Source organism: Dama dama, chromosome 30 (assembly GCF_033118175.1).
Source record: "Dama dama isolate Ldn47 chromosome 30, ASM3311817v1, whole genome shotgun sequence".
Classification (NCBI taxonomy): domain Eukaryota; kingdom Metazoa; phylum Chordata; class Mammalia; order Artiodactyla; family Cervidae; genus Dama; species Dama dama.
The window spans coordinates 89,568,325-89,705,317 of NC_083710.1; the positions used below are offsets into that span (position 1 = coordinate 89,568,325).

A 136,993-nucleotide genomic window follows, 5' to 3' on the forward strand; every position below is an offset into this window, starting at 1 on the left:
GTGGTGGGTGGGGCAGGGAGGTGCCTCTGGAGTAGGTGATACCGGCCTGAGAGTGGGGTACAGGTGAGGTGGCCTCGCCTGCGCTGAGCCGAGCCATCCTGTGTGCTGGAGCCAGGTCTCACCGGGCTGGTGGTCGGCGGATGGCAGCTTGGCTCCTCTCCTGCTGTCTGTGTCTAAGGCGCGTGTGACGTTTGAGTCTGGGAAGATGACTCTGCAGCCAGCGTTGACTTAGGTCACGGGGCTTCACTGTGGTCTCGGATGTAAGTCGAAGCTCCTCGAGGTGAAGTGGGTGGGCTGGGACGCCAGGGCACAGGGGCAGAGCTCTGGGGGCTCCGTGGGGGCTGTTGGGGCCTGGGGGGCTGGAGCTGATGCTCGGGGGTCCCAGCGGAAGAGGTTGAGGGTCTGGGGAGGGGTGGCGTTGGGCATCCCCGTGGGGTGGGCAGGTCTCCCCGGCTGAGTTCCCCCGGGGAGCTGGATATGCTCCCCGCCCTGTTCCAGGCATCGGGCTCAGAACCCTGCACCTCCAAACCGCGGGCCCCGAGCGCTGTCTGCCTCGCTCGGGCTGTGGCGTCTGCAGGGGTGGTGGCGGGCAGGGTGGGCCCAAGTCGAGGAAGAAGCGTGCCCTTCCCTGAACCCAGAGGGTGGGGTGGGGGCCGTGCTTGCGCTCTGAGCCGCTGCCTGCCCTGGGGCTTCTGTTTCTAGCGCACAGAAAGGTGTAAGTTTCTGTTGTTTAGAGAGAGGTGCGGACCAGACACTGTCGTTCCGTGATAAGGGACAAAGCTTAATGCCTCGGGGTTTGTTCCCACATCCCCTTTGAAGAGTGGGCTCGGCGTCATCCTTCACTCCCCGCCCCGTCGTTGCCCCGGGGCCCTCGGCCCTGGTTTGTGGGACTCACCTTGGAGCTTGGGGACTTTCGTGTACACCTGGGGTATTTCCAGGAATCTTGCAGTGAGACCCCCAGGTCAGCGAGGCCTGTGGGTGGGAGACTGTGGCATTGGGGGCGCTGTCCAGGGCTGCCTGTTCCCTCCCCCGTGGGAACCTGTTGCCCTGGTGAGTGATCATGTGGTTCATTGGTTTTTGATTTACGGAACTGGGTGTCTGCAGGTTTTATTTTGTGCCTCAGGTCTTGTGACAAGATCCTGATCAGGGGGTTTTCAATGTGCGGGACGCTCCTGGGGTGGAAATGCAGGCATGGATTTCCATCTGACAGTGGAAACTGTCACTGTCAGATACATCTTGTACTGAACGCTGTAGTCGTGTGATGTACGGGGGGACGGCATCTGACATGTACTGAGCGTGTGCGTATATGTGTGTGCAGGTGTGTGAGTGTGCAGATAAGTGCTGAGTGTGTACACGTGTGTGCTGAGCAAGTCTGCACGTGAGCATGTGTGCACATCAGTGCGTGACAAGAGTACGCACGTGTGATGTGTGTGCTGAGTGCATGTATGTGTGCTGAACCTGTGTACAATATGTGTACATGTGCTGAGCGTGTCACATGTGTGTGCTGGGCATGTGCTGTGTGCACACGTGTGTTGGAAGTGTACGCATGTGTGCTAAGAGTGTACACATGTGTGCGTACTGGGGTGTGTGCGCATGTGCACACGTGTGTGCCGTGTGTGTGTACTCAAGCGTGTTGGGTATGTGTGCATGTGTGTATATGTGTGCTGAGCGTGTGTGTGCTTGTGTGATTATATGTGCATGTGATTACTGTGTAACGTGTGTATATGTGTGTGCTCACATGTGTGCTGGGTGTGTGTGCTGAGCGTGTGGTGCCCACGTGCCCCTGCCTGAGCTCTCCCCCTCTCCAGTCTGTGGCCCCATGAGCAACTGGGAGCTCTTGGCCTCTGGAAGACTGTGGTTATAAAGGGCCTGCGTAGTGGCTCTGGTTGTTCTGGAACTGGGCGGAGGGCCATCGGGGAGCCCACGATAGCCCCCGACTCTCGGGGAAGGAGGGTGCAGGGCCGCCATCCCCTGGGAGGACCCGTCCTCATCCTCATCCAGTGTCACGCAGGTCTGCGATGAGCAGGGGCGGTTGCTGTGTGGAATCACAGTCCTGCTTTTGCGTTGATGCTCCAGGACCCTCGCGCACCTCCCTCTCCCTGGGCTGTGGGAGAGCCCGGCTCAGCCCCGAGCTGTCCTGTGGTCGTGGCCGTAGCTGCTCTGTGGTTGCACATGGTGTTCCAAGTTCACGGCACCATTCCTGGATCGACCTGTCAAGGGCAGGAAACCCAAAGAAACTGCGTCGAGCCTGAGCTCCCGAGGTCTGGTTTAGGGAGCTTGTCTGAAAACACACGTCCTACGTGTTGCTTTCCAGTGGCCAGGGCAGCGGGCACCTGCTTGGTCCCCAGGCCTCGCCGGGGCGAGCCAACCGGGCGCTGGGCGGCGGCCCTTTTCTTCCCGCCCGAGGTCCTAGCGAGAGTGCCCAGCCTGCTCCGCTGAGCAGCGAGGCAGCACTGCTGTGCTTGTTCTTATGACAGGTTTTTGTATTTGAGTTAACTTCTCCACACGAGATAAAATTGGAGAAACTCTGAAACGGTGCAAACAGCAGAAAGTCACGGCTTAGCTACACATGCGGCCCTGGGGTGCCCGGCGTGTCACGCCTGGTGCTGCCCGTGTCCCGGGCGTCGGACGCTGCTTGGCCCCGTCCCTGGGCTGAGGGCGTCCCCAGGGCGCTAGGGGGACCCAGCCTGGCACAGTGCGACCCCGGGGGCTGTTCTCTGCACGCGGTCATCTTGTTAAAGCTGTTCTCTCTGTGGTTGAATGAGTCTCACTTTTCTCCAGCATAGACTGAGTGGACGGCTCTTGCTCAGACGCCAGGCCTGGCTTCTGTCTCTGTGGTTTTGTGCTGTTAGGTGGGGCTGGGCTGGGGGCACAGCCCTGGGGTCACTGCTGGCGTGAGGGCCAGGCCTCTGGGGGTGGTGCTGCCCCGGCCCAGGTGGAGCGGGGACTCCCCGCGGCTCCTCTCCTCCGTCAGCCGCCTGCCCGCCGCCAGCGTTTGTCGGCACCGAGCGCCTGGCGGGAGCAGGCCGCTGTGGTGCCCCGGCCGTGGCCCGTCCAGGCTCTGAGCTGATGCGTGGCGCGTGGTTCTGAGGGACCAGTTTGAAGCTGGTCTTCTTTCTCTCAGCCTCTGTCATTTGAGCTCAGGACTGTCCGTCAGAGTCCTGTTTTCCCAGGATCCAGTTTTAAAGGGGATTCTGGTTTGATGCAGCAAACCCCGTCCATCTGGGCTCGCAAACACAGCACTTCCAACACCCATGTCCTGGGTCCTGTCTGCCAGGCATGTGCTGCCCAGGGCTGGGGCTGGGGAGCAGCGCTGGACACACCTTGGGGGGCCTCTGCCTGCAGCCCAGGGGTGGGGGCTGACCGCCTGGCCTCCCTGCCCCAGAGACAGGAGAGCCAGCCACTCAGGTCGACCTCCTGGGCCTCCCTGCCCTGGAGATGGGAGAGCCAGCCCCTCAGGCCTGGCCGCCTGGGCCTCCCTGCCCCGGAGATGGGAGAGCCAGCCCCTTAGGCTGACCTCCTGGGCCTCCCTGCCCTGGAGACAGGTGCGGGCGTGCTGGCCCCTCAGGAGTATCCTGCCGCCAACTCGCCACCGTGGCTGGCGACGCGTCCCCTCCTCAGCGGGAAGAGTCCTGTGCTGGTTGACGGTGCCGCCCCAGCAGGCTTTTCTGTCTCAGACCTCGGGTTTTCCATTTAGCAAAACTTCCACGAGGAGCAAACGTGAGCTACTTAAACAGTTCAGGGAGTGTTCCTTGTGGCTGTAAATGTGACGGGAGTTGTACCTGAGTTGGAAAACCCAGGAAAGTGGGAAAAAGCAGTCATCTGCCGGCGAAAGTGGGAAAAAGCAGTCATCTGCCGGCCTGTGTCTGAGAGGAATTGCTGGGAGCTTGTGTTGTCCGTCTTGGGGTGGACGCGTCACTTGTGAAGGTGTGTTCCCCGCATGTGGGCGCCCCGAGCTGCCTGCTCCGCCCGCTTCATGGCCCTGTGCTGCCGCTGCTCTGGAATCACTCGTTTTTCTACTATCTCATTTTTAGCAGCTGCTTATTTGATCTTTTGGGGAATCATAGGTGGTCAGTTTTGAAAAGTGAGCTAAGATGGGAAATAATAAAAAATGAGACCTTCTCCCTAAGCTCATCTTGCAAAACTGAAGCACGTGTGTGTGCTCCGGGCCCCTGGCGTGGAGCACAAGCCCTTTTCTGGTGAGCAGTTCCGCCCATGTGCTTTTGTTGCATAAACTGTGGCCCACGATGCCAGCTTTGATTTCTGTAGGGTGGAGAACATTTGAAGACCCTGAATGCGACCTTCTAGATTGTTTGCAGTTTTCCCCAGGCTTTCAAAACCAGATCTAGGCGGCACAAATGGGCGTTCAGAAGTGAAACCATTGAGTGGTAGCCTGAGGCGCCAGGCTCGTGAGAGTCCCGAATGGTGGGCTGACTCGCCACGTCCCCTCTGCTGTGTCCCCCAAGGCCCGGCCACAGCAGAGGGATCTGGTGGTTTCCAGTTAAATTTCACATTGGCACAAATCCACAATAACCGACTCTGGGTCCTCAGCGGAGTAACTGCACATGGACACGCGTGGGCACCTGCACACGTGTGCACTGTGTCTGAGACACGCTTAGAAGACTTCCCCAGACGGGCGTGCCGGTCACACCTGCTTCCACCCATTTTAACGCCCCGTTTTCAGCACCAAATTTGATGATAACTTAAAAACCCACAAGCTCGCGCCGCCCGTCGGGTGAAGTTTTAAGTTGCTTTCAGTTTTAGTTTGCATCTTTGGTTTGGAGGCTGGATGTGTCTCTCTGTGAACTGAATGTTCCCCCCCACCCCAGCTGTGTCCTCCATCAAGCAGTGGCTTCCTCTTGATTTGCACCCCAGGAATTAAGGATGTTCACGTGACGTTTGTCATTCTTCAGCATGAGGGACAAGTGCAGCATCATTTCGGGCTAACCCCCAGAGAGCACGCCTGAGTTCACAGCGGGCGATTGGCGTTGTGAGCAGGTGGCCTTCAGGTGTCTGCGCACCCCCCCCCCCACCCCTCTGTCCTGGTGCAGCAAGGCTGAGGCGCGTCCGGGTCCGCGCGGCCCCGCGACGCCCAGCCCTGTGCTTGCTGGGCTAGACTTGAGGAGCTGCCAGGGGTCTTCTCTTTCTGTTCTCTCATTTGCTTTTCAGAAAGATCAGGGTTCGAGTGAAAATGTCTTGTGCTAAACCAACGGCATTTAAATTGGGCCAGAGCTCTGGGGGTGAGGCCCTGCTTGTGCCGCCGGGGGCCTAGGCAGCAAGGTCGGGGTGCAGCAGGGGGCCCGCCCCGTCGCCCTCTGTGTCCCCTGCCCCCCGGCCCTGGCTGCGGAGCCGGCACACCCGTGGGTGGTGGGTGCGGGCCCTCGAGGGCAGGAGGCTGGGGGCACAGCTGGGGGGACGTGGTCCATCCCCGCGTCAGGACCGCCCGCGTGTCCGGCACTCTGATCGAGCCAGAGCCCTGTGGTCAGGCCAAAGCGCCAGTCTGCTCTCCCAGTGGTCCCCCCGCGGTCCCCCTCGCCGACCTCAGACGGGATTGGTAAAAGGATGTGCAGTTCGGTGATAAGAGCAGTACTGCGTTGTCCCAAGGGTTGAGTTTAAAGGCAGAAACAGTCATTTTCACGCGGGTGACATAGCTGATCATGGCGGGTGACCCCGCGCCCCTGGCCGGCAGCTCAGCCCCGACGCCGCCTCACTGTGTTGTTGTCCCTGCAGGCCGGTCTAATTGAAGCCAACGGGGAACTCAAGGTCTTCATAGACCAGAACCTCAGTCCTGGGAAAGGTAAGGGCGCCCGTGCATCTGTGTCCCCGACGCCCCAGGGGCCTGGGCCCAGCATCTGCCTGGCTTGTAAGTCGTGTGCTGTTTGCAGAGAGCCAGGGGAAGTGGAAGCGAGCGAGGACGTGAGCACAGCACGGGGCACGCGCTTTCCTCCCGCCCCGGGCAGCCCTGCGTACCCTGCCGGGACCCCCTTGAATGCAGGCGCCGGGACCCCCGGCACGTGAGGGCAGCGGGGGCTCTGCGTGGACGCGTGCCCACCGTTGTGTCCTCGGAGCGGGAAGGTGTCTGTCCCCTTGGCTCCATGTCCGGGTGTCTGAGCGTGGGGGGCAGTGTCCTCGGGGTCGCTCCTCCTGGGCAGGAACGTGCTGCTGCAGGTGGAGCAGCCTGCGAGTCTGCGCGCACCTGCAGACGCGTGGGGAGGTGTCCGGCCACGCTCAGTTCTGACTGACGTTCTCTGAGAGTCAGAGCTGTGAGCGCTGCGTCCTGTCGTCCCCCCAGAACATTTCGTTAGCAGGGCAGGCAGCTCACGGGGTTTGGGCAGGTTGGGGGCAGCCTGGGTGCAGCGGAGCCCTGAGCCCTGCATGTGAGGGCCTGGTGTGCCCTGGGGCTGGTGGTCGGGAGAGGGCGGTGTGGGCACAGCCCCCAGGTTTGGGAGTCAGGCTCAGCCGAGGTGCCTGCAGCCCCCCATGGGTCTGACATGGTCCAGGGCAGGAGGCCCGCCCGAGCGGCGGTCAGCCTGGTGCCGTGAGCCCTGGCACAGGGCCACTGCGAGGTCGCCCCTTGCGTTGCAGGCGTGGTGTCCTTGGTTGCCGTCCACCCCTCCGCAGTGAACTCTCTCGGGAAGCAGCTCCTGCCAAAGACCTTTGGACAGTCCAACGTCAACATCGCTCAGCAAGTGGTAAGGCCGGGAGGCTCGCCATCCAAGGCCCGTGGTCTCCAGGGCATGGGGCCAGTGCCGGGCACCCCCCTGGCTCAAAGCTGCCTGCCCGCGGTTTCCCGGCCACTCCTGCCTCTGCCCTCATGGGGTCTGCTGGGGCGGTGTGTGTACTTCGGTGGAGTGGGCTGAGTGGGTGGGCTGGTACCCTCTGTGGCTGGGGCTTGCTGCCTGCCCAGGACTCGACGCTGGTGTCTGGGCCGACCTCTCGTGGGCTCGGGGCTCTGCGGATGCGGGCCGCAACTCCCCTGACTTTCCTGGCTGAGGGGAGGGGTCAGACTCCCAGGGCTTTGCCCAGCGCCCCCCGAGGAGCCCCCACCAGCTTCTGCCTGCGGGCTGGGCAGCCTCTCCCTGAGGTGACCTGTGGCCGTGAGGGGCGGGGCATTCATGGCCCACCCGCGCCCCTGGCCCAGTCCCTGGCACTCAGCCCCGTCGTGTCAGTGACCACATTGCCTCAGCAGCTTTGCTGCGACGCTCCAAGTCCGTAGTACGCGGAGGCCTGGGCCTTCCTGGAACATCACAGATACTCAATAAATGTCTTTCTGATGGAAGTTATAATTCATATTATTTTATTTTATAGGCACTGTGTGTTGTGTCCTAGCAGAGTCACAGCTGAGCGTAGCTCGGTGAGCGTAGGCACGGTTCTGTTGTTTCCAGTTTAAATAGCAGGGAGCCGGAGTTACATGGAGATTTCTGTCGGTGCCCTCCCAACCTTCAGCTCCTCAGCGGACTCTCCCCCACGGCTTCCCAGAGCCGGCTCAGGGCCGAGCTAGTCAGGCGGTGCCTTCTTCCCCGCGTCCTGGTGCCTCTCCAGCTGCGCAGACAGAGGCTGTGCGCAGAGAGCTGGGGGTTCTCACCAGAGGTCGGTCGGCGGAGAGCAGTGGAAATAGGGGCATGAGGGCAGAATGAGCACCACAGGGTCCTCTGTGAGGCTGAGGTGCCGCCGCAGGCATGGGGTGCCCTGCCCACCCCCGTGTTCCGCAGCGTCCAGGACGGCCACCTTCACGGGGTGCCCTGCCCACCCCCGTGTTCTGCAGCGTCCAGGACAGCCACCTTCACGGGGTGCCCTGCCCACCCCCACGTCCCGCGGTGTCCAGGACGGCCACCTTCATGGGGTGCCCTGCCCACCCCCGTGTTCTGCAGCGTCCAGGACAGCCACCTTCACGGGGTGCCCTGCCCACCCCCACGTCCCGCGGTGTCCAGGACGGCCACCTTCATGGGGTGCCCTGCCCACCCCCGTGTTCTGCAGCGTCCAGGACGGCCACCTTCATGGGGTGCCCTGCCCATCCCCGTATCCCGTGGCATCCAGGACGGCCACCTTCATGGGGTGCCCTGCCCACCCCCGTGTCCCGCGGCGTCCAGGACAGCCACCTTCATGGGGTGCCCTGCCCACCCCCGTGTTCTGCAGCGTCCAGGACGGCCACCTTCATGGGGTGCCCTGCCCATCCCCGTATCCCGTGGCATCCAGGACGGCCACCTTCATGGGGTGCCCTGCCCACCCCCGTGTCCCGCGGCGTCCAGGACAGCCACCTTCATGGGGTGCCCTGCCCACCCCCGTGTTCTGCAGTGTCCAGGACGGCCACCTTCATGGGGTGCCCTGCCCATCCCTGTATCCCGTGGCATCCAGGATGGCCACCTTCATGGGGTGCCCTGCCCACCCCCATGTCCCACGGCGTCCAGGACGGCCACCTTCATGGGGTGCCCTGCCCACCCCCATGTCCCGCGGTGTCCAGGACGGCCACCTTCACGGGGTGCCCTGCCCACCCCACGTCCCGCGGTGTCCAGGACGGCCACCTTCATGGGGTGCCCTGCCCACCCCCGTATCCCATGGCATCCAGGACGGCCACCTTCATGGGGTGCCCTGCCCACCCCCGTATCCTGCGGTGTCCAGGACGGCCGCCTTGTGCGTGGGCATCTGGTGGGCGCCTGTCCTGCCCACAGAGCAGCCGTGGCTGAGGGGGGGTGGGGAGCGGGCGCTGTCGGGGGTGCAGGGACCGAGGTGGGGGGTCGGCAGCAGCCTGGCTGTGGGCGGGGCTGCCGTCCGGAGCCTGTTCTGAGCGCTGGAAGGACAGCTCTCGAGGGGATGAGCCGTGACCCAGGGCCCCCTCAGCACTCACTTGCAAGGCCTCAGCTCTGGGGATTCGCGCCTTCCACCCTGGTTCGCTTTCTGGAACATGTGTGCCGTTTGATCACTTTCTAGAACACTCGCTGTTTGATTTCATCTCTCTTGAATGAGAGTGAAATACTGATGATGCTTTGATCGCTGGGAACATGGATTAAGAGACTGGAATTCAGCTGAGCTGTTTTCCTTTCCGTGGTTTGTGGATCGTTGATATTCATAGGTGACCTGGGCTTAGGGATAATTTGCAAAGTGCCAGGTCAGCTGTGTCAGGGCTGCGGCAGGTAGCCCTTATCCTGCTAAGCAGTGGACTAGTGGGAGCATCCAGCTTAAAATAGCACAGCCGTGGCCCGCTCCCCACCCCCAGTGCTGGGGGCCCGGGGCTCCCGTGCCGGTCACCGGGAAGTGCTGCTTCCACGTGGTTTCCAGGCTCAGGCACGAGTCTCTGGGAAGCTGAGCTCCTGCTCGGCTGGACGAGGCAGTGTGCACGTCCCCGTGAACATGGGACTGGAGTCCCGAACACGTGGGGCCACGGGTCAGGGCTTCCAGGCGGATGTCTGTGCCCGAGCTGTGGGTGCCCGCCTCCGCCCCGGTGGCACTGCCCCCTGCCCCCACCCTGCGTTGGCCGGGGTGCCCAGGGCTCCCTGCATGGGTGGGCGAGCAGTGGGGTGACCGCAGTGAGCCCCGCTAGCCCTGGGTTCCTTTCCTCTCTGTCTCTGGGGCTCATTGCTGCCCCAGTGGAGCAGAGTCTCATCTCTGTCCGGGTCACGGGGGAAGGGAGTAAAAGTGGAGCGTGCGGGTCTTTCGGGGTCATCTCCAGCCGCCGTGTGCAGCAGGTGTGTGACGGCAGCCGGGGCTCCGGGGGCTCTCAGGACCCTCCTCCAGCCTCTGCTTAATGACCTCAGCGGTGGCCGTAGGTAACAGGAAGTGACGAGGCACAGCGTCGTGCGTGGGAGATTCTGACTGTTGTGAATTGTCTCTTTTGACTGTAGGTAATTGGTACGCCTCAGAGACCTGCAGCGCCAAACACTATCGTGGTGGGAAGCCCACACACCCCTAACACTCACTTTGTCTCCCAGAACCAGCCTTCAGACCCCTCACCTTGGTCTGCCGGGTGAGCACTTGCCGAGAACTCCCCCCACCCAGCCTCTGCGTGCGCGTGGGCACTGGTGCGGCGGAGGAGCGGGCAGTGGCCCCGTGTGGCCTCGAGAGGCCAGGCCGCGGGCAGCCGCCCTGAGTTCTGGGGGTGGTGGCTCCACGGAGGGGGTGGGCTCTGGCTTCTACGCGCATTGTCTGTGCTGGAGAGTACCGTTTGTGGGACCCCAGGAAACGGGCGGGTCTTCCAACCTCTCCCCCTGCTGCTAAACGTTGCCGTGGGCAGCCCCATGCCGCGGTCACACTGTTGCCTTGATCCTTTCCTCCAAAGGCAAAGTGACGTGAAACAGTTTTACTCAGAGGTCAGCTGTGCGACTCTCCTTAAAGACAAAAAGCTATTGTTGTAAAGCAACAATCATCAGTCCCTGAAACCCCTCAGTGGGGAACCTGGGCGGCCGTTCCCCTGACGTGCCTACTCAGCAGGTCAGGTGCTGGGTCTCCCTCCCGGCTGCCACGGGGCCTCGTCTCAGCCAGGTTGCATTTGCCCCAAATTCTGAAATTTGCAGTAAAATTTCCATAGCTCTTTATGTCCGATGACGTTTTCTTAAGAAGCACCGTTTAGCATCTGGACACCTGTCCGACTTGTCCCAGGTCCTGCTCTGCTTTTCCCTAGAGTTGGAGAGACACGTGTGGGGCCCAGTCATGTGGAAGTTTGTCCTGCGGCCTTTAAAGGAGGGGGGTCCCTGTACGGGGGACAGAGCCAGGCTCCCACCCCTCTGTTGGGCACGGCCCGTGGGGGCCCCTGGCGGCACGAGCCAGCCCCCAGACACGGGTGTGGATGCGGCCCGCGCTGCGAGCTGAGGCCGCGGCCGCTCTGTGCTGTGCCCGCAGGAAGCGCAACCGGAAAGGCGAGAAGAACGGGAAGGGGCTGCGGCACTTCTCCATGAAGGTGTGTGAGAAGGTGCAGCGCAAGGGGACCACGTCCTACAACGAGGTGGCCGACGAGCTGGTGGCCGAGTTCAGCGCGGCTGACAGCCACATCCTGCCCAGCGAATCAGTGAGTGCGCCAGGCAGGCCGCCCCCCGCGGGTGCAGAGGAGGCCCTGGAACCCTTAGGAGGGGCGTTTCCTGACCCGCCGGTGCCGCCATGCTGTTGCATCCCCGCGGCATCCGCTCGCTCCCGTGGGCCCTGTGGGGGCCGCCCTGGGTGGGGGGGCAGCATGTGGCCTCAGGTATGTCCAGGGTCCCTGCACGTGGTCCTGGGCCGTCTGGAAACCCCCATGTCTCTGCTAGGCCTACGACCAGAAGAACATCCGGAGGCGCGTGTACGACGCGCTGAACGTGCTCATGGCAATGAACATCATCTCCAAGGAGAAGAAGGAGATCAAGTGGATTGGCCTGCCCACGAATTCCGCCCAGGAGTGCCAGAGCCTGGAGGTAGCCGGCCGCCGCCCTGGGGTGCTGAGCGGGCCCTGGGGCGCTGGCACAGCCATGCTGCTCCCGGTGGTGACCTGGGGTGGGTACACTCTGCGTCGTGGCCTGTGGGGGTTTTAAAGAACGTCGTATCCACGCCCAGAGGAGGGGAAGCCGGGCGGAGGCGGCATGGTCCTGAGACAGAGGAGTCGTCTGCGCGCCTGGCAGCAGCTGCCTCATCTGGGCCCCTGTACCCCGTCAGGCTCAGGGCTCATGTCTTTGGTGACTGAGTGTTGTCTTGGATTTTCAAATATGTTTCAGAAATGAACCGTGATGGTTTTGTTTTGGTGTTTGGTCTTTGAAGGTGGAGAGACAGAGAAGACTGGAAAGAATAAAACAGAAACAGTCGCAGCTTCAAGAGCTTATCCTGCAGGTATGGGCTCCTGCTGGGAGGCTGCTGGGTGGTGCAGGCACCCACCCGCGAGCCCGTGGTCTGTCCCCCAGGCTTTTGGTTCTGGGTGTATTTTCTCTGGCCGGTGGCTCCCTGGGTAGCCACTCTGACCTCTCGGGGGGCCAGTCTTCTTGGTGTTGGCTGGGGCCAGGCAGGGCTGTCTCATATGCCCAGGGAGAGACTAGCTGTTGAGTGGCTGTGGGTATGAACGTGTGCCAATTGTGCGTCTTTTTTAGCAAATTGCCTTCAAGAACCTGGTGCAGAGGAACCGCCAGGTGGAGCAGCAGGCCAGCCGGCCGCCCCCGCCCAACTCGGTCATCCACCTGCCTTTCATCATCGTCAACACCAGCAAGAAGACAGTGATCGACTGCAGCATCTCCAACGACAAGTAGGCTGCGTGGGCGGGGCCTGCCCGGCGAGGTGGGCGGGGCCTGCCCGGCGAGGTGGGCTGTCTGACAGGTCGCCAGGCGCGGCTCCCAGGGATTTCACTGGCGGGTTTCCTCCCCCACTGCCTGTGCGGACCCTTGGAAAGGAGGGCGGTGGGGCCTGTGAGGACTGCTGTCAGGACGGCAGGCGGCACTGTCCCGGGGGCGTCGCTGCCTCCGATCAGTGGGTTGTGTGTCGGGAAAGGTTTGGGGGCTCGGGGCCCCAAGCCAGGCATTGTGCTCCGTGCTGGAGACAGTGCTTTTCTGACGGCGACCGTCGCCTCCAGGTTTGAGTACCTGTTCAATTTCGACAACACGTTTGAGATCCACGACGACATCGAGGTGCTGAAGCGCATGGGCATGGCCTGCGGTCTGGAGTCCGGGAGCTGCTCCCCCGAGGACCTGAGGGTGGCCAGGAGCTTGGTGCCGAAGGCGCTGGAGCCCTATGTGACCGGTCAGCGGGCTGGGGGGCGCCCGCCCGCTGGGGAAGCAGAAGCAAGGGGGGTGGGGGCTGAGGGGGCGCGGGGTGCGGCAGGTGCCTGTAGGGTCCTCGGCCGAGCCAGGGGTCCCGGTGTCTGTCCTGCTGCCCCCGGCCAAGCTGGGGGTTCTGGCCAGCATGGGGCACTCTGGTGAGAGGAGAGGCCGTCCTGTGCCCCTCTGGTGTGGGTTCCTCCGTGAGCCTGCGCGTTGGGTTGGCCTGGGGGCTCCCGAACCCTGCAGGATGTCCGTGAAGCAGCTCCTGCCTGCCGACCCCCCGACGCCAGCAGCTGCCCCACTGACTCCAGCTGCCCACCTGTTGTTGGCGAAGTGGTCACGCCAGGAGGAGGGGCGGAGGTCACGCTGGGAGGGGCGGGGGACCCCGGGAGGAGGGGCGGGGGCGGTGTCACGCCAGGCAGAGGGCCGGAAGGGCCAGGGAGCCTCCTTGGCCCGCCCGTCTCCTGGAGGCCATCTCCCTTCCTGGCCCTGCAGTGCAGTCATGGGCTTCCCTCTGGCGGGGGCACCGGGGCGGGGCGGCCTGGAGCCGTCGGGCCCTGTTTCAGCCCGAGTCCTGCGCCCCTCTGCTTCCTGACGTTTGCCTCGTTTTCTTCCTCTTTCCAGAAATGGCTCAGGGTTCCCTCAGCGGTGTCTTTGTCGCATCAGCGGTGTCGACCTCTAATGGCACGAGGCTGTCTGCCAGGTAACTGCGCCCCTGGGAGCCGCGTGCCTACCCTCCCTGGTGGGAGGCCCGGGTCTAGTGTGAGCGGCCTCCATCCTGCTTGGAGCGGGGCTCCCTGCGCAGCGGACATCCCAGGGTCCCAGGGTCGCTGGAGCTGCTCCTCTGGGCAGAGAAGCTGTTTCTCCTGATGAGTTTTTTCCCCTAATGATCAGTAACGGTACATGGGTTTTATTTTTTTTAAAGTAACTCAGTGCAGTGGCGGCAAAACCAGCTGAACCGCGTGGCTGGTAGCCTGAGTGACAGGCTGTTTCTCCATCTATTTTTTTTCCCTTTTCTTTTCAACACACTTGAAGTCACAATGTACGTGTAGTATTGTTCCTTGCTTTTTCTTATTTTACCGTTTATTGCGTGCATTCCTCTGCGTGTTGAAGAACTTTTATCATTTCAGTCAAAGTGTGTTTGAGCCGTGACCTCACAGGCCCCCGGAGCAGGGCCGGTTCAGGCCTCGGCGTTTCTCCTGGTTTTTTAGAGATAAATGTAAGGTGATTTCAGTGTGAGTATGGACAGAACAGTGGTCTTACATAGTATCATGTTGTGCCTTACACATGTTTATATCAGTCCTGAACATTAAAGAATGTCTGGTTTCTCATACACATGAAGTCAGCAGCGTGTAGGTCCAACAAAACCGGATTGGCTAGTAAACCCTGTGTGCATCTGCCTCGGAGGCTCCGTGGCCACGGTGCTGTGTGGCCTCTGCGTGACCCCAGCTCAGCCTCAGTGCAGCCCAGGGGAGGGGCGGGCTCGCCGTGAGGGTCCCAGCTCCCAGCCTCTCTGGGGTGCCTGCACCTGGTTGCGTTTTGACAGAGGTTGGTTTGGTTTTAAATTCTGAATCTGCCACTGTGCATGGCCCAGTCTGTAAAATCTGAACACTGGTTATTCTGAGAGGTGGAATTTGGGTATTTTCTAAACTTTCCTTTTAAAGGAATTTTTTCTTTTAATGAACTTTCGGGCTCTTGTCAGTGTTTTTAACAAGATGAAAGCCAATACCATTTCAGAAGAAAAACTGACCCTGGGGCCTGATTACTGAGCCACCCTCTCTGGTTGTGCGTTCAGGGGGTTCCTGGCTGCAGGCAGCCACAGCTTCAGCCTCTGTTTTTCGCTCTTTCCGACATGGTTGCCAGATGGGGGTTTCCCAGATGTGGGGTTACTTTGTCAGAGAGCGTGATACGTCCTAGGTTTTGTTGGGCAGCATCAGTGCTGCTGCTGCTGCGTCGCTTCAGTCGTGTCCGACTCTGTGCGACCCCACAGACGGCAGCCCACCAGGCTCCCCCGTCCCTGGGACTCTCCAGGCAAGAACACTGGAGTGGGTTGCCATTTCCTTCTCCTATGCATAAAAGTGAAAAGGGAAAGTGAAGTCGCTCAGTCGTGTCTGACTCCTAGGGACCCCATGGACTGCAGCCTCCCAGGCTCTTCTGTCCATGGGATTCTCCAGGCAAGAGTACTGGAGTGGGGTGCCATTGCCTCTCTCCAGGGCAGCATCAGTAAACACCAGTAGAAGGTATTAAGACACACGTGTGTGGTTTTCTCTTAAAAGGAAAACATGCTGAGTGTTGGAAAACCGTGTGCACACCTGTGAATGCACACACGCGCATCACACGTCCCACTCCTTTCCTCCCCCGGAGGTCATGGCGGTCCTGATGGGGGCTTCGGAGGAGGGTCTTGGGGTCTCGGTTGGTGCACCGGGGCTTCTGTTCCTGCCGCGGTGAGAAACAGGAGCCCGCCCACGCCGCTCGCCCCATCATGCTGAGTGAGGGTGATGGTGAGCTCAGCCTGGGAGAGGTGGGTTCCGTGCCGCTGGGTGTGCGGCCCCTGACGCCCCTGTCCTTGCAGCGACCTGGCCAACGGCGCAGACGGGGCGCTGGCCACGAGCTCCAGCGGGTCGCAGTATAGTGGGTCCCGGGTGGAGACGCCGGTGTCGTGCGTCGGCGAGGACGATGAGGACGATGAGGACTTCAACGAGAACGAAGAGGAGGACTGAGCCGGCCGCCCACGGCCAGCAGTGCGCGCCGGGGAGAGACCTCCGTCCTGCCGTCCTCCTCCCGGAAGAGCTTGGCGACCCCCGGGCTCAGGGCGCTTCTGACAAGCCACTGGCCGTGCTCCGGGGGGTCCCGACAAGCAGCCTGTGTTTGACACCGACGCACGACCTCTACTCTTTCGGATTTTGTGTTTTCGTTTGCTGTTTTTTAAGTTTGGAGTTCATTTCGCCCCCTCACAGTTTGCTGAGTTTGCTGGAGAAGTTGTGCGGCCTCCATGCCGCCCGGTGGGCCCAGCGCAGCGCCCCGGGGGCACTGTGGGCCCGGCAGACGCCCGGCTCTGCTTCTTGACGTTTTATTATGACTTTGTCTCCCTTAAATTATATTGACTGCGTGACTCCATCTGGTTTACACTTTGGTTTTGCTCTGTGTTGCAGCAAATGGATTGCAAGGTCCCTTTTTATTTTTGTTTGTTTTGTTTGGTAAAAGTTTACTGCCATGCTGGTGCAGCTATGGAAACTGAAGCTTGGAAGGGTTTATTGCTTATGGTAAAATTTGCCTGATTTCTTACAGGCAGCGTTTGGAAACTTTTTATTATATAGTTGTTTACATACTTATAAGTCTATCATTTAAAGACATGTACTGAAACAAATGTTGTATTTGTTTCGTAAGCATCTTCCTGTAATCTATTATAAAGTTGAAATTAAATATAGAGAATGTTTTAACAGTTTTTTAACTCAAAATTTGTCAATCATTTTTAATAGTTCTTTTTTTATAAAAAGAAAAAAGAATTTCAGGACAGGCAGTAGTCTCTTTTAAAATTTATTCACCAAGAACCATTAACTGCACAGTTGCTATTAGCTGCCTGTTCTAAAATAATAGTCTTTTTATTGGAACACAAATAAACTTTTCTGTAATATTTTGTGGAATAAAGAGACTTTAATTGTTTGACTTGTTTAACTTGGCACTGTTAGTTTTTATTAATAAAGTGCGCATGGGCATTTTAAACAAGCCGTGTGTCCCTGTGATTCGGGATGCTCTCTGGAGCTCACCACCACCAGGCCCTTTTCTGCAGGGAGGAGCGGGTGCCGGCCCTGTGGTAGATATAGGACCCGCCGTGCGCTGCCCCGGCCCACCCTGCGGTAGGTATAGGACCCGCCAGGGCCCCAGGGGCGGGCAGGGAAGGTGGTCCTGCGGACACGGCCGACGTGGCGCCTCCTCTCTGCAGCTGGCGGCGGGGAGAGCGTCTGCTCCCTGTCTTGTTTTTGGAAGAACCATACTCATCACCTTGGGGCTTCCCAGGAGGCTCAGTGGTAAAGAATCTGCCTTCAATGCAGGAGACATGGGTGTCAGGAAGATCCCCTGGAGGATGAAATGGCAACCCACTCCAGTATTCTTGCCTGGAGAATTCCGTGGACAGAGGAGCCTGATGGGCTGCAGTCCATGGGGTTGCAAAAAGTCAGACATGGCCTGAATATAATCAATCCTGAATATTCATTGGAAGGACTGATGCTGAAGCTGAAGCTCCAATACTTTGGCCACCTGATGTGAAGAATGGACTCATTTGAAAAGACCCTGATGCTGGGAAAGATTGAAGGCAGGAGGAGAAGGGGACGACAGAGGATGGGATGGTTGGATGGCATCACCGACTTGATGGACATGAGTTTGAGTAAACTCTGGGAGTTGGTGATGGACAGGGAGGCCTGGCGTGCTGCAGTCCGTGGAGTCGCAAAGAGTTGGACACGACTGAGCAACTGAACTGGACTGAACTGAGACACAACCTAGCATATGTGATTACCACTGCCTTTAACATTTGAATCCTTATGAGACATGACCTTTGCAGACACATCTCCCAAAGGTCAAAAGCACGGGGAGGCTGGGGTGGGAGGATGGGGGTGATGCCCTCGCAGGTGATGTGCCCATGGTGAGATGACCAGGCGAGCCATTCCTCGCCTTCCTCCTTGATCCCAGGAGCTGAAACAGAATTTAAGGCTCTGACTTTCAGAAAAAGAGTAAGATGGTAAGATTGGCAAGGTCAAACCTTTATTCAGGTTGTCTGAAGATACGAGCGAAGGTTCAGTACAAGGTTGCGGACTTGAGCAGTCCTGTCTCCCAGAGACTGTGGCAGCTTATCTTGTCATCCCGACTGTGGTGGACTTGTGTGCTGAGGGGTGCGGCAGAGGGCAGGGCAGCGTCCAGGCCACGAACGGGCGAGCTGACCCACGTGTGGGTGAGGTGGGCCACGTGTGTATGACAGCAGGTCACATGGGTGAGGGAAGGTCAAGGGTGGGCAAGGGTGGGTCATGTGTGGGTGAGGATGGGCCACCTGTGGGTGAGGAAAGGCCACTGACGAGTGGGTGAAGACAGGCCACGTGTGGGTGAGGACAGGTCACGTGTGGGCGAGGGTGGGCCATGCGTGGGTGAGGGTGATTCACGTGTGGGTGAGGGACAGTCACGTGTGGGTGAGGCGGGCCACGTGTGGGTGAGGGCAGGTCACATGTGGGTGAGGGCAGGTCGTGTGCAGGGGAGGTGGGCCACGTGTGGGTAAGGGTGATTCACGTGTGGGTGAGGGACAGTCACATGTGGGTGAGGCTGGCCACGTGTGGGTGAAGACAGGTCACGTGTGGGTGAGGTGGGCCACGTGTGGGTGAGGGCAGGTCACATGTGGGTGAGGGCAGGTCACATGTGGGTGAGGGCAGGTCGTGTGCCGGGCAGGTGGGCCACGTGTGGGCGAGGGTGGGCCACGTGGGTGAGGGTGATTCACGTGTGGGTGAGGGCAGGTCACATGTGGGTGAGGACAGGTCACACGTGGGTGAGGGCAGGTCGTGTGCAGGGGAGGCGGGCCACGTGTGGGTGAGGGTGGGCCACGTGGGTGAGGACAGACCCACCACAGCTGCATCCCCAGCATGGTGCTGCAGCTCCTCCAGGGCACTGCGGAGCTGACACACGTGGGGGCAGGGACTGAGGGTCTGTGGCGGGCGGGGAGCGTGGGCAAGGATGAGGCACTGGCATCCTCACCTCACCGCTCTTCCTGGCGGGCACTCGGCCGTGGCCCGGTCACCCTGGAGTGCCACACCTCAGGGCTTCCACACCAGCCTCCTTCCGCCCTTTGTCCTTGTGGTGGTGGCCTGTGACCTCTCGGGGTGGTCACGTTTATGAGCTAGTGACTCCTGAGTCTGCAGACAGCACGGCCTGGGGCAACTCGGGCCAAGCCCTGGCTCTGGTGTTAGCATAGCGGCGGTGCCTAGGAGGTGTTCGCAAGCTCCTGCAAGTGCCTGGCCAGCACCTGAGGCCTTGGTGACGTTGGTACAAGGCCTGGTGGGAGAAGCATCCAGACTTGAACCTAGGCCTCTGACCTCTGACCCCGGAGCCCAGCCTCCCCTACCCTAGGGCTGGTCAGCCTGTGTAGTCAGCAGCAACTTGACGGTGAGGTCCAGCCCTCCTGTCCACGGGCACCTTGTGGCCAGCCGGAGCCGGGTCTGAGACTATGTACTTGCCTCCCCGCCTCCGGCAGGGACAGCCCCTCAGCAGTTGGACCGATCCCCCCCCAAACCGGGTCAGCAGCCCCATGTCCCAGGGTCTGTAGGGGGAGCCTGGGCAAGCTGCCTACTGTGCGTGGACCCCCCGGGCCCCCCCGGGCCCCATCGAGGCCTTGGAGTCATTTCCTGGCCTCCGACCTCCAGTGTGTCGTGACATCCCTGAGATGGCCTGGTCCCTGACCTGACATTTCCCAGGTGGCTCAGAGTTGCCGCTTCAGGGTCAGCAGGGAGGACATCCCCAGCCCAGGTCTCCGGTCCCCCGGTTCCGTGGGGCTTCCTCTGTGGGCTTAGGGCTCTGGGTGACAGACAATAGCAGATACATCGTTGGGACAGAATGTTTTTGTTTCGGGGTTTTCTGAATGGGCTGGGGCTGGAGAGCCCTGCCCTGGAGGTTGGAGGGGAGACTGGGCTGGGTGGAAGGCCATTTCTGGGGTCTGGTCTCCACCAGGTGGCAACACCCTGCACCCTGGCCGCGTTGTTGGGGCAGCCCCTCCCATGCTGGTTCGTAACTTCCCCAACTTGCAGTTGAAAGTGTTACAGAAAGAGAATTTTTTAGTTAATTTTAGTTAATCCTTTTTAAGTTAATTCAGCTAACTAAATTTTAGTTCATTAATTTTTTTAATTTACTCTTCCCTGTCATCACGAAAGACACGACTCTTTTAGGTAGGTTAAGAGTGGATTTAATAAACTTGAGTTTTACAGTTTAGGAGTTGTATTTTTTAAAGCCAATGTCCAGAATGCCTGAAATCCTAAGTCACATTTCTGGTGTTCATAGTCACATGTAGGAACAGTAAGTTACAGCAAGAATGGTGCGGTCCATGTGGCTGAGGCGAGCCTGCCCATGTCTTAGCTGTGCAACGGCCGCCTTATGGTCCCCGTGTGAGCCCGTTTATCATAGCCACAAATCTGCCTGAAAGGGAAGAGGTCTGATGGGATCCTGATGGCGCGAGCCTGGCGCGGGGCGGTCTGGTGCGGAGCTGCCCCGGTGCCGGTTTCCGCTGGACAAGGCGTCGGGGTCGCCCTATGCCTGGGGGGCCAACCTGTCCCCTCTACTTCTGGATTGTCAGCTTGAACTCCACCTTCCCCTCGTAGGGGTCATGGGGGTTGTCGAAGGTCACGTGCTCTGCCAGGATCTTGCATACGACAACCACCTCCTTGTTCTTGGGGACGTTGAGGAGCTTCGCGGCCACCAGTGGGTTGCTGTAGTGGGGCTGAAGAGACTCCAGTTAGGGTCCCTGTGAGAGGGCGGCCGGGTGCTCGGCACGCAGAGCCAGTGCTCTCAATGAGCTACAGATGTCTCCTGCTTAGAAATGAGGAGACCCGGCCCAGAGGGACGGACCCAGGACAAATTCAACTTCAAACTATACCTGATAAAAATTAAACAACACAGAGGATAAAGCAAGAGCTTTGGGGGAAATGATTTTAAGTGGATATGCAGTTGTCTAAGAAGGCCCTTGGAAAGTAAAAGATGAGATTTGATGTCAATTTTGGGTGAGAATGTGGGCTTGGGAGACCCCCAGAGGTTAAGTGGTTAGGGTGGGCCAGGTACAGCCTGGGTTCCTTTCACAGGCAAAAGTCCCCGGCTGTCCCTTCGCGAGCGGCGGCTGCTGTCGGGCCCTGGGGCCCACGTACCTGGGCCTTCTTCCCGTAGTAGGGAAAGTAGTGCAGGCTGTAGGAGCCACTGCGCGGGAAGTAGTCCACCTGCAGAGCCGGGGCGTCCCGGGGCTGGTCCTGCGGGTGAGAGGCCGCTGCGGGGAAGGCCGGGCCGGGCGCACGCACGCCGCGTGCAGCCATGCCTGCTCTGCCCGCGCGTGTGTGTCCGTGCCTGCTCTGCGCATGCGTGTGCCTCTATGCCTGCTCTGCACGTGCGTGTGCAGCCGTGCCTGCTCTGCACGTGCGTGTGTATCCATGCTTGCTCTGCACATGTGTGTGCCTCTATGCTTGCTCTGCACGTGTGTATCGTGCATGTTCTGCATGTGTGTGTGTATCCATGCCTCTGCACGTGCGTGTGCAGCCGTGCCTGCTCTGCACGTGCGTGTGTATCCATGCTTGCTCTGCACATGTGTGTGCCTCTATGCTTGCTCTGCACGTGTGTATCCGTGCATGTTCTGCATGTGTGTGTGTATCCATGCCTCTGCACGTGCGTGTGCAGCCGTGCCTGCTCTGCACGTGCGTGTGTATCCATGCTTGCTCTGCACATGTGTGTGCCTCTATGCTTGCTCTGCACGTGTGTATCGTGCATGTTCTGCATGTGTGTGTGCATGTGTGCAAAGCAGGTGATTGCACGAGCAGTTGACATGAACCAGATCTAGTCTGGTATCATCAACCAGGAATCCATTCATGGTGTAACGTGCTAGTTCACAAGACCCCGGTGACTTACCGAAGTCATACCTTCCAGATTAAACCCTCGTAGGATAAAAGAGGTGACAGGTTCGAGTGTGTGGGGCTGGCAGCCCACGAGGTGTGTGGCCCACCTGCTGAGACCAGGGCTGCGTCTGCCTGCTGCCGGGGCCACCCTCGTCCACTGTCAGGGTCTGCGCGGCCCAATTGACCCCAATCCCGTCTGAGAGCAGGAAGGGGCAATTTGGTGTCTGTTAAAATCTCAAGTCAGCCTACACATGTGCGGTCAAGGAAGCTAAAAACGGAAAATTGGAACAGGATGCACCCCACGGCCTGGGGGCTGCACCAAAGTGTGCAGTCACCCTGGTGGGTTGTCCCTGCAGACGGCAAAGGGCCTGGGCCCAGGGCGTAACTGAGAAAGCAAGCTTTAGAAAATACTCAGTGAAGACAAGTTTAGTTTTATCCATGTTGTACTTTAAAACGCATTTGAGAAAAACTGGACTAAATGAATGGCAATTCTTGGCAGCATGTAAACTCACACTGTTAATCAGTGGTGCTGGTGTTAATCAGCATCGCTTTGTAAATAAGCAAACAAAAGGACAAAAGAGGGCGGTAGAAGTGCATTGGGTTTTCCAAATTGCCACAGACATCCTGAAGTCTGTTGGGGATACACTGTCTCAGATGCTTTTTTGAAGCAAAATGATCGATCACAAGTGCTGGTTTTTCTTACTGGGTTTTCATCCCTACGATAAAAACCACTTAGCGTGAAGGTTCCTGCCATCCATGTACCTGGTTTATTAGGCGACCTCTGAGATGTTTTTAGGGGAAACCTGATCAGTGTTTCCCAAGGGGTTCCCAGTCCAAACAGGACGGCCGTGGCCTGTGGGTCACTCACCAGGAAGGTGCAGTCCACCCTGGGGGCCGTGCTGTTGCCGGGGAGAAACTTGACGATCTGCAAGGGAGCGGCTGTGAGTGTGGGGGCGGGGAGGGCCTGGGGGTCCTGCTCTGACTCGGCAGGTGTGCCCCCTCCTGCTCCAAGCCTGTGGTCTTGGCTGCTGGGTGGCAGAGCCGGATGGTCGGCAGAGCCCAAGCCGCGGCCTCCACCTCCCGCACCTGTGCGGCCGGCCCCCTGCTCCTCCCCGCCCACGCCTGGCTCCGCCTCTGAAAACCCCGGCCCCTGGGTCCCCCTGCTGGTGCCCAGGGCCCAGAGTAGCACCCGCCTTACTCATGGAGACCCCGGCCTTCTTGCTCTGCGTGCCCACCAGGGAACAGACCCCGGCTGGACCGGGCTGAGCGTAGAGCAGAGGTCTGTGGCCTCTGCTGCCTCTCAGAGAGGAAGGTGAACAGCGTCACCCTGGCCAGACCCCACGCCCCCGGGTCCCTGACCGTGCATCGTGGGTGGCCTCTGGAGGTCTGCCGGGTCCTCTCGGCCCATCCCTCAGCGCCTGGCCCCGGCGATTCTCAGGCACCCTCCCCGTGCCGACCGCCTGGCTCTTCCCAGCCGTCCTGCGCACAGGACTGCCCTGGGCTCCACGGCTCGCCGGTCAAGCAGGTGGCAAGTCCGGGCAGCCGCTTCCTGGTGAGGGCTGCAGGCTCCCCAGCCAGCCTGGGGGCTGCAGGGATGGGGGGCGGGGGCCCTTCTCCCCTCTGACCCCACACTCACCCTGTTCATCTTGATAATGAAGCATGGCTTTCCCTCTGCAAAACCGAAGGTGGGGTCCGGCTGGCCGGAGCAGTTCTGCAGCATGTCCGCTGTGAACTTGCAGGAGAACTTAGTGTGGTTCGGGGCCAGGAAGTGCTCCTGGAAGAAGTACCTCTCGGACGTGCAGTTGATGTTGTCCTCCTGGGCTGCGGGCGAGTAGCCTGGGGAGGACACACCTGTGGTCCTGCTGGAGCAGCAGCCCATGCCCCACCCAGCTCCTTAGGAAAGGAGAGTGGAGACCGAGGCCCGGGTCACGCCTTACCCGCCAGGAAGTGCCGCAGTGCCTGTGTGAGCCCTGTCCAGGTCCTGTTGTCAGACACATTGTAGGAGATGTGCAGGCCTTTGTCCCCGTAGGTGTCCGGCCTCAAGGTCACCCCTGGAGAGAGGACACAACGCCTGGGGTTTGGCTGCATGTTTAGGCTGCGTGCTGTCCTGCTGGTCTGGCCTGGGGGAGGCAGCACCCAGGATGCTGGGGCCCAGGACTTTGAAGGCCCCCGCCCTCCCCTGGTGCCCCCAGGAAGGTCCGGGACTCTGCACAGTAGCCAGGGGGCCGCTCAGTTGCGCGAGGCCTGGTTAGGCCCCAGGGCTCCCTCTGCAAGAGGCCCGCCCCTCACCCTGCCTGCCAGTCTGAGGGTTTGAGACAAACTCTATCATGGTGTGGTTTCAAGCATGTAGTCTACTACATCCTGTTCTGAGATTGCATTGAGATCCTCCATGTCCAATCCGTTTGTTGATTCTAAAGATTGACCCCAGCTGTCACGAGGGTTTGTGGACAAAGCCCTGAGGGTGGTGGGCCCGCCCCCTCCAGGCACAGCCCAGCATCGCTGTTGGGTGGTCTTGGATTATTTTCTTCCTCAGAAAGCATGAAGGACGCAGGGGTGACAAATGCTGAGTCGCTGGGCTGGAAAAGCTGAGCTTCCTTCAGCCCCCTTCCCGCCACTCTCTGTTTTGCTGTCTGCCCTCAGTCCGGGTCAGCAGGCTGCGTGCAGAGGTCTTGGTCCAGATGCTGTCCCCAGGCTCCAGAGGGGCTGCCCGCCTGTCCCCTGCCCACGTGTCTGCCCAGCGCTTCCCCCTGTTTGGGCACCGCCTCAGCCCCGTCACAGGGGGAGCGGCCGCCCCCTTAGACGAGACTCCAGCCCTGGGTCTGCTGGCCTCCTGTCGGCGAGGAGGCCAGGGTCCCCTGGGAGAGCGGCCTCGGTGCTGGACGCCCGCCCCCGCCTCCTGGTCCCCCAGTGCCCGTGCCTCCATGTCCTCCCCAAGGGGTCGGCGGAGCCGGGCCCGCCGCCGGTTACCTGGCGACTTGAGCTGGTCCTGGTAGTCGGGCGTGTAGGGGTCGATGGTGCACATAAGCACGTAGATGCAGAGAGCAAAGATGCCCGTCATGACCACATAGAAGGCCACGTAATAGAGGCTGATCCACACTGCGGGCAGAGGCGGGGCAGGAGCTGGGTCACTGGGAGCGTGCGTGCGCTCACCGTGTCACCTCTGGGTCGGCACTCCACCTGCTCCCGGAGCATTCTCACCCCAATAACCCCGCGCCCCTTCACTTAAAGCTCTTCTTAAAAATTACAGTTTTGGGAAACTAGCTTTAAACTGGCTGCTCTAAAATCCAGGGCAGAGCCTCTGGGGCCTGTCCTCAGCTGACCCCCGCTCTCGAGTGCCCAGGGTCAGGGGTGTCAGGGCCTGGGCAGGCCTTCGGGGTTGGCTGGCAGGGACGGGAGGCTGGGAGGGCTTTGTCTGGACCCCAGGACCGCTAGCCCCTCACAGCCGCGGGGCGGCCCCTGCCCTCTCCCAGGCCCCGCACACGGACCCCAGCGGGACAGCGTGCGGCCCAGCATCTGCCCGGTGTCCGGGTTCCAGCAGTAGCGCTGGAACTCCTCCATCCGCTGCCCGCATGACTTCTTCTCCTGCAGCGCCGCCATCGCTGACCGCTGCTGCTAGGGCTGCGGGGAGGCTGCGTGCCCGGCTTTTAAGGTCTCCTCCTCGGAGCCCAAGGGCACCGTGGTGCCCAGCCCAGGGAGGCCCCGGCAGGTGTTATCGGGCCTGCCTTAAGGTGCCCTCTGCCGCCTCCCCGGGCATGTCGGGACAGCGCCCCCAGTGCCAGCCCCTCCTCGTGTGTGCCCTTGCGGGAACTTTATCTGCTCTGATAACAAGCGAGCAAGGAGACCAGCAGGCGCTCGGGAGGGGCTGGCAGGAGAGCAGGTCAGCGAGGCCTGGACCTGGGGCCCAGCCGTGGCCGACAGGCTTGAGCTGAGGGGCAGGAGCCTGAGGTTGTGGTGGGCGACAACGGGGGTCCCAGAGGGGCGGGAGCCAGGTTCTCCTGTCACCGTCACTGCTGCTGTGGGCTAGCCAAGCTCAGTGGTGCCCCGGGAGGCGGGCTGGGGGCTCAGGGGTCCCGATACTTGGTGACGACTCCCGTGCTGCCCTGAGAGCCACAGAGGGGTCCACCGCCCTGCAGGAGACGTGCTTTTCAGACTGAACGATGCCAGGCCCCGGGCATGCTGTTCAAAGGCAGGTTCTGACCCACACAGGCCCGGTGGGCTGGGAGCTCCCAGGGGCCTCACCTACGGCTGCAGGACCATGGCCGTGCCTGGGCAGCGGACACACCACCTGGAGCCACGTCCAAGTTGCCTTGGAGCCTCGGTGGCCTCTGACACTGGTCCCACCCCCGAATTTCTGAGCTAGCTGACCTGCGGGTGGCCTGAGTGTCTGGCCACCCCCCAGACCCCTGCAGTGTATGGTCAGAACCAAGAAGCCTTGGCGGTCTACATAGCCGGGGCCATGACCTTTGCTCCCTGGGGAGCAGACATCGCTCAGGGATGTGACATCACCTCCATGATGAGGCAGAAGAGGTGACGCCAGGCAGGGGTGATGGACCACAACCCCTCACAGACACCACGTCCGAACTGGCTGGGTTGACGGGGATCGCACAAAGCTCTGGTTGTCCATCCACTGTCCACTATCACACTCACTCTGAGGGACCCACAGGGTCAAATCAGAAGGTTTCTTCCAGGGAAAGAATTATGAAAAACCCTCCAGCCATTATGCCATTTTCTTTAGGATGATTTAGAGTCTGTCAGCAAAATGATAAAAATTCATGTGGAATTGTAGCATTTTAGCTTGGACTCATGATTTCTTGGGTTTCTTAATGGGCAGATTCTAGGCGCTTTCCTTCACACTGTTCACAGTCACGGCTTGGGAACTTCAGGGCTGTAGAAATGCAGAGTGTGGCCTCGGGCCTCGGTCTCACTGTCCACGCCCATGGAGCTGGGGCCCCAAGCGAGGAGGCTCGAGGCGCAGGGCAGCAACTGCTGGACACAGACCCTGTGCTGCCCTGGCCTGGGCGTGCGGATGCTCCGGGGCTTCGTCTCGGGACTGAACCTTCCACACTTAGACTGAATTCCCACCAGTGTGAACGTGTGTGCTGAGCCGCACGTGTTATCACAATGACCTTCTCGGGACGTGTCCATGGCGGTGGCGGGGGGAGCACTGGGAGAGGGCAGCTTCCTGCCCAGCATGCCTGTGGGACCACTTGAGCAGATGAGCCCCGAAAAGGGTGCACCCCAGACAATGTGGGGCTCAGCCCAGGTTCCCACCTGGGGGCCGTAAGGGGCGGGAGCCACCCCTCTCCCCTGCTGCTGAGGGGTCTGAGGAGCCAGCAGGAACTGAGGGCTGGACGATAGGAGGATGCCCAGGTGTCAGTGGATGATCACTGATCAGAGCAAGACCCGGGCAGATCTCAAAAGGAATCAAGACAGGAGAGTCAATACGTGTCAAGACTGGGGTGACAGAGGCTGGAATCATGGGCAGGCAGGGAAGCTGCCACAGTGAAAGGGCTTCAGTGAGCAGCTGTGAGTGCGCTTGAAACAAATGGGAAAACAGAAGTAGGAAGTTTAAGGAAAGAAACCAAAGATACATAGAAGAACCAAATGGAAATTTTAGATTAAAAAATGCAGAAGCCGGACTAAAAAGCTCAAAGAATGTATTCCTCTGCAGAGGGGAGGGGAGAGGGGAAAGAATCAGTGACATGGAAAAAAAAAAAAGAAGTTTCCAGGTTTGAACAAACGGAGAGAAACTAGAACCAGAAAAAATTGTGCAGAGCTCGGTGCCCAGCCGTGGTAAAGACTGACGCCTGAGTCGTCGGGGTCGTGCAAGGGCAGAAGAAAGGGGGGCTGAGGAGTAAACCTTCAGACCCAAGAAGCTGAGAGAACCGCTAATAGGCACCCCCAACCCATGCCACGTTGCAATCGATCTTCTGGATAGCAAAGACACACAAGACACTCCAGATAGCAACTGCTGGAAACAAAAAGGAATTACTTAGGTGTTAATCTAATAAAACATGTACAGGACTTTTATACTGAAAACCACATAGTGACAGTGAGACAAAAATCTACGTAAATGGAGACATATTGTGTTCACAGGTTGGAAGACTCTACACAGATGTCAACACTCCCCAAACTGATACAGTGTTTTAGCACAATTTCTATCAACATCCAAGCAAGATCTTCTTTTGTATCTAGGGATAAGGCTACTCTAAAATTTATTTAGGAAGACCAAGGAACTAGAAAAGTTAAAATATTTTATTTTCTATTTGGAATCCTTACTTTTTTGGAAAATATTTTAAAAATGAAAAATAAGGTAGGAAGACTTGGTCTACTCAATTTCAAGGCTCATGATATAAACACAGTCATCAAGACAGTGAGGGACAGAGGGACAGAGACCAATAAACACAGCAGTAAACTCAGAAGTGGATTCACACACATGCGCCCACAGGTTTTGACATCAGTGCCAAAGAAGTTCACCGAAGCAAAGATGACCTTTTTAACACATGGAGCTGGAGCAACTAAACGTCCAGTAACCCTGACCTAGCTGACAGCTTGCAAAAAAATTAACTCAAAATGGTCATGGATTTACATGTAAAAGTATAAAACTTTTAGAAAAAAAATTGTGAGAAAATCTTTAAGAACTAGGGTTAGACAGAGAGTCTTAGACTTAACACCAAAATCACAATCTGTAAAAGAAAGAAACTGAGAAATTGGACCTCAAATACAATAGCAGAAAAGCAAGCAGTCCAGTTAGAATATGGTCAAAAGATGTGAAGAGATATTTCACCAAAGAGGATTCATATATGGGAAATAAACACTTGGATAAATGTTCAACGTAAGTGGCCAGTAAGGAAATGCAAATTACAACCGCAATGGGGTACCACCTATCACAAGAGCTGAAATAAAGAATAGTGACAACTCCAAACGCTGGTGAGGATGCTGAGAATCTTGGTCATTCATATGTTGCTGGTGGGAATGTAAAATAGTAGTTGTTGTTCAGTCGCTGAGTCCTGTCTGACTCTCTGCGACTCCCTGGACTGCAGTACACCAGGCTTCCCTGTCCTTCACTATCTCTCAGAGTTTGCTCAAACTTATGTCCATTGTGTTGGTGATGTTATCCAACCATCTCATCCTGTGCCATCTGAGGAAAAGTTTGCCAGTTTCTTAAAAAATTAAACATGCAAATATTGCAAGTACCACGTGACCCAGCAATGTTCTTGGGCATTAATCCCAGAGAAATTGAATTTTATATCGGCATGGATATCTGTATGTTTATAGCAGCTTTATTTATGATAGCCCAAACTGGAATCAACCTAGATGTCCTTCGACAAGTGAATGATTAAGCCAGCCATGGTCCACCCACACCGTGGAATACTACTCAGCAGTCCTGCAGGTGCGGGTAGCCACCTGCTTGCCTCCAGGGAGTCACGCTGAGTGAAAAGAGCCAGTCCCCAAAGTTACACAACGTGCGGCTCCACTCATGTGGACTTGTTGTTTCTCAGCTGCTGAATTGTGTCTGACTCTTTGAGACCCCATGGACTGCAACATATAACATTCTTGAAATGGCAGCTTTATGGAAATGGCGAACAGCTGAGTGGTTTTCAGGGTTCAGGACAGTGTCAGGGAGGGAAGGGGGTGGTTGTCTATAAACGGGGGCCATGTGGTGTCAGGGTTCCTGAGTGCTGGCCGAGCCCACGTCGGTATACATGCGTCAATCCTGTGCTAAGTGGGGGAGGGGGCGAGGGCATGGGGGTCTCTGCGTTTCTTCTTACAACTGCACGTGCGTCTACAGTCACTCTGAATAAAAGCTTTACTTTTGGAAAAGGGCCCGATGAGTCTGGGAAGCTCTGTGTACTCCCTCAGACCCGGGTTTGCTCTCCAGTCCCTAAGTCCCTTGATAGACACATCTAAGGAGGGAGCTCAGAGTTCATCCAGCGGGCTTCGCTGTCCTCAGACCCTGCCTCTCGGGCTGTGTCCTGACCTCAGGCCCAGCCCCGCCCCAGGCCCACCAGAGCGATCCTTCTTTCTCCAGGTGATCTGAGTGCCTGGCGCCACTGGGAGGCTGAAGCTCAGGGCAGAGTGAGAAGAGCTGAAGAAGGGACTCAGGCCCATGCATGTGCGGGGCTGCTGTCCCATCCGATCCCTGGCGGGTTAAAGAAAAGGTAAGAAGGGGTTGAAGCGGTCAGCCCAAGGTCACCTGCCAGAAGTGCCGGGCTGGATGTGCCAACCCACCTTCTCAGTCTCAAGTCCTCTTTTCTGCCTCCCCAGATGCTGCAGAGTCCGTCGTCTCTCCCACCGCTGCAGAGTCTCCCTGCCCTCTGGAGCCCTGTCCTTCCACTGTGAGGCTGGTTACCTGGCCTCTTCTCCTGGGGCCTTCTGCGTTTCTGTGGTCCTTCACCTCCTTCTTTAAACTGTCACCAACCCCCATCACATCCTTGGCATTCTTTTCCTTACTGTAGGTACTGAGCACCTGCTGCCTACTAGAACAAGACCAACAAGGCTGTACCGAGGTGAGCCCCAGGTGTGTCCCAGGCGTATCTCAGGTATGTTCTAGGCATGTCCCAGGCATGTCCCAAATGTGTCCCAGGTGAGCCCAGGCGAGCCCTAGGTGAGTCTCAGGCGAGCCCCAGGTGAGTCTCAGGTGAGCCCCAGGTGAGTCTCAGGTGTGTCCCAAATGTGTCCCAGGTGAGTCTCAGGCGAGCCCCAGGTGAGTCTCAGGTGAGCCCCAGGTGAGTCCCAGGTGTGTCCCAAATGTGTCCCAGGTGTGTCCCAGGCATATCTCAGGTGTGTTCTAGGCATGTCCCAGGCGTGTCCCAAATGTGTCTCAGGTGTGTCCCAGGTGTGTCCCAGGTGAGTCTCAGAGGAGCCCCAGGTGAGCCCCAGGTGTGTCCCAAATGTGTCCCAGGTGTGTCCCAGGCATATCTCAGGTGTGTCCCAGGCGTGTCCCAGGCGTGTCCCAAATGTGTCTCAGGTGTGTCCCAGGTGAGTCCCAGGTGAGTCTCAGAGGAGCCCCAGGTGAGCCCCAGGCGTGTCCCAAATGTGTCCCAGGTGTGTCCCAGGTGAGTCTCAGAGGAGCCCCAGGTGAGCCCCAGGTGAGCCCCAGGTGTGTCCCAGGTGTGTCCCAGGTGTGTCCCAGGTGAGTCTCAGAGGAGCCCCAGGTGAGCCCCAGGTGTGTCCCAAATGTGTCCCAGGTGTGTCCCAGGTGTGTCCCAGGTGAGTCTCAGAGGAGCCCCAGGTGAGCCCCAGGTGTGTCCCTGGCCTCTTCAATCCCCTCTCTCCATGGGGCCTCAACCCCAGGTGCAGTTGGTGTGTCCTGTGTCCTGTTCTATTTTCACCTGAACGCTTCTCTCGGCATTTCTGCTCCACCACCCACACAGGTGAGGGCCGGGGCTGACGAGGCGCTGATTCCTCGGCAAGAGCCGGGGCTACCTCAGGGCGAGGGTGCTGTTGTCGGTGTCAGGTCGGGACGAATGTCAGTCCTCACACTTCCGGTCCCCTGGCAGTGTCTCACCTGTGGACGTCTGGGAAGTCTATTTCTAAACCATCCTTGGCTGGTCTTCTCACTGACTGCTTTTCTAAAGACAAAAATGGCACACAGTGGGGAAAACCAACCACGTTCGTGAACTGAGTTTCCTCCTGGGCCCCCGTGCCCCCACCAGGAAACAGATGAGGTCCGGCCCGTCTGCTCGGGCCAGCGGGCTGGACAGGGCGCTCCCGTGAGGCAGGGGCTCTGGGCTCGTGAGGTGGGCCTGGGCCCCGCGTGTCCTTCCTCGCAGGAAGGAGTGGGCAGCACGGCCTGGCTAATCCGTCTGCGAGCAGCTTAGGGATTGTCTTTTCCTGGCACCTGCTCGCTGCCTTGCACGTCCTCCACTCTGGCCAGGATTTAGCCTGAGCTGCGTCAGCGGGCTTCCCGGGGCTCCTGCCGCCCGGTCAGCCTCCCGTCCCGAGGGCGTGGACGGGCCACAGGCCAAGGACAGCGGGTCAGGCCGGCTGGGGACGCGGGAGCGAGACGTGGAGAGGGCCCGGCGCCGGGATGGATTTCGGGTCCCTGGAGACAGTGGTGGCCAATTCGGCCTTCATCGCGGCCCGGGGCAGCTTGGATGCGAGCAGTGGCCCGGCCTCCCGGGACAGGAAGTACCTGGCCAGGCTCAAGCTGCCCCCACTCTCCAAATGCGAGGCGCTCCGGACAAGTCTGGACCTGGGCTTCGAGGGCGTGTGCCTGGAGCAGCCCATCGGCAAGCGGCTCTTCCAGCAGTTCCTGCGGGCCCACGAGCAGCACGGGGCCGCCCTGCAGCTCTGGAAGGACATCGAGGACTACGACACAGCCGACGACACCCTCCGGCTGCAGAAGGCCCAGGCCATCCGGGCCGAGTACCTGGACTCCCAGGCCCAGCTCTTCTGCGGCTTTCTGGATGCAGAGACGGTGGCGCGGGCCCGGGAGGGGGTGGGGGACGGGCTCTTCCAGCCCCTGCTGCGGGCCGTCCTGGCACACCTAGGCCAGGCCCCCTTCCAGGAGTTCCTGGACAGCCTCTACTTCCTGCGCTTCTTGCAGTGGAAGTGGCTGGAGGCCCAGCCCATGGGCGAGGACTGGTTCCTAGACTTCAGGGTGCTGGGGCGGGGCGGCTTCGGGGAGGTGTTCGCCTGCCAGATGAAGGCAACCGGCAAGCTGTACGCATGCAAGAAGCTGAACAAGAAGCGGCTGAAGAAGCGGAAGGGGTACCAGGTGGGCTGTGCTGCTGCGGGGGCGGCCCTGGGTGGGGTCGGGCCCCTGCGCCCCCTGGTCGGGCTCGCCTGTCTGTGCAGCAGCTGAGCACCTGGCCAGGGCCGCGGGTGCGGGTGAGGCTCCACGCTGGGCCTGCGGTTAGGCTTGTCCAGCTGCTCTAAGCTTCCAGCCCCACAACTGCGACGGGCCGGGTGGCTGTCCTCCTCGAAGCACGGCCTGGGCATAGCTGCCAAGGGTGGTGTGCCACCTTGCTTGTCCTCAGTCTGTCGGCGCCCCCATGAGACACAGCAGCCAGTGCCGGGGAGGCTGGATCAGTTCCCCAAACCCCTTCTTCTGGCTTCCTAGGACTCCCTGGTTGCGCAGTGAGGAGGCTGCCCAGGGCATCCCCAGGGCTGGTGCGGGGAGGCCGGGGCGCCTGGCTCAGTGCTGCCCGGGTCCTGGGGCAGGGGGCAGGGATGTGCAAGGGGCAGAGGCCCCCCCCGCTCTGCCTCTGGCATCAGGCTCCGTTCGGGTGGGATCAGAGAAAGCGGCTTAGTGTCTCAGATACTCATCTCCTCCACGCTCCAACCGGCACCGGCGTTCCCGTGTTGGCGAGAATGGCAGCCCCCCCGCAGCACCCCGCCCAGGGCCCCCCGAAGGCGCTCTGCCCGATGGACTCTGGGGCAGCAGTGGCCCTTGGGGCCATCGACCTGCAATCTTAACCCAGCCGTTAGGGTATTAAGATGCTTCTCTCCTGGGTTCAGGAACCTTACTGAACTTTTACAAAGTAAAATCTGCCTAAGTTCTTCCTATGCAGTGGAGAGAAAGGGCTTCCCAAATCAAGAAGGGCTCTTCTCCTTACCCAGCACAACTTTTAGAAGCACGTTAAATGGACTTCATAGGGTTTTAAGATGAGTGTAGAAAGTGACCAGGGGTGCAGGGTGGCTTGGGAGGGTGCTGGCCAGTGGGTCTGGCTGATCTCCATTGTCCAGAGGCCTGGATGGGAGGAGAAGGCTGGGTCTGCAGAGGCAGAGCTGGCAGGGAAGGCCGGTGCTGACAGGTGCCCAGGGACCCGTGTGACCTCAGGGGCGTTTGCAAGGCTGGTGGCGGGAACCCCCTTGCTCGAGGCCCCAGGAACCCCGAAGTCCCTGCGCGTGACGGGTCCCCGGGCTATATCCTGTCCCTGAGAAACGGGGCTTGTGAGGTGCGTCACATGGTTACTCGAAACCGGTCTGCTGCTGTTGTTCAGTCGCTCACTCGTGTCCGACTCTCTGCAACCCCATGGACTGCAGCACACTAGGCTTCCCTGTTCATCGCCAACTCCCAGAGCTTGCTCAAGCTCGTGTCCATTGAGTCGGTGATGCCATCCAACCATCTCATCCTCTATCTCCCCCTTCTCCTCCTCCTGCCCTCAATCTTTCCCAGCATCAGGGTCTTTTTCAATGAATTACCTCTTCCCATCAGGTGGTCGAAGTGTTGAAGCTTCAGCAGCAATCCTTCCAATGAATATTCAGGACTGATTTCCTTTATGATTGACTGGTTGGATCTCCTTGCAGTCCAAGGGACTCTCAAGAGTCTTCTCCAACACTACAGTTCAAAAGCATTAATTCTTCAGCACTCAGCCTTCTTATTGTCCAAATCTCACATCCATACATGACTACTGGAAAAACTATAGCTTTGACTATACAGACCTTTGTCAACAAAGTGATGTCTCTGCTTCTTAATATGCTGTATATGTTGGTCATAGCTTTTCTTCCAAGGAGCAAGTGTCTTTTAATTTCATGGCTGCAGTCACCATTGCAGTGATTTTGGAGTCCAAAAAAACAAAATTTGTTATTGCTTCTACTTTTTTTCCTTTTATTTGTCATGAAGTGGTGATACCACATGCTATGATCTTAGGTTTTTGAATGTTGAGTTTTAAGCCAGCTTTTTCACTGTCTCTTTCACCTTCTTTAAGAGGCTCTTTAGTTCCTCTTCACTTTCCGATGTTAGAGTGGTATCATCTGCATATCTGAGGTTGTTGATATTTCTCCTGGCAATCCTGATTCCAGCTTGTGATTCATGCAGCCTGGCATTTCATATGATGTACTCTGCATATAATTTACATAAACAGGGTGATAATACACGGCCTTGTGGTACTCCTTTCCCAATTTTGAACCAGTCGCTTTGTACAACCTCTTAAAAAATATACCTGCAACTCCGTGTTTCATTGGGACATTTTCCAGTTGGTGGAACTTGGCTGTATGGGGCGGTTTTTCTTTCCTGCCTGAACCTGGGGCTCACCCGCTCCGCAGGGTGCGATGGTGGAGAAGAAGATCCTAACCAAAGTGCACAGCAGGTTCATCGTGTCCCTGGCCTACGCCTTCGAGACCAAGACGGACCTCTGCCTGGTGATGACCATCATGAACGGAGGTGACATTCGGTAAGGCACCTCTCGGCCTCGTGGGAGCGGGGCTGGAAGGGCTTGGCTGACTGTGCAGCGTCTCTGGGGCCAGAGGGGCTGCTTCCCACGTGCTGAAAATGAGTGATGAGGAGAAGCCCTGTCGTCCTCAAGCCTTCCTCTCTGTCTTCTGGTTGCTAGTCCCTGAGGCGTCTGTGGTCTCAGTGAGATGTGGGGGCCCCAGGGGGTGACGGCAGAGCTGGAAGCACGGTGTGGCGACGTTGGCCATCAGCCCGCAGGGAGGACCAGAGGGTCTGGATTTGCGGGAGACCCGGGGGCCCGACCCTGGGCTCTTGGCGGGGAAAGGACCCGCCGGTCAGCTGGGCAGCTCGGGCACTCTTGGCCAGCGCTGGTCTGTGAGACGGGGATAAAGATAAATACCGGTGGTCCATGCCTGCTGTGGAGAGTCAGCTAGGGCCTCTGAGACACTTAGGGACTCACATGTCCCTCCTGAGGGTGTGGGGCCGTTGCTGGGCCCCGGCCCCTGTCCAGGTTCTCCTGCATTGAAACTTGGTCTGGTGAGTTGTTGGTCCCCTCTCCAGGTGAGGGGCTGAGGCTCTGGCTGAGTCACCTGCATGCATTCATGGAGGAGGAGCGAAGGGTCTGGAGCATGCAAACAACAAGAGAAGGACCCTGACGCCCCGCCTGCCTCACCCGCCCACCACGCCCTGCAGGGTGCTGGGGTGGCAGTGTGACATCGGCGTGCACGTCAGCCTGCACGCTGCACCGTGCCACGCTGGGCGAGGCTGCCCGCCTCACCCTGTCCCGGTGTACCCCCTGCTGCAGCACGCTGCCCTGCGTGGCGCGGCGCTGTTACACTGCGTTATATTCTATTATTCCGCACCGTACTCCGTTGTACCAGGCTGCGCCCCGTGCTGGAGCAGGCTCCTAGGCTCTGGGTCAGCCGCTCGCGTCGCATGGGCCTCGGGCTGGTCATGGCCTGCCTGCACCTCCCTCTGCCTGGCTCCTTCGCTGGTGGCTGTAAAGTGGCTTTGGGGCCCATTTCCCAGCCCTGTGGGTCGGGGCGGTGGGGGCTGGGAGAACTGCCTGCTTCTGCCGGTAGCGGCTCTGGAGCTAGACGAAGAGGACGAAGGGGGCGAGGACACTGGGGCCAGGGTCCCAGCTCTGCCGCGGGCTCCTCAGGCGGGACGGCCTCAGCCCTCACCGTTCCCCCAAGATATTGCTTCCCGTCAGAACTGTGGGCCCGTGGCTTGTGGCTGTGCCAGAGACGCACGGACTCCGCGCGGTCTGCCCCCAGGTACCACATCTACAACGTGGACGAGGAGAACCCCGGCTTCCAGGAGCCTCGCGCCGTCTTCTACACAGCCCAGATCGTCAGCGGCTTGGAGCACCTGCACCAGCGGAACATCGTCTACCGAGACCTCAAGCCCGAGAACGTGCTGCTGGACGATGATGGTGCGGCGGGCTCCCGGCCTGGCCTCCCCTCCCTGCCCGCCTGCTTCCCAGCCCAGCCTCCCCTCCCTGCCCTCCTGTCTCCCCTCCCTGCTCTCCTGGCCTCCCCGCCCAGCCTTGCTCCCCTCCTGCCTCCCTCCCCTGACTCCCCTCTGCAGCCTGACGAGTCATCAGTAGGGGAGGGACCAGCTTTGATAAATGCTGGTTATAGTTCCACAGCACAAAGACCCAGCTGACATCTGTTTATTGTTTGTTCAGTGATTATCCCCAGGGGAAATCCGGAGCGTGACTGGGCGCCCAGGGCTGCAGGGAGTTGTTCCAGGCATCAGGAGCGTGTGGAGCTGTTAGTAAACAGTTAGGGCCATGGCCGAGTCCTCACTCATCACGTTCCTTGCTGCCTCTGTGAGGAGTCAAACTGGGCATCTTATCACAAAGCAGCTCCTGAGGCCGAGGCCTCCTGCAAGTGACTTTAGGGTCCCCTCCCCATCAGAGGCTGAGGGACACCCGCTGTCCCCACGGGCCAAGGCTGCAGAGCTCAAAGAAGAGGCTGGCTGGGGGCCGGTGCCCCGGACTCCAGGCAGGCGCTGCTGGGCGCCCCCGTCTGTCCATGGCAAGGAGTGGGGTCTCCTGTGTGTGCCTGTGCTGTGCTTGTGAACGCGTGCGTGCCTGGTGTGCGTGTGTGTGCAAAGCTGGCCAAGACTTCCACGGCTCCAGGAAGACTGCAGGCCTCTGTTCGTGGGGCTGTAGGTGACTTGAGCTGTGTTTGCTCTCCAGGCAACGTCCGCATTTCCGACCTTGGGCTGGCCGTGGAGCTGAAGGAAGGGCAGACCAAGACCAAGGGCTATGCGGGGACCCCAGGTGAGGGCTCTCTGGGGGCGCAGCCTCTCTGAGGGCAGGGGCAGGGCCCATCCTGGGGTCCTGTGGCTTGGGGTGGGGGCATGGTGAACGCTGGGGTGTCGGAAAACTGCTCCCTCACCACAGAGTAGGCAGGGAAACAGCCAGGGGCCTGCACAGCTGTGCGGAAGTGGCACCCCGCCCACCCTTGGAGACAGAAGCCTCCCAGAGCCGCCGTGGACAGAGCCTGGGGTCTGCGCTGAGGGCGGCAGGGCAGAGGGAAGGGGCACTGGGCGGGGCTGGGCAGGGGCTCAACTGCGGGCATCCCAGGGGGCAGACGGGGAGATGGCCTCGGGGAGTGCCCGGCCCCCCCCTCCCCACGCCTCATGGCCACGGGGAGGCCGTGCAGTAGGGGGGCTGACCTTGTCCAGAGCGTGTGTGTGTGTTCACAAGAGCGTGCCTGGGGGGTCCTGCCTGCATCCCCTCTCACCCCTGGCAGGTGGGAGCAGAGGCTTCACAGCGAGGGATGGCGTGGAGGTCTCACCGCCAGGCACCCAGACTCACAAGCAGACCGCCACGCCCTCCCTGCTCCCTATGGCCCTGGGTTTCTGCAGGCTTTCTCAGCAAATCTGCTCCTCCCCTGCATGCTCAGCTCTGGGGAAAGAGAGGGCCCGGGCCCGGGGCCTATGGGCTTTGTTCTGCCCCATCCTGTGCTCTCAGCTCCTTTGGGGGCTGTCTGTCCCCACGGTAGGTCTTTCTCATCTAGGGCTTTATTTAGGAAAAGGTTCTGTCTTGAATTTTCCGGATCCTGGGCCAGATCTCAGGTTCCTCCCTGGGCCTGAGTGTGTGAGGGAGCCGCCTCTCGCCTCTTCCGGGGACTCGTGTCCTTAGGAGAACACCGCAGGGGCCCCTCCCCGGGGCCAGGACGGAGCCTGCTGGACCGCAGGTGTGGCCCGCCCTGCTTGCGGGAGGCCCTGCTGGCCGCCAGGGGGCGCCAGGCCTGGCCGGGCGGGCGCTCCGTCTGACCTCTGAGGTCAGGCGCCGGGTGTGGCCGTGAGCAGCCCCGCAGGGCCTGGGGTCAGGGGCGTCCAGTGAGGCCTCACGGAGCCCTCCGTACCTTCTTCCCCGGCCCCGCTCCCTCCAGCCCCGGCCAGCCGCAGTCCACCCAAGTGGGGACTCGCGTGGCCCCGCCGGCGCGAGAGGGAGACGGGAGGGTCCCCCCGAGGAGCAGACGCCCGGACGGGAGCCCTGTTCACTGGTCCTTCCTTCACGCGGTGGCTGTCACCGTCACCACTGAAGACCGCGTCTGTGGGTCTGAGCGGGTGGCGCGGAGGGCAGGGGCCAGCGGGCTCTCTGCCGCCGGGGCGCTGCGTCTCTGCGGGGCCTCCGCCTGGATGCTTCCATGGAGAACGGTGGTTGGTGAACGTGTCTTTCTTGCGTCTGCGGCACCTGGACGGCAGTGTGATTCCCTGATGAGTGGCTGCGTTCGGGGCCGGTGATTCTTCTGAACTTCACCTGCAGCCCCTGGGAGAATGTCCTGTGGGCACGCCCCCCTTGGGAACTCGCCATAAACACGGGCAGATTCTGCGGGGCTCAGAGAGGCCGGAAATAGACACATGTTCAGCTTTGGTTTGGGGGGACATCCAGTCATCCAAGCAGAGAAGCCCCCGACTTCCCGAGCACCCCCTGCCCCAGGAGTGCCCCACTGGCCCCAGATGCTGCCTGTCCACCACCCCAGGTGCCAGGCTGGCCTCCGTACTGGGCACGCAGAGCTGGAGGCTGGGGCGGGCTCCAGGGTGCCCCCTTCAACCCTTGGGGCCTGGCATGTGACCCCAACCCCCCAGAGGTGGAAAGCACAGGCCACTAGCATCCAGTCCGCTCTTTGGACACTGGGACTCTGGCCTCTCCTTTTGGGCCCCTTTGGGCAGCAACCGAGCGCCTACCTCTGACCACAGACCCGCTGACCTGCAGGCCCCTCATGAGCCCCAGACATCCGCTCCGTCTGCCGTGGGCACCAGAGTGGGGCAGACCCGCCCTGGGTGGGGGCTCTCTGCTGGGAGCGGCTGTGCCTAGGGGACACTCAGGACGGGGGGCACCTCCTGGGGGCGGGGGTCTGCCCATGTGTCACAGTGCAAGGACGCTGCTGGTTCCAGGGAGCCAGGGTGTCTGCTCCTCTTGCTGGCCGCTGAGTCCCTCTCTTCCTGCCCAGGGTTCATGGCCCCCGAGCTCCTGCAGGGGGAGGAGTACGACTTTTCCGTGGATTACTTTGCGCTGGGCGTCACACTGTACGAGATGATCGCGGCCAGAGGGCCCTTCCGAGCCCGTGGAGAGAAGGTAGGCGCGCCAGCGGTCCTGTGTGTGGGGGCGTCACGGGGGCAGCGCCCCCCACTGACCTGGCGGTGGCCCTCCATGGGGGAGCACTAGGCTCTCGGGGCAAGTCCGCCCTGGGCTGGAGGGGGACACGGTGATGTCATCCCTGGTCTCTAGATGCCAGCCCTGCCCCAGGAGCAGCTCGGCCTGGGGGCTGTCCTCCCCGGTGCTGACCGCAGGCCCTGCTCCAGGCATGGCAGCGTCCCCGGGTGTCCTGGGGCAGTGGGCACTGAGGGGCTCTGGGCCGGGCCTCCCTGGCCCACTCCTGTCCTGGGGTGGCCCATCGCCTCCCTGGGGCGCTCTGCCCTGCCCAGCAGGGCTGTGAGCAGAGGCGTCCAGAGGCCCCGTCCATGTTCAGAACAAGAAAAGCAAAGCAGCCTGTCCATGGGTGCCACACCACCCAGCTTGGAGCTGGGGTGAGGAGGCCTGGGGTGGACGGCACTTTAGATGAGGCTCGTCGTCTGTGCCCGCGGCCCCTCGGCTTGGCTGGAGGTCTCAACCGTCCATTTCTTCCGCTAGACCACCCCATGGCACCCCTACTCAGTCCCATGCCTCTCCCCGAGACAGTTGCGAGAACAAACCAGGTCCCCCAAGAGTGAGGACCTCCCCCTCGACAAACGCGCAGGGCTGTTCTGTGTCTGCACCTCTGCCTTGAACCAGCGAGTCTCCTTGACCTCAGCTCAGAAGACCAGCGCAGAGCAGCAGGATGGGGTCCACACTGGCCTCGGGACTTAAGCCCCCTCAGGGCCTGTGTCGAGCCCACAGCCCTGCCAAGGTCCCTGTGTTCTGGGGAAAACCAACATAAGGAGCTTTTATGAGAAAGTGAACTATCATTGTCTGTCCATTGTCTGGTCCATCGTGGTCCCTCTGAATATTCTGTGGTCCACCCTTGGTCTGTTCATTGGTGAGGAACCCTGGATACACCCATGACATGGACAGGTCTCGAACCTGTCACGATGAATGCAAGAATGTGGACCCGGAAGAGTGACTCTAGATGCTCCCACCCCCGTGAAGTTTTAGGAGTTTCAGGAAGGGCGAATCTGACCGACAGGAAGAGGCCCAGTCAGCGTTTGGCTGCGGTGGGGTAGAGAATTCCGGGGCGATTGTCAGGGAGCTCCCTGCTGATGGAGCCACTGGAAGTGGCCGCTCTGCTCTGGGGAGCTGGCTTGAGCTGTGGCCCCATGGACCCCGTGGACGCCTGCCCCTCAGCAGCTAGAGGGGATGTCGTGGGGGTGCAAGTCTTCGCCTTCCGGGTTTCGTGCCCTGACCACGAGGCTGAGCCAGTCTGTGGGAGGGTGGTGTGCGCCCCTCCTGAGGCTGGGCCGCCTGGGCTGTGGCACAGCTGTCTGCAGCTGCGGGGGGCCCGGGCGGCAGGAGGGGCCCCACGCTGTGACTGGGTGGATGGTGCTGCGCCCGCCGTGCAGGTGGAGAACAAGGAGCTGAAGCAGAGGGTCCTGGAGCAAGCAGTCACCTACCCCGACAAGTTCAGCCCAGCCAGCAAGGACTTCTGCGAGGCGCTGCTGCAGAAGGACCCTGAGAAGCGCCTGGGGTTCCGGGACGGCTCCTGCGACGGGCTCCGCACGCACCCCCTCTTCAGAGACGTCAGCTGGCGGCAGCTGGAGGCCGGTACTGCCCGCGGGGGGCTGGGGCTGGGTGAACCCTGCGACTGCCCCGTCCCATGGGCATCCAGAAGCTCATTGTGAAGCCAGCAGGGCAGGTGGCCTGGGCAAAACCCCCGCACCTCTGCCCGACGGTGCCACGGACCCTGCCCCTGATCGTTACAACAAGCCCTGGACAGCACCTTCTTGGGTCGGGCCTCTCGGGCACCCTCAGAGGCAGCACGGGTTGGACGGGTCTTGTTGAAGGCACCCTGACCCACCTTTGTGCCAAGCACCCAAACCCGTGGCTGGGTGCTTCCTTTAAGGAACCCACGAGCCAAGTCAAGCGGGATTTCTCCAGTCATCATCCAACCCGGGTTTGCTGCCAGGTCTTTTATGAGCAGGTGCAAGTGAGCGTGTGCATGTGTGAGTGTGTGCACTTTATGAGTGTGTGCACATGTGAGTGTGTGCACGTGTGTCTGAGGGAGAGACACGTGGGACCCACCACACCCCCCGAGTCACATCCCAGGAGCTCGAGCCTGTGACCTCACAGCCCAACGCTCTCTTAGGAGTCACCTTTGAGGGAAGGGTCGGGTGGAGGCAGCCCCAGCTGAACCGAAGGTGCTGGCACCCAGGGAGCTACCCAGACCAGCCCTGGGCGGGGTTGGCGGTGTGCAGGGGGCCCGGCAGCCTGAGCGGTCAGGACCCGGGAAGCTGGAGCTGGACGTTTGTCCCAAGGCCACACCTGGCCGGGCTGACGCGGCCTGGGGTCCACGCAGACGAGGGTGGGGCGAGAGGGTAGGCGTTTATCCTGAGCATCTGGGTCCACCTGCAGGCCAGAGCCCGGTCCAGGGCCGGGGGCATGGCGGGGTGGGGGTGGTGAGGCGGGGACGGTGCCCACCTTCCTTATGGGCTTCTGAGGAGGGCGGAGGGGGCGGCAGGTTCTGACGACAGGAGTCTGGACCGGACTGAGTGTCCAGCCTTGCTCGGCACCCTGGGAGGGGCGCGCACGGCTCGTCTCTGCCAGGGCAGCGTGGCGGAGCTCAGACACATGGGACTCTCTGCAAGCAGCCCCCCGTCCCTGGCTGTCGGCTTAGGCCCGGGGTCTCCTGTCCCCCCACAGGGATGCTGACCCCGCCCTTCGTCCCGGACTCCAGGACTGTCTATGCAAAGAACATCCAGGATGTGGGTGCCTTCTCCACGGTCAAGGGCGTGGCCTTTGACAAAGCGGACACGGAATTCTTCCAGGAGTTCGCCTCGGGCACCTGCCCCATACCCTGGCAGGAGGAGATGATCGAGACAGGCATCTTCGGGGACCTGAACGTGTGGCGGCCCGACGGGCAGATGCCGGACGACATGAAGGGCGTCTCCGGGCAGGAGGCAGCCCCCTCGTCCAAGTCGGGCATGTGTCTGCTTTCCTAGGCTGGCCACGGTGCCCAGTGGGTCAGCGAGCCCTCCCACCAGCCGCTCAGCACGGGAGGAGGAGGCCGGTCCAGCCAGATCTCCCACACCGGGTCAGGGGTGCCAGTGGGAAACAGTACACTTTTTGGCGCCACTTCTCTCAGAAAGGATCCAGCTTTGGTTCCTGGGTGGAGTCCCCCATGATGCACAGCTCACCAGGGTGCAAGCTGGCAGTGGTTTGGGCAGCGGGAGAGGGGCTGGGCTGGGGTTCCTGGCACCTTCACGGGGGCTTGCCAGGCCCTGGCTTCTCTGGGCTGGTGTAAAGGTTGGCAAACGCTGGCCTCAGGGCTTGTGGGCCCCCCGGAGAGGCTGGACTGGAGGCCTGGCCTGTCTCCCTCACTTCCCAGCTCCTGGACCCACCGCAGCCGCCAGCTCACTGGTGGGGCTGGGCTGGTCCCTACCTGCACATCGGGGGCGCTGCGTCCCAGGCGTCCGGGAGGAGGGAAGGGTGTAGGGCCTGGGGGTAGACTGGCCGCGGCTTCCTTTCCTCTTGAGACCATCTCCCGCTGACGACACCTGCGTGCGAACCCGCGCGTCCGGGCAGCTGGGGGCAGAGCTGTCTCCCTGCAGGCCTGCTCCCGCCCCCTTGCTGCCTCTGGGCCTGCAGAGCCTGGCCAGCTCTGGGCCGGCCTGGCTTTGTGGGGTTGGCTGCCTGATGGCCAGGGCAGACCCCTCCCTCAGACCAGGTCAGTGCAGTTAGCGCCCCTGCCACCTGCGGCCCCGCAGCCTTGGAAGAGGTGATCCTGAGAATTCGGACCTTGGAGGCTCTGGCTTGGCCACTGGGAACCGTCGGCCCTGTCTGTCTGGAGCTGCTTCTCCGGCGGGTGTGGGTCAGATGGCTGTCCATCAACGCGAGAGGGCAGCCTGCTGGTGAGGATGTTTCAAGTGTGTCTTTGGCCCCTTGTGCACCGAGGACATTAAAGCCCTTCCATGATGAATAAACCCGCAGGATGGGTCTCTCTCCTGTGCGCTGGTCACAGAACGTCCTGGAAGGGCCCGGCAGAGCCGTCTGGCGCTCCTGGTCTATGACCTGGAACTGCCACCTAGACACTGATGCCGGCTTTGCGTCCTAGGACAGGACACCGTCATCTGATGGCTGTAGACCTCAGTACCCTGCAGCAGGGGCAGGAAATGCCACTTTTGGCCTTTCTCAACCCATTTCATCTGCTCCATGCCCTCATGGCCTGAACAGGGTGATTTAACCCTCAGGGGCCGGAAGTGGCCTGATGGGGAGTCAGCACTCCCGGGGGGACCCCCTGCCTTCCACTTGCACTTGGACAGCCAGACAACTGGGGTACAGCTGAACTCACATAAACAACAAGCAACATTTTTACGTGTGTCCCAAATATTGCATGGGACATACTTACACTAAAAACTTATTCAGTACTTTTGGCATTTTAAATCTGGCACAGCTGTGGCAGACGATACACTCCACCTTCGGATCAGCAGTTATTCCAGTAACTAGCGGGTCTGTGTGGACACAGTCACAGAACCATCAGACTGGACCTCAGCTATCTCTCTCTCGTGGTCTGCTCTGGGACCCCGCCACCCACACAGGCAGCAAAAGTCCTGTAGTCACTCTACTGTTATTTTAAAAACTTTAAAAACTTAAACTATCACATAGAAAAAAATGAACCACCAAGGCCCACACTGATGGCAGGCTTCCCCGTAGACGCTAGGAGGAGGGCGCTGGTGCCCCCGCACCCTCCTCGCCCCACCGGCCCCCTCCCCGCCCCGCCCCGCCCCGCCCCGCCCACTCTGCAGACACCCTAAGCAGCGCCCAAAGCACAAACTTAAACGCCCCATTGTGAGGTTGGGACTCTGATCCCTTTGCTCGTCTTTCCCAGCTGAGCTGCAGGGATGGCCTCCCGCTCCCGGCCAGTCGAAACCCCGGCCCAGGCTGAGGCGGGGGGAGGTGCACAGAGCGGCTCCTGGTCGTGCTCACGGTGACGCTTCGCGAGTCTTCGGGACCTCTGCCGGGGGCTGTCTCGGTGCAGACCCCCTGACCAGGCAGGCCTGGCGGGGTCTCGCTGTTACTCCAGCTGTCCTCCGCCACGCTGGGCAGGGGACAGGCCACCCAGCCCAGATAACAGGGCTGCCAGTGGCCTCCAAACGCAGCAGCAGTAGCTCAACCGTCTGCGTTGGCGGGTGACTGCGGCCTGGGTCTTCGGACCGCTCCCCCAGGAGAAGCCCTCATCTCTGGCTCCCTTGATCCTCTGCTCTCGATCCTCAGGATCCCTGCAGGGAGCAGGGGTGGGCACTGGGGCCCTGTGGGCGTCTCCACACCCGGAGCCCAAGGAGATGCCCCTCTTCCACCCTGCCATGTGCTCTGATGAGACTGTGTAAGAATGTCCCCCACTGCCCCCCACCCCCACTGAGCATATTTCCTTATTGACCTGGAGAAGCTGAAAATGACTTCACTGAGACTTTTGTTTGTATTAATAAAAAACAAAAAATGCAATTTCTATCCAAGTAAGTAGAAAAGGGTAAAAATAGAGTTTAAAAATAGGGATGCACTCTCTAGATTGTGCTATGGTCCTGGTGCACACTCTCCTTCAAAATCAGATGCACATGCAGATGCACACAGATACACACGTACACACAAATACTTGTGAACACATGCATAGACATATGCACAAGCATGCACATCCACACACACATGTATATACACAAGTATACAACAAACACACAGACATACACATACATTTATATGACACACATGCGCACACACTCATGCACTCACATGCATACATATGCACATATATACACTCATGTGCACACATGCGCACACACTCATACACACATGAACATATACATGCACAAACATGCACATGTGTACACTCATGAACACTCATGCACACACACGCACACAATAGCCTCATACACACACATGCACACACAAGCACACTCATGCACACACATGCACATGTGTACACACACGCACACTCATGGACACTCATGCACACAGATGCACATGCGTACAGTCATGAACACATGCACACAATAGCTGCATGCACACACATGCACACTCATGCACACACATGCACACTCATGCACACACGCACACATACTTTGTCCCCATCTCTCTCTAGATCCAGAGTTGCTGGCACAGCCCCGGAGCCTCCACGTCTGCATGCTCTGCTCTGCTCCCCATCTGGGCAGGTCCCGGTAGCTCGTCAGGCCCTACTGTGTATACACATAAATCCCCTTTTTTTCTGAAGCTGCGTCCCAATATTGTCTGAGTGAAGCTGAGGCCCGGGAGAGGCAGAGCTGCCTTGAAGGAGGTCCCCCGAGGGCATCTCCATGGAGATTCTGGTGATATGAGCTGATTCTGATAAATACAATAACTAAACATAACTGCTAATAATCATGCAACCTGAGCTCAGCGAAGGCTGAGGTCACCTCCTCTTACTTCATGACAGGACCAGCTCCTCTGCAAGTGTCCAGACCTGCAGGTTGGGCCTGAGTGAAAACCTAGCATCCACCTTACAGGCCATCTGCCAGCCAAGAGAAGAATAATTTGAAAGGAAAACCTCAATTTGAAAGCATAAGATTAAAATAAATATTAGTTAGGCTCTCAGGCTTTATGCAGACAATTTCAAATGAAGATTAAATAGGCTTGATTTGATTTTGGAGAAACCAAACCTCACTCCCACAGTGAGAGGGAACAAGGGTTTTGCAGGTCAGCCGCCTTTCGTCCAAGATGCAGGGCTGTGGCGAGAAAGCTTATCAAGGCCCAGGGCCTGAGATGATGGGGGCAGTCGGCCTGGGGGGCTCCCTGTCCCAGCTCTTTGCCAGGCCCTGCGGGTCCAGGTCACCGGGGGCGGCTGCCTTTCCCTGGCACGTCAGAGTTTGATAAGGGCCGCGGGTGGGAGGCCAGGCCTGTGGGGGGCACGGCTCTGCCCACACAGGCATCGTCCTGCACGTCCAAGGAGAGAGCGGATCCCAGGCCTGGAAGGCACCCTCCCTCTGGGGAATCGAGGGTCAGCTTCCCATGGGAACTGTGCGCCTGAAAGGTGAGCCCCCTGCTCAGGCTCGTTAGGGGCTGGGATATCACCGTTACAGGCTTTCTTGCGAAGCCCAGAGTGTTCGTAACTTAATCCGTTCGTGTCCCCGAGAGCGTCTCCTGTCTGGCCTGTGCCTCACTGCCTCACCGGGCACGGGCGGGGCCCGTGTCTCCTGGCCTCCCGTCTGCATTATTCATTCCCCAGCTCCGCAGGGTGATTGGTTACAGCCGTGCTCTGCGGCCTGCCCCATGCCAGCTCCTGGGCTCTGGACCAGGCTGCCACACACGCTCCCTCGGTGACGAGGGTCCCGCCGGCACGGGGCCGAGGACCCCTGCATCTGGACCCCACCAGGCCTGCGGCTGCCAAAGGGGTTCCCCGGCTGATTCGTGGGGGTCTTCTAATGCCTCTCTTTTCAGGGCTGGCCCTGGTTTCAGAGCCTGCTGATACCTCTCTGCTCAGACAGATGGAGGTGACGGGTCCTCCTGGGGCAGGGCTGGGAGGACCCTGCGGAGAGGGGTGCATCCACAGGGGCGCCCACCGGGGTGGCAGCGGTGTCGAGAGGGCGGGGCCGCCCTCATTCGGCCTCTGTGCTTACGGTGTTACTGGGTGCCTGTCATGAGCCAGACGCAGTTCTAAGCAGGGCCTCAGTGAACCTGGTTTCCTAACAGGACTGAGTGGGCACTAGGCTCACCTGCCCACCACCCCCACGGGCAGTGTCGAGGGCTCATCCTCCCTTCTCGGGCAGCCGGCCAGCCATGTACTTTTAAGTCTCCTTGATTGTAATTCAAGTAACGAAGTTCTAGACTCTTATTCCTCTGCCCTGTTCCAGCTGGAGCCGTGAAATCTACCCTCTGAGGAGGGAGGCCTGGGGTGGGGTGGACGGGCAGGAGCCCATCCTGTCTTTGGTTTCTCCAAAGCCGAAGCCCAGGTACCTGAGAGGCAATGGCCAGAAGGTGAGGGGAGCTCAGCCAGCGCTGAGCCACCCTGGGCCCAGCAGCTCTGGGTGGCCCCCGCTGTGGCCTGGACGCCCACCCTCTTTCCAGGCGGGGAGGCAGCAGCGACACCAGCCATCCGAGCCCAGTGGGGAGAGCCGGCGGCGTGGACCGAGAGCCTCTGTGACAGAGCACGCCTAGAGGGAGCAGGGGCCAGCCAGACGGGCGTGGACCTCCACCGTGGGGGTCATGAGGACAGGCCGGGCCCTGGGAGGATCTGCTCCTCTTCCTGCTGTCTGGGGCTGAGTAGGCCCCCCATCAGCTCCTCCATGCTGGATGGGTCTCCAGGGGCAAAGCGGGTCTCCTCGTGCTGGAAAGAGCCCCCCCACTGCCACCCAGGCATGAGGGAGACCCAGGAAGACCTCACCATCTGGAATCCTCGGACTTGATGGTGATTTCTCATCCTCCCAACAGCCCTGCTCCCAGGGCCCCTGGAAAGCTGCCCCCCAACAGGCTGGAAGCAACATGGCCCCCCTAACCTTGCACCCCCTCCCCCATCAGCATCCTTTTGCCCCGAAAGCCTGGTACCCAGTCCTGCTGGGTACCACGGACCACCCGGGCCCCTCAGACTTCTTCTCTCTCCAGGGGCTCTGGTTTGAGTTCCGGGCACTGGGATTATTAACGGCCCCCAGGGGGTTCCGGTGCGAGACAAGGTCGCCACACTGGTCATCAGGAGGCCTCGGTCTCCCCTGGGGCCAGGCCACACCCCTGGGGATTCCCATTTCTCCTTCAGTGACGGTTCTCACGAGTGCTATCGTCATCATCTGCTCTATAACACAACAGCATGTTTTATTTCTCCTACTTCTCACCTTTAAAGCTCTTAAAGGGCAGGTCTGTATAACTTATCTTCATGGTTCTCTTAGTATCTTGAACACAGAGGAAATTCAATAAATATTTGTTGAGTACATGAACAAAAGATTAAATGTCTGTAGTCAGGTAAATACATGCTTTCCTATTTGGAGGACGTAATTATACCTTGAAATAGGACTGACCTGGTTCATATCTTGTTTCTGCCACCGACCAGCTACTTGACTTTAGACAAGTTATTCAAACTCTTGGTGCCTCGGTTTCCTCATTTGTGAAATGGGTAGAATATTATACCAATTAACGAAGGGAGATGTGAGCAGGGTGAAGTGTCTGATATGTGTTCAACTAGCATCATCCTCGTCTCTGACCTCCACCTGCCAATCCCACCTGAAAGGTGAATCCAGGTTGGCTCAGGGCCTCTGGGTGAGACCCTCTGAGGGGATGTGGGCTGTTTCTGGAGGGAGTGGGGACCTGAGTTCAGGTGAGGGCAGTGGAGGTAGGGAACCTTAGAGTCTTCAAACATTTCACACACAGCAGGAAGGAACCTGGTGCTAGGGATCATGACTGTTTTAATCAATTATCTTCTTAATGTCAGTAATAATTGGTCCAGACCCTCTGACTGTCCTCAGACCAGTAGAAGATAGATTTCCTCATCTTCTCATAATTGCCTTTGCAAGAGCTAAATTAAATTATGTTTCAAAAATACCCCGATCCCAGACTATGGCTCCCGGCAGAGTTGGGCTGGACACAGGCGTCCTCAGGCCGAGGCGGGGACACCAGGGTCGGTCAGCATCATCAGCCTCAGAGCCAGTCATGCTGTTTGGGCTCTTGAGGGGGAGTCTGGGGTGGATTCTAATGATGCCCGCCCCAGGTGCACATGCAGAGTCTGCTCTGGTCACGTCCATCTGCCTCCTGGGCCTCGGTTTCCTCACCTGGATTGGGGGGGGGGGGGTCCGGGACCCCCGATGGGGTGCCTCAGGGGGACCCAGACACCTGCCGTGCTCCTCAGGATCCCCTGCTCAGGGGGCCCAGAGACAATTTCCAAAGACCTGCCCAGCTGCAGTGGCATCTAAAGCCTCCTGCAGGAAATGTATTTACTGGAGAAGGTATCATTTCTGGCAACACGAGCACATTCTTTGAGAATGGTTTCAGCAGATCTTTGGAACAACAGACACAGAGTGAGGTCCGTGTGGCTGTCCCGCCACCTGCATCCCCGTCCTGCTCTGTACCACGGTCGCCATCCCTGGGCCTGAACCTCCTTGCAGGCCTCCTGGGCCCCCCGCCGCCCTGCACGTGCCCTCCCAGTGACCCTTCTGACGCGGGCTCACCTGGGCACTCCCGTAAGGCCGCCTGCTGTCCCCGTGTGCCCGGCCGCCCTCCTGGTCTGCCCAGGGCGTCTTTCCCAGACGGCTGCCTGGCCCCGTGTCACGGCCTCGGGTGGCAGGACGTCACTCTGGTGGGGACCGGAGCCGCCTCCTTGGCCTCACACTGTCCCCCCTCTGGTAGCTGGCGTGGCCACTCAGGCCCACATGGCCCTTGGGTACCGTATTTCTTCTCCATTGTCCCTTCTCCGCCGAGGGCCCACTGTACCAGGACCTCTGTCCCCTCGTCCGTCGGTCCTTCCCGAGTGAAGGGGAGGCTATCTAGGGTGCAGAGCGGCTGCCCGTGCAGTTCATGCAGGGCACGTGTGGGTGAACAGTGCTGCTTCTCACACTCACAAACCGTGCACAGGCGGTGTTCCACTCGCCTCAGCACCGCACACGCACGTTTTCGCTCCGCGCTGCGTTCGGATCTTTCCTGCTGGTGTGTGCAGCCCCACCCCGCAGCGACCCCGGTCCTCGTCGCTGTTACACACAGAGCCCTCGTGTGCAGACCCCCGCGCCAGGGCTTTCTCTCACAATGGAGCCCCTTCAGAACTACCGGGGTTCCTCACAGTGACTTCACTGACAGATATTCCGAGTCGATGGGTCTGGGTTGAGCTCAGGGCAGCAGTGAATTTTTTAAAAAATATCTTTAGCTGATTCTCTGGGTTTAGAACCACAGGTCTTGGGCGTGTCCTTAAGCTTCTAAAGAATCCACTTGCCCATGCAAGAAACTCAGGGAGGAGACGCGGGTTCGATCCCTGGGTCAGGAAGACCCAGGCAGCCCACTCCAGTTTTCTTGCCTAGAGACTCCCATGGACAGAGGAGCCTGGCAGGCTGCAGTCCATGGGGTCTCAGAAGGTTGGGCGTGACTTAGCGACCGATCGCAGCGCAGCAGAGCAGCCAGGAACCACCTTCCTTTCCAAACAGCAGTGTCAATGTGGATACACCAGGGGAGCCCCCTTTCCGCAGGTTCTTAGCATTACCTACCGTCCCACCTCTGAGGGTCTGCCCCTACCAGGCCGGGGGTGGGTGGCGGGGGGAGGGGGGCCAGGGGCGGGGGCGGGGCCAGGGGCGGGGCGGGGCCAGGGGCGGGGCCTGGGGCGGGGCGAGGCGGGGCGCGGCTGGGACCCCGCGGCCAGACAGAGCGGACCTAAGGGCTCGCGCTCCCAGCTGGTCCTCGCGGCCCCGCGGCCCACGGTCGCTGTCGCAGCAGCGGGAGAGCAGTCCCGGGATGCAGCCGCTCCCGCCGCCGGTACCCGGGCCCATGGCCCTTCTGGACACGACAGGTGAGCGTGCAGGTGAGCCGGGCTCCGATCCTCTGGTGCCGAGCTCCCACGGGCCCCTTCCCACCTCTTTTCTCAGGGTCCCGACAGCGCGAGCCTCTGCCGTCTCTTCTCCACCGTCTTCTGCTGCAGACAGTAGACCACGACCCGCACAAGCGGGACAACGCACTCTGTTTTCATCCTTCCACCCAACTTGAGTCTCCAAAATTTTCTAGGGAAAGGTCGTTGCCTGGGGCCAGGTAGCTTCTTTCTCCTTGGGCTTCCCTGGGGCGGCTGGGCTCCCCGCACCCTCCCCAGACGATTCCATAATTTCCAGGATTTCCCTCCCAGCCTGATGCAGCCAAGCCAGGCTGGGATACAGGAGGCCGGTGTCTTTATTCTCCGCCGGCAGGCCGCCAGAAGGGGGCTGTTTTCCCGACGAGGAGACGGGAGACTTCCAAAGAAGAGGCTCTGGGATGGGGGTGGAGACACCTGGGTCCGACAGGGTTTCGTGGACCATCCAGTAGGAAATGTGGGATTAAACTCCCAGCCCTGCAAAGTCTTTTTAAAAACCAGATTAGTGATGTCACTTGATTTTTAAACGATAACTGAGGAGTCAGGAGGAATGAGGAGCAGGAGCAGGTGAGCCGGGCTCCGTTCCTCTGGTGCCGAGCTCTTTCTTTCTAAAAGAAAACAGTTCTGTGACCAACACTCTCTAAAACCAAATGCAGTTACTGATTATAACAGATAGTTGTTATTATAGTTATTGACTACTTATGGTTATTGCCATTATTATATTAGAATGACTTGATTTAAAAATAACATTTTAGATTTTTCTTCTGAGGAGGAACTTTAAAAAATGCTGAGAGTTGGTGTTTTACTTAAAAATACTAACTTTAGTGTGGCTGGGATGGGATTATGGACATCTTCTACCTTACGTTTCTGCGTTCACACCCTTGGGGATGTGTTCCGTGTAGAAGTGTAATTAAAGGGAAATTGTTGGCTGAGGGCACGTCCCTGCGTCCATTTCCCTGGAACAGTTGCTTTGTCCCCATGGCTGCTGTTGAGATTAAACAAGCTCCTTCTTTCTGAGTGGCCCGGGCCCTGCCCGCCGGGAGGGGGTGACTAGGTGACTGCCCCCCACTTTGTGATGCACCCTTCCAGCTCCACTCAGTGAAGAAGGTGCAGAGGGCCGGACAGTGACTGGGTCTCCTCCATCCTTGCGCCTGGTCACTGAGGCTGGGAGGAGGCTGGGGGGAGGCTGGGGGGAGGCTGGGGGAGGCTGGGAGGAGGCTGGGGGAGGCTGGGGGGGGAGGCTGGGGGGGAGGCTGGGAGGAGGCTGGAGGGGGAGGCTGGGAGGAGGCTGCAGGGGGAGGCTGGGAGGAGGCTGGGGGGAGGCTGGGGGGAGGCTGGGGGAGGCTGGGAGGAGGCTGGGAGGGGAGGCTGGGAGAGGAGCAGCCCTGGGCTGAGCCATCTTAATGTTAGCACCAACCACAACCCTCTAGCTATCACACACATAAAAACACGTCTGGAACCTTCATCTATACTCTCTCACTGCACTGAAGTGGCGGGCAAGCAGGGAGTTGTCATTATCTCCACTTTGCAGATCAGGGAACCAAGGCTCAGTCATGCATTCAGCATGAGGGGATACAGGTGTGGGAACCCCATGTCAAGCAAGAGCTCCATGGCCCCTGCTCTCAGGGTCAGAGGGCTGGGGGCACCTGGAATCACTCAGCGTGTCTGGCAGCCCCACAACATCTTGGGCACAGGTCATGTAAATTGCCAGCACAGCTGTAAGCGTAATAATAGTTGAGATTTTAGCTGACAGGCAGGGCACAGCCTTAGGCTGCTTCAGTTATAACAAAGCACATGTGAGACTCCTGCTGGCAGCAAGGTCGAAGGAACACGTCAGGGAGTCTGGTTTTTCCTCCAGCACAGACCCCCTCCTCTCCAAAACCTGACCTAAAAGTGCACGTGTGTGATGGTGGTCAGGAACATGGCCCACCTTCCTTTCTTGAACTTGCTTCTTCTTGCCTGATGTTTATGTGAAGCCCCATGTCTATAACGCCAAGTGCAGGCTGGGATCCAGCCTTGTTGTCTCTCTTGTGCCTGGAGTCCAGATACTGCAGCCTGTGTCATTGAATCGGGGCCGCTCAGAACCATCCCTTCCCCGCCTGCTGTCTTCCCAGACCGCATGTTCCCTCGGAAGCTATGACACAACCCTGACAAAAGGGCTGCTCGGGCCCTGTGCTGTTTATCATGTAGCGGTTTCACAGGGAAAGTCAGACTTGGGGAAACGTGGGGAAACGGTGCAGTTAGATTGAAGATGGTTCCTAGGAAGGAGACGCTTTTGACGAAGTCTGTCAGGACGTCACTAACGGACTTGACGAGGCCCCAGAAAAACTGTTCACCACTCATCATGCAGCTTCCTAAAGGGGCCAATCAAAGCGGAGCTGAGAGCCTTTGGAACCAGAGTGTCGTCACAGGGAGGTGAGGGGGTCAGTCAGACGGGCCCACAGAGCTAAGAGACCAGGTACAACAGTCAGACAGTTGGTGTGAATAAGGTACTGAGATGTCGGTTAATTATTTTGAACATGATGAACATATAATGCATTAGAATAGTAAAAATAGCAAAGTCCTCTGAGGAGGAGGGCATTTGATAATTTTGTCAAACGCTTAGTCCCATAAAATTTCATTTCAGGCATCTTCCTGCTCTTAAAACACGCTTTACAGCCGAGATTGGTCTGGGCCCTCGGGAAGAGCAGTCGAGGGCAAGCACTGCCCAGGGGACAGCACGTCTGTGGGCTCCCCGTGGGCTCCGGGCTGGGCAGGGTGGCCCGTGTGTAGGAGGGGTGAGCCCCAGGCCAGGCGGGCAGGGCGGCGGCTAGAGGGCCCCTCTGGCTGCTGGACGGCCCTGTGTCACTGGTGTGATTGTCGCGTCAATGTCCAAGGTAACAGCTTTGTTAATTTTCCAAACCCTAGAAGAAGATGTGTTTTTAACTTCTTTGGCCTTTATTTCAGTGTACCTGCCATTCTAAAGTTAATCACCCAGGACAGGGTGTCACCTATGGGGAGGTGTCTGTCTTTCTCTCACTCACCCATTTTTGAAGTGGCTTTGCCTTTCCATGGTATCTTTCCCCCTCCAAGACACCCCAGATCGGTCATAACCGCTGACCTTTCGATCTCTGGGGGAAACCAGCTTGTACTTGAATCCTTGGTTTCAGGCTTTAAATATATGCAAGGAAAAATAAGTGATTGCTTCTGCATGCTTGTGACTCTACCAGGAAGATGCAGCGAATATCTGTGAATGAGGGAAAAGCCCTCTGCGGGGATCCCCGGGCCCACTGGGTCCCAAAGGTGTGAATCGTCCACGCGCATCTGGGCTGTGCTTCCTGTGGACATTGCCCTAAGTGGTTCACCCTTAACAGGTCTTATATATTTTCAATAAAAACTACCAGAAAATATCAGTGAAAGAGCAGGTGAAGGGTGGAGGACCTCCGGAATGAAGTGACCTCCCTGAGAGTTTCGCCCCAGCCAGCCCAGTGGGTAGAGCAGTGTTCCCAGGCTGACCAAGCGATTCTGAGTGAGCGCGTTGACTCAGGGTTTTGGGTAATTTATTTCTGAGTACGTGACAATCTGGTTTTGGGTGGCATGGCCTTGGCCTGCCGTTCAGCTTTCTTGATGGGACTGCAGACAGCGTATAAATCTTCAGATGCACAGTCCGGGTCAGGGAGGGGGCGCGCGCGGGGAGGCGGGTGAGTGCTGCCGGCGGGGCCCGGGGTCATCTGAGACGGTATATATGTATGTCACTCATGTCCAGTTCTGTGTGACCCCACGGACTGTAGCCTGCCAGGCTCCTCTGTCCATGGGATGGTCCAGATCTGAGATGGTGGTTGTGGTCAAATGCACAGCTGCTTGCAAACACGCATACACACGCATATCAATTTTGAAAACTTTGGTGTGGGAAGAAGCACCACGTTTTTCTTTCATCTCATTTTGTTTTGGAGTCACAGGGATCAAAACAGCTAACTCTGCAACAAACAAAACATACCAGCCTGGATGGGTTCGGTCTGGGGTCTCTCATCGGCCCTCTGCCTAGCTGTCTTTGCCTCTGTTGTGTGGTTGTTGATGACCATGTAGGGATGGGAGTAACTGAGATTTGATTATGGTAATAATTATTAGTATTACAATTATGGTTATTGTAAACAAGCCTTCTTGCCTTCCCTGAGACACGTGTGGGGAAGTTAGTTCCACACGAAACCCAGAAGTTAAGGCTTGGGGGAGGGAGGTGCCAGCGATGGAAGGGTTCCCTTCTTGCTTTCTTGGGTTCTGTGACTGCAGATACCAGGGCATCCACAATAGTGCCTTGCAGTCTGGAGATGTGATTCTGCTACCTAAGCAGAGCTTGGAGGTGGGTGAGCCAGGGCTGTCTTTCTGCTCTGCCTCTCTCTGGGTGTGACTTCCCTTGTCGAGGTTCCCCCGCAGAGCAAAATGGCAGCAGGGGCTCTGTCTTTGTGCTCACACTCCAGGCTGTGGGAAGGATGAAGGGGAGGAAGGCAGAGGCAATGGTTCCTTTAAGAGATTTCCCGTAGGTTCCACCTGACACCCTTGTTTAAATGGAGACTATTTGCGGAGGATGTAATCACCCAGCAGAAGAGGCTGGGAAATGCCACCTCTCAGCTGGCCCATTTCCACATCCAATAATGGGGGCCTGCTGACAGGGGCAAGGGAGGCGGATGTGCAGGAGGATGGTGGCGAGCCCTACACACTTTTATACTTTCTGCACCTGCCATTCGACGTCTTGCGAGTTTGGCGCTGAGCCGAGACCTAGAGGAGGACCAGCGAGCAGGACTGGCTCGGGGTGGAGCCCGGGACAAGGGTGCACCCCCAGAGCGGCGTGGATTCATGGGCGGCCCGGAAGGGGGCGGGCGCCCCCACTGTGCCCAGCCTGCTCCGCCTGGTCTAGGTGGGTGCAGAGGTCCTCTGACCAGCCTTGGAGCTGGGGTGGGGTCCAGGCCTGGGAGCAGCAGGCACCTGCTCCAATGGCTGCCTGGCTGTTGCTGTGGGCTGGGGCCGGGGTGGAGGGCCGGGGGACTTGGGACCCAGGGAGGGCTCGGCCAGCCCGACGTTTACTGAGAAACCGCCGAGTGTGGGCGCTGTCCTAGGCAAGAGGGGGGCGTTGGTAACAAGGCAGAGTCCCCACCCTCTCAGGGCCCATTGTCTGGGGGATGGCGTTAGGGAAGTAGACACAGATCGCGTGGCTGCTGACCTTGGCTAGAGACGCTCTGGGTGCAGCGGGGGCCTCAGGGGAGTGTGGCCGGGCTCCTGTTCTCACAGCTGGTGGCCGGACGGAGGCCCGGGTGAGGGCGGCCGTTCAGGAGGACCGGTGGGGTCTGTGTGCCCTTCACCAGGTGACCTCGAGGAAGCGGGCGAGACGTCAGGGTGGGCAGAGGAGGGGGAGGCGAGCGGGCCGGCTCTCAGGACTGGGGCGGGGAGGATGGAGGCAGATGCAGCGCGTCCCAGGCCCTGCCCGTGAGCAGAGGGCTGCAGGCAGGAGCCGTGGCAGCTGGGATGCCTGTGAGGTACTGGGACCCTCCCCGAGCCCAGAACCTCACTGACCCGCGCCTCCGTGTCCTTCCCCAGAAGGGTTTGTGAGAAGAAAGAAGACGACCCTGTGGTTTGTGGGGGCTCTGCTGGTGGTGTCCGCCTCCATCCTGACCGTCGGCCTGGCCGCGACCACAAGGACTGAGAACGTGACTGTGGGCGGCTACTACCCCGGCATCATTGTGAGTGTTGGGTCCCTGGGGGGCGGGTCTGGGGGCCCAGGATACAGGTTTCCTCATGGTGCTCACATGTGCCACCCCAGCCCCGCAGAGGTGTAAATTTAGGTGGTTGCCTGCCTTGTCAGATGGCCCTGTGGGGTGCCGGGTCCTGAGAAGTGGAGGGGGGAAGGAGTCGGAGCCAAGCAGTGCGATAGGCCCTCCTCAGGGTGTCCCCAAAGTCCCCAGAGGGAGTCAACCCTCTCGGAATTGACCTTGGACTTTAAAAGATGCCACGAAGCCTGGATGGAGGTACGCTAATACGACCACATGGGAGCAGCAGAAAAATGAGCTGACGCGGTCCACACCTCTGCTTCTGGGCAGTGAGCCCCCGCGGCAGAGTCACAGCCTAGCCAGACCTGGCAACAGCAGCCCCCAAATCCGAGATCATCAAGGCTCAGAACTATGAAGTCGTGTCCACTGTTGGCAGTAAGCTTTGCTCCCGGCGTTGGCTTCGCACTCAGGGAGCGCTGTGGCATTGCCCTTTATCAGATGCGACGCCCGGGCGGAGTCTCACATAGTGATACACAGAGACCTTAAAAATAAAGCGTATTTAATTTCTCGCTAAAATTATTATCCAGATGAGTACTGATGTTGATGACATTTTAGCAAGGATGAGAATACTTTACAAACATCCTTCGTTTCATCTTTGTATTATTCTCTATGCTCTGTGCTGTATAAATCTGCTACCTCCCCGTGTACCCTTTACGAGTAACCCCCACGCACACTGTCTGTGCGGATGGCATTCTCAGTGAGATCTCTCGAGAGCCCTGGCTTCCTGCCTGTGTCCTGACCGGGGCGGGGGAGCTGGGGGCCGGCGGCTGTGAGGATGTGCCCTCAGACGACCTGCAGCGTGTCAGGATCAACCGCGAGGAGGTTTTTCATGTTCTCCAAGCTTCGGTGGCTCAGGATTTCACCTTGAGGTCACTTTCAGAACATCCTGGGTGTGTTCAGAGCTTTGCTCTGCGGAGAACCTGACTCCTGGGCAATGACCAGGGTGAAACTGGCTTCAGCTGGATGGTTTTGAAAGCAAACAGTGGACACGACAGATGAGCTTTGCTCAAGGCACATGAGGATGAAAGTCACTTCTGGGGACACACAGCTCCAGCCCTGTAGTGAAGGGTGTGTCTCAAGCAGAAACTGGGTGAGAGGGTGCAAGCACCTCAACATTTTAGAAAGAGGGTTTTTTTTTTTTCAAATCCGAAAACGTGGAACTTACGGCAACAGCAGACATATTTTAATTCATTTATTTTGGAGGGGATTTTGCTCTCTTGGATGGTGGAGAGGGACTGCAATATTTGGAAGAAACTGCTCGTCTTTCCTCACTCCTTGAGAATTTTTGAATCACTGGTCCATGTCCGTCTCACGGATGTCCTCACAGATACGGCGTTCGTGAACACAGGCAGGTCTGATGTCCACGCATTAAATTTGGTGCCATGGCCTTAGAGCTGCCACAGCCTGCTGCCCCCTCCCCGCCGGCTCCGCACGGTCGCTCGGAAGCCAGCGGGCAGGCAGAGCTGAGGGCACCATCCGGCGGGCTCCAGTGCTGAGTCTCAGGGCGCCCTGGGTGCCCGTGCAGGGCTTGTCTCCCACTGCTCTGAGCAGTACCCCCGGCGTTGCTGGAACTCCGCTCTTCAGAAATTAAGACATTCTCCCCGGGGTGGGCACAGTGGGTGTGAGGCTGTCTGCACCCTGGGCGCCGAGACGTGCACAGCCCGGGGGGTTTCCCCGCTGCACCCACGTCACCCGCCCCCGGCCGAAGAGCCAAGGCCGAGGGGAAAGTGGACGTTCCCGAGAGTCACCTGTCCGCCTGCTCACCTGAGTGACGGGTGTCAGCCTGTCTGTGTCTGGAACAGCCTTGGTTCCGGCTTCTTGCTCTTCCCCAAGGGGTCAGCTGTCCTCCTCCAACGGCCCAGGAGAAACCCTGGGACGGGCCTCCCTCGGACCCCCTGACGCAGAGGCTGGGTCCCTGTGAAGATGTTCTCCATGTTGGGGTGGGGGCCTGTGACACTTTTTTCCCAGAATCAGTTCAACTGATGTGTTGTTCACATCACTCAGTGTTCAGCTCTGATGTGTTCAATTCAGTTGTGTCCGACTCTTTGCAACCCCATGGACTGCAGCACGCCAGGCTTTCCTATCCTTCACTGTCTCTCAGAGCTTGCTCAAACTGATGTCCACTTAGTCGTGATGCCATCCAACCATCTCTTCCTCTGTCGTCCCCTTCTCCTCCTGCCTTCAGTCTTTCCCAGCATCAGGGTCTTTTCCAATGAATCGGCTCTTCGCATCAAGTGGCCAAAGTATTGGAGTCTCAGCTTCAGCATCAGTCCTTCCAGTGTACACCCAGGACTGATTTCCTTTAGGATGGACTGGTTGGATCTCCTTGCCGTCCAAGGGACTCTCAGGAGTCTTCACCACAGTTCAAAAGCATCAATTCTTCGGCACTCAGCTTTCTTTATAGTCCAACTCTCACAACCAAACATGACCACTGGAAAAACCATAGCTGTGACTAGGCAGACCTTTGTTGCAAAGTGATGTCTCTGCTTTTTAATTCGCTGTCTAGGTTGGTCATAGCTTTTCTTCCAAGGAGGAAGTGTCTTTTAATTTCATGCCTGCTGTCACCATCCACAGTGATTTTGGAGCCCAAGAAAATAGTCTGTCACCGTAGGAGTTCCAGTATTTGAGAACACAGCCGAGGGCACAGCAGTTTCCCTGTGATCACCGGCTTTGATGGCTCTGAGAGGCCCGCCCGTCGGGTGGGCCCAAGCCCCGCCACTAGTGCTTCTGGCCCGGGGGTGGGGGTGGCCAGCCGTGCTCGCTGACGGGACGTCCTCAGGTGGGTGGCCACTGCTCCGTGTCTGCTTTGGGCTGTCAGGTGTGTAACCTGAGCGCTTTCTCCCTTGTTTTCCTTTGGCGTCAGCTGGGCTTCGGATCTTTCTTAGGAATTATTGGCATCAACCTGGTGGAGAACAGAAAACAAATGGTGAGAATCTGTGTTGTTTCAAACATGGGCAGTGGGGCGTGTGGGGGGAGTGTGGGCAGTGGGAAGTGAGGGGAGTGTGGGGGTGGGGAGTGTGTGGTGGAAGTGTGAGGGGGGAGTGTGGGGGTGGATTGTGGGCAGTGGGGAGTGTGTGGTGGGGAGTGTGGGCGTGGGGCATGTGGGGGGGAGTGTGGGCAGTGGAGAGTGGGAGTGGGGTGTGTGGGAGCTGGGGGGGGGTGGGATGTGGGCGGGGGCGTGCCCCCTCACAGCTCTAGCTATAGGTGTTCCTAGGAAAGCCCTGCCCCAATCCAGCACCCAGAATTAGCCCCAGCTTTGCACTGTAACACGGGCCTTAGTGGGAGCCATTCACACCCTAGTCTAAGCGAGCCTCACCCTGGACTGGGTCAGTGCCATTCACACCCTAGTCTAAGTGAGCTTCACCCTGGGACTGGGTCAGTGCCATTCACACCCTAGTCTAAGTGAGCCTCACCCTGTACTGGGTCAGTGCCATTCACACCCTAGTCTAAGTGAGCTTCACCCTGGGACTGGGTCAGTGCCATTCACACCCTAGTCTAAGTGAGCCTCACCCTGTACTGGGTCAGTGCCATTCACACCCTAGTCTAAGTGAGCTTCACCCTGGGACTGGGTCAGTGCCATTCACACCCTAGTCTAAGTGAGCTTCACCCTGGGACTGGGTCAGTGCCATTCACACCCTACTCTAAGTGAGCTTCACCCTGGGACTGGGTCAGTGCCATTCACACCCTAGTCTAAGCGAGCCTCACCCTGGGACTGGGTCAGTGCCATTCACACCCTAGTCCAAGTGAGCTTCACCCTGGGACTGGGTCAGTGCCATTCACACCCTAGTCTAAGTGAGCCTCACCCTGTACTGGGTCAGTGCCATTCACACCCTAGTCTAAGTGAGCTTCACCCTGGGACTGGGTCAGTGCCATTCACACCCTAGTCTAAGTGAGCTTCACCCTGGGACTGGGTCAGTGCCATTCACACCCTAGTCTAAGTGAGCCTCACCCTGGACTGGGTCAGTGCCATTCACACCCTAGTCTAAGTGAGCTTCACCCTGGGACTGGGTCAGTGCCATTCACACCCTAGTCTAAGCGAGCCTCACCCTGGGACTGGGTCAGTGCCATTCACACCCTAGTCTAAGTGAGCTTCACCCTGGGACTGGGTCAGTGCCATTCACACCCTAGTCTAAGTGAGCCTCACCCTGGACTGGGTCAGTGCCATTCACACCCCAGTCTAAGTGAGCTTCACCCTGGGACTGGGTCAGTGCCATTCACACCCTAGTCTAAGTGAGCTTCACCCTGGACTGGGTCAGTGCCATTCACACCCTAGTCTAAGTGAGCTTCACCCTGGGACTGGGTCAGTGCCATTCACACCCTAGTCTAAGTGAGCTTCACCCTGGGACTGGGTCAGCGCCATTCACACCCTAGTCTAAGTGAGCTTCACCCTGGACTGGGTCAGCGCCATTCACACCCTAGTCTAAGTGAGCCTCACCCTGGGACTTGGTCAGTGCCATTCACACCCTAGTCTAAGTGAGCCGCACCCTGGGGCTGAGTTAGTGCCATTCACACCCTACTCTAAGTGAGCTGCACCCTGGGACTGGGTCAGTGCCATTCACACCCTAGTCTAAGCGAGCCACACCCTGGGGCTGAGTTAGTGCCATTCACACCCTACTCTAAGTGAGCCGCACCCTGGGACTGGGTCAGTGCCATTCACACCCTAGTCTAAGTGAGCTTCACCCTGGACTGGGTCAGTGCCATTCATACCCTAGTCTAAGTGAGCCTCACCATGGGACTGGGTCAGCGCCATTCACACCCTAGTCTAAGCGAGCCGCACCCTGGGGCTGGGTCAGTGCCATTCACACCCTAGTCTAAGTGAGCCTCACCCTGGGACTGGGTCAGTGCCATTCACACCCTAGTCTAAGTGAGCTTCACCCTGGACTGGGTCAGTGCCATTCACACCCTAGTCTAAGTGAGCTTCACCCTGGACTGGGTCAGTGCCATTCACACCCTAGTCTAAGTGAGCTTCACCCTGGGACTGGGTCAGCGCCATTCACACCCTAGTCTAAGCGAGCCGCACCCTGGGACTGTGGGTTAGGTCCCACAGCCTCATGTGTTGCCTTAGCATTTAAGATTGTGGCACCGGAAGAAAAGTGTAGGGTTGGTCATTAGTTTAAGTCACTGTGTATAAACTTCAGGCAAAACCACGCATGTATGAGCATTTGTCTTTGAGTCAGGGGCCCTCGAGTGTTCTCCTGCCTCCGCGGTATGACAGCGTGTAGCCTTTCCCAGACTGGGGAAAGACAGGGTCAGTGGAGAGCCAGGAGGACCGTGGTTCAGAGGGCTTTGCAGAGGGCACGTCCACAGCTGTCTGCCCGTGGGCTCTGCGTGCCAGCCTTGATTGGTACTACAGACCTGGTTTTTTATCGACTGTTTCCATTTGGAATCTGCTTTGCTGATGAGCCCCTTTGGGATGTAAAGCTCTAAGAATGCTGGTTAATTTTGCCGGCTCAGTGTGGCAGGCCTTTGTGAGATTCAGAGGGATGTGCCGTTTCTGCCTCGGCTCACATCAGACCGTGCTGGTGCTTCCGCCTCTACGCGCCTCCGTCTTCCTGCGGCGTCCCCAGTGCTGCAGTGGCTGCCCTGGGCATCCGCGGTGTGTGAGGATGTGGGGAAGGTGGTGCCTCTCGGGAGAACAGCCTGGCAGCTCCTCAAAGGGTTGCAGCCAGAGTTACCGCAGATGAGGTGTGGGCTGTTCTGTCTCTGTGCTGGCCACCCTGGTGGGTGTGGCGGGGGGCTCATCATGGATTTGCCTTTCCTTGGTGAGTGACGTTGAGCTGCTTTTCATGTTCTGGTTGGCTTTTGTACATCATTTTTTGGGAAATGTTTATTCAAGTCCTTTGGCCATTTTTAAAATTGGGTCTCGTCTTGTTGTCAGCACCATGTATTCCAGACACAAGTCCCTTACCCGACAGGTCACCTGCGGGTGCTCCACCCATCCGGTGGGGTGTCTTCTCACCTTCTTGATGGTGTCCTTTGAGGTGTAAACGTTTTCAGTATTAATGAAGCCCACTTTGCCTACTTTTTCTTCTGTTGCTTATGCTTTGGTGTCAGGTCTAAGAATCGCATGCCAATTCCAAGGTCATGAAGATTACCCAAGGTCTAAGAGTTTTATCACTTACGTTTAAGTCTGGTCTGAGCATGTCTGTGTAGTCGCTTCAGGCATGTCCAACTCTGTGTGACCCCATGGACTGTAGCCCACGATGCTCCTCTGTCCATGGGATTCTCCAGATAAGAATACTGGAGTGAAAAAAAAAAAAAAGAATACTGGAGTGGGTTGCCATGCCCTCCTCCAGGGGATCTTCCCCATCTAGGGATCAACCTGCCTCTCTTACGTCTCCTGCATTGCAGGCGGATTCTTTACCACTGAGAATTGGTCTTGTATGTAGCATGAGACGGGTCCACGTTCCAGCTTTTGCCTGAGGTCTGTGGTGGTTCTCCTTTTCAGTGTGCAGATTCACAGCCCTCGCTTTCCCTGGTCCTGGCTTGGCCGTGTCCCCCTCTCGCCTGGGCCCTGTTGTCGGGGCAAAGTACCCCGTCTCCAGCCAGCTCTGGGCAGCCCTCTTCATATCACAACCTTATCTGCTTGGTATTTGCACTTTAAAATCGCCTGCCCTTGTTGGAATGTAGATGGTGGGCCCAGCGGAGGTTCGAAGATGACCTTCTAGCTACTGAGTAACCACTGTCCCTCTTCTAGGAGAAGAGGCCCCGGCTGGATGGGGAGCGGCATTCAGAGCATAACCCAGAGCGTTCTATGGTTGCCAGGGCAACAGACACATCCTCTCTGCAACATCTGAGTGGTCTGGCCGCCCTTACACAGGAGAGGCACCTTCTGGGGCGAGCGGTCCTTCTGCTGATGTTAAACCACTAGCAGCTGGTGGGGGCCATGAGGCCTGGGAAGGATGAGGGGCTGCGACGGAGCCCAGGATGTACAGGTCTCGGCTGAGAGGATGCTCTCCTAACGCTAGTCCTGACAGGTTTCCTGTTTCCAGCCGAGGGCTTGGGAGGACTTCCAATGTCTTTCCCAGCGCCGTCGCCTGGACCCTGGGTTCTCGGGCAATTCCACGCGTGCGGTCATCCCCGAGCCGAGTTTATCATGCTTGTGATCATGCTAGCACTGACTTCGAATGTTTCCTGAAGGTTGATGAGGACATTCAGGTCGTGGGACCTATGCAAACTGAGTCAGACCACGTTTACACACCTGCGGCAGGCAGGCGGCCCTGCGTGCCAGGGTACCTTGGAACTTGTGTGCTTTCTGTGAAGCCTGGAGGCAGTTGGGAGGCGGTGTGGTGTGAGGGTCTTTCGGCCAAGACTGCAGGTTGGGGCCAGCTGCCAGCCGGGACCAGGAGCGCGGGTCTGTGAGGTCACCAGGTGGTGCCCGAGAGCCTCCCCGGGGCAGCGGGTCTGATGACGGCTCTGCTCACCCACCGCCCATGGTGAGTCCAGCAGGGCTCCCGGCCCGGGGCTGGCACTCAGCTCAGGCACATGGGCTGGGCAGACACCCACTGCCAAGAGGGCCCAGTGATGGCTGCATGTAGACCTGCCGGTCCAGCAGAGCCGGCTCTAGGGACAGCTCCGCTGCTCAGAGACGCCACAGGGCCCGGGGGGAGGGGTGGGGAGGCAGCACCCCCACAGGAGGCTGTGTGCCTGTCCGCTGGAGCAGGCTTGCCAGGCAGGTGTTGGGCAGACCCAATATCTGCATGGCGAGGAGGGGCCGTGAGGAGGGCGCCCGGCCACCTGCCCCTCGGACAGCCCCGTGGGCCCCCTGCCCCTCGGGACGGCCCCATGGCTGAGCGGGCAGCCTCTGGCCACGTTCTCGAAGCTGAAGATGAGATGCCATGTGTGTGAGTGTGATACTTCACTTGGCAGCTTGTTTTTCACAAGGGTTGGGTGAAAGTTCCAGTCGCTTTAAGTACTTCCCAGGATGGAGAACGTGCCCTCATGTTGTGGATTGCACGGCGCTGGGAGGGGTCCTGGTGCAGGGCTGACACCAGTGACTAACAGGAGGGGACACAGGAATTCTCCACTTTTGCTGTTTGTTTTCATAAACCTGAAATCGTTTCACAAGAAACATCGAAAAAAGTGTTAAAGAGATGGGCGATCTGAGACGTGAGGACAGGTTCTCAGCCTCACAAGTAACAGAAATGCGGGGAGTGAGTGAGGCTTGTCTGCTGTCAGATGGGAGGAGGCGCATGGCAGAGGCGGGCAGTGTCCTTGGGGACGTCAAGGGCATGCATCAGACTGGGGGGGACCCGCTCTTCCCCGGGTTCTGGAATGCGAAGGTGCCCTCTGTGTCCCTCGGCATCTGTGGCCCCTGGGTCCCCGGAGCCTGTCCTGCAGAAACGCTCGTGTCTGAGCCCAGGCTTTTCTGTGGAACACGATCACGGTCGTGGTAGCAGAGTTTGCTACAGCAAAGACCTGCCAGGCTCTGGGAGGCCCCGGCTCATCTGCGAGGCTGTGCGGGGGCGGGGGGGGGGGGGGGCGTGAGCTCCCTGTGTGCCTGCGGCCCCTGTGCCCCATGAAACAAGCAGCGACCAGGGCAGGCCTTGCTGGGGGTGGGGAGTGCCCCGGCCAGCATGGCAGGTCTCCAGCAGCCGTGGTGGGAGGTGACCCCGCGGAGTTGCTGAGGGTTCCGGGCGGAGGACCCCGCAGAGTTGCTGCGGGGTTCCGGGGGGACTCGGGACCTGAGCGGGGTGGGCACTGGAAGGTTCCGCCACGCCCAAGCCACTCCCGTCTCTGCTTCCAGCTGGTGGCGGCCATCGTGTTCATCAGCTTTGGCGTGGTGGCGGCCTTCTGCTGCACCGTCGTGGACGGCGTCTTCGCCGCTCGGCACATCGTGAGTCCTCTCTCCCCAGTCGTCCTGCTTCAGATTTCAGGTGCTCTGTGCGTTTAGGAAATCTTCAAAAGTTCAGTTTCCTCGTGCGGAACCCCGCTCGGTGACCCTCACTGTCTGTGTCCACGCGTGTTGTCCTGTCGCTGAGCTGTCCTCCCCGCGCTCCCCTTGTTGCCCCCACCGTAGCCAGTTGCCATTAGACCCGAAATCCCCGCCTTCTCAGCGGCTCTGGGGTGAGCCGCGGTGCTCCTGCCCTGTCCCCCCAGGGGGCTCTCGCTGGCCGCAGCCTCTCTCCTTCGGGTTCAGAGCCTGTGGTGACAGATCTGAACTCGCCCCAGGCGGCTGCCAATCCAGGCTGAGGCCGCCCTTTCCACTTCCCTCCAGGAGCCCAGGCCCCTCATGGCGGGCAGGTGCCAGTTCTACTCCAGCGGAGCTGGCTACCTGCACGGCGTCTACCAGACGGAGGTAAGGGCGGAGCTGGTCCTCTCTCTGACCCACGGCCTCTCCCTGGGGCCAGGCCCTGTCCACATCGGGCTGTCCTGCCCCAGCATGCCTCTGCCGTATCCTCACCGCCTGTCTGGTGAGGAGCCTGGCGTCTGCCGTTACCTTCACCCTGGACTCACAGTAGCCCCGCGTCCACGTGTCCAGTCTGTGTGGCTTTTGAGATGAGCCTTTTAATGACTAATTAGTGCAACATAAGGCTCAGACACCACACTCACGGGAGCCCCGGCTCGCCGGCCGTCCTGGGCTGAGGACACAGGGCGCTTTCACGTCTGTTCTGGGAGCGACGGGGGTGTGGTGGCCGCGTGGCCCCCTCTGTCCTGCCATCTCTCACCTTACTGTCTATCTAGTCTGTGAAGACTGGTCAGTTTGGTTAAACACAGCCTCTGACGCTGTGTGCGGAGGTCAGGAAGGGGTGTGGGGCGGTGGTGGGGAGAAGGCTGGAGCAGGTGCGTGGTTGAGGCCTCTTGGCTGCTGGGGATGCTGCCTTCGGGGAGAAGGGCCTCTGTGGCCACCCGCCCACCCAGTGGGACACCCCTTCTCCGGGGGCCTGGCCCGCTCCCGGAGGGAGCTTTGGGGCCTCGTCCCAGTCTGTGGGGGCCATTGCCCGAGTTCCTGCCCTCACTCATGCACGTTCCTCCCCTCAAGTCTTCCCTAAGGTCCCTGGCCTCCCTCTGCAGCTGGGTGGTCCCTGCCCCACTTACTGCCCACCTGGAGGGTCTCGCACCCGGAGGGTTCCCTCCCTGGTGGCACAGGGCCGAGGCCCTCTCCCCCACCTCGTCCAGCAGCAGGCGCCGCTCACCTGGTCCCTTATGTGCCCCTGTAGGGAGGCCGTGTTGCCCACCAGTCTCTGCACCTGACCCGGTAGAAGACCGGGCAGTCAGGAAACGCACTCGGGAGGGGCGGCTGCCCGGCTGGGGGACAGAGTGCCGGGGGAGGGTGAGGGTGAGGGCGGGCAGGCGTAAGCATCTGGCTGCCTCTCTGCTTGCAGGTCACCTGTCCTTCCCTGAATGGCGGGTGTCCGCTGAAGGTGAAGAGCAACACCTGCTACTGCTGCGATCTCTACGACTGCCGGGGGTGAGAGGCTGCAGGGCCGGGAGGTGCAGGCCCGGGGCCTGGGCAGGCGTGTCGGGGGAGGCCTCCTGGGGGGCTTGTGCTGGGGGCCGCGACCCTGCTTCTGGAGGGGCTGGGGTCAGGATCACCGCCCCCTCTGGCCCTGGTTCCCTGGGGAGGGGCTGGCGGCAGGCGCGGGGCCCTGGGGTGTTTCAGAGCCGTGTTCCCTGCCCCCCGCCGAGGCTGGGAGGTTGTTCTGGGGTTTGGTCCAGCCCTGGAGGTAAATCTCGATTCTGTGGGGACCACCCCCCGAAGCCTAGGACCCCTGGAGTTTTGGGCCCGTGCAAGGCTTGCAGGGCTGTGTGTCCTGCTCTTCTCAGAGGCCTGGGGCGCTCCTGGGTGAAAATGGCCTCGGGGTCCGCTGCCTGCTGCATCTCCCTGCAGAGGCCCCAGGCCCCCGCTGTGCCCCGCCTGCCCAGGCAGCGCCTCCGTGACTGGGGGTGACGCATGCCCCCTGCTGCGCAGTGCCCGGAGCCCCCCAGTCTACCACGAGTTCGTGGGCGTCGGTGCCTGCCGCGATGCGCTCCAGCTCTACTGGCTGCTCTGGGCCTCGGCCGTGCTCAACGTCCTGGGGCTGCTGCTAGGGGTCGTCACCGCCGCCGTCCTGGGGGCCTTCAAGGACGCGGTGAGTGCCCCCACTGTGCTGGCTGCCGCCTCGGCCCTTCAGCCTGTCCTCCCTGAGGCGTGAGTGGCCTGAGCCCGCTCCGGGATAGAGCGGGACGCGGAGCCCAATCTCTAATGGCCCTGCCACGCCGCCCTGGCCCGTGGCCCGCGGAATCCCAGCGCCTCCGCCCCGCGGGTCCAGGGCTCGGGCCTGCACGTCCCCAGGCAGAGGTAACTCTGTGTGCGTCCCCGAGAGTCTGCCTCAGCATCTAGGCGGCTCTCCCCAGGGGACCGGCTGCTTCCAGGCCGTGTTCTCAAGCGGAGCCCGCGGGGCACCTCCCACAACTGCCCCATCCTCAGAGGTGCCACACACGAGGCCCCCGACACCCGGGATTGTGCACGACCACCCGCACCAGCAACCACGCTCCCGTCACCCAGCTTTAGAGAGAAGGCCGTGTGAACTCACCTCCAAACGCCCCCGCGAATGGCCGGCGGGCCGCTTGTTACTACTGCCCCGGAGACTGGCCATTGCCCACATCTCTCAGCTTAGCCTGGAGCCTCTCAAGGGTTGTGATGTGTTTCTAGGTTTCCTGACCCCAGAAGAATCCTGGGAGCCATGGGAGACCCCGATGCCCCCGTAACCACCCTTCTCCCCAGCTCCCACCCTGGGCCATGCAGACCCCAGGCCCGGCTTCTGCTTGGTCATAAGGCTCAGCAACCAGCCCATCATCTTGCCCTTGGGACGGCCGGGGTCAGTGGGGCCCTCTCGGGGGGCTTCTCCTGCTGTGGCCAGTCAGGGTGTTCCCCTGGCAAATCTTCAAGGACAGGGAGGTTAGACTTGATGGCTGCAGAGTCTGGTTTGGGCCCTGTGAGCCTGGTGGAGGCAGCTGGTCTGTCCCCAGGGACGGTGGTCAGCCTGATGGGCTTCCCAGAAGGGGCCCTGTGCTCACTGAGTTTGTGATAAAACCGCTGCAGCTTCTCTGGGGAATGTGGCAACCCCCCCAGAAAGGCCGCTCATTACACAGGACGCAGCTGTGTGTAAGCCATGTGCCAGACAAATTCCTCTCGCAAACCCAGAGCTCTGGGGTGTTGGGAAAAGCAAGCAAAGTGACTCCTTAGAATTTACATCTATGAGTAGATGCTCTTGTAAGTGTAGTGCATCTTATAATTGAGGAATTATCATAAACGGAGACACTTCATTCGCCACCCAAAGGTCTCTGCTGCCACGGCTCCAGCAGGCAGGTGCCAGGTGGGCTTTAATTCCAGTCAGAGGGAGACCCGTGGGAGGACGTGGACGCTGTCCCCTGGGAACCCCACAGGATGACAGCTGTGTCCTGCATGACCGCCGGACAGGGCTGTCCAGAGCCAGGCTCAGCCGACACGTCTCCATCCTCTGCGGCAGGTCCCGCTGGCCCATCTGGCCTACGGCCCGTCCACAGCGCCTCGGGTCCTCTGTGACCCCGCCCAGCAGATCCTGGCCTACTCGGGTTTCCGCACCGGGCCCCCGGCCATCCCCACCTGCTCGTCCTACCCGCTGCCCCTGCAGGTAGGCTGAGTGCCCCGGCTGGGGCGGGGCTCACGTCACGGCAGCCTTCACCTGGGACGTGCTGCTCGGGCGGGACGCGGGGGCAGGGGGCTTGGGCTGAAGGAGTGCGGGGGTCTGCGAGGGGTGGTGCAGCTGGTGTGGACCAGCAAGGGGGGCAGGATGGCATGGGGGGGGGGTGTCCCCAGGCCCCTTGCAGGACGTTTGACGGCCCCGGGGGTGCGTTTTGGGTGTCCTTTGCCCCTTGTGGCCCTGGAGACCCAGCCAGCTGACCCTTTGGGGCCTCAGTTTTCTTAACCCCCATCCGGGGCCCCCGGAAGTTGGCTGCAGTTTCCTGGCCAGACTGACTGGGTGGGCCAGCTGCCTGGCCCCCAGGATGTGCCAGAGTCCCCGAGTGGCGCCTGCGGGTTTGCCAGCCTCCAGCCATTCCTTACCCTCGACAGCGGCCACCGCACAGGGTGACACACCTCTGGGGGCCCTGGGGTGCTGTGGGAGGAGGCATGTGGGGTGAAGCCTTGTTCATAGAGCTGCATTGCCGGACCACCCACCAGCCACCAGCACACCCCCAGCACGACGGCCAGAGTGTCCTCAACTGTCGTCCTGTGGCCTCGGGGGGCAGAGGGCCTCCGTTTTGGGGGGGTGGCCTTGGTACATCCTCTGGTCTGTACCAATGACGACGAGGGCCTGATTAGCTTTCACCAGCAACACATGTAGGAGCATAATTCCATGCACAACAGTAATCAGACTCCGAGGAGATGCCGTGTGTGTCTCGTCAGGAGGAGGAGGACAGACGGCTGCTCCCAGCTCTGCTTCCAGCGGAAGAGGAAAGGGACTCTGCAAGTGTTCCATCCAGTCATTGGCTGCGGAAAACACTCCTACACGACAGAGGGAGCGAGCAGCTATTGGGGGCTGGTTTGAGCAGTTAGTCGAAAGAAAAATCGCAGAAGGGAACTCACCTTCCTCACTCCCTGGGCTGCCTGGTCAGGAGTAAGGACCCACCGAGAACCAACTCACATGCTGTCACTAAGGGCCTTGCATCCGGTAAATAAGGGCCTCGCATCCTTCACTAAAGGACTTTTTGTCTGCCCTCCTGATGGTATCGCCTGAGTGAGCAGAGCCTGGTTTAACTCTGCTCTGCGGTGGCTTCCTCCCTGGTTCCTGGAGGTTTGTTCCTTGTTTCCTGGTGGTTTTCTCTGTGGTCCATGGTGGTTTTCTCTGTGGTCCGCGGTGGTTTTCCCTGTGGTTCCTGGTGGTTTTCTCTGTGGTCCGCGGTGGTTTTCCCTGTGGTTCCTGGTGGTTTTCCCTGTGGTTCCTGCTGGTTTTCTCTGTGGTCCGTGGTGGTTTTCCCTGTGGTTCCTGGTGGTTTTCCCTGTGGTTCCTGCTGGTTTTCTCTGTGGTTCGTGGTGGTTTTCCCTGTGGTTCCTGGTGGTTTTCCCTGTGGTTCCTGCTGGTTTTCTCTGTGGTCCGTGGTGGTTTTCCCTGTGGTTCCTGGTGGTTTTCCCTGTGGTTCCTGATGGTTTTCTCTGTGGTCCGTGGTGGTTTTCCCTGTGGTTCCTGGTGGTTTTCCCTGTGGTTCCAGGTGGTTTTCCCTGTGGTTCCTGGTGGTTTTCCCTGTGGTTCCTGCTGGTTTTCTCTGTGGTCCGTGGTGGTTTTCCCTGTGGTTCCTGGTGGTTTTCCCTGTGGTTCCTGCTGGTTTTCTCTGTGGTCCGTGGTGGTTTTCCCTGTGGTTCCTGGTGGTTTTCCCTGTGGTTCCTGATGGTTTTCTCTGTGGTCCGTGGTGGTTTTCCCTGTGGTTCCTGGTGGTTTTCCCTGTGGTTCCTGGTGGTTTTCCCTGTGGTTCCTGCTGGTTTTCTCTGTGGTCCGTGGTGGTTTTCCCTGTGGTTCCTGGTGGTTTTCCCTGTGGTTCCAGGTGGTTTTCCCTGTGGTTCCTGGTGGTTTTCCCTGTGGTTCCAGGTGGTTTTCCCTGTGGTTCCTGGTGGTTTTCCCTGTGGTTCCTGCTGGTTTTCTCTGTGGTCCGTGGTGGTTTTCCCTGTGGTTCCTGGTGGTTTTCCCTGTGGTTCCTGATGGTTTTCTCTGTGGTCCGTGGTGGTTTTCCCTGTGGTTCCTGGTGGTTTTCCCTGTGGTTCCAGGTGGTTTTCCCTGTGGTTCCAGGTAGTTTTCCCTGTGGTTCCTGCTGGTTTTCTCTGTGGTCTGTGGTGGTTTTTCCTGTGGTTCCTGGTGGTTTTCTCTGTGGTTGCTGGTGTTTTTCTCTGTGGTCCATGGTGGTTTTCCCTGTGGTTCCTGGTGGTTTTCCCTGTGGTTCCTGATGGTTTTCTCTGTGGTCCGCGGTGGTTTTCCCTGTGGTTCCTGGTGGTTTTCCCTGTGGTTCCTGCTGGTTTTCCCTGTGGTTCCTGCTGGTTTTCTCTGTGGTCTGTGGTGGTTTTCCCTGTGGTTGCTGGTGGTTTTCTCTGTGGTCCATGGTGGTTTTCTCTATAGTTCCTGGTGGTTTTCCCTGTGGTTCCTGGTGGTTTTCTCTGTGGTCCGTGGTGGTTTTCCCTATGGTTCCTGGTGGTTTACTCTGTGTTCTGTGTGGTTTGTTCCATGGTTTCTGGTGGCTTTCTCTGTGGTTCCCACTGGATTATTCCGTGGTTGGTGTGGTTTACTCCCTGGTTCTCTCAGTGGCTCATTTCCAATGAAGAACAGAGTGTGCATGTGCACAGTGGGGGCTGGGGTCCCTGCAGACCTGAGAGGATGTTCTCTAGAGATTTCCTCTGTTGTCCGAGGTCAGAAAGAAGTGTGAATTTGAGAGAGAGAAAGCAACAGAGGTGGGCAGGGGCCCAGGGCCCTTGGATCCCAGAGCCTCCTTAGAGGGTCTCCAGGAGGAGGGGCAGGCAGGCGGATGCCCCCTGGCCCTGAGTTCCTGATGGATGGAGAGCAAGGACCCGCTCGGCCCCGCCGCAGACCAGAGGCTGCATGCACTCACCTTGTCCCATCGCCGAAGGGGTTGCTTGCTTTACTTACTTCAAGTTGGTTTTAAGCAGGCATTTTTAACCCTTAGAAGTTAAGGAAAAAAGAGAAATTTAAGAGGTTTGTTGGCTAGCGGGAAAAAACGGGAAGAAACTGGAAGTTTTGTTTGTTTAAAACCTGTGCCATGCCCCAACATTTTCTTTGCAGGGTCACTTTGCATCCAGGTGTGTTAGTGTGGGGTCTCCTGAGATACAGTAGCGTGTAGCGTGTGATACAGAGCCAGTAGCGTGTCTCACAGAGTAGACACACAGAGAGATGTATTTATAGATGGAGGTGGGGCAGGCATAGACCTACAGGTAGAGAAATAGAGTGCTAGAGGAAGAGAGTCCCAAAGCTGTAGGCCAGGCCACAGGCCGGAGGCCCCGGGAAGAGTCGGTTTTGCAGTTTGCGTCTGAAGGTGTCTGGAGACGGAATTCCCTCACTCGGGGACCTCAGTCATTTCCTCTTCAACTGATTGAATGAGGCCCACCCGCAACAGAGAGTGTGATCTGCTGGTCTACATGCTCATCACAGCTACAAAACACCCTCAAGATGACATCTAGATGGTAGTCTGGCACCTGGGCACTGACTGTGGTTTAGCGAAGTTGATGCATAAAATTAACCATCACGCACTATGGAAAACATTGATATTCTTCATTTTTCCCTTAAAATATGAAATGTTGAGTAAGTCCAGGGTCCCAGACAAGCTGGGCAGCCTTTTCCTGGGACAGAGTTCGCATGTTCGTGTGTCCAGTGTCAGGTGGTCGACGGCCACCCTTCTGAGTGTCGAGACCGGTGTCCCACAGGGGAGGTGGGGGCCCCGTGGGGCTGAGTCAGGGCCTCCTGTGGCCCCTGGGAACGCAGCCTCATCAGGAAGCAGTCACTGCCTGCGGGCCTGGGCCTGGGGGTTGAGCCCAAGTGGGGTCCCAGGGCCTCCCATGAGCTAAGGAGGCTTTTCTGTTTGATTGCAGCTGCCCGGTGGCTTCGCAGCCTCACCCGGCTCCGACCTCCCTCTTCCCGAGGACTCGCAGCCTCAGCCCAGCTCCAGCTGCCGACACCCTCCCAGCGCCCCCACCCACCTCCTTCCCAGGGAGAAGCCCCCTCCCTACATGCCGTGATGTAGAGGGCAGAGATGGAAAGCAGTAGTTTGGTCTGTTTAAGAACAAAGCGGCCCCCTCCCCACTGTGGCTGCCTGCTGGAGACACTCCTGCAGACCCTCCCTGGAGACCCTCCTGGAGATCCTCCCTGCAGACCCTCCTGGAGACCCTCCTGCAGACCCTCCTGGAGACCCTCCTGCAGACCCTCCCTGGAGACCCTCCTGCAGACCCTCCCTGGAGACTCTCCTGCAGACCCTCCTGGAGACCCTCCTGCAAACCCTTCTGCAGACCCTCCCTGGTGCATCTGTGCAGGAGAGGCCAGGACCGAGCAGGGGACCCCAGTGGTGAGGCCGCTCCACCCCTCGTGAGACCACACCCCCAGCTGAGCTAAAATTCCCCCTGAAGCGGCAGGGCTCTGGCCTCACCGCTTACAGAGCAGTTTTGTTTCTCTTCTGTCCTCCTCATCCGTCATCATGCACGTTACCAAAGGCAGTGAGGCTGTGCGCTGTGAGGGCCGCCTCCCTGGAGATGTGCTGTTCATGTGTGTGTGTCCCAGGGAGGGCAGGGTGGCCGCCCTCAGCACGGCCCTCCTGGTGCGCGTCTGCCCAGGGCAAGTCCTCCCGGCTTGAGTGTAAGCTCCGCGTCCACAGCTTGTGCTGGCCAGGGGTCCGCTTGGGCTCTGCTCCAGTGGTGTCTGGGGGTTGGGCGAGCTCCTGGGGCTGTGTCTGTCCCGACTGTCAGCCCCCGGGGTGTCCAGCAGAGCCGGGTCTGCTCTTCGGCGGGGGGACCCCACATGGGCCCCTAGCCTGCGGAGCAGGTGCCCCTAAGATGCCAGCTCTCTGCTGAGAAACCCCTGCAGGGGCCGCCTGGGAGCAGCTCTGCCCGGACCAGACATGCCCGAGGAAGGTGAGCGCAGGCCTGGAGTTGCTCACAGACCTGAGTCCCCACTTACAGCCCGAGGAAAGGGGGCTGGGGAGGAGCAGTGGTGGAGGGAGGAGGAGGGGGAGGAGGGGAAGGAGGGGAGTAGAGGAAGGGGGAGGGGAGGCGGCCAAATCGCAACAAGACGCGGTCTCCGGCGCCCCCTGCCGGCAGGGACGCAGTTCCGTCCAACAGACCCATTCCAGCCCCACGTTCAGGACGGTCCTCACGTTCACACGCGTCTCCCTCTTCCGAGCTTGTGGACGCGTCCCTAGAGCGGGGAGGGACCCGTGCAGTGTCTGGCCCCGGGGTGAGCTAGCAGGGAGGGTGGGCACGGACTCCCTGGCCCCTGCACCCGGGGTGGTGTGGGCCCCGTCCCCGCGGCTGCCGTCAGCAGTGTTGTGTCTACCGGAACGAGTTACATCACTTCATTGAAAACGTTTTCTTGCTAAAAAATACCTAAACAACCACAATAGTAACGTCAAAGCCCACTGATCAGGAGTCAGTATACAACTATGATAATAAAGAGTTTGAGATATCACAGGAATTACCGAAATGGGACACAGAGACATGAAGTGAGCAAATGCTGCTGGAAAAATGTGCCAGCAGGCTCACTCCGCTCAGGGTGGCTGCAGACCTTCAGTCTGCAACAACAGAAAGGCAGTGTGCGCAAAGCGTGGTAAGGTGAACACGCCTGCGTTCTGTCAGACGGGGGCTCACGGGCCGTGTTGCAGGTGGGCCCAGCCCAGCTGGCCTTGTGGCTTCTGTGGACAGGACGCGGCCCCACCCCCGGCTGTCCTGGAATTTCAGCTCCAGAGGTTACAAACCCAGCAAGGCCACTCCTCATCGATTTGGAATTTTAGGTCAAAGTCATTGTGACCAATCCTGCTGAATTCTTTGACTTGCTTTGGGCATATTGTTAAAAACAAACCCATCAAAATTTAGGCGGAGTAATTCCTTTGGCTGAGATGGAGCCTGCAGCCACTGGGAGGCTTTGAAACGTCCTTGGCTGTGCTGGCGGCTGGCTGAGGAGTTAGCCTCTCTGCAAAGCTCTCCCTCCTGGGGGCGTCACGTCACGACGGCAGGCATTTGGGGCCTGGAGTGGCCGAGTGTGCTCCCAGAACCCCAGGACAGGCGCCCCTGAGCCCAAGGCAGGCCCTCGCAGGATGAGTCTGGCCCAGCCCTGAGACTTGGGCAGGTCATTTTCCACCAAAGAAACCTGGTTTGAACATCACGTGACACAATGGCATATGAGAGGAGAATTCCCAGGGCTGTGTTTCCCTGCCTAGACTGTGCAGAGAACACGGAAACTCTTCTCGTTTCTGAGGCTCATAGGGACCAAACAGGCCTTGTTTAGCATGAGGAAGGTCGTCTTACTACACGCGACACTCGACAGCCTTTTTGAGTCCCCGGCTCTGCTCCGGCCCAGCAGGTGCCCCCATGGCCTGGGTGCTGGGCAGGGAAGGAAGGGGGCGTCCGGACCGCGGCTGGGGACGAACTGCCGTCCTCTCCCTAATGTGACCCGTCCTCGTCACAAAGGCAAGGGGGCAAACTCCCGACTTTGCAAAAGTTACACGTATAAATTTAGGGACTTTTCATAAAGAATTTCATAGTCACCGAGACAGTTATTTATGTTGAGGAGTATGTCAGGGTGTTGTGCACAAGTCAGGAGCCATCGAGTGACCCCAACGGGCTGAGGACCAGGGCCCGGCTCCTCCCTCCCCCTGCAGGCACGCCTGGCTTCCCGCCGTCCAGGGGAAGCGGCCAGGAGCCTCCTCCCCAGCCCCGTCACGCGTGTCTGCTCGCTTTGCTTCATGTCAGGTGAGGTCCTGTCGTCCCACCTTCCCTGCGTGGTGTCTGTTTGCAGATGCACAGTCCACGCTTACTGGGGACACCTGGTGGAACTTGCAGGCACTCAGGGCTCTGCGTGTGTGGTGCCCACTGGCCTGCTCAGGGTCAGGGGCTGCCCATCCAGCCGCCCTCCCTGATCGCCGCCCTGCATGCGTTAAAGAACGACACAGACCACACCTCCCAGTCCTGGGTGAACAAGCGCTCCTTGGAGCCAGAGAGACCGCATCTGTCTGGGTCAGGTGGGCTCCAGGAGGAGTCCTTCCTGTCCAGGGGATCCTTGATTTCACGCACTCGGTGTTTTGGGTTCAAAGTGCAGAAACACATGATGTTCAAATGCCTGCAACCATGTTGCTTGAAAGTGAATTCTGGGCACAGGGCTGTGGGTCAGCGTGAGGGCTTCCTGCTCTGCCTGCACCCGGCTCGGGCTCCGTGCTGTGGTGTGAAAACACCTTCATGTGCCCCTTGTTGTCACTCCTGGAAGTGTCGGTCAAGGTGGGGATACTGCCTGATCCCAGGACCCTCTGCGGCCCCGAGGCTGGAGCCTCTAACCCTTGGTGTTGGCGCCAGCAGAGCTGCTGCCCTGTGGGGTGCTGGCATCTGCCCTTTGGGGGCATCTTACCTGGTGTCCACCCTGCCAGGCAAGAGCAGGAGAGAAGAGGAGACAGGATGTCGGGGCCGAGCCCCAGAGCTGCTCTCGTGGGTGGTCGGCTCAGCGCTTAGAGAGGGCGGGGTGCCACTCTTGAGCAGAAACCCCGAGTCCACGGGCCGGGCGGCGCTCAAGACCAGGAAGGAGTTCTCTTTCCTCTCCTCCTTCAGTGCCCTGTCCCGCCCCCTCACTTTGGGCACTCGGATATGAGCCCGAGCCAGGGGCATCCTGGAGCCAGAAATCCCACGAATGATTGGCAAACACCCGAGGTGTCAGGCCTCTGGCTTCCCCAACGGGTAACGGCAGAGCTCAGTGCGGGCCTCTGCTGGGGTCCCATCGGGTACCAGGGCTGACCCGTCGCTCTGCCTGAGGTCAGGATGTCCACCGGCCCCGCTGACCCATCCGGGGCCCCACAGCAAGTGCCTCATCCGCCCAGAGTTTAAGAACCGAAGTGTTCAGCGGAGCCAGGGGTCTGTGGTCCGCGATGTCAATTCACTCAGTGGTTCCCGGACCCACATGTGACTGGACGGGGAGGACCTTGGTCCAGGGCTGCAGGTAGTGAAGACGCAGCCCCTGGAGCAAACAGCAGAGCAGATGCTGTAGGCCTGCAGCAAACCTGCGCCCCAGAACACGGGCCGATCTTTGATCTCTGACACGAGCCCAGCTGGGGTCAGCGGCCTCAGCGTTTCCCCATACTGTCCACACCTGCATCTCCTGATCATGCTGTCTGCCCCATCAGGTATTTTCACCTTGCCTGGAGCTGATAAAAAGTATTAAACTCCAAAGCCAGCAATTTTGCTCTTGCCACAAAAATGTCTCTATCCCTCAGCCCAGCCACAAAGAATGTGAACGATTCAGCCCCAGCCTGCTGGTGGCTCAGGCTCCCTCCCCCTTCCCGGGACTCCCCCAACCCTGCACACCCGTGTGCCCCCTCCTGCCCCCCAGCCTCCAGGGCAGCTCCCCCGCCTGGCACACGGCACCTGCCCAGGCCTGGCCTCAGCGTGCTCCGGGTGCCCTTCCCAGGGACCATCTCCGCCAAGGCCTCCCCAGCCCAGAAGGCTCTCCCTGGGCCTGATGCCCACAGGGCGTAACTGCTGCACCCCCGGGCACCACCACGGGGCGGGCTGGAGGCTGGGGGTGGGAGGGCCAGGGAGGCTGTTGATGGGAACAGGGCTCCCTGCTGCCGTGACGGAATGTTCTAGAACTGGACGTGAGTGCTGGATGCACAGCCCTGTGAAGGTGCTAAAAGCTGCTGAGTCGCACACTGTTGGAGAGTGACCACTCTGGTGTGAGCTGGATCCCAGAGGATGCGCTCTTTGAGCGTGGCCAGGGGACCGTGTGTGCTAGTTAGCAAGACGCCCACAGCAGCAGCGTTGGGAGGGAGCCTTGTCTGCTGAGTGGCCTGCAGTCACCAGCGCCCCCCAGCCCTGCCCTCCACTGTTCTGACAGTCTTTCACCCTCTGGGCGTGGGGTGAGCACGCAGAGCTGGCGGGAGCAGGCATGCCCTCCCGGTGCCCGAGAGGAGTGGGCAGGGCCTCACTCCTCAGCAGCTCGTGGGTGGCACCTGCCTCTTTCCCTTCCCTCTTTGCTCAAACTTTTTAATCATGAAACTGAATGACTACTATAAACGGAACAGAAAGCACGCCGAGAACCCCAGTGTGAGCGGCAGCTCCTCAGAGCAGGGCCGTCACCGAGGCCGGGGCTGCCCGCCATCCTGGCGCCCACCCGCCACGGTTCTGCTGTGCATGGCTTGTCGTCTGCTGAGCTGCGTGCCTGTGACAGACACGTGTGGCTCTGCCCCCAGACGGGGACCCGTGACTGCCCCTCTGGCTGTGGGTGGCCTTGGCTGGTCTTGGGGTTCCTATGTGTATGTGGGGCTCCCAGTGTGGATTTAGGGTGCACGGGAGACTTGGACTTTGCTGGACAATGCCCAGCCCTGGTCCTCAGGGTCAGCCCACACCAGTCTTAGCTCCAGGCTGCCAAGATCGGGTCCTACTCTATGCGAGAACCTTTCACAGCTGTGGGCGCCGAGATTCCTTCCTGTGCTGTCTGTGCCCGCATCTCCCCCTTATTGACGAAGCTGGCCCTGTGGACAGACACCTTGCCCACTGGCACTTCCTGCCCTGTCCAGCACCGTCCAGTCTTCTGTTGGGTCATTGCTGTCACTGATTTGCAGGAGGAACTCTGTCCTTTCTTGGTTAACATGGTTACCCCACGTTGACTGGTTACCGTGGTTCCCGATGTTTCCTCCTCAGCTGGTCTTGTCACACTCTTTATGGTGCCTCGATGAACAGATGTTCTTGATGTTCTTGATGATAGGTTGGTTTAAGTGGACTTTATTTTTTAGAGCAGTTTTAGAATCACAGCAAAATCGACAGGAAGGTACAGAGGCCTCTGTGAAGAGACTGTCTTTGCTCCCTTGTGTTAGCTTTACTCCTTTGTCGAAGATCAGGTGACGCTTTCTGGGGATCTGTTGCTGGGCTCTCTATCTGTCCAGTGATCCATCGTTCACTCTTTTGCAACACCACCTCCTCCTCCATGGAGCACAGTAAGACCCACCCCACCTCCTCCTCCTTGGAGCACAGTAAGACCCACCCCACCTCGTCCTCCACGGAGCACAGTAAGACCCACCCCACCTCCTCCTCCACGGAGCACAGTCAGGCCCACCCCAGATCGTCCTCCGTGGAGCACAGTCAGGCCCACCCCAGATCGTCCTCCGTGGAGCACAGTCTGGCCCACCCCACCTCCTCCTCCTTGGAGCACAGTCAGACCGACCCCAGTTCCTCCTCCATGGAGCACAGTCAGACCCATCGCACCTCCTCCTCCTTGGAGCACAGTCTGGCCCACCCCAGCTACTCCTCCATGGAGCACAGTCAGACCCAGCCCACCTCCTCCTCCTTGGAGCACAGTCAGATCCACCCCAGCTCCTCCTCCATGGAGCACAGTCAGGCCCACCCCGGCTCCTCCTCCGCAGAGCACAGTCAGATCCACCCCAGCTCCTCCTCCGTGGAGCACAGTCAGACCCAGCCCACCTCCTCCTGCTTGGAGCACAGTCAGATCCACCCCAGCTCCTCCTCCATGGAGCACAGTCAAGCCCACCCTGGCTCCTCCTCTGTGGAGCACGGTCAGGCCCACCCCGGCTCCTCCTCCATGGAGCACAGTCTGGCCCACCCCAGCTACTCCTCCATGGAGCACAGTCAGACCCAGCCCAGCTCCTCCTCCATGGAGCACAGTCAGGCCCACCCCGGCTCCTCCTCCATAGAGCACAGTCAGGCCCACCCCAGCTACTCCTCCATGGAGCACAGTCAGACCCAGCCCACCTCCTCCTCCTTGGAGCACAGTCAGATCCACCCCAGCTCCTCCTCCATGGAGCACAGTCAGGCCCACCCCAGCTCCTCCTCCTTGGAGCACAGTCAGACCCAGCCCACCTCCTCCTCCGTGGAGCACAGTCAGACCCAGCCCACCTCCTCCTCCTTGGAGCGCAGTCAGACCCACCCTGGCTCCTCCTCTGCGGAGCACAGTCAGACCCACCCTGGCTCCTCCTCTGTGGAGCACAGTCAGGCCCACCCCGGCTCCTCCTCCGCGGAGCACAGTCAGACCCAGCCCACCTCCTCCTCCTTGGAGCACAGTCAGACCCACCCTGGCTCCTTCTCTGTGGAGCACAGTCAGGCCCACCCCAGCTCCTCCTCCTTGGAGCACAGTCAGGCCCACCCCGGCTCCTCCTCCGCGGAGCACAGTCAGACCCACCCCAGCTCCTCCTCCTTGGAGCACAGTCAGATCCACCCCAGCTCCTCCTCCATGGAGCACAGTCAGGCCCACCCCAGCTACTCCTCCATGGAGCACAGTCAGACCCAGCCCACCTCCTCCTCCTTGGAGCACAGTCTGGCCCACCCCAGCTACTCCTCCATGGAGTCAGGCCCATCCCACCTCCTCCTCCTTGGAGCACAGTCTGGCCCACCCCAGCTACTCCTCCATGGAGCACAGTCAGACCCAGCCCACCTCCTCCTCCTTGGAGCACAGTCAGATCCACCCCAGCTCCTCCTCCATGGAGCACAGTCAGGCCCACCCCGGCTCCTCCTCCGCGGAGCACAGTCAGACCCACCCCAGCTCCTCCTCCGTGGAGCACAGTCAGACCCAGCCCACCTCCTCCTCCTTGGAGCACAGTCAGACCCACCCTGGCTCCTCCTCTGTGGAGCACAGTCAGGCCCACCCCGGCTCCTCCTCTGCGGAGCACAGTCAGACCCACCCTGGCTCCTCCTCTGTGGAGCACAGTCAGACCCAGCCCACCTCCTCCTCCTTGGAGCACAGTCAGACCCACCCTGGCTCCTCCTCTGTGGAGCACAGTCAGGCCCACCCCAGCTCCTCCTCCTTGGAGCACAGTCAGGCCCACCCTGGCTCCTCCTCCGCAGAGCACAGACAGACCCACCCCGGCTCCTCCTCCATGGAGCACAGTCAGACCCATCCCACCTCCTCCTCCTTGGAGCACAGTCTGGCCCACCCCAGCTACTCCTCCATGGAGCACAGTCAGACCCAGCCCACCTCCTCCTCCTTGGAGCACAGTCAGATCCACCCCAGCTCCTCCTCCTTGGAGCACAGTCAGACCCACTCCAGCTCCTCCTCCGTGGAGCACAGTCAGACCCAGCCCACCTCCTCCTCCTTGGAGCACAGTCAGACCCACCCTGGCTCCTCCTCTGTGGAGCACAGTCAGGCCCACCCCGGCTCCTCCTCCGCGGAGCACAGTCAGACCCACCCTGGCTCCTCCTCTGTGGAGCACAGTCAGGCCCACCCCGGCTCCTCCTCCGCGGAGCACAGTCAGACCCAGCCCACCTCCTCCTCCTTGGAGCACAGTCAGACCCACCCTGGCTCCTCCTCTGTGGAGCACAGTCAGGCCCACCCCAGCTCCTCCTCCTTGGAGCACAGTCAGGCCCACCCTGGCTCCTCCTCCGCAGAGCACAGTCAGACCCACCCCAGCTCCTCCTCCGTGGAGCACAGTCAGACCCAGCCCACCTCCTCCTCCTTGGAGCACAGTCAGGCCCACCCCGGCTCCTCCTCCATGGAGCACAGTCAGGCCCACCCTGGCTCCTCCTCTGTGGAGCACAGTCAGGCCCACCCCAGCTCCTCCTCCTTGGAGCACAGTCAGACCCACTCCAGCTCCTCCTCCGTGGAGCACAGTCAGACCCAGCCCACCTCCTCCTCCTTGGAGCACAGTCAGACCCACCCTGGCTCCTCCTCTGTGGAGCACAGTCAGGCCCACCCCGGCTCCTCCTCCGCGGAGCACAGTCAGACCCACCCTGGCTCCTCCTCTGTGGAGCACAGTCAGGCCCACCCCGGCTCCTCCTCCGCGGAGCACAGTCAGACCCAGCCCACCTCCTCCTCCTTGGAGCACAGTCAGACCCACCCTGGCTCCTCCTCTGTGGAGCACAGTCAGGCCCACCCCGGCTCCTCCTCCTTGGAGCACAGTCAGGCCCACCCTGGCTCCTCCTCCGCGGAGCACAGTCAGACCCACCCCGGCTCCTCCTCCATGGAGCACAGTCAGACCCATCCCACCTCCTCCTCCTTGGAGCACAGTCTGGCCCACCCCAGCTACTCCTCCATGGAGCACAGTCAGACCCAGCCCACCTCCTCCTCCTTGGAGCACAGTCAGATCCACCCCAGCTCCTCCTCCATGGAGCACAGTCAGGCCCACCCCAGCTCCTCCTCCTTGGAGCACAGTCAGACCCACCCTGGCTCCTCCTCCGTGGAGCACAGTCAGACCCAGCCCACCTCCTCCTCCTTGGAGCACAGTCAGACCCACCCTGGCTCCTCCTCTGTGGAGCACAGTCAGGCCCACCCCGGCTCCTCCTCCGCGGAGCACAGTCAGACCCACCCTGGCTCCTCCTCTGTGGAGCACAGTCTGGCCCACCCCAGCTACTCCTCCATGGAGCACAGTCAGACCCAGCCCACCTCCTCCTCCTTGGAGCACAGTCAGATCCACCCCAGCTCCTCCTCCATGGAGCACAGTCAGGCCCACCCCGGCTCCTCCTCTGCGGAGCACAGTCAGACCCACCCCAGCTCCTCCTCCGTGGAGCACAGTCAGACCCAGCCCACCTCCTCCTCCTTGGAGCACAGTCAGACCCACCCTGGCTCCTCCTCTGTGGAGCACAGTCAGGCCCACCCCGGCTCCTCCTCTGCGGAGCACAGTCAGACCCACCCTGGCTCCTCCTCTGTGGAGCACAGTCAGACCCAGCCCACCTCCTCCTCCTTGGAGCACAGTCAGACCCACCCTGGCTCCTCCTCTGTGGAGCACAGTCAGGCCCACCCCAGCTCCTCCTCCTTGGAGCACAGTCAGGCCCACCCTGGCTCCTCCTCTGTGGAGCACAGTCAGGCCCACCCCAGCTCCTCCTCCTTGGAGCACAGTCAGACCCACTCCAGCTCCTCCTCCGTGGAGCACAGTCAGACCCAGCCCACCTCCTCCTCCTTGGAGCACAGTCAGACCCACCCTGGCTCCTCCTCTGTGGAGCACAGTCAGGCCCACCCCGGCTCCTCCTCCGCGGAGCACAGTCAGACCCACCCTGGCTCCTCCTCTGTGGAGCACAGTCAGGCCCACCCCGGCTCCTCCTCCGCGGAGCACAGTCAGACCCAGCCCACCTCCTCCTCCTTGGAGCACAGTCAGACCCACCCTGGCTCCTCCTCTGTGGAGCACAGTCAGGCCCACCCCGGCTCCTCCTCCTTGGAGCACAGTCAGGCCCACCCCGGCTCCTCCTCCGCGGAGCACAGTCAGACCCACCCCGGCTCCTCCTCCATGGAGCACAGTCAGACCCATCCCACCTCCTCCTCCTTGGAGCACAGTCTGGCCCACCCCAGCTACTCCTCCATGGAGCACAGTCAGACCCAGCCCACCTCCTCCTCCTTGGAGCACAGTCAGATCCACCCCAGCTCCTCCTCCATGGAGCACAGTCAGGCCCACCCCAGCTCCTCCTCCTTGGAGCACAGTCAGACCCACCCTGGCTCCTCCTCCGTGGAGCACAGTCAGACCCAGCCCACCTCCTCCTCCTTGGAGCACAGTCAGACCCACCCTGGCTCCTCCTCTGTGGAGCACAGTCAGGCCCACCCCGGCTCCTCCTCCGCGGAGCACAGTCAGACCCACCCCAGCTCCTCCTCTGTGGAGCACAGTCAGACCCAGCCCACTTCCTCCTCCTTGGAGCACAGTCAGACCCACCCTGGCTCCTCCTCTGTGGAGCACAGTCAGGCCCACCCCGGCTCCTCCTCCGCAGAGCACAGTCAGACCCACCCCAGCTCCTCCTCCATGGAGCACAGTCAGACCCATCCCACCTCCTCCTCCTTGGAGCACAGTCTGGCCCACCCCAGCTACTCCTCCATGGAGCACAGTCAGACCCAGCCCACCTCCTCCTCCTTGGAGCACAGTCAGATCCACCCCAGCTCCTCCTCCATGGAGCACAGTCAGGCCCACCCCGGCTCCTCCTCCGCGGAGCACAGTCAGACCCACCCCATCTCCTCCTCCATGGAGCACAGTCAGACCCAGCCCACCTCCTCCTCCTTGGAGCACAGTCAGGCCCACCCCGGCTCCTCCTCCATGGAGCACAGTCAGGCCCACCCTGGCTCCTCCTCTGTGGAGCACACTCAGACCCACCCCAGCTCCTCCTCCATGGAGCACAGTCAGGCCCACCCTGGCTCCTCCTCTGTGGAGCACAGTCAGACCCACCCTGGCTTCTCCTCTATGAAGCACAGTTGGAACCACAGTCAGACCTACCCTGCCTCCGCTTCCTGGAGCACAGTCAGAAGTCATGGAGCTCTGTGTCTGCCCCAGGCCCATGTGCAGCCTGGCCCTGGACCTGGCAGCAGCAAGGCCGCCAGCCTGGCCCGCACAGCTGGGAGCTGTCTTGCAGCCCATGGCTCTGAACTGGCCATAAGCTTTTTCTTGGCCGTAGTTAACACAACCCTTGGCGCCCAGTGGAAGTCTGTGCAAACCACGCTAGGAAACAGGCTGGGCCTTGCTCTCCCAGGGGGGAAGAGGGACCGGGGTGGTCAGACGGCCGCAAGAGCTGGCCTCCACCGGTGTCTGTGGTGTCTTGCCCCAGAGCTCCGCATGCGTCCTGTCTGCTCTCTGGCTGTCCTGGCCTCTGTCTGAAGGGGCGGCCAGGTGCGGGCTCCCAGCTGACTGGGGGAGCGTTCCATGAGAACATTCCAGAGCCGTCTCCAGAGTAGATGAAAAGCAGAGAGCTCGGCGGGAAAGCTGTGGTGCCAGGGCTGAGAGGTGGATCAGCCCGAGTGGCTCTGGGCTCCCGAGGCCGCACGTGGTCAGATAGTGAGCAGCAGGGGGTCTCCTGCGGGGCGCGGCGGACTGTGCTCGCCCCCCATTTCTCAGAGCCATGCTGGCCAGCTCCAGGAGGCCGTGGGTGGCGGGCAAGACCTGAGCAGATGGCGCCCCGGACTCTTGGCTGCCTGCTTGCCTGCTTCAGGACACATTTTGGGGTTTGGTGTCTAAAAAAAGTAAGAATCTTAGTTTTGAGAAAAAAGTCTCAGTCTATTATAAAAAACGGAATCAACTTTGGGGACGGAGTCAAGCCAACAGGTGCTGGAGATGCCCCGGAGCCTGTGCTGTGATGGTGCCCGCGGCGCTGGCTGTGTCCTGCTGCAGCTGCAAACCGCGGGCTGCGTCTCCCGAGACCCGTGGGTCCCGCGCTCCCCATGGCTGCCCCCGCCCCCTACTCCTGCAGCCAGAGCGTGAGGCCCGCCCACCTGACCTCCTGCAGACCCGGCTCACTGCCGGCCCCTCAAAATGAGCAAACAGGGCCCGGGTTTAACCGGAGAGCTGAGGCTGGGTGGGCGTGTCTGGGAGCCGGCGGTGCTGACCTGCCGTACTTCCAGCCCCGCAGGCGGGCGCTGGCGCGGTCTCTTCCCCAGTGAAGTGGCTCGTCCCCACCAGGAGGACCTCGGGCAGCAGCAGGGGTGAGGCCCCTGGACTTACGGATCCCCCCAGCCGCTGACCCCATGACGGCCGCCGCGAAGCATCAAGGAGCGGACACCGCCAACGCACAGCTAGAAAGGTTCTGTAAATATTTTATTTCTTTCATAGTTTTATGTCAGAAAGAAGCATCTGGTGATAAAAATAACAGAATTTCTTTTCCCGGGTCCGCTCAGGCGGCGCTGAGGTTAGTCCTCTCTGTACACGTATGATACACGCGGGGAGGGAGTCGCCGAGGGGCTCGGCGGGTGCGGGCGCGCTGCCATCCTTCCAGAGGAGGCTGGAAGCGTCCAGAGGAGGCTGCGGCGTGCGTGGGGCGGGGCGTCTGCAGCCGGAAGCCTAGGCGGCGGGCTCGACGGGAGGGCAGGAGTGGGACGTGATGTCCCCGTGCTTGTAGGTGGCTTCGTCCAGGTCCAGCGCCTTCCGGTTGACCTCCAGCGTCATGCAGCCGCGGTAGAAGGCCGTGACCGGGGCCGAGGTCATGGGCACATCTGGGCCGCGGGAAAAGAGCAAGCGTGTCTCAGCAGGTGAGCTGCCCGGAGCCTGGAAGCCGCGCTGCGTCTCCGGCAGAACATCATGCAGCTCAGCCATGAGCCCCGGCGGGCAGCAGACGCCTGCCACCAGGCTTGGCACAGCACCCCGACCCCCCAGGAGGACACACAGATAGTCACATCCATTAAATGTTATCTCCTCGGCCCGAATGAGTCACGCCCAGGGCTTCCAGGCTCTCTCATCCTCTTCAAAGCTGTTTACTAAAACTAAACGCAGTTGGAGTCTGGCGGCCAAGACAGTGATCCTCCGTCGGCGACAAGTAGAGACCCGCCTGAGCAGTGGGAGGCCCAGCCTCTCCCACCTCCCCTACTCTGCCAGGATACCACCTCCAGATGCGGGGGGGCAGGCTCACCTGGCCTGCTGCCTGGGCAGCTGGACACCAGGCCTCGGGGTCGGGGCACTGGGGCACCCAGCTCCCCGTGCGGCCCCTGGGCTGGCCCTCCTCACCGGCCTTGGCCAGACCCACCATCTGATGCCCATGGGGGGTGTGGGGTGGGGGGCAGCTTCAGGCCGATGCGTGTCCCCCTAAGCATGCTGTGAGCCTGACCCCACAGTGGCTGGGCGGGAACAGACACCCAGTGAGCACATGCTGCTGCCACCGGCTGGCCCCCCCGCCTGCCTCCCCACAGAGCGCCCGGCCCTGCCTGGGGGAGCGAGTCAGGGCCCCTACCTGGCAACCCCCCGATGAAGGTGAGCACGGGGCCCTCCAGGTGTCTCCCGAGGACGGCCAGCCGCTCCTGCAGCCCCGCTGGGCTCACTTCCCTCTGGCCCTGGGTGCCGTCCACCTCCAGGGTGGCCCTGTCCTTATTCACAGAGACAGTCACCACGTGCTCCTGGCCGTCACAGACCTTGATCTCCATCAGGACCAGGGTGACGCCCTCCACAGCCAGGATGACCAGCTGTGGGGAGAGGCACAGCTGACCAGGGCAGAAGGGCCAGCAGCCACGTGTCCGTGGGCCCTCCTGTCCTGCCGAGATCTGTGGGTCTCCTGTGGGTAGGGTCGCTTATGACCAGAGCGCGACAAGAACACGGTTTCTACACGTGTGAATTAGGGGGACGTGGATCCCCTCCAAAGTGATTGAGGACCAACATATAGAGCTGCATGTCCCCGGGTGGGAGGTGGGGGAAGCACGCTCTGGTCACAGGGACACACATGTGTCGGCCTGGGCAGAGGTGACCTTGGCTCCCACCATGTCTGCGGCCGGACACAGGGCGGAGCTGCCCCTTGCATGTGATGCTACCACAGAAGCAGCAGAGGGACCAAGCCTGGATCCGTGACCATCAGCTTGCAGCTGCAGTAAGAGGGGAGCTGATGGCTCCCTCAGGCAGGCTGACATGGGGAACACACCCCTCTTGGGACAGAGGCGGGAGAATAAACCCATTTCCACTACTCTTGCCTGTTCTCTGAGAAGACAGCCAGTGCGGTGACCACAATGACAGTCAGGGGTGGGGTGGGGACTGCATGGAGGTGACGGTGGCCTATCCGGGAGCAGATACTCAGAGCCCTACCTACCTCCAGGGGTGGCCTGGCGAGGCTCGGCCTGTTTGCACACTCACACACATCATTTGTGAGCAAAATCATTTGGCTTAAATACAAGCGATTAATTCATATAATCTACACCGCTGAGGGGGCAGGACGGTCTCCCCACTGCACAGCTGGCCTGCAGGACTCCAGCACCATCCCTGAGCCACGAGAAGCCAGTGAGACGCGGCTGAGCGGCTGCCGCTGGAACCTGGAGGGCGAGAGGCGGGGCTGCGCCTCCAGGCAGCTCCGCCTCAGAGCGAGGGTGGGGGCCGCAGCGAGCGGTACCTGCTTCTTGAGCTTCTTGGTGGAGTGGTAGTCGACCAGCGCCACAGAGAGGGCCACGGCCTGGCTGTCGCCCACCAGCGCGAGCAGCACCCCGGTGTCCGCGGCGGGGCGAACCCGAGCCACGGCCTCCACTGCCCAGGTGGTCTCCGTCCCGCCGGCCGGCGACGTCCGCGCTGCAAGGAAGACCGTGCATCACCAGGCCGTCCAGATGGTGCAGCGGAGAGGCAGCGGGCCCCGCGGGGCCCCGGGCGGCAGAGGCAACGGGAAGCCGGTAGCTCGGGGCTCAGTGGCCCAGAGTCGGCCATTTGACTAGCAGTCAGGAACTGACCAGGAGCCCAGCGTCGGTCTCCAGAGGCCCCAGTGCGCTGGAGCATGGCCACCTGCCCGCTCCCCAAGAACCCCTTTGAGTGACCACTGGGCTGTCCCACCCAGTCCGGCCGGGACCACCCCCTGGGCACCTGACTTCCCGTCCCGGGACAGGAATGGGGTGGGGCTCAGCCCTTAGCCTGCCCACCCACCGCGCAGGCTCGGCCCCACAAACTGAAGGACCGGGAAGGGTTGGGGAGGCAGTGAAAACTGTGCCCGACAGTGTCCAATATTCCCGTCCGGAGCCGCATCTGCTGTAATCGATACCTCTGCGGGGCAGGCACTGCTTACAGGACACGGTAGGCACGTGTGTGCGTGACAAGTCACCTGCCGTGTGTCATGTATGTCATGCTCCAAAGCACCCTTGGTAGCCGTGGTGGGTCTGGGTCTCAGACACAAACACCACCTCGCAGATCCTTCCAGGTGAGCAACTGCTGCTGAAGGGGCCGGAAGGAAACCTCACCACCCCCCGCCCCCCCCTGGTTTCTGAGCATTTCCACCTCTCGAGATGCCGCAGGTCGACAAGGCCACCGAGGTCAGGCCTCGCCCCATGCTGCTCTCTTCCCCCAGCGGACCGAGAGCCGCTTGAATCGTGTGTGGGTCCCCACCCCAGAGAGGGACGTAATGATCAGTTCTGAAAACTGTTCACTGAACTGAATGCACATAGAATGGGAAAAGGCAACGAACCAAACCCCAAACCCAGCCTTCTCCTCTGTTGCCAAGTTTTCCTGCATCCCTGACGGTGGGGAGAGGAGCGCTTTCTGCGGGGTCCCCCTGACGGAGGTGGGGAGAGGGGCCTGGCTGCCAGAAGCGTGTTTGAGGGGCCAGCACCTAAGCTCCCCTGGGGAGGTTTGCTCAGGTGCTGAGGGGGGTTACCCGCATGCCCCTTGCCCGATGGCTTCTGGGGCTTTAAGACCCACTGAGTCCACAGCCGCGACCTGCTGCCGAGAATGGTGCCTGTAACTCCTGACATGTCCCTTCTGTGTCGTAACGAGGACAGGACGGCCCAGCCTGAGGAGCACGAGGGAGGTGCCACTGCTGCCTGCCCTGTGGCCTTTGCTCTCACACCCTGCAGATCTCAGTCCTGCAGCCAAGTGGCTGCCTCCGCGGCGGGCACACAGGCCAGCATGTTACGTGTGGCACTAACCAACACAAGGATGCCCTGGTCTGCGTGCACAGAAGCAAGGGCTGAAGGGGCGGTGTGTGTTCCGTTCGAGCTGCAGTCAGGAGTGAAGGGTTCCCCTTGGATGATCTGGTGACGCTCGTGACAGGTAAAGCCAAGACAGAAATGGGGAGGGGGGAGCAGGTCCCATCTCTCCCCGAACAGACCCTCCTTTAACTTGGGCCATGCAGGGTGGTGAGGGTCATATGTGCGCCTTCAACCATGACAGGCTCAGAGTCTGGAAACAGAGGCACTGGGGGCATGCCGGGGTAGGGGGGGCGAGGCAGAGCCAGGAGGGGCCCTGGAGAGGTGGCCAGGAGGAGCCTGGCTAGAGGGGAGATGGAAGCGGGGAGGGGAGAGACCCAGGGCCAAGGAGGGTGGTGGGCAGCCGGGGCTCCGCACACCTTGCCGCCCCAAGGGAAGAGGCTCACAGGTCCATGCGCAGTGTCTCCCAGGCCATGACACAGAGCCGCCCTACGTCCTCAAGTCAAAGGCCACCAAGGCCACGAGCCCAGGCACAGCGACGCCTCCGGGCACAGGGGTGCCCTCCCGGGGGCAGAAGTTAACTCTGGCCCTGCCCGAGGAACTCTGGGGAAATCCTGAGGCCAGACTCAAACGGAACTGCTGTGCCCCCCACTCCCCATGGTCCACACTGTGCAGGCCAACGCCTCAGGGCAGCTGCGGCCACAGTCCTGCCGTATGGAACATTCGCTCATTTCATGTGAAGCTGATGGCCAGGTGCCCACTCATCAGCGCGCGAGGATGACTGATCTTTAAACTGTCGCTAACTAATACTAAAAGGGAAGCGGCCGTAGGAAGGGCCCTGCTTTACAGAAGCGGGAGGGACTTTGGGTGAACCGCTGTCCCCTGCAGCCACCCAGGACCCTGGCTGCCTGCCCTGTCCACCCCCCTCTCGCTGGGGTCACAGAAAAGCTCCTCTGTAGCCTCCGCAGTGGCTGGAAAAGCCTTAGTTCTCTGAGGCAGAGTCACAGCTGGGGCCTCAGGCCCTCCAGTCAGGGGCCTCTTCCTGCTGAGCCTGGAGCACTGGACTCCGGGCCGTGCCGCCCCTCCCCACAGCCCACAGCGCTGTGACTGCAGATGCGCTCAAGCGTGTCCCATCTCAGAACCTTCCCGGAAGCTCCCCCTTCGAGCCCAGCGTCCCATCTCAGCCACAGGCCCTCCGCCGTCCCATTCTCCCCGCAACCCAGTGCCCAGGGCGTCTGTCCCTCAGGCGCTTGCCTGGGGGGGACTGGCCGCTGCCGTCTGTTTCGCGGAGATTTGGCCAGAAGGCTGAGCGTGGCCATCCGCTCGCAGGAGTGGAGACTCACCGTAATCCAGGTGGAAGAAGGCAAACCCACTCCCGGGGAAGAAGGACCCCCTCTCGGTCACAGAGAAGCACTGCATCTTCACGTTCTCCTTGACCGTCTCCTGGACGGTGGTGTCCTCACCGTCCAGCCAGTGCCAGCTCCTCAGGCAGCCGTCCAGACGCGGGTTCATCTGGAGACAGAGACCCCAGTGGCTCCCTGGTGCCGCCCGTCCTACGGCGCCCTGCTGGTCACGCACGTGGCAATCCACCACCCGCGGGCATGAACTCTGCTGTGGGCGGTCGCTCTGCCCTGGACCCACTCAGGGCTGCCCCCGCCCCCCACCTGCGCCTGGTCCCCCCTCACCTGGCAGGCTCGGGGTGCCAACCGCCTCCTGGAAGGATGGGTGAGGGGACTCTCACATGCCTGTGTTCATGCCAGGCCCCCGCAGCGCGGCTCCAGCTCAGCCGCACCTGCCACGGCTCTGAGCAGGTCAGGCCAGCCCAGCCTCGTCTGGAAGACTGGGAGGGACTCCGGGGTATCGGACAGCCCCCAGCCCTCGGGGCGGGGGGACACGCTGCAACACTGCTGCTCACTCGGAGCCTCAGCGTGTGGACTCTTGTCTCCTGCCCGCTGTGGAAACCTGACTCAGAGCCAGGGGCTTTGGCAAAGACACAGCACGCCGGGGGCAAGAAGGGACAGGACTTTGAGAAATGGCCAACACCGACCTCTCGTTAGGTCTTACTTCCCCTACAGGAACCTCAACAGCATTAATAACCCAAAATGTTCTTGGCAACTGTCTACAAAATGTGTTTAAAAGTTCATTTTTTTTTTTTGTGAGAGAATAATTTCATTGTGATTTATCTCCTCTGCAAAATAGACATTTTCATTATCAGTGCAGACGAAAACGCAAATGAATTTCATAGAAAGAGACAGCAAAATACGTGAAATAGCTGCCCCTGCAGCTTGTCATAGTCTAGAGATGTTCACTTTCTCCAGATCCCTTGCTAGACCTGGTCAGCATGGTTACCTGTTCTCCTCACCCACCGTGGGCTCGGACCCCAGGGACTAAGAACAGTACTCTCTGCCTCAGACCCCAAGGATGAAGGACAGTGCTTACAGGATGCATGAGGTCTTTCTCCTGGAAAGGGATGCCCCCCACGGTCAGGTTCAGATGGTACAGTCCTCTGTCCAGCTGGAACAGGTCCCCGGCCACGGCGATCTTCATCACAGCATCCTTGTTCACCTTGATCACCAGGTTCCGCTCGAGCTCCTCGACAGAGATCTGAGAAGCACAGGTGCCATGAGGGTGGACGTGCACCTTCTGAAGGGGGCCCAACCTAGGGTACCAATTCCCAGCACCACCTGGGGCCAGGAGACCCCCAGCCTCGGGGGTCCAGGCTCACCACCTGCACTGCCTCTCTGGCATCCATGGTGTGGCTCCGGTCCCGCCAACGCCCCCAGGGGCCGGCTCCACCCCCTCATCCCCCTTCCTATGAGGGGGCATCCCCTCCCCATTTCTGGGCCTCATTTCAAGCCTTAGCCAGAGAGCTGCTTCAGGAGCCTGGGGTCACTCCCCCGCATGTCAGCCCAGGGTCTCTGCTCCACCCTGGCCCTCCGCCTCTCTGCCCTCAGCTGAGCACGTTTAGACGGGAGCACACTTTCTACCCTGGCATTTTCTGCAGCCGGGCAGTGCCCGGCACAGACGGGACGCTGAGTGGGCATATGAATTCTCTGTAGAACTCTCCCCTCTCCCCTGCTCTCCTTGTAGGAGAGTTTAAAGCCTGTGACTCTGTGTTCAGTGCATCTTGCTCAGCCCCAGCAGCCCCTGGTTTCCTCTTCAGCTCAGGTGGAGAAGCATCCAGGTGTGGGGTCTGAGTTTGGTGAGAAGGCAAACTCGGTGAGTAGGGGGTGGGGGGTCTCGCGGGGGCCGGAGAGCAGGCAGATCATCATGGAGCCGGGCCTGTGGCTCAAGAGCCAGGTGTGTCTCAGGGTGGGTGGGGTGCTGGGGCCATGCATCCACTGGTCTTGCCTCCCCTGGCCCCCCTCAGGCCCCTCATGTGCCTCGAGCTCAGGGCAGCAGGTTCCCACATGTGGAGCATCCTCAACCCCGGGGACAGCTTCCCTGAAGAGTGACTGTCTTATCTGTCCCTTTGCAGAAGGTCTCCTCCTGCTGTCGTGATGGTGCCTGGGGTTTAAGAGTCTAGGAGTGGAGGAACTGGACCCACTGATGGGATGGAAACACTAGCAAATGTCTACAGTGCTTTTATTCGTGGAGGCCAGGGCAACTTTTTCCATTTTATCTTCGCTTCTAAAGGAAAAAAGAATGCTTTTCCCATTTCTCTTTCAAGCACTTACTTCTAAAAGCCCAGTTCTAACAGTTTGGGAGGAAGCCTGTGTGTCACAGGCCACTTTGCTCCAGGTATTGTGGTACTGACAGAGAGCCGATGGCCAGAGGCCAGGCTCTGGGCAATCAGGGCACCTCCATCTAGAGGCAGCCAAGTGTGAGCCCTGGAGGTCAGCAGGACTGGAGCGGGCCCGGAGGCAGAGCCCAGGATGCTGCTGAGTCACGGCCGACCCTCACCTCCACTGAGAGCACATGAGGCAGGGTAGGAACCCAGATCTCAGCCCGTTCTCAGCCGCGATGCAGCTGACAGTCTGGACTTGAGGACCCTTGGGGAGGGGAGCCCCGTGTGCTGCGGGGGCCCAGTGGCCCCGGTGGCCTCAATCCAGCGGCCCGGAGCCCCCACCCATAGTTGTGAAAAACAGAAGCATCTCCAGACATAGCCAGGTGTCCCCAGTGCAGCGGGTCCACTGAGCACTGCAGTCCTGGTGGAAGCCCAGCTCAGCTTCTGCGATGAGATAGCGCCCGTCAGGGTACAGGCTTCCTGCCGGGGCTGCCCTGCTGCGGCCGTGCCTGCCGAGCCTTGCGGGGTCCTGGGCGGGGCTGCGGGGGCCCCACTCACCGTTTGCCACGCGCCGTTGTTGATGACGGGCCCGCTGCTGGTGACACGGCCCACGCCCTGGTAGTGGAGCTGCAGCTCCAGCCGGCCAGCCCGCAGGCCCAGGACAATCCAGGTGCTGTCCCGGTGGCCTCCGGCGAAGAACAGCACGCCCTCGGGGTCGAAGGTCCTGAAGTCGAACTCAGCCACCAGTCTGCGGGCCGGCGGGAACAAGAGGGTCACTCGTAGGCTGCGGCGTGTGGCCCTTCCTGGCGAGGGCTCGCCCGGCCTCAGGAAGCGCCAGGTGGGCAGACTGGGTGCCATCCGCACGCCGACGCAGGCAGTGAGTCGCTGGGCAGGGAAGGCTGGCACCAGCTCTTAGACCCGCATGGCCGTGCTTGGTGGTGGGCGCTCCGACCAGGCAGCCTCGTGCCCACGTTCCCTCGGGCCCGGACGCCCTCCACCCTCTCACCTCGTGGGCTGCAGCCGTTTGAAGAGCAGCTTGATCACGGGCATGGCGCTGAACATGCGGCCCAGATACAGGGACTTCACGCTCTTGGCCACGTTGAAGGGTACGCAGGGCAGGATGTCCTGTGGGGGGGGGGGGGCGCGGCTAGCAGGCGGGGGTGCGAAACCCTGGGGCCCTGCTGCCCCCGCCCGCCGCCCGGGGCTACCTCACAGGTGCTCATGTCCCGGGACAGCTTCAGGCCCCCGCGGCCATCACAGTGGCAGGTGTAGCTGCCGGGGGAGTTGACGCAGGTCTGCTCACAGCGCTCCTCTGTGCACTCGTCCACGTCTGCAGCCACAGGGAGCCCCTGAGCCCACACGGTCGCCAGTCTCTGCCCCCATCACACCTCAGCGGGTGCGAGGCCCAGTGTGGGGCCCCAGGTGGCCCAGGCGCACACTGCCACCCAGCCCGCCGGCTCCGTCCTGGGGACATGGCTGCATGCTTGCATGGCGGCCATCAGCACAGCCAGGTCGGCACAGGATGCCAGGCTCACGGTTCGGGCGCAGGTTTGTGCCCAGGACAGTGGCCAGGGTGGGGGAGCCGGGATGGCCTGGGGGACTTAGGGAGGCAGGTTGGGACCACCTGTCTCCTTCCTCGTGGAGGGGCAGCCACAGGCCCCAGGCAGGAAAGTGGTGGGAGGCAGTGTGGCTGTTTGGGCCCCTAGACATGGCTGGGCCAGGTGCGCTGGGGGCAGGAAAGAAGGCAGCACCTAGGATCCAGGCTGCCCGGCCCATCTCCCTGTGTCTCTGGGGAGAGGCTGGTTGCACAAGAGACAGGGTCCACGTCACGTGTATGGTGAGGCAGGGGCCACGTCGCGCACGTGCAGGTGAGGCATGGGCCACGTCGCGTGTATGGTGAGGCAGGGGCCACATCATGTGTGTGCAGGTGAGGCAGGGGCCACGTCGCGTGTATGGTGAGGCAGGGGCCACGTCACGCCGTGTGCAGGTGAGGCAGGGGTCACGTCGCGTGTATGGTCAGGCAGGGGCCACATCATGTGTGTGCAGATGAGGCAGGGGCCACATTGCACGCGTGCAGGTGAGACGGGGCCATGTCGTGCGCATGCAGGTGAGGCAGGGGCCACGTCACGCCGTGTGCAGGTGAGGCAGGGGTCACGTCGCGTGTATGGTCAGGCAGGGGCCACATCATGTGTGTGCAGGTGAGGCAGGGGCCATGTTGCGTGTATGATGAGGCAGGGGCCACGTCACACCATGTGCAGGTGAGGCAGGGGCCACATCGTGTGTATGGTGAGGCAGGGGCCACGTCACACGTGTGCAGGTGAGACGGGCCACGTCGCATGCGTGCAGGTGAGATGGGGCCATGTCGTGCGTGTGCAGGTGAGGCAGGGGCCACATGTGTGCAGGTGAGGCAGAAGCCATGTCATGCGCATGCAGGTGAGGCAGGGCCACGTCACGCGTGTGCAGGTGAGGCAGGGGCCACGTCATGTGTGTGCAGGTACTCGGACCCTCTAGGGGCACGCGGCACATGGTGCTTCCTGGAACACGGTGCCCTGTGTGTGCGTGTGTGTCCCGTGTGGCCTCAGGTAGGTACCTCGGCAGCCCTTCTCCTGCGAGCTGAACACGTAGCCCTCGTCGCAGATGCAGGAGTAGGAACCCGGCAGATTCTGGCACCGTGCCGCCCCGCAGGCACCCACGTCCGCACATTCGTCTACGTCTGCAGGAAAAACCAGCTGCATCAGGTCCACCAGGCCTGCTGGCGGCCGGCCCGGAAGGAACTGCTGCCCGCTGGCCAGGAACCACAGAGAGGCGGCCAGCTCTGCGGGGGGAGCCCGGCCTGGCCTGGCGGTGTCAGTGCAGCGCTGCCTCCCCCTCTTCTCCTCCCCTCCCCCCCTCCCCCTCCCCCTCCCTCCTCTCCCTCCCCCCCACCCCCTCCCCCCTCCTCCCCCACTTTCCCCCCCTCCTCCCCCACCTTCTCCCCTCCCCTCCCCCCGCCCTCTTCCCTTCCGTCCATCCGTTGGGCTTTCAGCCCCAGCCCAGAAGCAGGGGCCTGGTTGAGAAGGCTGACTCCTGTCTCTGCAGGGCACTGGCTGGCCAGGTGCACAAAGTTGTTGCTGAATTCAAACGACAGCAGTCCAGGAAGGTAAAAAAGTACCTCTGGGGCCTTTTAACCCAAAGTCCCACCCCGCATCCCCAGAGCCCCCCGGCCACCACGCTGACTGCATGGGCCTCACACTGAGGTCTGCCCGAGGAACACCAGCACCACAGTCACGGTCAGTGACCATCAGGGTCTGTCCTGAGGCTCCCTCCCCTCTGCCACATGGCCAAACCAGTATCAACAGGAGAAGCCTGCAGCCAAGAGCTGGTTCCTAAGGAGACAGGGAATTTCTAGAAAGTGCAACTGGTACTTCAAAGTACGCAAAGACTCACAGCTGCTCCTGACTTGTCACAAGGGAGCTCGGCAAACACAGGCTTTCAGACGCGGAAACTAAGATTCCTCCCAGAGATGGCAGGAATGATCCATGTGCTCCCCACAGGGAGCCTGTAAGCCTGCGGGCCCCACACTGTCAGGACTGATCTGCACCGAGCTGCCCAACCTATAGGAACTGCAGGAGCCAGGCTGGGCCGAGCCCACATGGGCCAGGCTGGCAGTGGGTCCAGACCAGCCCTAGCTATCCAGGGGCGGGAGGTGCCAAGTGAAGTCCCCAGCGGGTAGGCACCACGCTCACACTGGGGGCCACATGCAGGTACCCCACACCGTGCCGTCTCAGCAGTACCAGCCCCCGCCCTCAGCTGCCGAGACTTCACTACAATCGTAGGGAAAGCTCGCAGCCCACCCTGCAGTCTTGCTCTACCTAACCGGCTCCATAAAAGTTCATGAGCAATGACCAGCCTCTGGGTGGTCCCCTGTTCGCAGCCAAGAAAGTGCCCAGAGATTCATCCGCAAAGGCTGGGCAGTGTTTCAGGGCAGACCCCTGGAGCCCAGCCCCACAGGTGCAGAGTCCCCACCCCCTCGCTCTCAGCATCTCAGGGCTGACCACAGAGGACATGGTGAGAAGATGCCTCACTGCAGGGATCCTAAGGAAACAGAGATGCCAAGAGAAAGGGAGGTGCAGGGCCAGCATCTGCAGGCACACCCCGAAACAGGTGTTGGGGTGGGGCCCGTGCCGTCAGGCTAAGTAGAGACCAGTCCTGCTAACAGGGGAGGCACAGAGCCTGCCCCGCTGTCCTCAGTCAGGGATGCAGGATGCTGGGATTCACTCAGAGCCGGAGGCCGCCTCACCCCTGGGTGGTCTGTGAGGTACACAAGTGGTTCAAAGCCGGCCCTCGGGGTTTTCCAAAGAGGGCGCCTTCGTAGGGCTGCGACAGTGCCTGGGGCACCCACACGGACAGCACAGGGCTCCCCTAGAATCTGAGCCCCACAGTCTGGGCCAGGCCCTGGAACTGCCCCGGCAGCTGCGGGCACAGGAGAGGCTGAGTCTGAGTAGAGAAGGGCCCCTGGAGAAGTGAGGGGAGAAGCCCTGGGTCCCTGAGCACCGCCTTCCACACCTCACAACGACAGCCCTGCAACACGCCCTGCCAGGAAGTGCGTTCTCAGGGGAGGCAGATGGCTGTGAAGGGCGGGGGGGGGGGGGGGGGGGGGGGTTGGGAACTGCCACCGGGACACACGGATGCCTCCCACGTCTCGTCAGGCCTGGGAGGCACCAATGTGCATTGACTGGAAGTGGTTTCTCCAGATAAGAGAGCCGACCCGCGTCTGTGCTCAGGGCCACCCTGGGGCTCCCGGCCCCCCGGGCCCTGACCCCTTGTGTTGCCGCGACAGATGGGAATTCATGGAGAGAGGGAGGTGGGCAGGCAAGGTGCCCCTGGAGAGTGGGGTGAGAGACGGGTGCCTCTGGGGAGTGGGCAGCTTGCAGTGGTTTCTTGGGGTGCCCCGGGTGCTGGATGTGGGGAGCCCCAGACTGCAGCCCCAGATTGCAGAAGTGGGGGTGCAGGGTAGCTGCCTTCTGCTTCACTCCAGAGCAGACCTTTCTCAGAGGAAGGCTGGTGACTGGAGCCTTGGGAAGCCAGTGGGGCGGGGGTGATGAGGTAGGATCCTGGAGGCATCGAGCAGAACCCTGCAGGCCCCCCCACCCCCCACCCACCAAGTATGAAGCTAAGCAGTCCTGATCAGGACGACAGTCACAGACTCAGCGTCGGATGCACATGTCTGAGTGGGTTCACAGAGGCTGTAACTGGCGCCAGAGGCACAGGCAGACTGCACGATGAGCAGACTGCAGACATGCCAGACGCGGCTCTGTCTTGAGCAGAACTGAACCTGTGGCCTTGAGAGAATGGGATTCACACTATCGCTCACGACAATCTGTGTCTCTGTGGGCATTGGAATCGTTTGTTCTGCCCATATGTGTAAGGAGGCAACTAAAACCGTCAGCAAAGAGATGCTCCAGGCCTCCAGGGACATCGTTCCCTCTGAGAGCATGGTGCCTGTGTCAGCAGGAGGCAGTTACAGAAAGCAGACCATCAGCCCAACCCCTCAGAGAGGCAGCGACGTTCTGTAAGTGCGGATTTGTGAGCAGGCCTTTGCAGGACTCCGCCCTGAGCAGGAAGCCCCCTTTCACATCACTTTAGCAAAACTGCATGTAACTGGCTTTTAACCAGGCCCTGCCCTGCTCCACCCCACCTCTGGCCCAAGCACACCTTCACACAGCACCCTGCTTAACGTAATGGTTCTTTCTGCGGATCAAAGAACTAGAAATAAAGCACAGATGACCAGGTCTCTCCCCAGCTTCCCCTTCAGTAACCTCACGAACAAACTGTGTGACCAGACAGTAAGACAGTGCCTGGAGGGGCCGTGAGGAGAGCTGAGCGGCCTGCATGCTGTGTGGGCAGCAGGACGCTGACCCGCATCTCAGTGGCTAATGAGGCTCCTTCCTGCGTCCCTTTAAAAGCTCTCAAGGCCAAGCCGAGTCTTCAGAGGTGGTTTTGGGGGTTGCTGAGCCCACCATCTCCCCAGCTTGCCAGCACTCCGATTAAAGGCACCTTCCTTTTCTACCATTTGTGAGCTCTGATCCTGCCCACACCTCCCCACAAGGCGTCTGGGGCCCTGATGTGCACAGGAACGTCTGCAGGCTCCGTGGCCGGGAAGGAGGCCTGGCAACCACCCCACCGCCTCTCCCAGAGCAGCAGACAGGCCTCCCCAGCGGGGCGGGCTCCGTCCACAGATCTGAGTGAATCAGCCTGTGTCCCGGCTCTGGGGCTCGTGGCCACGGACAAGCCTGGGCATGTGCCGTGTCTGCAGGACGCCCTCCTGCCCTCCCTCCAGAGCCACGGAGCCAGCCACAACCTCAGCCTCCCGCAGAGGAGCCAGGCGACCGAGGCCTCAGCCTGCTGACTTCTGGCAACTGCAGAGGCGAACGGGCGAGGACAGAGGCCGGGGGTCCCGGGTCAGGCTCACCGTGGCAGGTCCGACTGTCTGGGGAGAGCGTGTAGCCCCCGTGGCAGGCACACTGGAAGCTGCCCGGCTGGTTGTAGCATATTTGGCTGCAGCCTCCGTTCTCCTGGCTGCACTCGTTGACATCTGGGAACAGGACGCGGGGCCAGAGGTGACCCACGACCGCCTGGAACACTCGGCAACATTTGCACCCCCAGCCCCACAGAATCCACGCTCAGACCCTGGGTGGGGGGCACAGTCTTGTATCCGGATGGGAGGCTCTGAGGGGCTCAGGGCTCCCTCTGCAGCGAGGGGCTGCCCAAGGGTTCTAACCAGGTCCCAGGGTCTACTGCAGCTTCTCTGCTGACCCAGCATGCCGGGAACTCAGGGAGGGCAGAGGTGAACCTGCTCCTGACTCCCTTCCAACCAGTGGGGGCCCAGACAGGGAGCCTGCCTCAGGGATGGCGCGCGCTCCCCCACAGTGCCCTGGAAGAGCTGGCCTGGCTTGGGCACTGCTTGGGGCTCAGCACCGTGGCTTTTCAAGCTGGATGGCACCCTGCCTGGGGTAGCCGCAGGACACCCAGCACTGTCCAGACATCCACGCCTCCGGGAGGACTTGAGAGGCTGAGGACCCCACCCACCCATCTCCTGGGAGCCGACCAGCTCCTGTGTCCCCACACAGCTGGCCTCTCCCCGACATCTCCTCACTCCTGTTGCAGCTGGACATGCTGCGGTGGCTGTGTCCCCTGGCAGGAGCGGAAGAGGAGGGCCAGAGCCCAGCCCTGCCAGCCCAGGCCCTTGGTGGCCCCGAGGGGGCTCCCGACACCCCTATCTCCCCAGGTAGCGCAGGCTCACCTCTGTCGCAAAGTCGCCCTGCCCAGCCGTCTCTGCATTGGCAGTAGAAGTTGCCCATGAGGTCCTGGCAGACTTGGGTCCCTTTCTTATCGCAGGGATCTGGAGAGCACTGGTCAGGCAGCTCTGAGTGGAAAGCAAAGAGAAGGGGGCCCTGAGCTGGGAGAGCGCCAAAGCAGGTCCGGGGCACTGGCTGGCCACACCGAACCCCACCTCCCCCGGAGGCGGTCACAGACCAGGCCGGCCAGGCCCCGGCTGACCCCAGGAAACTCAGGTCAGCTTGGAGGGAGCAGCCGCCCACCCACCAGACTAGAGGCTGGGGCTGCGCCCTGGGGCCTCGGGGGAGAGGCGAGGCCTGGCTGGGCCCCAGAGCCAGACGGACCTCCCAGGGAGCAGGTCACAGGGCCCCGGCAGGCACAGGAAGCAGGAACAGGTCCCCACCCCCTGCCCAGCTTCCCCCGAGACGCGAGCAGTGGCCCCTGCTCCCCGAGCGCTCAGCAGTCCCGTGTCCAGCTCGCACGGAGCGTGCCCAGGACCCCTGGGCAGTGGGGGACGTGCACAGGGCCAGGCAGCTCCCGAGCCGGATGGTCCTGCCACCCCCCTGCAGCACCCAGCACGTCAGAGGCCCCATGGGAGGGGCGGCTGGACGCCGGCACGTCCCCACCAGACACACTCGGTTAGACTTAAGTTATTGCAGAAGGACAAGCCTGAGTTTGTTACCTTCACCTTGAGTTTGCCTAGAATGCCCAACACCGCCCATTACAAATCTCAGGGTCCCCAGGCCGAGAGGGCAACCCCACCTTCTCCTGGGGGTGGACAACTCCCAGCAGGAAGAATTCCACCCACTTTCCTTTGCTGCCTCATTGGGAAGCTCATCTCTGGGGCAGAGTGAGGAGCATGTTTGCGGGTGTCCCAAGCTTCTGAGGAATTCGGTGGATGCGGGCAGCCCGTGGACAGGCTCTGGGCTGAGCCCTGACCCAGGCCCGACAGGAGGGAGGTGAGGGGTTATCTGCCTGCTGCCAGTGGTGGGAGGGTGCGAGGGAGAGAGGCCACCCTCTGCACTGGAATGCGCGGCATCTGCTATGGTCAGTGGAGGCCAGTCTCGTGGCTTCTGCTCCTCCTTCCAGAAATGTGAGGGCAACGACAAGTTATAACCTGGGAAGGGCATGCTCAGAAGAGAAAGCCGAGACACTGCCCTCGTGGGGACAGCTGGGTCACAGACGGCTGCACCAGAGGCTGACGGGGGCAGAGATAACGTGTCTGCTTCATGGGACTCTCAGGCCACAGCCAGGCCTGGAGTCAAGGCTCAGCTGAGACGTGTGTACGGGTGGATCGAAAGCCATGTGATCGGACACCAAAAATGTCAGTGTTACCGTATGATAGCTTAATAATAATAATAAAGATACGTGATAACCTGGGGGGGTGGGGAATCTTGCTATCTTTACTATAAACGGCTAACCCGCAAAATCTACAGTTCCTACAAACTCAACAGTTCCTACAAACTGAGAAAGGTAGGCAAAGAATATGAACAAACCATTCGCAGAGAAAGAAACAGGTGAAGCTCGGCTTCACTCATGAGTAAGAAAAACTAAACTGAACGGATCGAGGGTCATTTCCCCACTTTCCTACTGGAAAAGATAAAAAGTAAAAAGAAGTACATTTGGTAGGTGCAGGTATTGGGGGACACTCCCGCCCTCTGTAGGGGTAACTGGCCAGGTCTGCGTCAAAACTGGGGAAGGACACAGCTTTCCCTCTGCACTCCCACTCCTAGGCGCTGACCCAGCAGAGGTGCTCAGGGAGACAAGGAGACCACTCTGGTTTGTTTGTTACAATAAAAAACTGGAAAAAGCCCAGGAGTTTGCCAGTGCACCCCGCTTACCAAGCATGCTGCCCACCAAGTGAGCTGAGAACATTCTCAGAACCAGTGACTGTAGTGAAAGGGGACTTGACTGACCAGGAGGTGGGCCCAGATGGGCCTTCCCCCTACCTGGGAGAGGTCAGCACTTCATGCCGCACACACTTTGGCTCAGGGCAGAGGGGGCTGACCTCAGGCTGTGGCTCTGAAGGCCATAGGGACACCTGGGGCCCCTGGGAATGACCGCGAGGCCCTGAGAGCCCAGACTAAGGGGCTGCAAGGAAGGAGCACGCTTACTTTGCACGCAGGTGACGAAAGCTGGGTTCTTTCTGTATGGAGAGCCATGTTCATTGATGCATTCTGCAAGACAGGGAGGGGGCGTCACCCTCTGACATGCTCATGCTGACACAGAATTTTAACACCAAAAACGAGCAGGTGCCTCCAACGGGCAGAGCTCTGTCTGAGGGGCGCTGGCCCCTGCAACCTTGAGGGGGGAGGGTCCTGCTATTGCTCAGGAGGCTCTCTGGTGGCCCTCTGGATGCTCTCTGACGGTGGCAGAGACCCAAGCTCCATCTCAACCCTACCCCTGTTTGGAACAGGGCCCTGGGTTTGATGGAGACCGAGCTCCTCCCCGCTACGCAGTCAGCTGGGCCTCCGCCCCGGGCCAGGGTGGGGAGCGACCACGAGCATCTGGGACAACGGACGCTGAGCCACTGCACTGGCCTCTCAGGAGGCCGCTGCTGCCCAAGCAAACGCGGAGGAAGTGGGCACGGCAGTGGACAGCACCGGAGGCGGCACAGGGGACCACGGCACCCTTCCTGAGGACACAAACCCGCGCACCCAGGAGCAAGGCCACACGGGGCCTGGGCTGGGCTGCTCAGGGCCGACCACGGTCCACTCTGCTTGCCACCAGATGTGCACCCCAGAGAGGCACCTCTAAGAGGCTGTAAGGTCAATGGAAAAGTGACCAAAATGCACTCGACACAGTTAGAAGGGAGAGCCCCGAATACCTCTCTCGCCACAAGTACAGACATCCCAAGAGCCCCCAAGAGGCACGGACCAAGGAGCAGCTCCACGGGGACTTCCAGATCGCCCTGAAGAGACTGGGCCGTCTTCCTCTCGCTCCCAGCAAAGTCTAGCGGGGCTTTCCAGGCCCCCTCCCCCCAACATTGACAGAGACGTTGCTGCTTGACAGCCAAGGCGGCTTGCTTGCACAATCTTGTTCAAGTTAAGCAAAATCATCTCTAATGTTCTCAGCTTTAGTTACTCTTACGGTGTCAACAGCCACAGCCAACACAGGCAAGAGCTCCCCGGGGCCTTCAGAAACGTCACAGGGGGAGTCCTGAGACTAAACCAACCGTGTTCCCAGTTAACCAGCTAAGCTGGGGGTCAGAGCGATGTGGAGGTTTGCCAACAACGACGCTGGCTGCAAGTGACACTAGTGGTCACCACGGTGGGAGGGTCACAGACCAGGCTTTGACCTGTGAGCCCACGAGGTCCCACCTCACTGTCACGGAGCTTCGTCCCTCAGGAACAACTCGGTGACGCGGTCTGAGCAACCTCTCCTCCCCAACTAAAGGAGGCCGTGATTTCAACTTACCTAAGTACCTTGGATAAAAGTACTCCTGTGGAAAGAGAAAAAGAAAGGCAGCGGTTAACTGGCAGAGTGCCTGGTGTCTGGGCACCCCCACGGCCGCTGGGCTAGGAACCTCGCCCTCCCCTTGGGAGGCAGGTGCTTGCAGAGGGCAAGGGCGAGGATGGTCCAGAAAGCTGCTTTCTGCCTCTAAGATGGCAGGGAGGGGCAGGGGAGGGGAGGGGGAGAGGGGAGGGGTGGGGGGGCAGGGGAGGGGAGGGGCGGGGAGGCCCAAGCAGCGGGCTTCTGCAGGGTGCTTGCATGCCGAGACCCCCCCGGCCACAAGCAGCAGGCCAATGCCACTGACAGCAGCTATGCCACGTGGGTAAAGTGTCTTTCAGGATGAGAAACGCCCAAAAGAACCCAGCATCAGACCCGGCGGGAGGACTCCCAGGAGCTACTGTGTTTGTAAACCAAGCCAGAAGAGGACAGAGGGTGTGAAGGGCACGTCCTTTCACCAGGTCAGAGCTGGGCAGTGAGTCTGGGAGACTGTCTCCAGCTGCCACAGGGTGGGGTCACAGCAGCCCGCCCCTGCCTCTGACGCCCCTCAGGGTTGATGGCGGAGCCGTTTGGTCCTAAATCCCCTCCCCAAGGAAACCAAGTGACCCAATGTCACCAGCTTGCTGGTGTCTAATCCTCACGACCACCCTCCCAGGAAGGTCGCTCTCATCAGCCCATTGTTACAGATGAGTGAGCTGAGACTCCAGGCCGCTGTGGAGGTGACTGTCACCTCCACTCACTGGGCTGGGCCCCCAGGCCTGGGGGCGGGGTGGGGGCGCCCTGTGCAGATGCAGTCAGTTCACGCTTTTAGAAATAACATTCTGGTAGGGGTGCTTCTTGTAAAACGCCCTCTCCGCTCCAACAAGCCGGGCTGCGTTTTCCCTGCCCAGTTTCAGTCCTGCACCAGTAGGCTCCGGGAACAGACAGGCAGGCAGGTTTGGGCCCCTGTGACGAGCGCTTTCGGGTCCCCCGGGATCTGTGGGTCGTGGCATCTTTCTGGGGTTATCGGGACAGCAGAGGGCACTGGACTTTGTCATGGGTGGAGGGGTTTGGTTCTGAAAGAGAAGTCAGGGTGGGGGCAGGCAGGGCCTGCTCAGGGTGAGGAAGCCAGGGGTCAGACCAGGGCCGGGCAGGAGGGAGGCTGCGGGGCGGCTGCCCGCCTCTCATAGGCAGCCGCGTGGCTGCAGCTTTGCAGACAGATGTTCTCCACTTCCCCAAGTCACAACGAGCTGATGGTAACGCGACACATTTTAATACTGACCCTGCGGCTGTGAAAAAGCCCTCTGTGCCTCTTGAGAAACCTGTATGCAGGTCAGGAAGCAACAGTTAGAACTGGACATGGAACAACAGACTGGTTCCAAATAGGAAAAGGAGTAAGTCAAGGCTGTATATTGTCACCCTGCTTATTTAACTTATATGCAGAGTACATCATGAGAAACACTGGTCTGGAAGAAGCACAAGCTGGAATCAAGATTGCTGGGAGAAATATCAATAACCTCAGATATGCAGATGACACCACCCTTATGGCAAAAAGTGAAGAGGAACTAAAAAGCCTCTTGATGAAGGTGAAAGAGGAGAGTGAAAAAGTTGGTTTAAAGCTTCACATTCAGAAAACTAAGATCATGGCATCTAGTCCCATCACCTCATGGGAAATAGATGGGGAGACAGTGGAAACAGTGTCAGACTTTATTTTTTTGGGCTCCAAAATCACTGCAGATGGTGACTGCAGCCATGAAATTAAAAGACGCTTACTCCTTGGAAGGAAAAGTTATGACCAACCTAGATAGCATGTTAAAAAGCAGAGACATTACTTTGCCAGCAAAGGTCCGTCTGGTCAAGGCTATGGTTTTTCCAGTGGTCATGTATGAATGTGAGAGTTGGACTGTGAAGAAAGCTGAGTGTTGAAAAATTGATGATTTTGAACTGTGGTGTTGGAGAAGACTCTTGAGAGTCCCTTGGACTGCAAGGAGATCCCACCAGTCCATCCTAAAGGAGATCAGTCCTGGGTGTTCATTGGAAGGACTGATGATGAAGCTGAAACTCCAGTAATTTGGTCACCTCATGCGAAGAGTTGACTCATTGGAGAAGACCCTGATGCTGGGAGGGATTGGGGGCAGGAGGAGAAGGGGACGACAGAGGATGAGATGGCTGGATGGCATCACCGACTCGATGGGCATGAGTTTGAGTAAACTCTGGGAGTTTGTGATAGACAGGGAGGCCTGGCGTGCTGCGATTCATGGGGTCGCAGAGTCAGACACGACTGAGCGACTGAACTGACTGACTGAACTGGAGGAGTAAACGCAGGAACATGTGGCCAAAGGTCCTTCCAGGAGCTGACCCAAATCAGCGGGGCCTGCCCGGGTCTGCAGTGAGGCTGCCGTGGGCTCTGGCCACGTCCTCTGCCACGGCACAGAACATCCGAGCCTCCTCCTCTCCCTCTGCTCCTCATGATCCGTCCCCCTAAGGGGAAAGGAGAGCTGTTCACCCTGAGCTCCTCGGAGGCAGCCACGTCCCTGCGGGGCCCAGGTGAGGCTGGGACTCCCGCCTCCACGCAGCCCCACCTTCCACCGGCCACGCACACTCCCCGCCCTGAGCGCAGACGAGCCGGGACACCCAGCCCCAGCTCCACTGACCTCTGCAGACGCTGCCCTCCAGACACACCGCGTCGGTGGTGCCTGAATGCTTTTGTCTGGAGTGTCCGGGACCTTTACCTGGGCTACACAACATGACAGGAGTCTCACATCACACTGCAACAAATGCGGTTGTTCCCCAAACAGTGAACTGAGAATTTATTGCTTCCTTTAACCTGTAGCCGTCCGCAATTTTAGTTCCAAAGATCTCTACTCTCTGTCAAAGCAGGCTGGGACCCGGGTGTCACGACAGTTTGCTTATCGACAGGGCAGACGCAGGCGTTCTCCCCAGGAGCCGGTGGGTAGGGCCCGCCAAGGCCCAGCCAGCGCTCACACCCCGGTCTCACCAGGAGGCCACCACTGCTCAGGAGCTGGCCCCCGAGAGCGTGAAGCTCAGCGCAGCCCCTCCTGCAGGCGGGCACCCCAGCTCCTTCGGTGCCCACGGACCCCGCGGGGCTCCACACGTCTTCCTGGCGGTTCAGACAAAGCCTTCTTCCCTTCCTTCCCCAGTTCCTCTCCTGAGATTCTCCCAACGAGGCGCGGGAGACTCTATGAGACCGAAGGAAACGCGGACACTGCTTCTGAGGCCACAGGCCTCCTGGATGCCCTAGGCCCTGCTCTCCCGGAGGACCCCAGGTGGGCCCCTAGGCACCCCGCGAGGGCGCTGCGTCCCCTCTGTCCTCAGACACTGATGCACAGGCTGCAGGGAGGTCCTGGAACAAAGCCCTGACGTCACCAGCCAGAGGCGTGGGTGAGCCGGGGCCCACAGCAGCTCCGCACGTGTGCGCGCGCGTGTGTGTGTGCGTGTGTGTGTGTGTGTGTGTGGCTCCCGGGGCTGCCTCCATCCCCACAGCCATCCCCTCCCACCCAGCCTGCCCCTGCATGACAGGGGTCAGGAAGCCCAGTCCTCCGGGTCCGATCACATCAGCGTCAGGATAAGCTGCCCTGGATGCTATGCTCAGGGCTGGGGCAGGTGGCCGTGACCCTTGGGGTGTGGAGATCCCAGCGCCCCTCACTACAGAGTTTTCCTGCAGTCCGCCCCGGCCCCCGGCACATCCCATCACACCGCCTCCTCACCCCCCCGGCCCCAGAGTCCCCACTGCCCCGGGCACCCGCAGCACCCCAGCTGCTGGCAGGCCCGGGCGTCAGCGGGGCCCTGAGGCAGCTGACGGGCTCCAGCGGATGGGAGACCCGAGGCCCAGGGTGGGGCATGAGCCAGGGACCGGAGGGGCTGGTCCCTCCAGCACAGGCTGTGAGTGTGCAGCTGAAAGGCCCGCGTGTGAGGCATGTTGTGCAAACCTCCTGGCGGGCTCAGTACAGTGTCTCCTGCCAGGCACGAAAATACTCTCGGAAATGGACCTCATAAAACAGGTTTGTTTCCAAATACTGCTCCCCCACGGCAGAGATTTGTAGCTGCTGTCCAGCATCCAATTCTCCCTTCATCCCCAGTAATAGAACCTGGATTCAGTTAGAGCAACAGAGCAGCCAGCTGCAGCACTACACTTCCCAGCCACCCCTGCAACTAGGCGTGGCCGTGCGACCAAGTCCTGGCCAACGGGATACACACAGGGAGCAAAACAGAGTAGAGATGGGGTGCTTTGGTTCTCTGGCGTCCTTGCTAGAATGCACATGTGATGGCTGGTTCTCCAGCATCTTGCCCGCTGTGCGAGGAGGCCTGGAAGACAAAGGCCACGCACCAGTGCGGCGGAGCACAAACAGGTCACGTAAGGCCCTGGGCCCCACGTGGAGCAGCCCTGGGCAGCCTGCCTTCCACCTTCTTCATGAGAGAGAAACACAGTCTTATTTAAACCACTCTAATGAGGCCAAAGTACCAGACTAACTGAATTTGAAAAATGAGTGCAAATAGATGTGTCATGGCCCGCAAAGTGAAAATTTCATGAGTCAGTGAGAATGTTCTGGGAAATGGGCAACACGAAGGCCTTTCTTTCCCTCTCGTGTGCTTTCCTGGCAGAGGCCTCTCAGGGCTGCGGGCGCTCCCCTTCATGGCACTGGCTGACCATCCACAGCCTTGCTTGGAGACACCTTTGCTCTCAAGGCCAAATGCAGCTATGATGCTCACCGGAGTGGCTGGGGTGCTCACTGGCAGGACAGGAAACAACCGGAAACAACTGGGCTGTACAGCATCCTAAGCCTCGCCAGGGGCCGAGTCCTAAGCCTCCCCAGGGGCCAGGCCTCGCTGGGTCCTAAGCCTCGCCAGGGGCCAGGCCTCGCTGGGTCCTAAGCCTCCCCAGGGGCCAGGCCTCGCTGGGTCCTAAGCCTCCCCAGGGGCCAGGCCTCGCTGGGTCCTAAGCCTCCCCAGGGGCCAGGCCTCGCTGGGTCCTAAGCCTCCCCAGGGGCCAGGCCTCGCTGGGTCCTAAGCCTCCCCAGGGGCCAGGCCTCGCTGGGTCCTAAGCCTCCCCAGGGGCCAGGCCTCGCTGGGTCCTAAGTCTCCCCAGGGGCCAGGCCTCGCTGGGTCCTAGGCCTCCCCAGGGGCCAGGCCTCATTGGGTCCTAAGCCTCCCCAGGGTCCAGGCCTCGCTGGGTCCTAAGCCTCCCCGGGTGCCAGGCCTCACCACACCCTCTGGTGGCACAGAAGTGACATGCCTGATGTCCAGGTGCTCTTCCTGGCAGCTGTGAATATGCTGGCAGGAGATGAAAAAAGCAGGCGTGGAGCCTCCTGGGGCCCCAGAAGAGTAAGCTCCTGCTGACGTGTTACAAAGTGACAGGGAACGATGCATCTTCCTCCAACTCTGAGCGATGCTCCTGCTCCCTCCGACCCGTCCCTGCCCACATGTGGTGGCCGCCTTGGGGAGCTTGGACAGCATGTGACCAGGGGAGGGACGACGTTGCCCACCTGCTGCCAACAGAGACACGCCCACCAGCCCCTGGCGAGCAGGGGGCATCTGCCAGGAGCCCATGCAGCAGAAGGGCAGGGCAGGAGCCAGCAGACTCCGGGCAGGGATGAGACCCATGGTCAGGAGTGCGCGAGGGCTTGGGGGTCATCCCATACCCAACTCCTCCTTAAAAATTACTTTAAAACATAATAACTTGCACTCTCCCAGGGTCACAATTTACAAGCGTACACACGTGGACTGCAGTGAAATCACTGGATGGACATCACCACCACAGGGCCAGGAACCCCAACATCTACACTAACTCTCAAACCACAGCGAAGTCTGCAGCCCAGAAACAGCTCCGACCTATGAGCTCAGCAGACACAGCATGAGGATATCCCACACGCACCGGCAGAGCTGGAATAAAGTGACAGCCTCGCTGGGTTTGGAACGTCCCAGCCCAGCCACTCGGAATCTCAAAAACCAGGCTTCGAGCATCAGCTTCTTAAAGGTCATTTTCTTCCCAAGTCCCATAGGCAGACCTGCAGCACCCTTGAGAATATCTTTAGGTTTTCCACAGACGCTGAGCCCATGGTCACGGGTGACACATCATTTAGGGGCCTGCCCTGTCATTAGGCCGCTGGGCCCATCTCCACACTGGGCTGACCCCCCAGGACTAGCGTGTATGAGGATTCAGGGGCAGCAAAGGGGGGCCAGACAGAGCTGTCCCTCCCCCAAGGCCATCCAGGGAGAGGCTGGCCCGCGTGGGGGCCCTGCGTGCCACCTGTCTAACCAGTGGTCTGCAGGCCTCTGGGTCATGTGGAGTCAACTCCAGAGAAAATGCAACGGGCAACTCAGAGAACCTGCTCCTGTTGGCTTCCAATGGAGGAAGCCTGGGAGGGACCAGGCCCTGGGGGACGCCTGGCCACAGTGAACAGGGGGCTTCCTGGACAGACAGGAGCTGGGGCTGAGTCTGCACCGGTGGGGGCCTGGTCCCATCCTCCATGGACCCTCAGGGGGCAGAGAGGAGTGTGTCTGAGCATCTGAGGCAGTGTTAGGGAGCTGCTGACACGGTGGGGTGGGGCGTGGGGGGCAGGTGGGCCTCGGCTGTCCTGGAGGTCACTGGGGGTGACAAGGTCCCCCATCCCCTCCTGCTGGGACCCCATTTCTGTGCCCCTGAGACTCCTTAGGCCACTGCAACAAGGGGAGACTTGAGGGAAGGGGTTTTCCCCTCCCTCGGGTGTCCCCCCCAAGCTGTCCCTAAGATGCTGGGATCGTAGGAGGCAGGTGTCCTTGGATGGCCAGCACAGCTCAGAGAAGCCCAGCAGCTCACAGGGCTCTGAAACCCACTGCACCCAGAAAACCCTCCTGGTAGGGAACCTGCCCACCACAGAGCCCCCACGTCTGAGGGGGAGGGAGTCAGGGGTGGAGGCAGGTGGAGCGAGACAGAGACAGACACTGCCAGACAGAGACAGAGAGACAGAGGGACGTGAGATCAGAAGTCAGGCTCCGGCTGCACCAGATGCTGAGACTTTGGGGCGTGACACTCGCCGAGCTGCGGACGTGAGAGCATGACTGTCTCCATCTCAAACAAACAAGGGGATGGAGGACCAAGACCTGGAACCCCCTCCAACCTGCAGGCCTCAGGTGGCCCCTGTGCTGGGAGGTGCAGAACTGGGCCTGGGCCACGGGTCTGGCTGGGTGAGTCTTTCGTCCAGAATCCTTTCCTGAAGCCAAGGGCAGTGGTATGGGCTCTAGCGCCCGCTTGCCTTGAAGGACCTAAGTAGGAAGGTGACTGTGCTGGGCTGGTGAGCTTTCAGGAGAACTTGGGGAGTCCAGCAGGGCGGCCAGCACAGAGTCCTCTGAACAAGACCCCAGGAGAAGGATAGTGCTGGGAAGACAGAGTAACAATGTGAGAGGAAAACAAGATAAGAAAAGGGAGCCTAATCACAGGGCTCCAGGGGAGGGCAGGGTGGGACACTCCCGAGGCTGAAAGAATGTGGAGGAGACTATCCGTCTCTGGAGGGAAGCCTGGGAAGCGCTGGACTGGTCAGGAAGGCCCCAGGCTCCTTCCTCTCCAGGGCTCCACAGCCACTGGAATCAGGAAGGTGCCCAAAGCTACCTGCTCAGAGGAGGGGCTCATCCACAGAGAGGAAGGCGGTGCAGGGTGGAACAATCCGCCTGGGCAGGAAGCGCCCAGAACACGCCCAGCACAGAGGGCACCACCTCCAGGGATTCCAGGGCAGGCACGTGGCCCAGAGGGCTGGCTCCAGGTGCCGGAGCCCCCACCCGGTCCAGGCACAGGGCGGCCGCCCCATCTTCTGCCCGCAACCCCGGAGACACCGGACAGGCTGCTCCTCTGCCAGAAGCAAAGGGCCCGTGGGAAATGCTCCCGCAGGCGTGTATTAGCTGCGATGGGGCAGCCGCATGGAGGATGTCCTGCCGTGGCTGGCGGGTGAGGACGGGCTGTCCCAGTGCCGGCCCCTTGAGCTGGCAGCGCTCTCAGCCCAGAGGCCGCGGCCTCCCCGTCGCACGTCAGGACGCACCGGGCTCCTGCGACTTCCTGAACTAAGACCAGGGCCTCGTCGAGGTCACACCCACACACGATCACAAAGAGCCAGGAATCTGAGGGTAAGGGAGTGATGCTTCTCAGGAGAGCCCAGACTCTCAGGAGCCGGGGGCCATGGGCGAGGTCACAGGACCGCTTCACTTGATGCGCTGCTTTTCCAAAGGCTTATTAGCAGTGAGTTGTGTTTGCAGGGTCTTCCCCACCCCTGGGGCCCAGGACCTCCTCAAAGTGAAGGATAGGATGGTGTGGACGCCTGGAGGGGCATCTGGTCGACCAGAGCAGAACATGAGGAAGTCCCCTAAGCTCCAGCCCCAACCCCCGACCCGAACTGGCTCCTCCAGAAGCCAGTGCCCCTCAGTGAACGCAGAAAGAGCTCGTCCGCCCGGGAAGCTGCTAATAAAGGGAAAGGTGTGACTGCGATTCGGGGATGGGTCAGGAAGGATAGGATTCTGAAAAATTACACGCGGCTTTGATGTGAAAGGAGTCCACGCGTTCCGATGGGGTGGATGGGGCGGGTGTGGGAGGCAACTCCCCTGGGAAGGGAGGGGGCAGGACGCCAGAGGGAGTGCCAAGTCCCTGTGTTAAAGTCGCTGCTGTGAGCACTGCTGTCCTTGCCCTCATTTCATCCACTGCAGACAAGCTTCTGGAGGGGGCATGGCCACCCACTCTAGTATTCTTGCCTGGAGACTCCCCGTGGATAGAGGAGCCTGGTGGGCCACAGTCCATGGGGTCACACACAGTCAGACACGACAGAGCGACTGAGCACAGACAAGGTTATAGCAAACCTAAGAACAGCTACAGTGGGGCGGGGTGGGCTCTGGGAAGGGCGCACAGTGACCAGCGTGCGGTGTGTTCAGCCCAAGCCTCTCCTGCCTGCAGGAGCAGGGCCCGGGTGGGGCAGGGCTGGTGCGGGCAGCGGTCTCATTGCCCTCAAGTCTGGTCACCTGCAAGCCCCATCCTGTGCTCTGTATGAGCCAGTGTTCCAGGCTGGGCCTGGGACTGGCAGGAACACACTTATCACACACCCCGCAGTCAGGCAGTGACCCAAGCAGCCAGCACACAGCCCGCGTGGGACCTTCAGAAACGCTCCACGGAGCAAGCTCCCCAGGGCCAGCAGGACTTATCATCAGAGATGGGAGGACAGACAGAAGAGACGGGGCAGGGCAGGACTGCAGCTCACACGGGTTAAAGCATGCCACTGCTGACACGGGAGAGTCACCAGTCACAGCTCAGCCACTGCAGCCGTGGGCTGTGCCAAGGCCAAGGAAGGGCACAGGCCGGTCATCGCCATCAGGATTGTTTCAGAGAGGGGACCACGGGCTGGGTCAAGCCAGCCAGTCAGAAACCTGAGTTACAGTAAAAGCCTGCATCCTTCACACTCATTTGTTCATTGCATGAAATGCTTATTCCACCCCAGAAGAATTCTTTAAAAGAAATATTCCAGTAGAACCAAAAACAGCTGTGAAATCATCCTGACCTCAGGGTGTGAAGTGAGGCAGGGTGAGCCCACCCCTCTATCAGTCCTACTTCCCAGCGGGGAGCTCCTGGGCACACACCCCAGCCTCTGCCCCACCTAAGATGGCACAGAGCACCCAGGGCCACTCCCTGTGGTCGGCTGCCTGTCGCCCCACATTCTTCACGACATTTTTAATAGAAACTTTTTGAACTGAACTGTCCTGAGCCAGCACCTTAGGCTCCTGCAGTCGCCGCGGTTCCCAGGGTACACCTTGCGGCTGCCCGGCCCGCCCTCCCGCATGTGCCAGCCCTGCTCCGTCCTCCCAGTCCTCCCAGCGTGGGACCTGCTGCCTCCGGCAGGTCCAGCCCTCCGTCTTTGAAGCTGAGGCTCCCGCCTCTAGATAGGGATCTGTGGACAGCCCCACCCCCACCTCTAATCTGGCCAAGGGGGCAGGGAGGCAGGAAACTGTTCCGGCTCTTCAACCATTTTTTTCGTTTACGTTTTAAACTGGACCCTACTCTTTCTGGTTGAGCTGTCAGAGCTGCAGTTTCCTTCAAGGCGGCTGCCTTCCGAGGCCTGCCGCGGGAAGCGACTCTGGGCGTCCACAGGACCCCCCCCCCCCCCCCCCCCCGCCGCCCCACTGGCATCGGCCGCCTCTCCCGCGCTGAGGGGCAGCTGGCATCACCGGAGAACAGGGGCTCGAAAGGACGAGGCCTGCGGGTGGCCTGGGCGGCACACCGCACCCTGCCCTTCCGCCGCCGCCGCCCTGTATAAGGGTCGGTGTGCCCGCAGAAGGGTTTGCCGCACACCCCAGGCTCCCGCCCGTGCGCGCGGACAGTGTCCCCTGAAGGGTGGTGCCGCGGGAGCGGGGGTCGAGGTGACCCGCCTGCCCCGACGCTCCGCTCGCGGCCCTAAGGCTCCGGGCGCACGCCTCGCCGCCCCGCGCTCACCGTCTCGGGGTCGTTCTCGAACACCTCGCGGGCCTCCTCCCGGCTGCACAGCTCCTCCACACACTCCCTCTCCAGGTGGCCCTGCTTGGCCTCCTCGAAGACCTGGTAGGCGCGGCGCTGCCTGGGCCTCAGGAACTGCGCCGCCTCGCGCGCCCGCAGCATCACGGCTTCCCGGGCGCGGGCGGGAGGAGCGGGGAGAGAGCGGAGACTCGCCGTCAGCGCGGCGGCGCCGGGGCCGGGGCGCGCAGGGCCGAGACGCACGGGGCGGAGGGGCGCGCGGGGCCGAGGTGCACCGGGCCGGGTTGGGGTGCGGGTGCCGAGGCGCCCCTCGCCCTCCAGGGGGGCGGAGTGCTGGGGGTCTCCCGGTCCGGCGCGCCCCGCGGCCCCGCGCGGTACTCACTGTGCGCCGACTCGGAGGCCAGCAGGAGCAGCAGCAGCGCGGTGCCCAGGGCGGCGGCGGGTCCGTGCGGCATGGCGGGGCGGGGCGGGGCGGGTCGGGGCCGGGGCCGAGGGCCGGCACTGAGACCGGGGCCGGGAGCCGGGCACGCGCGGTCAGAGCGCCCGGGGGCCCGTGGCGAGGCGCGGACGCCGAGGGGCTGTGGCTCCGGTCATCCTGTGCGAGCGGCTCTGAAGGTCACATCCCGGCGGCGGCACCGCGGCGCTCGCGCGGGGCTGGGCGGGGGCGGCGGCGGGGGCGGGGCGCGCGGCAGGACCGGCCTCGGGGCCGCGCGGGGCGGGCGGGGCGCGCCGGCTTCTCCGCCGGGCCGAGCGGGTTTTCTCAGGAAGATCAAAGCCCGGAGGGGCAGCGGGTCTTCGGGACGAAGGCGGGGAGTTCCCCCCCACCTCGCCCCCGGCCCCCACGCCCAATCGCGGGTTAAGTTTATGTCACCGGGCGGTGCGGGTCTTCGGGACGAGGGCGGTGCGGGTCTTCGGGGCAAGCCGGCCTCTCCGCCCGGCCGAGCGGGTTTTCTCAGGAAGATCAAAGCCCGGAGGGGCAGCGGGTCTTCGGGACGAAGGCGGGGAGTTCCCCAGCCCCCGGCCCCGGCCCCCGCGCCCAATCGCGGGTTAAGTTTATGTAACCGGGCGGTGCGAACGCGGAGAGGAGGTCACCCGAGTACAGCCTGTCAGGTACAGACGGACATTTAGCAGCTTCAAACCTCTTTCCACCCCGTCCCCCGACTGCGCCCCAGATCTCCGCGTCCTTTTTGAAGACTTTATTCCGGGGCACGTATTCTCAAGACCACTACCCACCAAAGGAGAGACACGAGCGAGCCGCACTGGGGTCCAGGGAGCGAGATGAGATGATGTCCTTCTGTAGTTTCTGTTTTCACGGTGATGACGTTGGAAAACCTCGAGGGCTCCCAGTAGCTATTTAAACCGAAAGCAGTGTTCTTTCGTTCTGGGGGACCAATATTTCGCAAAGTCACAGCAAAAAAAAAAAAAAAAAATCCACATAAGCAAAACCAAAGCAGAGCAGCCCCCTCGGGGGACCGGGGCGAGTACCGGGCGGCGCCGCTTCGGGGGTCCTGACCGGAGCACGCGCCCGCGCGGGACAGTAAAGGGGCGGCGAGGCACCCCCACCCTGACCTCCAGTCCGCACCTGCGCCCACCCCACCTTCCCTGGAGGGCCGATGAGCGCCGCTGCTGGCAGATTCCTTGAGGTCAAAGGTTTGAAGGTGGGGTAGTGAAAGTGAATATGTTAATTTCAGGGAAAAGGGTGTTCCCCCAACCTCTACAGAATTAACAATTTAATAGCCCGGACGTCTGCCCCATTTTTTGCGCTCCGTTCCCAGCCTCCCACCTCAGCGGGGACTCCAAGCCGGCTTGGAATGGCAGGCGCTTACACAGAATATTGACCACGTTAATCTTCCTGCTTGTCCTAACTGAGGAGAAGCACTGCTTTCAAAAATCTGGGGGAGGCAGAAAATCCTTCAGTCGTGATTTACACCAGATCTTTAATTAATTGGTGGCACTTCTGTTATTGGAGGTCCCAGAGCTGCTTGGATCTGTGAGCTTACAGTTTTCATTGAATTTGGGAAAAAAAATTGGCCATTATTTTTCAAATGCAGTTTTATGTCTCTCAAACCTCTCCTCCTCTGGGAACTCCAGTGGCACATACATATGGCTACTTGAAGTTTTCCCAGAACTTACTAAATGCTCTTTTTAACATTTTTTTCTCTCTATGATTTTGGTATTTTCTTTTGTTGGGCCTTCAAGTCCCCCAATCTCTTCTTTTGCAGCGTTATATCCATCCATCCACGCAGGGTCTTCTTCATCTCCGACGTTTGTTTCTGTCTCTGGAGCTTCGCCTGAAGCCTCTTCAGGCAGGAGCAGAGCTGGATGCCCTCCTGCTGCAGCCCCGCGGCAGGGCCCCTGGACCAGGGATGCTCCAAAGCCCATGAACAGAAGAGTCCCACTCTAGCAGAAGGGACTGGAACTGTCCAGGCCATGTGAGAACCTCGGGGTTGGCGCCTCTGATCATTTCAGGTGGTTCTTTCCCAGTCTTGGGAGTCTTCCCGAGATTGTAGCAACTCAGCCAAAGAGGTCTCAGAAGCTCCTTCTCTGGGCAGCAGTCTCCCGGGAGGGATGGGTGGCTGGGGTCCCCTCCCTACAGTGGGAGAGGTCTGGGCCCACCTTCACCTGTGTTCTGTCCCGCAGGGTCACTCATTGCCTGATGGCAGTGTCTGGAATACTGTCATTTCCTAGATTTGTCTGGTTCTGCAGTTGTTTCAGACTCTGCCTGGTAAATCAGACAGGAAGTTGAGTCTGGGCCACGTGACACTGTCTTGTCCAGAACAGAACCCTCCAGACGTAGCTTAATGAAGGTTTTTTTACCCCCAAACCATGTTTTGCACCCACTGGTAGGTACTTGGGGCTTCCCTGGTGGCTCAGATGGTAGAGAGTCTGCCTGCAATGCAGTAGACCTGGGTTCAGGCCCTGGTTTCAGTGTTTTGTTAACCTGCAGTTTTTAACGACATAGGGTGGAGGGTAGCAGTTTTATCAGATGTGAGTTTTTATTTCCACTGTATTTCTCAGAGTACATGCTGGATCCTGATGTAAAATGTATTTATTGCTGTGGGTTATGGTCCAAAAGTTTGAAAGATGTTGCTAACCATCGTGAGTCAACGTGGTCCAGCCCCACTGAGGTGAAAGTACTATTGTGGAAAAGTCCTTCAGGGTTTCCCAGGCTGCTTCAAGCTCAGCCCTGGGTCCCAGGACCCCTCAGCCCCGGCAGACCAGGGTGGTTGCTCCCCATACTCTGCCCCATTGGGGGTTCCCTGGCAGCCTGTGACTTACAAGTGGTTTTGTGCCGAGCTCTGTGTGAAGTGGTTTCGTGGAATGCTCTAGGGTCTTGCTGGAAACAACAGCCATCCCCAGGCGAGGCTGCTGAAGTAGCCTGGTTAACCCTGCTTGTCTAAAACTAGCGCCCTGGCCTGAGGCTGGGCCTGGTGAGGGCAGCCGGGGGTGGGGGGGCTCTGGGCCCAGATGCAGTTCACACCCCAGGGAGCCTTTGGCGGTCACCTTTCTACACCCCGTTTCCTTATCTGGGGCACAGCGCAGATAAGGGTCGTGAGAGAGAAGGGGCCGTGGCCTCCGTGTCGTGTGTCTGGCTGCAGCGGCTGCTGCTGGTCAGCAGACGCTGGTTCCGCCCGGGGCGTCCGCGCACTCAGCTCCAGCACACGAGACGCGTGGGGGCTCGCGCACCAGAGGCACCTGTGGGGCTGAGTACACGGAGGCCGAGGCTCTCGGAGGACAGCCTCCCCGGCCCGCAGGCCTCGCGGGCTGCCTGTTTGGGATGCAGCGTGGGCCCGGTGCGGCCTCCTGGGCCAACTGCCGGGACTCCCGGATTCAGAGGTGTGCCCACCAAGGCCAGTGTGGCTGTGTGTGGGGCCCATCGGTTGGGTGACTGAGAAGTCCTGGCCGGCGCTGACCTTGGGCCCTGGTGGTGCTGGACCCCCTGTGCCGGCAGGTGACGTGTCCTCTGGCAGCAGCGAGACGGTGCTGTCCTGAAACCCGAGGAGCCGCGTGGTTCTGAGGGGCCCCGCCGGAGCTCCAGGGGCGCGTCCGTTTGGCCTGAGTGGCCCTGGCACTGTGCGCTCAGCTGCCTCACTGGCACGCAGAGCTCCCTGAGAGGGCAAGGTTGCTGGGCAGACGGAATCCCACAGATGCCCCTTGTGTCCGTTGACAGAAGCGCCGTTGTACCGGAGGGGTAGATAAACACGCCACCACAGGAAAGTTTACAGTTTTAGAGTTTGTGGGTCACTAGCTTCTGTTCAGAACATTGTTTTTCCTTTCTGGCTGATAAGGTGTTTGTTAGAAAGCTATGTAAGCTGGCTTAGACTGTGTTCTAAAGATCTGAAACCCAGACGCAAAGGTCTCGCTTTGCTGCAGCGACCTCCAGTGAAGTCACAGTTCTTGGGGCTTCCTCCTCAGTCACTGGCACTGGCTGGGCGGGAGGCTCGGGGGTCAGGGCAGAGCCCTGCTCGCCGCCCCGCAGAGCTCCGGGCGGACTTTTAACCTTATCATTGTGACAAAGACTGATTTTGCAAAGCGTGATAGGAAGTGTTCTTTTCATATCTACTCATCTCCCAAGCAGACTTTGTTAGTCAAGTATGTCTGAACACACTGCAAGCTGATTTTAAGTTGAGGCAGAGCAACTGTGAGAAGACTGTTCCTGGGAGGGTCAGTAGTGGCTTCTTCCGGCGGGAAGCAGCCAGCAGGAAGGGCCTGGACGGGGCAGGAAGGGGCAAGAGAGGTGGGTGCAGGCGTGAGGCGCCAAGAGCAGGCTGTGGGCACAGAGCCCTCTCCATCGGGGCTGAGCTGCGGACACAGAGCCCCCTCCTTCGGGGCTGAGCTGTGGGCACAGGGCCCCCTCCATCGGGGCTGAGTCACGGACACAGGGCCCTCTCCGTCGGGGCTGAGCCATGAACACAGGGCCCCCTCCATCGGGGCTGAGCCGCGGGCACAGGGCCCCCTCCGTCGTTGCTGAGTCACAGGCTCTGTGGGGCCCGGGATCCTCCCCTTCAGTCTCCCATCTTCTGGTTCTGTGACTCCCCGAGTCTCCATGTAAGACTGACCATCTGGTTAGCTGCCGTTTGCTGAAACATCAAGGTTCCCACGGCTTTCAGCGTGCTGGGAAGCAGGGCTTGGAGCTGGCACGTCCCTGGAGGGCAGGTGACGCGTGGTGGCCTGACCTTCACTTGTTGCCCAGGTCACTGGATGCACATGCGCAGCTGCAGCGGCATGGATCCCGTCGGTGAGGGGATGCAGCCTCCATGGGCCCGTGGGCTGCCATGTGCCTGGGGACATGTGGTTGAGAGCAGCTACCTGTGGAGGGTGCAGGGGATGTTCCCTTACCGTGTTCTTGCGTCTCTGCACCTGTTCTGTCTTTTGCAGCAAGCACGAGTTACTGCTACGACAAGCCCATGAGTATCGAATGTTGGAGCCCCTGCGGGTGGGGAGACCAGGTGCAGAGGGAGGGGCCTCCGTAGATGCAGAGGCCAGGTGTGAGACCCACCCCAGCTTCGCGCTCAGAGGAGGTGCCTCCCCTGGTGTGAGGAGGCTGAGCGTGTGGTGTCTCCGGCCAGTCAGGCCCAGTCCCAGAGGGGCTCAGGGCTGCCTGTCTGTCGGGCCGAGTTACTGGGTGCTTCTGTCTGTAACAGCCGTCAGTATCTTTGAAGTCGAATGACTTGGTCTCTGCTGAGGCCAGGGGTGGGCGCCCGGCCAGGGGCCAGGCCTGCTGTGTCATTGGTCATTCAGCTGACAAAAAGGAGGGGTCATGATAAGACAGTAGTGACATCCCCCGAGCTCGTCCCCTTCGCTGGTGACGGGTGCGGGTCAGTGTCCAGGCGGGTGGGCCAGGCAGGGCTCCGGGCTGCTCCTCCCTGCCAACCGTCTGATGAGCTGCGGCCCGAGCCTCCACCCAAGTCACACCAGTGGCTTCCGTTGTGGGGACCCGGGTCAGTCCTTTGCGGCCAGAACTTGTGCACCTGTGGGAAGCGGGGAGGGTGACGCTCGGGTGTCTTGGTCTGATCTGCCTTCCAAGGCTGGTCTAACAGCGCCATGGGGGATGCCTCCTGAGGACCCCGGAGTCGTGTGCAGCCTCAGTTTTGAACCCACCACCTGCCGACAGAAACAATCTGGGATTATGTACATGGGTGCCTAGATGAGCTGGTCTGAGCCTTGACCTTTACACAAACTGATGAGCTTTGCTTTAGTTAATGAAAAAAACCTGGTTCAGTGAGAGCTTGAAGACACCTAGAAATCATCCTCTGGGGAGGATCAAAAATGTTTCCAGTAGCTGCGGGAGCCCCTGAGGTTGACCAGCTGCTTTAACACTTGTGGAGTTGGTTTCACCTTCAAGGGCAGGACAGGTGAGCGGTGACCTGTGAGGCCATCCCCATGCAGCCAAGACACCAGCGTGTGAACTTGGGTTCATTTCCTGAGGTCGGCAGAGCCGGGAGGCCCGTCTCCGCAGGCTCCTGACCCCAGGCTGCCTCCCTTGTGGTTTGTCCTCTGTCTGTGGGCGTGACATGCTGTAGTTTTAAATATTTCAAAACCTGACTCTCACACAGATGCAGAATGAACAAGTGTCAAATATTTATCCTCTCATTAACGAGGGAATCAGAGAGTGAAGTTGTTCCAGGAGCATTTTAAGGAGCTGGTGTCCACAGCCGCTGAGGGACTGCGTGCAGGGCTGTGGGGCTGGATGCTCAGGGGCTGTGTGCCCCGCAGGGTCGCGTGGAAGGAAGTCACGTGCCCCTTTGCCGGTGAAGCTCTAACCCCACAGTGACTCTGCAGCCTGCCTCCGTGACCCGCAGGGCGCTGGGCCCCAGTGAACGCCTGGTGGGCTGGGCAAAGGGACAGGCTGACGCTGGGGTCTCGCCACACGCTGTCCGGCCAGATCTCCAAGTCTGGGGTATTTTTCTCAACACAGATGGTGCTCTCCTCCCCGAGAAGAGGCCATCGTACTATCAGACAATGTGGTCTGTCCTCAAGTAGCCTTTAACCTGCTCTGGCCGGTGACTGGAGCCGTGACTCCAGGTAACAGGAAAGCTGGTTCACAGGCCTGATTCCCTCACAGTGGGCTTCCCCATTCACGAACGCCCTGGGGTCAGTGCCCACCTAGAACACCTGGCGGAGTGGGCCTGCAGGTGCCTCCCTGAGGACCACTCGTCCTCAGAGTGGGTCTGCTTCCTCAACAGCTCTTTAACTTACGCTTAATGGAGAACAAGAAAATTCTTGTTGGAATTTCTGTTTGGAAGCCAAGAATAGATCTGTAGGCTGTTGCATCTGTAAAACAAATTCCAGGTGGTGAACCTGATCCCGTTCTTAAGACTCCACGGTTAGCAGCACCCACCTCTGCCGCTCCATCCCTGGCAGTGTGCTGTGGAATCTGCTGGTGATTGGTGCTCAGGGAACCTCAGACCTGGAGGCGGGCCCTGCCAATCAGGGCCGGAGGGTGCTGGCTGGGGACGTGAGGCTGTGCACGCTCCCCCCACCCGTCCTGGCCGTCTGTGAGCAGGAGGGGAGCCTCGGGGTCTGCTCCCCTCCCTGAAAGCCATGAGGGTCTCGGGGCTTGGACGTGGAGGTGACTCCGTGGTACAGGCCAGCCACCCCCATCTTCACAGGTAGCGCTGTGTTCCCTGGGGAGGCCTGTCTGTCCTCTGTCCAGGGCACATCTCCCGGGTGACACCCTGGTATTTAGTCACCCCCCCCCGCCCCCCTCCCCCTGCAATTCGTGAAGCCCAAGGTTGCAAGCAGCCTGTTTACTTGATGAGGACATTTCCTGGGAGCTGAGCAGGGCGGGGTAACTGATCTCCAAACAGCCGGCTTCCAGGTGACTGTCCCAGGTGACTGAGAACCGAGGCTCTGTGCTTGGTGGGGGCGACACTCACTGCAGAATGCGGAGCGAGGCCTTCCTCCTGCCCAGGCTGTTGCGCTCTGGGACGTGTGTGATTCACGCTCCACATGAAATCACATCTCCTTCTCCTGCTTTTTATCAAAAGAGGCAAGGGAAACAACCCATTAGTTATGGATGCTCTTGCTGCCAGACGCTCTGTGATCGCGGAAGCCAGAGCCGAGTGGGGCCTGGACACCCTCCATCCCTCGGCCCCCGAGGCGCGGAGGCCGGTGTTCTGGTGCCGAGAATGAGCTCATGCCGTCCAGGGATTTAACAGAACAGATGACTTGCTGCCCTTGCACTTGATGCACGTGTGGTTTCTAAGTGTGAGGTGGGCGGCCTGGAGCTGCTGCGATGTGGGGGCGATGCAGAGGCAGACGCGGGCCCGAGCCGCTGCCCCCTTCTCCAGGCCGCTGCCCTCCCTCCACCCGACAGGCTCCCCATGGGAGGCTGGCACCCCCATCTGCCGCCTGCTGGTCAGGGACCACGGCACTGCAGAGGGACTTCATGGGTGAACAGCCCACACGGGCTGCAGGACCCTGTGTGTGAATCGAGCGCATCTTTGTAAACTGGAGAGGACTTGGTGAGCACTGAGCGTCCTGTTGGTGCTGGAAATCCCAGGTCCGTGGTGTCTGAGTACCGCGGTGTCCCCAGGGGAGGTGGGGGACCCAGCCACCGCTTGAGGGTCAGTTGTGTTTTGAGCACTTTCATCACACTGTTTTGCTTTCATTCCCATTTTGCAGACGAGGGGTGTGAGGCTCAGAGAGGGTAAGCATTTTCCCTGGTATCAGAGGCAGAAGTGGTTGAGCTGAGTTGGAATCCAGTTCAGCGTCTCTCCGGTCTTGCAGTGACTCCAGGTCCGTGGGGGAGGGTATGGATGAGCTGCGTCATCTTTCATGTTAAGAGAAGTTGCCGTGTCACTGCTGGGGAGTGTGTTCCGTTCCTGACGGGTCCAGGTTGTCCGCTCAGTATTAAGGTCACGTGTTCTCTGCATGTGACACCTTTAGAAAAGCAATCATTCATTGAGTATATGGACCACGTTTTGTTTGCATCTTCTTCAGTTGAGGGACACCTGGGTTGTGTCTCCTCTTTGGCTGTTGTGAGTGATGCTGGTGTGAATGTTGACGTGTTCACTGTATTTTCTATTTCCTACGTGTCCCCATAAACATGGCTGTGTCATTTTTCAGTTAGTGGTTGTTTTAGAAGTGCATTTTGAAAATATTATCAGTGCCTTTATTTCCATTCCACTAAATTCAATATGGTTATTACATAAATTTTTTTATATAAATAAAATATTTAAGCATAATATTGTGAGTTTCAATGTATCTGCTTTTCAATTTTTCAGTGTCTTTCTCAAAGACTTCTAATGTTCCAGAAAAACTACTAAACACACACACACGCACATGTCCAGAGGTGCATGTTCTTGCTTCTGTCTCAGGCCCCCATGTGGCCCTGCTGGCTCTCACGGCCTGGTCCTGGGGACACCGGGGGGTTGGAGGAAGCAAAGTGTCATCGTCACCATGGTAATTACCAATAACTGGTTTCTGCCAGGGCCCACAGGTGTCTTCTAGACTCCGAAGGAAGCGCCTGCAGGAAGCCTGGTGCTGGGCCCCAGTGGCTTCACAGTGATCCAGGCCGTGGGCACCGTGGTGCTGGCTCGTCCCTCCTCGGGGGCGCCTGCTCGCGCCTCCTGCCTGTGGCTCAGTTCTCACGCGGTTTTGGCCTGCACACCCTGGGCCCCCTCCTGGCGCACCGGCCCTGGGGACCCAGTAGCCACAGGCTGCCTCCGTCCCCAGCAGTGCCCACATCCGGCCACGCCTCAGGCACCCCCTTCCCAGGCTGCTGGGCCTTTTGGGCCCTGAGCCTCTGGGCTGACCTCCTGGCCCCGAGGCTCTGCGGGCTGCTGTTTACCTGAGGTCTTGCCCATTGGCTGGGGCTGCAGAAATTGGGGTTCCGCCTGACCGAAGTCTCCACCTGACTTCCTGTTTCTGGTTCTGAGATTTGGGCCAAAGGCCGCAGAGCTAGTGGATAAAGGACCATTTGACCTCGCTGACACGTCAAGGGCCTGAGAGAAAGCGCTGCAGCGTGTTTAAGCGGGAGAGCGGCTGCAGGACCCATGGCCTGTCTGGCACGTGGCCCAGCCCAACGCGGCCACCCCCCCAGTGGTGACGGAGCCACGAGGGGTGACAGGCCACACGGCGCCCCCGACGCGCCCCCGGTCTTTCCAAGAGAGACCCGAGACCCGTCTCGGGCTGGAATGCGGCAGAGGAAACGCTTTTGTGCAGCCCAGCTTATCTGATTTCCCAGCTTGTTGCTCCGTCTTATCAAAACAGGCCGCTTCCTGTGTTACACAAGGCGAGGAGGTGTGAGCGGCCCGGGCAGTGGCTGCAGCTAAAGCCCGGCGTCGGAGGAGGTGGCCTTCTGCCCCTGGTCTGGACGGGACAGGCGGCTTGGGGCTTGGATTGTGAGGACGCCAGGTGAGGGACACGGCGGGCTGGACAAGGGGAGGCCCTTCACCAGCTGGTCTTCCCTCTTTGAGCCGCCCACAGGGTGGTGCCTGGTGTAGGCGGGCCTGCAGGACGGCGGAGGAGGACGCGTGTGCGCGGCTGAGACGGCCGTGTCCGCGGCCAGGGTGTGTTCGCCCCAGATTAAAGTGAGTGAGCCGCCTCGAGGGCCCCTTGTCCACCCAGGTGGAGGCTGTGCGCCCTTCCCGAGGGCAGAGCCCGCCCCTCGGCTTTGGTCCAAGCAGCCCCGCAGAGGAACGGGCGCCCAGAGTGGTCCGTGCTGTGGAGGGGGCTCCACACGCGCTGAGACCGAGGACTACGCACAGACAGCCCACCCCCACTGCAAGGATCCGGCCCGCCGCCGGCCTTGTTTTGTCTACACCCCACCCACTTCCTCATAGGGTTATTTTAAGCCAGTCCTAGACGTCATATTATTTTATCTGTAAATATTTCAGAAAGTATTTCTAAAAGCTAGATAAGAACTAAAAACACCCCAGGAAACCACAACTCGCATTTTACAATGAAAATAAGTGACAGTGACTCCTCCCGGTCATCAGATATCAGAGTGCGGATTTCCCCGACTGTTTCCCCGGTGGTTTCTTGCTGTTTCAGCGGCTCTTTTGCCATCTTCTGGTCCAGGCCAGGCTCTGGGCTGGGCGCGGGGAGGGGTCAGGCGTGGCCCAGGGCACCTTGGGGGGCATACCCGTGCACTGGGGCCAGAGGATGGGGCCCAAACCCCCAGGAACTTGGCCGCCCTCCAGCCGGGGGAGTGTCTGCGCCCAAGAGTGGAGGCAGGGTGTGTCGAGGGTGCAAAGGCTGGATGGAGAGGTGGGCTGGGACCCCGCACTGGGGCCATGACAGCTCCCCTGGATGAACCTGACTGAGGCTACAAGCACGTGAAGTGTTCATGGGAGCTGGCTGCCTGGAAGCCTTCCGTCCCAGGGGTCTGCAGTGACCCCTGACCCCCAAGCCCCTCGCCCATCAGCCCACCCACGGGAGCACCTTGTGTCGGCAGGAAGTCCGAAAGTTCAGCTCTGAACATGCGCGCAGCTGTGACCGCCATTCTGCCCCTGAGTCCCGGACCCCCAGGCTGGCTGTCCTCCTCTGGACCGGGGTGGGGCTAGAACCACACAAGCTCCGGGAGTCGGTCGGAGTCCACGGTACAGGGTCAGCTCCCGCCTGCAGCCCCCACACGAGCCCCCGGCGTCGGTCGAGTCGGCAGTCAGGGTCAGCTCCCCCCACCCCCACCCCGAGGCCTCCCTGACTCCGACCTACCTGCCTCCCTCCTTCCCTCCTCAGGACTCTGAGGTTACACTCGCCGTCGGTACCGTTGCCCGGCCTCAGATCCTCCACGTCCACAGTCCCATCGGCCACAAGGGCGTTACCCCCACCCACACAAACCCTGAACAGCTCTGCACCAAGTGAGCAGATGCCTCCTCAGGGTGCCCGCAGACTCGCGGCTCCCAGGCCCCGTCAGGTAGTTTTGCTGAGGTTCTGTGCCAGCGTGAATGGCTCGAGGCGATGTCCTGATAAACAGTTGTGTCATCAACCGTTGATAAGACATGTAGCCATAGTTCCTGTGAGAAGTGATCTTTCAGATGCAGACATTCACGTGCTGGGGCTGCCCCCCCCCCCCCCCCCCCCCGCCCCGCATCCGTGGCCGTCTCTTCCAAAGAGGGGATTCTGGGTCCTAGATCCACCCATGCCCCAGGGTGGGGTGGGCTCAGGGAATTCGGGGGTGAAGGCCATGGTGCAGCTGCCACCCCCTCTCCTGGGGGATCACGTGTGAGAGACTCAGGGCCCATCAGCTGTGCCCCCAAGTCCTGCAGCCCCAACCCAGTCCTCACCTGGACCCTCTCCCGGGCTTCTTGCATCCATTCGTTGAGTTGATGATTATTTATCAAGTTCACATCATCATCTTCCGGGAACCATGGGAGATGTGGAGACGAGAGGCACAAAATAAATGAAAAATTCAAATATGGGGCCTTTTGCAAAGAACTTACCTTCTTTAATGGGGCAGATCTTAAGCAATGAATTGTCCAGATGGCACACCTGGAGTGTGGGTCCTGACAGTGGTGTGAGAACTGACTCTGGGGGAGGTGGCTTCCTGCCATCTGGGGTGGGCCTGGGGGAGGAGATGAGCCTGGGGGGGTGCTCCATCTGTAGCCCACGAGGCTGTGTGGGGCATGTGCCCGGAGGGGACTGAGGCTGGGGCTGGAGGCAGGGGTCTGGGGGAGACCTTGGGCGTCTCCAAAGTGACTTACCCGAAGGACCCCCTCGTGGCTCCTGAGTCTGACCGGCTTACCCCATGAGTATCAGAGCCCAGCCACAGCCCGTGGCCGCGCCTCTCACACAGTCAAGGTGAGGGCTTCGGCTGAGGACAAAGGGGTCGTCAGCAGGACAAGCTTGCTGCCAGCCGGTTCACTGCCCGGAGGGCCAGTGTGGCACGTAGGAGCTCTGCTCGCCAAACCCTTTCATGTTTCAGGGGAACGGAAGGCAGAGGATGAGCATCCACTAGCCCAGCCTTTTATCTGCCTCGGACTTGAGGACAGCTAGAAGCGGTCAGCTTGAGGAGCTGAGATAAACGGACCATTGACCTTTGGCATCCGCTGAGATGCTTGTCATCTTTCTTGAAGTATTGCACCGGCTACCCCTCCACTGCGTGCTGGGGAATTAGGGAGCAGTCATCTCACCTTGTTTCCCATCTTAAGAGAAAACTGCTGTTGCACTGTAATCATTATATTAAGTGTAGACTCTGTAAATGCCCTTTATCAACTGAAGCAATTATCCTCTGGTTTTGCTGTGTTCTTCTAATGTGGGTTCTTCTAGTTTGCTGGGTTTTTTAAATCATGAATGTTGAATTTGGCAAAGGCCTTCTGTACATGTGTCTCCACACATCTCAATGACCACATGGATTAATTTTTTTCTATAATCCTGTAAACAACAAAAATTCATTTTTAATTAAATTTTGAAAAACTTTGAGGTAATTAAAGATTCAGGCCAGTTGTAAACATTAAAGCAGAGAGACTGCTGTGGCCTCCTTCGCACCCCCCTCCAGCGGGAGCACTGTGGAGTGTCGCAGCCGGGGCGCGGAGGCCAGCGGAGGCCTGGGGCGCCGAGGGAGGCGGAGGCCCGGGGCGCGGAGGCCGGGGCGCCGAGGGAGGTGGAGGCCCGGCGCGGAGTCCAGCGGAGGCCGGGGCGCGGAGGGAGGCAGAGGCCCGGGGCGCGGAGTCCAGTGGGGCTGGGGCGGCGGGGGCCGGGGAGGCGAGGGCGGCAGAGCCAGAGAACAGCTTTGTCTTCCCGAAGGTCCAGCAGGTGCCTGCTTTCTGTCACACTCTGGTACCTGCAAGCACTTGGTTTTATGTTGTATCTGGAATTTATACTTGTTATGTTTGGAAAGACGGGTTCATGGGGAGCTACTGCCATGAAGTGGAGCCTGTTCTTCTCTGTACCTTTTATACGTGAAGGAAATGACTGCTCTTTGGTCAAGTGCACAGAAAACTTCCCCCATTTTTCTTTATTATGTTTATTTCAAAAGGCTGTTTGCGTGTGAAAGAGTGCTGCTCATACGTAGAGTAGCAAATGTAAATTATTGTTGTTGGGCTGTAAGGATGTGTGTGTCTGTGCTAAGCTGCTTCAGTCGCGTCTGACTCTGGGGCTCCCAACCGACTCTAGCCCACCAAGCTCCTCTGTCCTTGGAATCTCCCAGGTGACAATACTGGTGAGGGTTGCCACTTGCTTCCCCAGGGGACCTTCCCGACCCAGGGATGGGACCTGCGTCTCTTCTGTGGCCTTCATTGGCAGGCAGGCTCTTTACCACTAGCACCACCTGGGAAGTCCCAGGTGGTGAGGATAGCATCTGACAGAGTTTAAAATGATGCTGTTAATTTTATTACCTTTTCTCCAGTTGTCTGGATTTTGTATCCAGAGAGGTAACCAGGTTTCCCTTAGAGCAGCCTGTTTTCCTTTCAAGATTGTAAAGTTGTAAAAACACTGACAGCAGAAAAATCATGTTTCCATCTATTGCTTTTCTTCTTTCCTTCCTTCCTTTCTTCTTTCAAATGTAAATCCTTGCTTCATCTGAAATGTATTCTAATACACGGGATGAACAATAAACTGTAGGAATTTTGTTTTACCCAGATGGATAGTTTATCGAGTGATTTATCACTTAAATATCTTATTTTGACTCCTCAGTGTTAGCCTTTTAAGTGTTGCTATACCTGTTTCACAGATGAGGTATCTGAGATCAGGTTAAGTAAGTTATTCAAGGTCTCAGAGCTAAAAATTTTGTGAAGCCAGAGTCGAGTCAGGTTTACAGGCTTCAGGGCCACCCTCGTCCCCCTTTCTAGCTGAAACCCCCATCTGACGTCAGAGCTCCGCGGGTCCTCGGGACCCCATCTCCTGGGCAACTGGTTTAAAAGAGCCGCTGGCAGCACAGACATCTGTGGTTTCGGGTCTGAGCTGCCTTGTAGGAGGCGTTGTTCTTATAGGAATGTCCTTGTGGCCTGAGACAGCTGAACGTCCTTGGATGACCTAAGGTAGGTCATCCTTCACCAGATTTGGCTCCAGAACACCCTGACAAGACTCTGGAGTTGATTGTGGAATCACGTATTACCATCTGAGATGCACCAATTGTATTTAGATGGAAAAGTTGGAAGAAGTAGGAAGACTCCTGCCTCAGAGACAGGTGCAAAGGAGTTGACTGGCAGCGAGGACGTTCCTTCCCGCACTTTTGTGGTGGGAGAAGGGTGCTGTGCTGAGAGGTGAGAGGGAGAGAGCAGTCGGCTTGGCGGACCGGCGGAGCTGGGGGGAAAGCTGCTGCTCATAGCCCCAGCACCCCAGGGGGTCAGCATCGGTCGGGTTCCCATCTACGGCAGCTGGCTGTGGTGCCCGACCCACGTGCAAGGCGTGCAGTTAACTGGGAGATGCAGGTGGCCTCGGTGCAGGACCACCACCCACTGCAAGGGAACAGACAGCCCCCAGCCCACTCATGGATTCCAACACAGCAGACATGGGAATGCAGACCCAGCTGCAGTCCACTCAGTGAAGGGCCCGCAAAAGTGATGCTAGCAGCTCTGGTATGTGGGAGGTGAGCCTGTCGGTTAAGTGGAGCTGGGGTCCAGACTGGTGGGGCCTGTCCTCTGGGACAAAGTCAAAGACTCCATCCCGATGCACCTTGAAGGGTCTTTGCCTCTGAGAGACAGTCTTCAAACATGCAAACAGCAGCAACTGAAGGTTTAGAGATTTATTTGGCTGGAAAAGTTATTTTCGAGGTTATCAGACATTTTAACTGTTAAGAGTTGGGGCAGAAGTAAAGCAAAGAGGATGAGGAAGAGGCTGTGTGGAGGGAAATCGTTTCAAAGAATAACTCTGACAATTTGGAACTTTAGGCAGAATTTACTTTTTGACGAGAGAGCCAACCAGAGAAGAGAACCCAAGACCGTAGCCGGGTCCTTGTGGGCAGTTTGGTTCAGCCCAGTCAGGACACTGCTCCCGGACTCTGCATCCTGATGGGTGTGGAGAATTGGGAGGTAAAACTTGCATATAACGGATTATAAAGCATTGATAAATCGATCATCCTATGTGGGCTTCATGTTTACACGATGGTTAACTGGTAAAGAATCCACCTGCAAATGCAGGAGACTGGGGTTCGATCCCTAGGTCAAGAAGATCCCCTGGAGAAGGAGACGGCAACCCACTCCAGTATTCTTGCCTGGGAAATCCCATGGACAGAGGAGCCTGGAGGGCTACAGTCCACGGGGTTGCAAAAGAGCCCCACACGACTTAGAGACTAAACCACAGCAACAGTGTAATCTTCAGGTCAGTTCAGTCGCTCAGTCGTGTCCAACTCTTTGTGACTCCATGAATTGCAGCATGCCAGGCCTCCCTGTCCATCACCAACTCCCAGAGTTCACTCAAACTCATGTCCATCGAGTCGGTGACGCCATCCAGCCATCTCATCCTCTGTCGTCTCCTTCTCCTCCTGCCCCCAATCCCTCCCAGCATCAGGATCTTCTCCAATGAGTCAACTCTTTGCATGAGGTGGCCAAAGTACTGGAGTTTCAGCTTCAGCATCAGTCCTTCCAATGAACACTGAGGACTGATCTCCTTTAGGATGGACTGGTGGGATCTCCTTGCAGTCCAAGGGACTCTCAAGAGTCTTCTCCAACACCACAGTTCAAAAGCATCAATTTTTTGGCACTCAGCTTTCTTCACAGTCCAACTCTCACATCCACACATGACCACTGGAAAAACCATAGCCTTGACAAGACAGACCTTTGTTGGCAAAGTAATGTCTCTGCTTTTTAATATGCTATCTAGGTTGGTCATAACTTTCCTTCCAAGGAGTAAGCGTCTTTTAATTTCATGGCTGCAATCACCATCTGCAGTGATTTTGGAGCCCCCCAAAATAAAGTCTGACACTGTTTCCACTGTCTCCCCATCTATGTACCATGAAGTGATGGGACCGGATGCCATGTAATCTTCACCCCCTCTCAATGACTCCCCACAGCCCCCCTGGGGAGCCAGGGTTCTGCTGCTTCCTTTGCAGGCATGGGTCTGCTCTTGAACCTGGCAAGTGTGGACGCATGCCGAGTGTGGCCCCCGCCTGTGGAGCCATGCTCGTTGTCCTGGCTCGGGAGGGAAGGTGGCCCTTTGGGATGCCGAGTCACCGTCCTCCCATTGCAGAGCATCTGGAGGGAGACGCTGTGCTTCTGTTGTTGGGGCACGTGTGGACGAGTCCCTGGCTCTCCGGGGAGGGGCTGGGGTCGGGTGCGGGGCCTGAGCAGCGCTCGCACACAGGGCCAGCAGGTGGTTCCCAGCGAGTGCAGAGACCACAGGACACCAGGGAGCCTCAGGCTCGATCACGAGGTCCACCCACGGCTGGTGGTGACCAGGGCTCAGAGTCACCAGAGTCACCATCCAGACAGGCCGGGGGCCTGGCCGGGAGCTTCAGAAACAGCTGCAGGATGCTCAGATCCCCTGGCCCAGTCTAGAAGCAGATTCCTGTCGCTGAGATGTCCTTTTCCCTGCAGCACAGCAGGAGCTTAGATGCTCTGAACTGTCAACACAACAAAGGCTTTTGGCTCCTGTGGGCCTGAGGTTCTTATTTCAAACTTGAAAGGGTGTGGAGTAAGAATACATCATTGCTAATTGGACCTCAGGCTCCAACAAAGCAAAAATAAGCTTTATCATAACCACCCCCGGACTGAAGGAAGATGAAAAAAGTGCTCTGAGATTAGGGACCACAGGCAGGGCCACCCCCGCCGGCCGAGTTGGCCCTGAAGGTCTCAGCATCTCCGGTGACCAGGTGCCCGGCCGCCCCCCACAGCCTCGCACCCCACCCTTGGCGGCAGCCTCTCTTTTCTCCTGCCTGTGGAACCTGCAGGGTTGTTTCAGGAAGCAAAACATATCAAGCTGTATGGGAAGCAATGAAAAATCAATAATTAGAGCCAAGTTTCAAAGAAAGAGATGAGAATGCTGTCACATGTCCTGTGAGTGCTTTGTTCTCTATGCGGCAGGAGCTTTTCCCACCCTGGGACCTCAGTTCTGCAGGGCCCCCACCTACCCACCCAGCAAGTGCCTCTTCGGGATGGTACCCACCCCCGCTCATGGGCTCCAATTTCCTGGGGAGGACTTCACGTGCGCTGAGGATTCCAAGCTTCCTGTGCACATTTTCCAGCACCTCGGATACTGGCTGCAATAGCAGGTGCTCCATGAATAGGGGAAAAAAGCATAACTCCCTTGATGGACTCTCTTAAACTCTATGTAATGCATGCTTTAACATTTTTTGCACAGCTCCTCAGGGTAGAAAAATAAACTTTTCTCCAAAACTCTCCAACAAAATGCCAGTGTTTCAATATTTGAATAGATTTTGTTCAATTAAAAACACCAGTTTGGTGTAAGGCCAACCAAGAAACAGACATCAAAAGTGCTAAAGACATTTATCTCTTTGTGCCCCGAGATATTCATTACAGGACAGCATTATGGATAATTGTGAAAAATACAAACAACTCAAGTGTCCCAGTGGGAGGTTACTAGTCAACCCTTGGTGGGTTCTGCTGATGGATGGAGGTGTGCTGATCCAGAGTTAATGACATTCGTCTGTCCGTCCGCAAGTGATGGTCAGGTGTTCTGTGTCATAATAAGGTTGTACCTCTGCTGTATGGGGACAACTATTTCTTGAACTATAATGGGCTTCCTTGGTGACTCAGCAATAAAGAATCCACCTGCCAATGCAGGAGACACATTTGGCCCCTGGGCTGGGAAGATCCCCTGGAGCAGGAAATGGCAACCCATTCCTTCATTCTTGCCTGGAGAATCCCATGGACAGAGGAGCCTGGTGGGCTTTAGTCCATGGCGTAGCAAAGAGTCACACTAGAGTTAGCGACTAAACAACAACAACATGATACAAAATTTCTCAAAGAAAATATGGCAAAAATGTTCACTGCAGTTTTCTCTGGGTGAGTTCTTCTTTTTTTCATTTGTTTTTTTGCTTTCCCACTTTCCCTGTGATGAGCATTTTACGATGGCTTCAGGTTGTGAGTGTTCTCTGCTCATGTACACGTGATTCCTGTTTTGGCCCTTCGCTGCCTCACTGGAAATTCCTGGAGCGGACTCGGGGCACCTGGCGGGGGGCGGGGGGGAGGGCGGGAGGCGGGGCCTGCGGGCGGATGCCCCACTGGTGTCTCCGAGCCGGCCCCGTGCCCCCACCCCCAGGCAGATGCGGAAACAGGCGGGAAGGCATGCAGTGCTGGCAGGTCGCTGCCTCTCAGTGCAGCCTTCACAGGGGAATTACTGTGTTTGGTCTGTTCACGGTGTTCCTGGAAGAGGCGTGAATCATTTGCTCACAGCTCCATTGTTTCGCTGCATACTTTCCCTGTGAGGTTGCCGCTGGTGGCCCGGGCAGCCTGCCCACCGCAGCCAGGGCCTCGGAGTCTCCAAAGACGGTCTGTCCGAGTGTCTGAGTGTCTGCCTCTCTGGGTAAGTGCACATGTGGCTTTGCACTCACTTTCCCCAAATAAGCCTCCTGGCAAAGGCAGAGGACCTTTGTTGGTGACTTTGGTTATCAGTGCCTCATTGAAGCATTTTCTGAAAGAAACAGACCCAGGAAAATGGCCAGAAGGAGAGCTAGTCTTGGGGAAAATGCTCAGATGAAGCCAGGATAATACCCCAATGTGTGCCTGCATGCGCAGTCTTCTGTCAGTCATGTCTGACTCTTTTCCACCCCATGGACTGCAGCCCAAAAGGCTCCTCTGTCCACAGGATTTCCCAGGCAAGAGTACTGAAGTGGGCTGCCATTTCTTCCTCCAGGCATCTTCTTGACCCAGGGATCAAACTCATGTCTCCTGTGTTGGCAGGTGGATTCTTTACCACTGAGCCACCTGCGAAACCACTAATAATAATAATAAATAAGTAAGTAAAATCGCTCAGTCGTGTCCGACTCTTTGCAACCCCATGGACGGTAGCCTATCAAGCTCCTCTGTCCATGGGATTTTCCAGGCAAGAGTACTGGAGTGGGTTGCCATTTCCTTCTTCAGGGGATCTTCCCGACCCAGGGAGCGAACCGGGTCTCCAGCACTGCAGGCAGACGCTTTACCATCTGAGCCATCAGGGAAGCCCCAATAATACTACCCCCAATAAAAAACAATAGAAGTCCAGCACGAGGCTCTCCAAAAATGATGAGGCATTTGGAGAAGAAGGCCATCCCTGTCCGATGACCGATGCGCGTCCTGAGGTGGGGGTACCTCATGGGGAGGAAGCAACGAATCTTCACGGAGACCATGTGCTGAGCAGGAGGCCTCCAAATTCTTGCTGTTGCTCAAGCTCTGATGAATTTACACTATTTTAAAAGGAGAGAAAAGTCAAGGTTTGTAAACATGAGGCAGGTCACTTGTATTCAAATACCATGTTTATAATTGCAATAGATGTTTTAAGAGAGCAAGCAGAGATGCAGGATTGTAATACTCCAGAAGCACTGAGAAGTACAGAAAGATGATGTCCCCAAAGGAACCGGTAGAATCTGAAAGTTTTCACTTGTAGATATGAGGGTAGTCACGGTGGAGGAGCCAGAATAACAAAATGATCGCGACAGTAATTGCTGTCTTCAGGATGTGATACGTATGCTGTCTTGTTTAAGCCCACAGCAGTCCCCTGGGAGAGGCGTCTTGTATCAAGTGTACAAATAAGGAGACTGAGGCATCCAGCGACTGGGTGTCTTGCACAAGATCAGATAGTTAATAAGCAGTCTGATCCACGTGGCAACCCACACATGACTTTTAAGCTCTTACCAGCAATGTGGAAACCGATTCAGAAGCTAGTTCCAGAAACTTTCCAAAAGTAAATCTTGGCAAGGATACTATAGCCAACCTTGCCCAAAAGCATTGTTGAAAGGAAGACTCCACCTCTATCTACCTACTTGTCAGGCACCTACTTGTCAACCCCAGGCACCTACTTGTCAAATTTTATATTTGAAGAAAGGAGAAAGGATCATAGAAACGCCCATGAGGAAATGAGAGGGGCTGTCTGAGCCCTCACTCCCCAGACTTCTGAATCGAAAATGCTTGGCGGATGTCAAGTAAGCACTTCCAGCTTGTCCCTGTCTGCCATATGTCCCTGTCCGCTGCAGGTCCCAGTAACCACAAGAGCCGTCCACTCAGACATGAAGCCAGAGCGAGGTGGACCATTACCAGGAGGTGGCATCTGGTCAGATGTAGCCAGAGGCTTGTCCCAGCTTGCCCTGGTCATGTAACCTCACAGAAACGTAGTCCACGATCTGCCTGTTTGGATTCCCTGGAACCCACTTATGTTGCTGAGGTGAGGTTTTATTCTGTTTCAGAACAAGTGGTGCCTATACAGAAAGCAGTGTGCAAAGGTATTTCAAGATATTTACAAGCAATGAAAACACAGATACAACATAACGGTATTTATTCCGTGAGCCCAAGCATTACTTCATACATGAGTGTTTCTCAAATTTCAGTCTTTTGCATGCTAATTCCAAAGTTTTGCCATATCTGAGTATCTGCCATATCTAAAAATAATAATATTTTTAGTATTTACTTCATGCACCTTTAATAGATTAAAATCTTAAATACATCCAGTGCCACCTGAAAATATATCTGTAAAATCAGCTTCATGGTACTTGCTGCACGTTTTTTCTACAATACACTGAAATAATTAGCAACTTTTAAAATAAAACGTACCCATCTATGGACAATCTCAAATTCCTGGTAGACTTCCTCCACACTCTGAGACCCGAGGAGATGGGTCACTGCCTTCCTCTGGAAAGCAGGGTAGCACAGAACGAGAAGAGCAGGGTGCGTGGCTGAGGGCAGTCACAGAAAATCCCCTGCCCCACCGTCCCCCGGACAGAAACCCGGCTGCAGATCTCCACGCTGGTGTCATCCTCCTCATTTTGGTGGGAAAATCATTGATCAAAAAAATATAGGCAAGTCCCACTTAAAATCTAAGGAAGGAAAGCTGGCTGTAGTAGGTAATTTCTTGTCCCAAGTAAATGTTTGCAGTAATAGGACTTCTGATGGGGTACATCTGATATATGGAATGTCGTTGTTCAGTCGCTAAGTCATATCTGACACTTTGTGACCCCATGGACTCCAGCATGGCTGGCTTCCCTGTCCTTCGCTGTCTCCCAGAATCTGCTCAGACTCAGGTCCATTGAGTCGGTGATGCCATCCAAATTCATGTGAATTGCACACCATTTGAAAAACACAAATAAGGAAATAAAATCATTGAGAGATCACCACTGTTAAGACTTTCACTCATACTTGATATCTTAACACATTTAGATGCATGAATATGCATATCATATCAACATATGCATGCATATATCCTTGTGTGTGTGTGCGTGCTCAGTTCAGTTCAGTCACTCAGTCGTGTCCGACTCTTTGTGACTCCATGAATTGCAGCATGCCAGGCCTCCCTGTCCATCACCAACTCCCAGAGTTCACTCAAACTCATGTCCATCGAGTTGGTGACGCCATCCAGCCATCTCATCCTCTGTCGTCTCCTTCTCCTCCTGCCCCCAATCCCTCCCAGCATCAGGATCTTCTCCAATGAGTCAACTCTTTACATGAGGTGGCCAAAGTACTGGAGTTTCAACTTCAGCATCAGTCCTCCCAATGAACACCCAGGACTGATCTCCTTTAGGATGGACTGGTGGGATCTCCTTGCAGTCCAAGGGACTCTCAAGAGTCTTCTCCAACACCACAGTTCAAAAGCATCAATTTTTTGGCACTCAGCTTTCTTCACAGTCCAACT

General features: G+C 59.4%; 5 protein-coding genes across 7 annotated transcripts in view; 3 read left to right on the plus strand and 2 right to left on the minus strand.

Moving 5' to 3' along the window:
- Nucleotides 1-16,379, plus strand: part of TFDP1 (transcription factor Dp-1) — an 18,465-nt gene extending 2,086 nt beyond the window's left edge. For 2 of the 3 annotated variants that reach the window (XM_061132988.1, XM_061132989.1), the window contains exons 3-12: nt 5,731-5,797; nt 6,586-6,692; nt 9,840-9,961; nt 10,834-10,999; nt 11,235-11,378; nt 11,719-11,787; nt 12,042-12,193; nt 12,518-12,684; nt 13,329-13,407; nt 15,277-16,379. In XM_061132988.1, coding sequence (XP_060988971.1) covers nt 5,731-5,797; nt 6,586-6,692; nt 9,840-9,961; nt 10,834-10,999; nt 11,235-11,378; nt 11,719-11,787; nt 12,042-12,193; nt 12,518-12,684; nt 13,329-13,407; nt 15,277-15,424 — 1,221 coding nt within the window. In that variant the 3' untranslated portion in view covers nt 15,425-16,379. Of the gene's footprint in view, nt 1-5,730; nt 5,798-5,891; nt 6,076-6,585; nt 6,693-9,839; nt 9,962-10,833; nt 11,000-11,234; nt 11,379-11,718; nt 11,788-12,041; nt 12,194-12,517; nt 12,685-13,328; nt 13,408-15,276 lie in introns of those variants that run through there. The other variant, XM_061132990.1, reaches the window with a different exon arrangement.
- Nucleotides 16,380-20,007: 3,628 nt separating this feature from the next.
- On the minus strand, nt 20,008-24,922 carry ATP4B (ATPase H+/K+ transporting subunit beta). The gene is made up of 7 exons (XM_061133236.1): nt 24,811-24,922; nt 24,293-24,421; nt 23,263-23,376; nt 22,962-23,161; nt 22,194-22,250; nt 20,591-20,689; nt 20,008-20,169 (listed from the first exon to the last, which is right to left on the minus strand). The coding sequence occupies exons 1-7, from the start codon at nt 24,920-24,922 to the stop codon at nt 20,008-20,010; spliced, it is 873 nt and encodes a 290-aa protein (XP_060989219.1).
- Nucleotides 24,923-31,358: 6,436 nt separating this feature from the next.
- On the plus strand, nt 31,359-42,104 carry GRK1 (G protein-coupled receptor kinase 1). The gene is made up of 7 exons (XM_061133046.1): nt 31,359-32,048; nt 34,322-34,449; nt 35,726-35,883; nt 36,655-36,738; nt 38,924-39,048; nt 40,509-40,710; nt 41,806-42,104. The coding sequence occupies exons 1-7, from the start codon at nt 31,359-31,361 to the stop codon at nt 42,102-42,104; spliced, it is 1,686 nt and encodes a 561-aa protein (XP_060989029.1).
- An 8,401-nt stretch (nt 42,105-50,505) lies between these two features.
- On the plus strand, nt 50,506-73,144 carry TMEM255B (transmembrane protein 255B). The gene is made up of 9 exons (XM_061133353.1): nt 50,506-50,599; nt 56,219-56,361; nt 59,312-59,374; nt 65,195-65,284; nt 65,666-65,746; nt 66,774-66,859; nt 67,361-67,520; nt 68,901-69,044; nt 72,998-73,144. The coding sequence occupies exons 1-9, from the start codon at nt 50,545-50,547 to the stop codon at nt 73,142-73,144; spliced, it is 969 nt and encodes a 322-aa protein (XP_060989336.1). The 5' UTR covers nt 50,506-50,544.
- Nucleotides 73,145-85,576: 12,432 nt separating this feature from the next.
- GAS6 (growth arrest specific 6) lies at nt 85,577-114,811 on the minus strand. The gene is made up of 15 exons (XM_061133173.1): nt 114,711-114,811; nt 114,311-114,477; nt 103,840-103,864; nt 102,537-102,599; nt 100,388-100,510; nt 99,557-99,679; nt 95,696-95,818; nt 94,314-94,435; nt 94,112-94,230; nt 93,664-93,853; nt 91,818-91,982; nt 90,722-90,890; nt 87,866-88,038; nt 86,726-86,954; nt 85,577-85,994 (listed from the first exon to the last, which is right to left on the minus strand). The coding sequence occupies exons 1-15, from the start codon at nt 114,781-114,783 to the stop codon at nt 85,843-85,845; spliced, it is 2,016 nt and encodes a 671-aa protein (XP_060989156.1). The 5' UTR covers nt 114,784-114,811; the 3' UTR covers nt 85,577-85,842.
- Between the last annotated feature and the right edge of the window lie 22,182 nt (nt 114,812-136,993).

What these genes read in the sequence shown, in the direction of transcription:
- ATP4B (XM_061133236.1), bottom strand. Translation starts at nt 24,922, where the DNA reads ATGGCGGCGCTGCAGGAGAAGAAGTCATGCGGGCAGCGGATGGAGGAG. An exon ending in GGACCAGCTCAAGTCGCCAG is followed by an intron (nt 23,377 to 24,292) that starts GTAACCGGCGGC and finishes TCCTCTCTCCAG; the next exon opens with GGGTGACCTTGAGGCCGGAC. An exon ending in ACTGCGGCACTTCCTGGCGG is followed by an intron (nt 23,162 to 23,262) that starts GTAAGGCGTGAC and finishes TGTCCTCCCCAG; the next exon opens with GCTACTCGCCCGCAGCCCAG.
- GRK1 (XM_061133046.1), top strand. Translation starts at nt 31,359, where the DNA reads ATGGATTTCGGGTCCCTGGAGACAGTGGTGGCCAATTCGGCCTTCATC. An exon ending in CGTGCTGCTGGACGATGATG is followed by an intron (nt 35,884 to 36,654) that starts GTGCGGCGGGCT and finishes TTTGCTCTCCAG; the next exon opens with GCAACGTCCGCATTTCCGAC. An exon ending in GGGCTATGCGGGGACCCCAG is followed by an intron (nt 36,739 to 38,923) that starts GTGAGGGCTCTC and finishes CTTCCTGCCCAG; the next exon opens with GGTTCATGGCCCCCGAGCTC.
- TMEM255B (XM_061133353.1), top strand. Translation starts at nt 50,545, where the DNA reads ATGCAGCCGCTCCCGCCGCCGGTACCCGGGCCCATGGCCCTTCTGGAC. An exon ending in GATCTCTACGACTGCCGGGG is followed by an intron (nt 66,860 to 67,360) that starts GTGAGAGGCTGC and finishes CCTGCTGCGCAG; the next exon opens with TGCCCGGAGCCCCCCAGTCT. An exon ending in CCTACCCGCTGCCCCTGCAG is followed by an intron (nt 69,045 to 72,997) that starts GTAGGCTGAGTG and finishes GTTTGATTGCAG; the next exon opens with CTGCCCGGTGGCTTCGCAGC.
- GAS6 (XM_061133173.1), bottom strand. Translation starts at nt 114,783, where the DNA reads ATGCCGCACGGACCCGCCGCCGCCCTGGGCACCGCGCTGCTGCTGCTC. An exon ending in CTTTTATCCAAGGTACTTAG is followed by an intron (nt 102,600 to 103,839) that starts GTAAGTTGAAAT and finishes CCTGTCTTGCAG; the next exon opens with AATGCATCAATGAACATGGC. An exon ending in CTTCTTCCACCTGGATTACG is followed by an intron (nt 88,039 to 90,721) that starts GTGAGTCTCCAC and finishes TCTTCCTTGCAG; the next exon opens with CGCGGACGTCGCCGGCCGGC.